The sequence below is a fragment of the Cyprinodon tularosa genome, unplaced genomic scaffold (genome assembly GCF_016077235.1).
Source record: "Cyprinodon tularosa strain WSP-4 unplaced genomic scaffold, ASM1607723v1 ctg268, whole genome shotgun sequence".
Lineage (NCBI taxonomy): Eukaryota > Metazoa > Chordata > Actinopteri > Cyprinodontiformes > Cyprinodontidae > Cyprinodon > Cyprinodon tularosa.
In genome coordinates, this window is record NW_024038972.1 from 132,043 (window position 1) to 258,288 (window position 126,246).

General features: G+C 38.3%; 1 protein-coding gene across 5 annotated transcripts; it reads left to right on the plus strand.

Moving 5' to 3' along the window:
• Window positions 1-9,747: 9,747 nt before the first annotated feature.
• wnk1b (WNK lysine deficient protein kinase 1b) lies at window positions 9,748-116,572 on the plus strand. Of its 5 annotated transcripts, none has more exons than XM_038289387.1 (39): window positions 9,748-10,324; window positions 13,685-15,243; window positions 58,797-58,969; window positions 65,990-66,210; window positions 66,720-66,877; window positions 73,522-73,610; window positions 73,817-73,956; window positions 74,101-74,180; window positions 74,291-74,461; window positions 74,924-74,978; window positions 75,203-75,396; window positions 77,125-77,424; window positions 79,232-80,626; window positions 84,434-84,523; window positions 84,789-84,860; window positions 90,538-90,783; window positions 95,921-95,991; window positions 96,076-96,226; window positions 96,504-96,620; window positions 96,908-97,018; window positions 97,279-97,330; window positions 97,453-97,593; window positions 97,697-98,555; window positions 98,669-98,991; window positions 99,075-99,136; window positions 99,753-99,809; window positions 102,872-102,937; window positions 103,034-103,070; window positions 103,161-103,228; window positions 103,458-103,739; window positions 103,819-104,078; window positions 104,185-104,260; window positions 104,350-104,479; window positions 107,043-107,240; window positions 107,483-107,554; window positions 111,382-111,423; window positions 114,289-114,461; window positions 115,155-115,220; window positions 115,739-116,572. In XM_038289387.1, exons 2-39 carry the CDS (start codon window positions 14,299-14,301, stop codon window positions 116,153-116,155), a joined length of 8,160 nt encoding a protein of 2,719 aa, XP_038145315.1. In that variant the 5' UTR covers window positions 9,748-10,324; window positions 13,685-14,298; the 3' UTR covers window positions 116,156-116,572. The 5 variants fall into 5 exon arrangements, with proteins under 5 accessions (XP_038145315.1, XP_038145314.1, XP_038145316.1 ...); XM_038289386.1 differs by having other exon boundaries at window positions 79,235-80,626; window positions 107,483-107,575; XM_038289388.1 differs by lacking the exon at window positions 77,125-77,424 and having other exon boundaries at window positions 9,750-10,324; window positions 107,483-107,575.
• The last annotated feature ends 9,674 nt before the right edge of the window (window positions 116,573-126,246 follow it).

Consider the following 126,246-nt stretch of genomic DNA (forward strand, 5'->3'; position numbering starts at 1 on the left):
ATAAAGGATATATATATATATATATATATATATATATATATATATATATATATATATATATATATATATATATATATATATATATATATATATATATATATATATATATATATATATATATATATATATATATATATGTATTAATCAGGTTTTCTAGCTCTGTGTGCTAAAGTTGTATTAAAAACTGCAACTGATCGGGTTGAACTTTTCTTTTTATCTTGTCTTTTTTTGTAAAGATGAGCCAGAATGAAAGCGAAGCAGTATATTTGGTGCTGGTTTCTAAGCATCTGTGGTAAAGCCATCATAGTCAAGGTTTAAATCTTAAATTACTCCTCCAGTTTTCAGAGAACGGAGGAAAGATTTTTTTTTTCTTCTCCTGAACCCGTAACTAACCTCAGATTAGTCACAGCTGCCATAACTCTGAATTGTAGCTTAATGGGACTCATCAGCCTGTACAGCAGCTGGCTGCTATGGAGCAAAGCACCAAGGAACTGCATCGTTTATTTGGGGCAAAAAAAGGATGAATATTAATAATCAAAATCCTGTTATTTAAAAAATTTATAACTTTAATAAAAATCATATTTATAATGCAAAGGATATGCAGTGTTTCTTTGGTGTTTTGTTTGTGTGTGGGGAGGGGAGGTGCTTTAAGAATTCCCTTATGAAGTTATAATTTAAATCTGAAATTTAAATAATTTTTCAATTACAACAACAACAAAAAATCCAGCAATTGGAATCAATGGCTCATATGAATTTCAAATATATACTTTTAGACACATCCAGCTGTGCTGCAAACTTTTTAAAATTCCTGGAGAACATTTTGTTCCTTTCTAAATCTTCTGCTGAGTTAAAGGGCACTGATCTGCCCCCCCTCCACCACCACTTCCTTCTCTAATGAATGCATATGTGGGGTAGTCTCATGTTTGTTTACATCCACAGTATGGAGTATAGGATGAAGGCAACAGCATAACTTAGGGGAATTACTTGTGTCAAAACTCATTCTATTGTTAATTTTTGCAACAACAAACTCAAACATAATTTCCAAAGTAGAAAACAGAAAAAATAGGAATTATATCCCAAAAAAGTGTAGGTAATATATTCTTTTTTTAATCTTACTTTGAAAAACTCAGATGCTCTTTGTTTTGGCACTCAATGCTGAATGTAAAAGCTTCCTTCTGCCAAACAGCAGAACACATCCGAATGAATCACTCTGCAGATCTGAGCTATGGCTTTGCTGGCTCAGTGGTAAGCAACCCCATTTCTTCCGTTTCGTTTTACGCAACCAGGAAACTTCTCCAAGTGCTGAGGAGTAAGATTAATAATGCAATACTTGAGTTACAAATAGTGTCATTAAAGATTTGTATGTGTCTTTGATGGCTGCACATGTAGTTACAAGATGCATCTGTTCAAACAGGCCTTGTTAAGCTGACAGCACTCAGTGTGTTATGGGAGATTTTGATCTTTCTAACTCAAAGATAATCTTTTACTCTCCAACTCAGAATGCTTGTGAAGTTCTGTGATAAACCGACTCTCCCTCCTTTTAACATACCGCTGTCAAAGCTTGTACCAGCTCTGCTTCAAACAGGTTGGTCTCATATTTGGGAGAATTTTTGCTGGCAAACATTAACTTCCTTATCCAGTATCTCAGAACAGAATGTTTTGGAAAAGTATTCCTACCACCTTGACGCCAAAAATAACAGACTTTAATGCATTTTACTTGGGTTTTATGTTTTAGATAAACAGCAGACCGCATGATTGAGGACAAAATTGTCTTTCCAATAAAAATCTGTTAAGCATGGCATGCAATTGTATTCACTGTCTACGAATTATTATGCTTGCATTTAAGCTTCAGAGATTATGCTTCTATAAAATCTACTCTGCCCTAATCTGTCCTAATGTTCCCAAAAAAAAAATACCTCTGAGGCCGTAACAGAACAGCTGGAATCATACTAAGATTAAATTAAACACACATGGGCAGTCCTTTCTAATTAGCTGATTTCTGAGGCAACTGATCGCTCCACATTTATTTTAGTAACTGGGTCGGACTACGAAAGCTCGGTAGATCAACATTTGCAAACATTTATATAGACCATATTTCATTTCCTCTTTCTTTCTCTTATTTTGTATGACTTCAAGCTGGTTTATCAACTCACTCTGAATAAAACACATTAAATGTTGTGGCTCTAGCATGATGAAAGTCTTAAGATACATGCAAACTTTTGCAAGACACCTAAAAAAACATATTTTCAAATATCTTGCAAAGGCTGTCCTTACATTTCCATAACAGCAATATCTTTATTAATTAAACAATGATCTTAATAAATAGATTTTAATTATATATTAAAAAAAAATGACTGTTCAATTACAATTTTCTTTAGATGATAAAAAAGAATTAAGATTGCACTGTATGAGGCAGTTGTTTAGTACATTTCTATTTTTATCTGAAATGTATTTATATTTGCTTTGCATTGGTGAGGGTGCTGTGCAACACAGTGCACCACAACTTGCACACCTTCACCCTGAGATTAAGGTTTTCAGTGCTATAATGTGCCTACGTTACTATTCAGGAAATGTACCCACACATTTCATGTGGTTTTGCAACTCACAAACAGTGCAAAGGCGACAAAAAGAAACAAATGTGCAAAAGAGGAAGCTTAACATTGAGGCCCGGCTCCGAATATATCAAGGCGAAATATGCAAAAAAAGGCAGCTGATATAGCAGTACGTGTATGTGCATGTTTGTAGTTTTTGTGAGCATGCAATCAGGTCTTTTTTTTCCTCCTCCCCTCGGCTGCTGTCAATCTGCTTCAGATGGATGGATATGAATGTGAAAATCGACAAGTTTATAGATAATTGTGAAATTCTCTTTTAGAAGGTTTGCCATTTTGCCAAAGGTCATGATATCATCCTCCAACATTTTATGTTAAACCTTGTTATTGGGCCCCATAATTCCTACAAGTGAACAAGTAGATATTTGTGTTACCTCATTTATGAACGGCTGTGAGAATTAATCTCACCTGACGAGTTACAGCAGGTTGGGGAACTTGTCAAAACTCAGCTTGTCAAGTTTTCAGCTTCTGCGCGTGCATGTATGCAAGAGTGCTTGTTTGCTGAAGTACACAGAGAGGAACCTCTATCTGTGCTGCACTGTCTTCTCTTTCTATTTTGACTTCTTCCTCACTTTTACTTTCAGACTCACAGCAAGTGCCATTACAGTACATGGACTGAATTGTTTACACACTCCTCATTGGGTTTGAATAAATGTTAATGACGGTGCAGATATTATCAAAGACAATCAAAGCCCACAGTTTTAGGCATTGAATGCATCTTTTGAATCTCATGTTTATCTTTGTTACCCTCATTTTGCTTCGTTTGCATGAATTGTTGTTCAGGTAAGAAGTTTGCTTGCATTTAGGGGAGTGGTGGCCTAGTGGTTAGAGCATAGAGCTTGCAATCCTGAGGTTGTGAGCTTGAAACCCACTCCCACAGACTGCCACTCTGGCTCGCTGACCCTTAACAAAAAGACCCAGGGAGCTGCACAACGGCACCCCACTGCTACTTAAGGGGATGGGTTAAATGCAGAGAGTGAATTTCGTTGTGCTGGACTTGTGACAATAAAAAGCTGGAAAAAATAAATAAATTAGTGCATTTTTATCATGTTTTTATTAAGTTTTACATAATACACATACTACACCATACAAATTAATCTTTGCAAGCAACCACAGGGTCCAAACACATATATATGGTTCATATTTACTTTATAACCATAGGACTATAGTGTGAGGAATTTTAACTCTCTTATGTATTTGTGATAACAATTTAAAGTTATAAAATCCATAACAGTACAATGCCGGGATGTGGTGAGGTAAACCTCTGAACAGGATTGCACTGTGCATATTCTCTTTGATATTCCTCTGTCTGACTTTATGTGGTTTAAGGGATATTCCTTAATCTCTACCTCTTTTAATGTAGCTGATTGGTGTAGATTCTGCAGAAAAACCCATTGTCTTGCAGACGGCATGGAAGGATGCTAGTTGCCAGTTGGTCAAGCTGGTCATTGAAACATGATGAGGAGCAGAATGCAGAGCCAGTTGCATCATAGCTTTGAGCAATGCCAGTATGTCTGCCTTTGCAATACATTCTGTGCATCCTCACCTAATTTGCTTCTTTTGATTTGCTTCCTCCTGAGCATACCTATACAGTAGTCATAAGCTCCTCCTCTTAAACAAGATGTCCCTTGTCTTCCACAAATCCAGACTTACATTGGACTTCTCCAATACAGAAATTATTGAGGTCTGAATTTTAAAGGTATAGTGGAGGATTTTCGCCACTTTTTAAAAAGACCCACCTTGTCCACTCTAAAAAGAAATGCACATTTGAATACTTTTAAGCTGAGAATTAGATGTTTTGAGTTAGACTCCCTCACATGTCAATGTTTTAATTGAAATTTTATTGTAAGTGCATATTTGGCTTTTATGTGTGTGTGTTGTACGTATGTAAAGATGTGATGTAATTTTGATGCCTATCTTGGCCAGGTCTCCCTTGCAAAAGAGATTTTTAATCTCAATGGGTATTACCTGGTTAAATAAAGGATAAATAAATAAAAATAAAATAAACATGCACAACCCTGTACCCGCTCCCAAGATTAATGCCAATCTAACGCGTGCGAGAGCATGCACAAGCCCATTTCTCCTTGTGAATGCTCTGTTTAAAAGTTGCTGCTTGCATCGCTCATACAAGCTTACTTTCCAAAAGAAGATTTGCAATTTTTCCACAACGTCAGACTCACCACCGCTTACCGTAGTTAAAATGAGGACGAGCACATAGGATGCGCCTTAGGTAAACATATCACCAGAATGATTGACAAGTAGGAAGACAACTTATTTTAATGATCCACCCGGAAAAGGAACATCCTCCACTATACCTTTAAACATGTAGTTTAATTTGAATGAAGAAATGGAAAAGCATAAAAAACATTTTTAGAACTGTATGTTGAGTGCTCCTTTTAATACAAGTTTTTAAGTGTCATAAAAGTTTAAACCTTTTTATTCCGCTTCAGATTTAAAAAGTAGTGCTGGATTTTATTCTTCCATAGTCCTTAGAGTAAATATGTTCCATAAAAAAGTGTTCAACATATTTTATGCTTCATATCTGCTGTGCATATCAAACTTTAAGCAGTGTGCTGACACCAGAAAAGTGCATTAGTGACCAGAGTTTCTATGCACAAGATAAATGACATTTGTGGATGTAACCTCATTGAACGAGCACTGCAAGGGTACGTGTGTGCGTACTGTAGAGGTTATGATCTGCCCTCTGGCCGTCTAGTATCAGCACTATATAAAAAAACGCAGAGGTATTCTGTGCTGTCAAGGGAAAAACTAAGCTGGCCAGTCAGCGCTAATAGATAAGGACAAAGGTCGAAGCTTAAAAGGTTTTTAGTTTTAAGGAAATTTTTATTTAATTTCCAATAAACTGCAGGTTTTTATCTCTACTTTAACTGGCCTTTTTATATGTAAAAATCTAGTAATTTATATTCTAATTCAGTTTATTTGCATAGCTCCAATCCAAAACACCAGTTATCTTAAGGCACTTACAGTCAAATTGATTCAAAGTTTTCTATCTAAGGAAAACCAGTTGATTGCATCGACTCGTTGACTCGAAGGCAATCCGTCACACTAAGCATGCTTGTAGTGACAGTGGAGAGGAAAACCTTCCTTTTAACTGGAAGAAACCTCCAGCAGAACCAGGCTCACACTGAGTCACATGTGAGCAAAGTAAGGTTTTGTAGGTACAATTTTCATTCTTGGATTATTGAAGGTGATAAAAAGGTAAGCAAAGAGTCATGCAGGTTTTTTTTGGATCCTTTAAACTTTTAGGACAATGTTATATAGACCGACACATAACATTGTGTTATAGGAAGTTTTCCATCGTATTTTATCTCTGCATAATTCAACATTTCAAGAAAACATTGTAGCATCACCCCCTACTTCTTAGTGGCTAAAAAAAACAATCCAAAAGGAAGGTTATGAAATGTCTTAGTCAAGTTCCGACTTAAATTTGATTAAGATGTTGCAGCATTGCCTTTAACAGGCTGTCTGTTTAAAAACTTTCCATTGTGTCTGAGATGAAAAAAAAAAAAACCCCTGCAAAGTAGAGGTGACCAAAATTCCTCTAAAACGAGGTAGAAGATTCATAACAAATAATTACAGGCACTTGATGGTAAATGTTGCTGCCAATCACTCATTAATGAATAGTATTAGTATTTTTTATTTATTTAGGTTTGATTTAGTTTTTCCTGACATTTCAATCTTTAAAACATTCAAATTTGATCCAAAAAGCAGACTTTGCCGTGACCTTTTCATTTTTCAAATAGGATGAAGAGATCCCCTTACTTCCACTGTCACACTTCTTTATTCTTTATATCATGGTATTTCATTTGCACCTACTGTAGGTAAGAAATGAAAACAACAAAAACCATTAAATAATAATATTAAAAAAAATTTACTCTTAGATTTTGGAGCAGATTTTTTTAGTCATTAAGTTCTCTCAAGCTGACTGCTTTTGGTCAACATGACAAAAATGTTAGACTCGCCTAGATTAGATATCTGGTTAATTAAAAATCTCCTGAACCCATTTAATGCATTGCTCTATGGAAGTTATTTAAACCTTTCACCAGTGCTGACAGGTGGCTAACGATCTGACTGCAAGGCAATGAAAAAGTTTTTTTTTTTTTTATTAGAACTGTGCAGCCATGTTGCTAGATTGCATTTTATTGTATCACCTAAAATTGCATTTTACTGATGGATCTGGGTGCTTTAAAACAAGTTTGATTGTTGCAGTTTTCATTGGTCATCTAAGCAAAACAGGTAGAGATGTCTGCCAGGCTCTAAGGTCAGAAGATTTTAAACTCACTCATACAGATTTGCTTGCATTTTGTTAAGCAAACCACAAATAAGACTACAACAGAATCTTGTTCTGTAAGAAGGTAAAGCATTTTACGTTAAATTGAATATCGCAAGTAGATCTTGGATTTATATAAATCTCAATTTGTTTCAGTCTGAACATGCTTTGCTGCTGTTGCGCAATCCCATGCACTATAGCTTCAGCGCCCTAAGAAAGGTGCAGAATGTACAGCATGTGTGAGCCCAGAGGAGGGAAAGGAACACCAAGCTGCTATCGTATACAAATTGTGCACGTCACTCTCGTTTTTCAGGTCTGGAAGCAAGAACTAACTGAATGGTTAGCTGTGCACTCAAACTCTCTGACTCATTCCTGAATTGCTGGAATATTAGACCAGAGGTTATATGAAGACGCACAACAACAGTGTTAAAGCCCAGTTTAGGCCTCTGATTACTCAACCTGTGCTGGATCAAAATATGGAAATAATCTATTTCCTTTGGGAAATAAAATAACAGTTAGGTAATGTTTAGGAATGAGGTTAACAAAGGTGACATATTTTATCAGAAGGAGCATTTATTGGTTTTTGTGGTATTTGAGAAGCAAACAAAAAGGCGCTTCTTAAAATAAAACATTTTGTTAAAGAAATAGCAAAAAGTATCCGTCTATATACGACAACAAAACTGTTTTTTTTATGTGTTGATAGAAAGAAATCTAACCTTAGATAGAACTATTTTTGGGCAATCACTTAATAATTCCCACATTATATAAAACCGGTTTTATAATAGGATAATTTAATTAAAAGTGTCTGTGCAAATTCTTAGTTGTCTGTGTCTTGGCAACCGCAGAATGTTTGATTTGGTATTTGATTAGAAGTATTTAAATATTAGGACTCCTTTGAAATGCAAATACTGCTTTCTACTTTGGATATCTGTAAAAAAAAAAAAAGAAAAAGAAAAGGGGAAAAAGAAATTCAACAAATAATAGCAAGAGGAGGAATTATAATGACAGGATAAAATGAAAGCTGGAGTCTGATACAATTAAAGGGCATTTTTTTGGGTCTTAGTTGGATAATACAAAGTAATAAAGTTAGATATGATAACATCACTTCCGCTTTGGTCTTTCAAAATTTAATCCTACCAATTCTGTCTCCTGTACAAATGACACACCCAGGGGGAATTAATATTATTATTTTTTTTTTTGTAGTTTTTATAGCAGTGGTAAAAAAGCCGTACATTATATGTATGTTTTCTTTATCTCTGTTCAATTTATTTATGTAATGCCAATAAAATTTAAGTGTTTTTTTTCAGGTTACTTTACAAAAAATGGCATTTCAGTCCAAAAAAACACATTTCTAAATCCGATTACATAAAAATCCTGCTGAATCTGGTCATCAAATAATAACTTCAGTTTATTTAATCAAATATTTTCTTCTTTAGTGAAAACCAGCTGATTGCATGAAGTGACTAACTTTGCCATTGACTCCTAGCGGACAGAGACCTTTGATCTTGCAGGACCCCCCCTCATACTAAGCATCCCAATATAACTTTTTATGGCCATATTATCTGATTTTATTAATCTAAAATTCGTGTGATCTGGCTAATATGTGAAAGAGAAAAGACAGGTGTGTCATATAACATATAGCGAATATCTGAAAGTTTGTTATTGTGACTTTACAAACAGTAAAAACATATTTTAACAGAATTGAAATTAAATATCTAGACTAACTATACTTTCCTACAGCCTTTGCTAACAGATAGACGCATATATTTAAACATATGTGATTTCTAAATAAAAGGTATAGTGGATAAAATTCTTCCAGTATTGAGATCTGGGGCGTGAATCTTTTCCATCGTCATTACTTACCTACTAGTATCAATAAACATTCTGCATAAAACTGATATTTATCAGCACTAATTCATAAATTGATTATTTTATTTGTTGTTTTTTTTTAACTGTTATTTATCTATGATTTCACTGAACACTTCCAGTGACTTGCAGAGACACATTTTCTCTTTACCCCATATAACACAAAATCTAGTTCTGAAAAGGGCATGAATTCTTTATTTGTCATCTTTGATGTTAGTATACTGACATGTGTAATTAACCACAAAAATATAAATGTTTTGAATATTCCACTTGAGAGTATTACTGCTGCCACCATCTGTATTAGAGGGGAAAAATGAAACAGGTGGCCACAGGGGTGGCCTATAATTGGCTAAGGAGCCACCGCTGGCCCCCCATCTAGCTCCGCCCCTGTCACATAGGTCAATAATTGCGGTTATCTCTCCTTCCTCTGTGCGGCGGGTTGTTCTGAAGGCCGCTCAATGGCGTAAATATCGGTAAGCAGACGTAATGGCGCCATTAATTCCTTTTAAAACCCACCTGACCTTGAAAAAACTACTGACCGGACCGTATCTATACCACATGCCAGATTTCAACATGATGGTGAGCCGTTTAAACACAACACCAACAGCAAAGCAGACAGTGGTTCTTTTAATTACTATGTTAATGTGTTTAGTTCATTAGACGTTGGTAAAAGATACACTCATATAATATGTTGCAAAGCGCAATAAAGATGTTAAAAGGACTATGTATTTGAGTAGTTTTTTACACTACGACTTGGAATTATGGGTAATCCAGAGCGTGAACCGTTACGTAGAATATATTAGCGACGATGGGGTGTTGTACTTCATATGGGGCCCACCCAGATAATGTTGCTTAGGGGCCTGTTTGCTGATGAAGATTGTCAGTATAGGGGCCTGTTGTGTCGTTACGCCGTTGAGTCTGCTGTTTTATTTTGAAAGGCAGATGAGCTTCCGCTTTACTCCCGGCGCACGAGCGGAACTTGACTCGTCGCTGTTGCTGTGGGGAGTCCAGCCATTGCCTTGACGAGTCATCGCCAGAGAGGAGCTCAGAGCAGCCCGAGGAGTAGCTGCAGACGGCATATCTGTCACGGCGGGTTTACTGCATCACACGGCGGACCGGACTTCCACGCAGAGTGGGGTTTAAAGCCTCTTTAAGGGACGCTGTTTATATTTTGGACCGGAACGCAGACTACCCCCCCTCCCTTCCCAAAAACAGACAGACAGTGAAGTAGCACCAGAGCCGTCGCTACATCGCTGAGGGAACTTGGCATCTCTGCGCAGTGGGAGGTGTCTGTCTCGCGGCTTCTTTTTCTAAACGTCCCGCTGGCATGGACCTCTATTATAAGGGGAGGGGGGGGGGTAGTGTTTAGTGCATTTTCTCCACCTTTTTTTTTTTATTCTTTTTTTTTTTTCTGCAACCAACTGTGGCTTTAATGTGACGCGCCGTGCAGACAGTCTGAGAGGGATTCCCACTGCAGAGGAGTTCAGTAAAGGCTCCATTTCTCAACTTTTTACCTTCATATGAAGCAGCGGCAGCGAAACCAACACTGATGTAAAAGGTAACGATTCATTTCGCTCTGTTTGACTCACTGTTCACGTGTAGTTTTATTCTGTGGGTAAAGTTTGCAGCAGAGCGGAGAGCCGCTCTGCATCCCTTCCAGCACACTTATCAGCTGGATATATATAAGCCTCTTTAATACTAATGCATGCAAACACTGGGTGCAATTACTGTGCTTCACACTTTGCACGGCTCTATTATGAAGTGCATGTTTCATTTTCTTTCAGTGAGCCAGAAACGAGCTTTTATAGAACAGAAAAGAATAGAACAGAATAGAATAGAATAGAATGTTATAAAGCAGAATAGAATAGAAAATAATAGAATATAACAGAATAGAATAGAACAGAATAGAGTAAAATAGAATAGAACAGAATAGAGTAAAATAGAATAGAACAGAATAGAGTAAAATAGAATAGAACAGAATAGAGTAAAATAGAATAGAACAGAATAGAGTAAAATAGAATAGAATAGAAAAGAATAGAATAGAACATAACAGAATAGAACAGAATAGAATAGAAAAAAATAGAATATAATAGAACAGAATAGAACTGAAGTGAATAGAACAGAAATGAATAGAATAAAATAGAAAATTCTGATGTTTACAGCAGCAAAAAGATTATAGAAAAGAATGGTCACACAAATGTGGACCTTATAAAAAATAAGAAATATAAGAATAACATTATAGTGAAAAGCTAAAAAATAAACAATAAAAACTGTAAAACGTTTTAACAATATAAATACTGTGAGAATAAATAACCAATATACAGCTATGGATACTTTTACAGTAAAGGATATTTGAAAATAGCAACATCAGAGATGTGCAAAATGACAGCAGCATGTTATTTAACTGACTAAGATAGAAACTGTGCAAAATCAGCATGAATGTAACGACTTATTGAGGTTGCTGGGAACAGTGGTGGTTCGATAATCACTGATTCTGTGATGCAATTAGCAGCTTAGTTGATATAAAGGTATTTAAATCAGTGAGCGCGGATCTAGAAATCTGCCTTTTATTGAATTTTGTTTTCCTTTGAGTCCTTGTGGATGTGCTGCTATGTCTTTTATAGAGGCTATAGACTTGAATCCTACATTACCTAAAGACATTTTTACTGTATTTAATGGATCCGTTATAGATAAACTGAATTTAGCCTACCGTCCCATAACTGGAAGATCAAATAGTGGAAAATCTGAACTCACATTTTTTTTTTAGCTTTCAAACACTTAAAGCAGCAGCATGGACATTGATTTTTCAGATTTGATTAAAACCAGATAAGTTAGACCCATATGATTTGATGCATGCAGGGCTTAGATCTTATAGTTTGATTCAAAACTGCTGCTTCTATTATCTGAAATAAAATGTATTTTTCTTTGTAAGCATGGCAGATGTTTTAGAAACATCTGATTACTGCATCCATAGAAACGTATTTATGTTCAACTACTCTAAAATGTTCTAAAGAGTTTGGAATCCTCTTTAGCACGATGAATGGCAGGTATGACCTAAATGTTTGGTGCACTAAACAGCTGTGATGGGAGAGTATAACTCATGCTGACTGGTAGCAGGTTTTTTTCTGGCATCTACCTCAAAGAGCTTTAAACCGTATGAAAGACATTCTTGCTGGTTTTGAAACAGAAACCTTAAAAAAAAACAGAACAATATACTTTTGATACAGGTAAAAATCCCATGTCTCCTTGGTTCTTGTGAAATATCTGCAAATTAACCCCAGCCAGAGTCTGCTGCTACATGTCCCTGTGGTAACATGATGTCAGGTGTTTTTCAGGTGTGACGATTGAGTGATTCAGGTTTAAAGTTTCCTCCATATCAAGCTCTATCCAGAGCTGAACCGGCCTCCAGGAAAGAAGCCGTCTGCTCGGAGCTCTGCAATCGTTTTTTTTTGTGTGATTTAGACGGAAACTCCTCCAGTAAAGCACTTCAGTGAGAACAGCTCTCTCATTCTTGAGTTGTCCGTCTATTCAGAATGTGTCATCCCCTCCTGAGGGATTACCTCACCACCTCTTTGTTGGAGCCACTCACAGGAGCAGACAGTGCAGCACCTGGGACTTGAGACATCTAGCTGAATGAATTACCTCTCTTAACCTCAAGGGCGGCCTTTACAATCTGCTGTATTATAGCACGCTAATTTTAAGACCCGTTCATTACACGTGTAACTGAACAGCACACATGGCTGCACAAACAAGCACGGCGATTTACAGCGCGCAGCTTTTGGGACCTTTAAACCATGTTGAAGCATCTTCTGTTTGAGATTAAGCCTGGCAAAATTTGTCAGCTTGTAAAATGACTGGCTCCCGTTTTATTCAGTTGTTTTACAGGAGACTGGTTTGACTGGAAGAGAAAACTCAGAGAGCAGTGATTGAAAATGTCTCCATCATCGCAAACCAGAGCATGTGCTGCTCATCTGACGCGAGCAGAAGTCTGCAGGCTGTTTAGAAAAGCTGCTGGCAAATTCAGCAGGCATATAAACAGCCAGGCAATCAAGCTCCGAGCCAGCTCCCATACCAGAGAATGAAAAAGAGCACATACAGTTAGTCTGTCATGGAAACAGGAACACACTGAAAAACAGACCAAGATCCAACATCCACAAACAAAGGCTTTGATGGCAGGAGCACAGCTGACACACCTCTCCAGAATGGTGTCACAGCCAAACGGGAACAGAGCAGATGAAGCTACTATGCAAAGAAGCAAAGAGAGCATAACGTTAGAGATTGAACTAATGAATTCTGCAGAGTGGGAGAAAAGAGTTAGAATGAAGCAGAATGATAAAAAAGGGTCCCTATGTCCTCCAGCAGTTAAAGCCTATAGCAGCATAACTATAGAGATATTTCAGGATAACCTAACCTAACTATAAGCTTTATCAAAAAGGAAAGATTTAAGCCTACCCTTAAAAGTTCCTTCAAATTATTTAACAGACAAATTTTTATTCAAGTGGGTCTGTATTCATCTACAGTTAAGTAGCTTCTCGCTTTAACCTGCTTATGTCTTGAGATTATTATTTAAGATGTTTGAAAAGAATGAGAATGAAGCAAATTAATCATAACAAGGGCCTGTTTTATTAAACATTGCAGACTGTTTGTAAGGGAAGCAGAAAAGCTACAAATCCCGTCCTGGAATATATCTAAAAAAAGACCCCAGTTTCCATAACAATGATAGACAAAGTTTTAATGATTTAAGCTTTAACAGTTTTTTTTTTACTTTGGTTTAGATGAGACTAAGATTGAGTTTTTATGTATACCTACAAATCTTACCTTGAGTAGAGTAACTACTCAACAGATTAACCAAATAATGATTATTAATTATATGCAATTAATCATCTAATTTGTTTTTTTCTTTTTTTTTTACTTCTAGTGACAAAGACTTTAGAAGACCAAGCCAGGCCAGGCCAGGCTAGGCCAGGCCGGGCCAAACCAGATTGGTCAGCTCCATCTCCACAAGAGTCACCTTGGAGAGAGCATATCCTCGTCATTATCTACCATTCAAGCTTTAAAGATTCCTTTGTGGCTGCCAGCACCTGATCAGTCCCCAGTCCTATGTTGTGGTCTGTTTTGTCTGGATGTCGGAAGCAGGATGGATTCTGGACTTGATTTGACCATTTATACCTCATCGCAGCATCGGCCAGCCTCCCTATTGGACTGCTTATCCTCCCAAGTCTTTAAGCCCCCGCTTCTTACCTGGGGCCTTCCTCAGCCCTCTAAGGAAGGGCCTTATAGGAACTGTAGCTTGTCTTGTTAGAACTGCTGACATTTGCAGAGAGGAAACAGAGCTGATAAGTCCTGACAAACTTTTACAGAGAACAAGAGTTGCTCTGTCAGTTTTCTGATACAACCAATTGCCTTTAATTTTTTATTTTTGTTTTGAGTTCTGAAGTTTACACAAATAAGTTTGTCCAAATTCTCAGTTTTTACACAAATCCTTATTTATATTTTCCTTCTTTTTCGTTGTGGTCTGAGCCCAGCAGAAGAATGTCCGAAAGCAGCAGCAAAGCAGTAAAATTCCTCGCCCCGCTCCCCCCTGCGCCCTCCGACTCCCCCTGCCCGTCACCTCAAACCCCCCACAAGAATGTGAATGGCTCTGCAAGCTCAGACTCGCATGTCGTGGAGAAAATCGGCGAGCAGCCCGAGGTGCGGCGGCGGCGCCACACCATGGAGAGGGACTCCAAAACAGCCGAGCACCGTTTCTTCCGCCGCAGTGTTATCTGCGACTCGAACGCAACAGCTTTGGACCTGCCCAGCAAAGCGACGGTACTTATCACCTCACCCCCAGACTGTGAAGGGTCCTCCCTCCTCTTGTCCTTGCAGAACTTTAGGCCTGAGGAGCAAGAGGCTGAAGGTGAGAAAAATGGAAGAGGGTCCTACTTGCAAAGTGCTGGACTCCCGCCTTACTCTGACCTGGGGGGGACGGCTAGCCAGGGGCACATCCAGCATTCCTTGGGAGATTTAGATCTAAATGTTCTCTCTGTGGCTGTACCCACAACTAGTAGTGCTATTTATGGTGCAGAAGAGTCAACAAAAGAGCCGACCTCGTCAGCTTTGGATGTTACGGACAGAGAGGTGTGCAAACAGCCCAAAGTCAAGTTGTGTGCCAGAGGGATTCAGGAAGAGCAACCGGCGTCAAAAGACGAAAAGGCGGACGAACCCGGTAGCGACGGAAACGTTAGCAGCCAGACCGATGAGAAGGACCGAGAGAAAGAGGAGGAGAAGGGGCAAGCGAAAGCGCGGGCAGAGCAGAGGGAGGCCGAGAAACGAGTCCAAGATGATATAGAGGAGGCCGAGACCAAAGCTGTAGGCACCTCGCCGGACGGGCGCTTCCTGAAATTCGACATTGAGATCGGTAGAGGGTCTTTCAAGACCGTCTACAAAGGACTCGATACGGAAACTACCGTGGAAGTGGCATGGTGTGAGCTACAGGTAAGGCTTGACTCTTAAAAATAAAATCTGTTTCTCTTCTACATCTCCACCTTCTTGTTTGCTCTGTTTTAATCTTGATACACTGATCAGGTTGGAGAACACTGCTCAGATGATGCTGTTTACGATAAGAGATCAGATACACTGTGCAGATTACGCCTTGGTTAAAGCAGTTTGCTTATCTTTTGCAATTTTAGATCAACTTCTAAGGAACCAGAGTTAGCATCACTTGAAAAGTATTTGTATTTCTTAAGCTTTTCACATTTTGTGACATAACCACACAACATTCAGTTTGTTTCATCAGTATTTTCAGAGCAACTGAAGTTGAAGAGAAGTAATGACTGTTTTTTTTAAAAAGAAAATCAGTAAATTACCTTCAAACATTATCTTCAGGATCAACAGAACAGAACAATGTAAAGTAGAACTGCGGTCGAAAACCAACACGTTAGATAAACAGTTTTTCCACAGTGATGGCGGCGTCATGCTTTGGGGAGGCTTTTCTTAAGCTGGGGGATTAGAAGGGAAGACGTATGATGTCCTGGAGAAAATAAAACTGTTAGAAAGGCTTTAAAATGGTATTAAAAGAACCCTGAACATCCAGACAGGGCTCCAGAACTCTGGCAACAATTGAACGGTGTTTTCTGTAGAGTGTTTGCAAAGAACGATAGGCCAAGATCATTAGCGTCTATTAGTGCCAAGCTGATAAAGACCAGCATTCATTTTGGAGGTGTTTTTTTTTATGTTCCTTCTATGACCTGTACTTCCTCGACAAAAAACAAAACAGAAAAACAATATAATAAAAAATCTTAACTGACATTTTTTTTCAGTTAGTAGCAAAATGACTGCATCTCCTCCTCAGTTTTGCAGCTGAAAAGTTTCTTTTCGCCTTACTCATGCTGTGGAGGAGGTGCTCCCAGTCTCTTCTCTGTGAGCAGTTGATTCTCTTTTTTTTTCTCTTTTTTTTCTCTCTTTTAATGACTGAACGGATGTTGAGGTGCAACACACGACCGCGATCACAAGTTGCATGGTTGAATTTAGAAACGCTGCCAAACAGCTGAGGAGTAATTGTAGTTTGGTTTGAGTTCCTGACTACTGTCGGAAATTATTCAGCAGAGTAAAAGCTCAGGTAAAGACAGGTAGCTGGGAGGCGTGTGGCCTAATGTCACTTTTGTTGGATGCAGTTAAACAAGAACAGTATGTATTAAACAAAAAGCAGCTTTCCGATTATTGATGGCGTTCGTCTAGGTGTCCCAAACCAAATTCTTCTGTATCATTGGTGGGGAAATGATCATGACACTCCATGCTGGATTTAGAGGTTTTTTAGGCTGCAAAATGGAAAAGAGTTTGATTTTTTGATCTGATTTTTCTTTGTAGCTGTTTTTTAGATGCCAGTGCAGGACCAGCGGTGCGTCCAGGAGTCCGATAGGTAGAATAACATCATATGACGTTCGGACTGATCTGAGGTTTTAGCAGGAGGAAGAAAACACACTGACATGGACTCACGTGGAACTGCTTGTTGCTATGCCAAGGAAACAAAACACGCAGGATTTTAAACAAAGCCTTTGGGATATGCAGCAGAGTTAGCTGACGTTTCGTAATAAACAGTTTCAGTCCGATTCATTACAGATTGGTAATTAAAAGCAGAAACAGTCGGATTGCTCTTTTTTCTGAGTTTTTTATTTCACTTTTTTATTTTTTTATGTGGGGGGAACATGTGCTTGTTTTGCTGTCATCTTCATCACAAGATCATCCTCGAGTCTTCCAGAATCCCAGGGGCTCAGATGAGCTTTGCCTGACGGCCCGCGTCAAGGAGATGCTGGTTTGTTTGTCAGAAAACAAATGTCCAGAAGCCCTGGCTGAGCTTCCCTGTCACACATCTCTCATTTTCCCTGCGCGTCTGTCGTCTGCTCGTGAAAGTATGGAGACCTGGTGATCCTCAGCAGCGCTGTGCATATTAAATCTCTGTATTTGGGCTGCCCTCCAATTTTCAAACTAGCTTGACTTTTCTTTGCCACATTGTCTTTTTCAAACCTCTAAAAGTTTCTTTGTATTCTAACAACTCTTTAGAAAATTGAAGTCATTTAAGACTGAAACCTGACTCATTCTGCTTAATCAAAGAAACTATTATAGGGAAATCTTACTGGTTGGATACAAAAATGGGTAGAAAGGAAAACAAAAACTTGTAAACCACAAATTTAGGATCATAAGAGGTACTGTATTTTCTTGACTTTTGATTCTGATAAGCTGAGGCTTCGAGTCGTGTGTCAAGTACTGGAGGGGGGGCGTTTCTGCGAGGTGCGTATCGAGGCTTCCTTCATTTGGGGTAGGAGCCAAAATGGATGACATCTGAAGCCTCGCTACCCGCCATACCACGTGACCGCTTCGGGAAGTGGTTCAGCTCGCCCAGAACTTCGGCAGGCATTCGCACAGCCTCAGTATTCAGTCAAGATGGGTTTTTTTCAGCAGAGTTGGATAGAGTTTAGATAACCTAAGAATAGATTGGTGTTTTTTCCAACCAATCTAGTGGGTTAAAACTAGTGATCAAACTATGATCAAAATCTGAGCAAGTCACTGATAAAAATGTAAACGTATTGTGTAAATATGTAGATGCTTTAATATGTCACTTATTTAGACGTGTTAGCTGTAAGAGGTGGACTTCCCTTCCGTGGGTTGTTGGTTCAAGGCCCTCCTCAGACTTTTATAAGTTTTGATAAAACACATCCAGTATTTTGGCTAATGTGACTAATTTGCATTTGTTGCCCTTGTATAAATATAGATTGGTTATGTTTCAATAAAAATGACCCACACCTTACATTTTCTCATCATTGCCCAATTTGCACAAACACTTTCACTGTCTGCTTGAGCCTATTTCACTAAAATGGCAGAAAAACTGTGTACCTACAATTATTTTTCCTCTTCTAAGACATTTTACATACAAAAAAACATAAAGATTTTATTATACAGACCAAATATTAACAATTTCAAATAGACTTATATGGGGAAAAAAACAAACAAGAAAAACAATATTGAAAAAAAAAAAAAACACAATTATATTACAAACTGTAGTTCTGCACTCCACCAGTAGGTGGTGACATGTTCACATGAGGCCTTATGAGCTGTGGGGATCGTTGAAGCAATTTGGCAAAACGGTTCAATTTCTCATGAGGCTTCATCTCACCGTCACTACTAGAAACCTACACGTATTAGCTGGACTGGGCTATAAGTTGCTGATACCTACTGAAATGTCTCCCACCAAACCTGTAGGGGGAGCTCTACATATAGCCTGCGGAGTAGAGATGAAGAAGAATGCTAGCTCCCGATAGCTTGTTGGCTCGCAGCTCTAAGAGCTTCTTAAGAAAGATGGGGCTTCGTCAGCTCTTTATTTCAGCTCTGCAGGGGTTGAACTCAGTCTCTTCATTGGTTTGGTAGCTTTAACGCAGCAAATAATTGTCAAAATGTGAGTATTCAGGACATTGTTTTACGTCCTGCCTGCTGCGAGCATATTTTTGTACTAAATGAGAAATTAGCCCATTATTCATTCATTTCCAGCTCTGACAATCCAAAAATCCACAGAAAAGCCACACCTTCTTATAAGCTGCATGGTTTAAAGTAAACATTGAGTATTTTAGAACGAAGAAAGCACATTGGGCAACATGAACCAGAAACATTTGGTGCAGAATTTGTTCCTAGAGTAGAAGCAAGGTTGAGCCATCTCCCTTTAAATAGCATGGGTCTGGTTCCAAATTGAGCATCACTAATCAATGCCCTGCTGAAAGATCGTTGGCCCACATGGAGAACACCTCAGCTGTGCTGCTGCCATCAACACCCTTGTTTATAGATGTTGGAGATCGGCCTGTTTTTCAGTGTTGTCCTGTTTCTCGGACTGTGACTGGCTGGATGTCCTCTCTTCATCCTCTGACATGGCTCAGAGCTCGTCTGCCTGGCTGTGTGTTTCCTGGATCGGGCTGCCTTTTACAGCTGCTTTTTGTATCTCTGCTTCTGTCTCCCTGAACCCCAGTCGGCTTCGGCAGATGGCCGCTCACACTGAGCCTGGTTCTGCTGGAGGTTTCTTCCTGTTAAAAGGGAGCTTTTCCTCTCCACTGTCGCTACAAGCATGCTTAGTGTGAGGGATTGCATTCGAGTCAATGAGTCGATGCAATCAACTGGTGGAAGTAGTCCAGCTGAGCCACATCTAAGGATTGGTTGACTCTCAGCTCTTAAAATGTACTGTTTCTATGTGTTTCAGTTATCTTTATGTACGGAAAAGAGTTTCAGTTGTCGAGATATAAACTTCCCTTTGTTGTCATTTCATGTTCGGCGCAAAAGGTTAACAGTTCATCACAAATAGTTCAGTTTCATGCTCCGAGGAAAAAACGTGAAGAGTTAAGGGGTTTTCCAAAAGTTTCCCACAGCAATTTAAAAAGTGTTATTTGAGTTAATTATACTTTAGTGTAACCTAAGTATTGAACATTTGTGGTGAGCTGTCTAAATGTCGCAGTAACAAACGGTTTACCGCTCTGCCCTCCTATAATCCCCTTTAGTGTGTTTCTGTCAAAGATGACAGAGCAACTGTGGACATGTGGCAGAAAGCTGAGAGTAAAGTTACATACGTGCACATACGCCCACCCAACGACCAATCGCCTTCCCCCACCGGGTGGGCATGGCAACTGGAGATCTTTGAGAGTCATGATCGGGCAGTTGTTCTAAGTCCAGCATATGTTTCTGATTGATGTTTGGATGGAGGTAGTTGGGTCTTTAACATCTTCAGATGGATGGAAGGTTTGCTCAAGCTTTAAGCAAACTAGTAATGAATAGATGGTGGGAGTGGTGAGGGGGAGGAAGGTCACTCAGTAGCTTATCTTAACGGGCGTCGTTAGTTTGGATTGGAGAGAGAAGGCAGAGGCAGGTCACCTGGGATGAAAAGAATCCCTAAACGGTTTTATCTCAGGAGTTTTTGGAGGATGTCTCTTATTTAGGTTTCCCAAACTACTGGCAACGTCTTGGAGTCAGATAAATGAGAAAAACCTGTGGGAGGGAATTTTTTTTTTACTCTATGGCATAAAAAATGTTTTTGACTCATGAACTGAGGTAGATTTCTCAGATTTCACCTATTGGTGCTGCAGAGGTGCGGGGGTTGAGTCCAGCCGACTGAAGGAAGTAAAGCAAACAAGAACTGAAAGAGTTCTGTGTATTTTTGTAAGACAGTTGCTTTGAAAATGGGAAAGTTTCTGAGCGATGGCTACGAAAAGAGTAAAGTAAACTCCACATTAGGGAAAATGAGGCATTTCTCGGGAAAAGGAGAGAGGGAGAACATTGAGAACAGATGAAAGAACTGCAGTGGGAGGATGATGGGGAGGAAAGAATGATGAAGATGAAAAGGTCCCTTCTGAAAGCGAGACCCATCAGCTGTGGAAGAGGCTGAGATTACTTTAAAAACCACAGAAGAACACCACAGATTAGCCCTTACCCTCCACAAGCACGTTTACTTTTCTTTGGCCTAACATGGCTTCAGTTAGATGTTTACCTACACTCGGCATGATGATGCCAGTAATTATGGACTTGGTTATTGTTTCACTGATGATCCTTGGATTTGTAGATACACAGAAATTGAATCAGAGGACCTCTTTTTTTGTAAATCTTTAGTCGTGTTTTAGATAAAAGTGGTGGAGAAGAAACTGAAGATACCAAGGAGTATATTTCTTTCTTTGATATATATAATTTGTATGATAAAGTGTAGAATTAACATTTTTAAAAGATCAGACCATCATCTGCCGTCTCTGAGGTCATACTTCTCTGTTTGAGTGAGTGCAGTATTAGGAGCGAAGATTTTCATCCAGAAATTATTTATGAGTACGCATGTATTAAAGAATGCTGGGAAGGATAAATGTGCTCAGACTGCTGCAGGTCTGCAGAGGTGTTACTGATTTTAGAGGTTCAGATTTCCTTGACAAAGCTTGAGCAAAGTGGAACCTTTGGCAAAGGTTTCCTGTGAGGTTGCTGTGATGGCATCCTTTTTTGCATGAAAAAAGAATGAAAACTGGGTATATGTTTTAAACGTATTCGTTAAAATGTTTGAAATGCCAACAACAAATAAGTTCCTTTTCCTCGTTACTTTCTAGAGCAAAGTTTGGCAACTCGCGGCTCTTTAATGCCACTGTTGCGGCTCCCTGGAGCTTTTTCAAAAATGTATGAAAATGGAAAATATGGTTTTTATTTGTTAGTTTCAATATGGTATACAGTAGGTCAAACATTGATTATGTTTTCCAATACTGGAAAAATTTGTATGATGAATAAAATAAAACAATAAATGTAAAAAGATATGCGTCATAGCCTGCAACACACGATTTAGCGCCGCACTGTGCAGGCAGGTGGCTGTTGTAAATAAAGCGGTCTTGGGCCACGGATCCCAAAGGGTAAAAAGGGAAGATACCCGATGAGAACAGAGGATTCCAAAAATGAATGAATGAATTTGCCTTCATTACCAATGCGGAAGGATTGTCTGCATGTTTCCTTTGTAATGAGAAGTTATTTGGAAAGGTATTTCCAGGGGAGCATGCTAAATATGCAGCAGACCACCAAGTTGGGAGTAAGAGGAAAAAGTGAGATTGTAGAACTTCTGGATAAATTAGAGGAGTGCAAAGATAGATTTAAGAAGTGGATTGCATCTAAAACTACTGCTGCTAGTTTTGTTGAAAGCATGGAAAACCGTCCACAGATTGAATAGGTAGCGCTCTTCCTGATATGTCAACTTCTTCCCTTTTTTCCCCCCAAATCCTCAAAATAAGAATAACACCAAAAATCTGATTTCTTTATTGTGTTTCAATAATTTCATTAATGCAACAAAACCTAATACATCCAAACCACGCATTGAAGGGTCAAGAAGCGGCGAGCGGTTAACTCCGTGCAGTGAGAGCGTCAATGCTCCTTCCTTATCTTGTGATATTATAGAATTTAAACTCAAAGCACCGAATATCATACAGCAGAGTCACATGATGTGACATTTGCTCCAAGATAAACATTTAATCATAAATGCTTATTATATATTTATGCTCACATAGTCCATTTTTTTTTTTTTTACAGTGGGCTAATACTCTTAGTGTTGCCATACGAGGCTTATATAATTATTTTACAGATTTGTTTTTAGTTGGTCCAATATGGCTCTTTGAACAAATTAGATAACCAAACCCTAATCTAGATAAATGCCTTATGTGTTTGCCTAGTAAGGATTTGGCTCTGGTTGATGGTTTACGTGCTGCTGCTGATTTAGGGATTGTTGGTTTTATTATATTTTTGGAGTATAAATCAATCTTATTGGTAGATGCAGTAATTTATGAACCTAGGAAAAAGAATCAAAGTTACGATGAGTGTTTTCCCAAGGTGGGAACCCCCAACAGTTGCCGTGCAATCGGTAAATTACTCATTTTAAAAAGATGGCGTCTAATGTTCTTTACAGGTCAACTACATTTGTCTTTACACAAGATCAGATTACAACCCAAGTCATCTGAGGGCAGACAATGGTCATGACCCGGCATGAATAACACCTTTCAGATCGCTGTTATTCCTCTCTAATAAATCCGCTGAATGTTGTGTGTCTCGCTGCCTCTTAAATGAAGGAATGAAGGACATAAGGGAGGTTTTTCAGGACTAGATGTCATAACAAGAATGCAGCTTAAGGTTTCACACAAAAACACATTCCAACGTCTGTCATAAAAAGGAGAAAATATGCACACATTGAGGATGTTTATGCTCGCATGACGCCATTGACATGGGATGAAAAGTACAACGCCGCAGGGTGAGGTTACCTCAGATGCCACTTTAGAAGAATTTAGAAAATAAATTGGGGTATTCGAAAGAAAAGATAAACAAAAGTACAAAAACCTACGTGAGAAAATAGTTTTTTTTATAAATGTTAGAATTTTAGAGCAGTAGTTTAGTCCAGAGTTGGAAGCATGTATGTGTTTTAAGTTGAGATGAAGAGTTAAGAGTTAGTTCTTCTTCATCCCATCCACTTTGTGCAGTGAATCAGCAAAACAACCCCACAGCATGACGCTCCCACCAATGTGTTTGGAAAGCTTTCTGAGATTTAAAATCCTCACATTTAATCTCATTGGGATGCAGCTCTGATTTGATTTCATTTTTTTTTAGCCATTGAGTTTCCATTTAGAAAAAGAGGGTAGAGAAAAAAAATATTTTTATTTGGCTGCTTTCTTTTACTACTTTTTGGTCTTTCTGCTTTTCCTATTAGCTTTTTTCTGGGAGTTGGAGGCACTTCCTAAAATGTAAACCATACTAGTCGTCATCCACTCACATTTCCCTCTGGTTGATTATGTGTGTTTAAACACCAGGGTTTCCCCCTGACGTTGAGCAGAAAGGTCAGGTCGCTCTGCCTTTTGGAATTTCATTGGTATCAATTTCAGGGTCAAATGACCTAACCTTCAGGTTGTGTTGCATTACTGGTGCAGAGTAAAGCTGTAATCATCAATCAACCCACATCCAGTGTAGATATTATTGTTATCATGCTCAAATAAATCAATCCTGATAGCTTTAAAGGCCTAAAGCGTTGACCTTTTTTCCTCCCATTCAGTGTTTATTCAGAAATAACAAGAAATCCTGCAGTCCAGACGTTTGGCTACAGCTTTTAAAAGGTGCACACGTTTCTACATGTCAGTTTGATGAAGACGCCAAAGAGTTTTTTGGCACCTTTTTCTAAATAAAGTCACGCCGCAAAGGAGAGGAGCTGAGAGATGCAGCTAAAGGGGGTCTATGCGTCTCAGAATGTGTGTGTTCAGTGATTTTTGTTTGTGATTAGAGCTTAGAGTGTGTGTGGTTGACTCATGGGAAGGCGGGCTATGCTAACACTAACTGTAGCTGTGTGTGTGTGTGTGTGTGTGTGTGTTACGGGGTTATGTGAGGACAATGAATGCATCAGGCAGATGTTAGATGACTTCCTTTGTGAGATTCTCTTTTTTTTCCCTGTTAGTGATTCTACCAGTTCTTGATGTATATTTCCTTCTTTGTCTCTGTCTTGATAAATTCCTGGTTTTCTCATTACTTTCCTCCTTTCTTACACTTGATATTTTCCAGATGGCATATTTATGAAGTGTAAGGAATGAATCTTTGGAAAAATACCAATCTGAAAATGTTTATTTAGTTCACCTAGGTTACAGCTAGTCAGAGGAGAGTGTCTGTAAAAAGCAGCTTATAGTTTTTTTTACCGGTATGGACTTTGACTAGACCGTTCTGACAAAGACGTTTTGATCTAAACCTATTTTTTCTTTCTTATTCTGATATAAATCTATTTCTATAGAGCTACTGTAGAGAAAAATTCCAGAGCAATGTTGTAAACCACTTTCTTCCATATAAAACAGCCATTTTATGTTGCTGGGTAATAATCAGGACATTTGTTAATAAAGTCTGGATGTTTTGGGGGGATTTGTGCTTGGGCTGTTTCCAGATGCATGAAAATCCCCCCTTTTTTTGCATAATAGGTCCCTTTTAAATAATTTTCATCCCTGATCCATGTGGTGTGTTTTCTAGTCTTCATCACCACTTTTTGTCACTAATGTTCTTCAATAAATCTTTGAGGCCTTCACGGAGAAGCTGGATTTATACTGAGATAAAATCTCAAACACAGCTGGGCTGTATTTATATAATAAATAATCTCTCAGGGTCATTAGATTCTATTTAGAGGTATGAGAGGAAGATTACAATAAATCAGAAGGCCACACTTTCATAAATATGTGTAAAACCTTTAAATATTTATTTGACAATATTAATTCATATTATAAAAGCATCTTTCCATATAATGCAGCCTGGATCTAAATATTCTCAGTGTGACCCCTAAACATGTTAGCCTCATTAGGGAGAGGGGAAGGGCTCTCATGATGTCTGGGTTTTGCTGGGACGTTTTAAACAATACTGACATTGTGAGAGAAAGTGCTTCTTGGAAATCCAGAGCTACGATTGGCTTACAGCTTCAGATCAAAAACTGGTAACTTAGTCATCTGTTTTTTTTTAGCCTGAAGTGACTATTGGCATATCAGAATTAGGATCTCCTAAAACTGCGTAGATTACAGAAACTTTAGAGGTCATTTCCTGTACTTCAGCTGTCTTGTAGCTCTTTTAGAGTGAGATTGAAACTAAGATGATTAAAAGGGACATTTTTGTGGTTTTATTTTCTTTTTTTGTGTGAATGCCCCCCTGATTTACCTTCTTTAACACTTCATTGTAACGTTTAACCAGCACAAAGTTTTCCTTCTGGTAGTTTAAAAAGCAATTATCCTCCCAAAAATCTTCAGTCCAGTGAAAAGCAGTTAATTTGGTGCAGGGCTCTATAATCTTAAAATATTGTTTGAATGAAGTGAGGAAGCAGCTGCTCATATGTTTATCTAAACAGAAAATCAATTTTTTTTTTGTTTTCATGACAAATTTCTTTAGTCTCTGCTGATTTTCAAAAAATCCTATCAAGTAGATGAAATAGACTGTTTTATTCTGGGCTAATAGCACATCATAAAGGTGTGTGCTTTTTTTTAAGTCATGACCAATTCTTCCATGTTTAGCTGCGTCTCTTTACTGCTTGAGTGTTTTTATTGAATCCTTTCAATAGAAAGTCCTCCTGACTTTCTGCCAATATGTTTATCTGTGTCTTTTTTATTTAAGGACTCATCAGTAGAGCTAGTGCTGCTGTAGTATTTGAGTGTTTTTATTGAATCCTTTCAATAGAAAGTGTTCCTATTCTAGTGCCATTATGTTTATCTGTGTCTTTCTTATAAAATGACTCATTGGTAGAGCTAGTGCTGCTGTACTGTTTGAGTGTTTTATTGAATCCTTTCAATAGAAAGTCCCCTTGGCCTAGAGCCACTAGGTTTAGCTGTGTCTCTGTCCTGAATACCACCATCAGTTGAGCCCCCTTGGCTTCCTTTGCTTAGTTCTGGTCTTTAACTGGACCTGTTTCATTGAGGTGATTAGCAAACTGTGACCATTACACATTTTTGCATTTCTTGTTGAAAGTATTGTCGATCTAGTTAATTGGTGTTTGGCTGTGTCCTTTTCCCAGAGGTAGTTGTTGACAGAGCTTTCGCTGTTCTTCCCTTACCATTAGAAAGTACTCCTGCTCAGCATATCTCTCTTTGCTCTTTGTCAAATCTACAATAACAAAACAAAAAACAAAAAAAAACACCATGTGAAGTTTCTTCACAATTTTAGCCCAGGGACTATGCAATGCAAATTGATATTGCATCAAAAAACAAAAGTTAGCTAGCCGATGTAGTTTTTTGATACTTCTTTATATATATTTTTTAGTTTCTTTACTTTATCCCTTAAGGTCAAAACCAAAGAATCAACAGAAATCAGGGAAATATTGATGTTTTTACTGCAAATGTCAAACCTGTTCAGTCCGAAAGGGCTGTTGACCTTTTCAGATAGTATTAAATAAAGACAAAACAGAAAACGATAACGGACTTTGCTGCTTCACATTGTGTCGGACTGGTCAGTTTGTGATGGCTTGGTAGAGAGCTTGTCTCCCTTGAAATGTGGATGAGGGGTGTGTGACCTCGGTCTAAAATAGACAACTGCCAGTTGTCTGAATCAGCGTAAAATGACCCTGGGGTGCATACACAGCCTGCTCCATCTACTACTGTGTGTGTGTGTTTTTTTGGGGGGGGAGTGGGTGTGAGAATCTGTTGTGTGCTGTTTTATTTGTGTTTAGTCTGCTTCTGCTTTTGTCTGCCTACAGGGGCTGTTCTGCTGTGTGTGCGTCAGTCTATAGGATGTGTGAATAAACTCCTGTTTGGGTCTTTGTGTCGAACCTCTTTATTATGTGTGTTTGAGGAGGGGGCAGCTCCCTGGTTTCATTGTATCCCTCCCAGATTCCCCACATTCCTCTGATAAGATGTCATCTCTCAGTAAAATGGTCTGGGATGTACCAATAAAAATATGACACCAACTCCCCCATCTCACTTTTTGTTTTTATCTCCTTCCATTCATTATTATGGTAAATCGTTAAGAGGATGCATAACAGAATGGGCTTATTGTTTCCTCATTTGTCTGTTTAAAAATACTTTCAGACTATTCAGCTGCACTTTATGCTTAAAATGTTCTCGTCTAAAATGGTTTTCGGTTTATCAAGTTCATTTATTTCTGGAAGCAGATCTGAAGGGCAGAGAGACAGAGACTGTCATGCTGGTGAATGCTGACAGTGAGAGTGATTTCCTGTAATGTTCTACTTTTAATTTAGATTTTTGTCACCCCCCCCCCCCCCCCCCCCCCCAGTCTGTGTGTATGTATGGCATGGTATCCTTCGTGAACTTAAGCTTTTGAGGAAGAGACAGAAAGAGGGAGCACAGTGAGAGGGGAGTTGGGGATTTTTCCCCCCTGTCTTTCTTTTAGCTCTATAAATAGCAGAGTGTCATCTGCGGAGCCATAACTGGAGCAGAATGAGAAGGGACAGGGTTTGGCTGCAATCTAGGCTATATGTGTCTTAGAGCTTGTTGTTTCCAAGTGTGTGAAGATGTACTTTCTAAAACTTATTTTTTGCATAGAAAAGTGGGTTAAACTTGTACAGAAAGAGACAACAATGGCTGGATTGATGGTTAAAGCTGAAACTTTCTCGTCCTCACTTGATGCACACTAGTTCAGGGGCAGGAAATAGACGTGGGTTGGGAACTGGTCTATATCAGCATCTGCGGCGCTAAAATATTCAACTTTTTTACCAGATGAGCAAAAAGTGTGACCTAACTAGAGGGTTTCAGCTTCTGTCTTTACTCCAACACATATGTGCTCTGAACCATTTCAGTGAACAAGTTTAAATCTATTAACTGAACTTTATTGATCTCACACTGGAGAAATGTATCTCTGCATTTAACCCATCCCCTGGTGGAGCATAGGGCTACCATTGTGCATTGCCCAGGCAGCAGTGTGGGATTAAAGGTCTTGCTCAGGGACCTAAGATGGAGGCTGTGGGGATCGAACCAGGTAATTGCAAACTTCTCAGTGCACAAGCACAATGCTGTAAACCACTAGGCCAACGCTCCCCACCTGTAATATGGATCCTATATTGTATGGATACCTGTATTTTGCATCTTCTCATATTCAAGCAAAACTATGCACACAAAAAAAATTAGATATAGTAAAGTTGCACCTGAAAAACCTTAGTTCTTATTTACTTTGATGTTTCTAAAGCTGATCTCAATCAGGTTAATCTGTCCTAACACTGGTTTTGTTGAGTCTCCGGTCTTACTGTCTCATCGAATGTGTCGACAAACCACATCTAAAATTGAAACTATTTAAGGTATAAAAAACCTATTTTGTCGTCATCCTTCTACTTTATTCCGTCCAGTTTGTGCAATACATACAGTCGGAATTACTAATTGCAAAAAGGGCCTCATGACATAATTATGCTACCACCATGCCTGACAGTTGAAACTTAGTTTTTTTTTTTTGTCTCCTCTTTGAGGCAGTGAGTTACAAAATACGTTGAAGTAAGATCAAAATAATCTTAGTCTACATCTCAGACAGGGCTGCAACAACTAATCGGATTAATCGTTTATTGAAATAATCGCCAACTAATTTAGTAATCGATTAACTGGAGTTTAGGGACTCTAAAACATGCCTTTAGCTAATAGAGCAACCCATTCAGAGCAGCAATTATACCAAAAAAATAAATAAATAAATATATAAACATTTTCATGCAAGATAAAAAAATAAAAATAATCCGTTTGTCAATGTGCTCTATGCAAAACCCCTAAAGTGGAAACGTTTTTGTTTCACCTGTTTTAATTCTATAAAAAGTCTTCTTTAAGGTACCTTTTGCAATACGATTATTAATAAAAAATAAATAAATAAACGTCACATTAATTGATTTGCAAAATAATCGTTAATTGCATCCCTACTCTCAGATCATGATCATTTAAAAATGACACTGTTCTAATAAGCTCTGTTTTTGCAACTTTTCCCAGTCCTTGTTAGTTCTGAGCCCTCATGGTTTCTGGATCATTCTTGGATGTCTTTACTATTACCTGAGGGGAACAGTTTTGTAAAGACAGTCAAAATTTGGACAAAGTTGGGTACTTTGCAGTAAGTAATCAGATTTAGTTTTCTAATGCCTAAAGCAGGCTTGCATTTAGCTGTTAAATAATTATGGACAGGTGTCTAGAAAATAGAAACCAAAAAACCTGAATGAGTTAATCTGCCAAAAGAGTGATCATATATCCAACAAGAGCTAAGCCAGAAGTTGCACAGCTACCGAAAGAGTGTGTCTGAAGGGGGAGGGGACTTGCATTTAGCCATGTATCTGTGAAATATATCTATTTGAGCCTGTTGGTACTGTTTTGACCTTGGATGGACAGGACAAAATCCCTGGTGAATATAAACACATCTGTCAAATTCCAGATATTAACAATCCATAGGACTGTTTATATTGCTCTACTCTGCAGTAGAATGGATTAGATGGATCATTAAAAGTGTTGCATGCATCATTTTTAGGTTCTCACAGGTCTGTGAAGCGGCATGCTGAGTCAACAGGAGGTGCCTTTTAAAAACACACAAGATTTCACAGATTCTGTGGTCAGTCAAGCAGGAAGTTATCCACACCAGATTAGGAATCAATCCCCCATAAGCCACAGTTGCATGATGTAATCACCACACAGCAAGATCAACTCGATGGTATGCTGAGCTCAATGGCATTGGGGTTCGCTGGGGGAAAATCCCTTCTGTCTTTTAATGTCTGGGTTGGGGGCAAGGTTGAACAGCTGCATGACTTCCAATAGTTTGCTGCCCCCAGTTATTTGTACCACAGGGCTGACAGCCATTATAATTTGGACGAAAAACCTCTCATGATCATGTTAGTATTAGGTCCTAGAATTGTTGAAAATTCATGTGAATTAGTGGAACTCTGTACTTGTACATGTAAGCAATACATAATGTTTGTGTATTGGTCACTCTTTAGGTTCGTGGACAGTTTGGCAGATCAAAGTTTAAAGCTAAAGTTTACTTAAATGACGACACTCCGGACACAGAAACTGTTTACAAGATCAAGCTGACGGGGAGATTTGCTGGCCCGAACCCTACAGTGGAGCTGTCCTAGGAAGTTTGGACAAGTAATGTAATCAGATGTGAAGTGGGGATGTTGCGGCGTGGTGTTATCTCAGGATCAGACCAGCAAATGCTGCTCCCTTGAAGCAGATTGTGTCCTGTCTCTTTATTTTCCAGTATGGAGTTATTCCATGTGGCTGTTTTGGTTTACGGGTATTGGTTTCACGGATGCTGACTCACTCTGGTTAGAATACAGTAGGACTTATCATTATCTGTTATCAGTTCTTAACCTCAATGAAAAACTGACTTTCACTCCATAGAGTACTTCATATTTTTTCATCTCATTATTTGTAAGCTTTAGTGTGGATGATAATAGATCAACACCAGTAAGCCCCTCCCTCTTTACCGAGTATACATCAGAGTAGACTTGTCCATCCTTGAGATTGACAGCTGTCCCAGCATGCACTGCGGTAGCAGCAGCTTCCAGTGGAGCGCTCACAGAGCTCTGAGTATTAGTAGTTCTATTTTCTGTTGCCGTTGTTCTATAAAAGTACGTTTTAAGATCTTTTGTGGCAAGAACATTATACTTCCATGCATCACTATTTACAGATTTAGTGCATAATTTCCCGATGTTGCAAGGACCGTGGCAATCAGTGGACCTCCGAGGGTAACGGCAGCCAGGTCTAATCCTAGCCCATCTGCAGCAGCCCTCTCTCGGCCTAGCCGTATGTGAAGGACCGCAGGCTCTAATGGCGAGTTTTTTGTTTTATTTGAGAAAATGTTCATTTGATTTGTGTTCATCTGTGTTAGTCATTAATCCCCCAGTAAATGAAAATAAATAAGAATTTATTATCATCTAGAGACTGTTCATAACAGGAGGTGAAATACATCTCCAAACGAGTAGAGCATGTGCGCTTCTGTTCCAATTGACCAATATTTATCCTTCATGCTGCCGTTCTTCCCAAGTTCATACTTTCTTGTGTTCTTCTCAAGAACATATTTGATGAGAGCATGAGTCCGTACTCTTATTCTAGTGAATTGAGAAACGGCCACAGGCTTCAAAGTACTTTAGACCAGAGCAGGTAAAACAGCCTAGCATGCTATGAACAAATTGGAGATCAAAGCTGAGTCATGTGTTAGATTGGTCCAGTCAAAGTCCAAAAGTCTTGTGTTTAAATGCATTTTTTTAAACCAATGATTATCTTTTTTTTTTTTTTTTTTTTTTCCGCTAAAGTGACCAAACCCAGAATACCAAAGAATGTTTTCATCAGTCACCTTGTAGCTGCACCACGTACCTCTCTGAAGTGTTGGGAAAAGAGACTTGATTTGAGCTACAAAGGCTACAGTTCCTACAGTTCAGACATACACAAAAACAGGGAATTTCCTGCAGAAGGTAGAAAAACTAAAAGGAAAAGTCCTGGAAAAGTAAACTTTTCTAAAGATTTGATGTGTTTTTCTGCAAGAAATTCTCTTACTGGCTGTTGTTGTTTAGAAATAAGTTTATATTTCCTGAAAGTCCAATGCAGCGCATTATTTAGATCACTTTAGCCCTTATTTATTGACCTTTACCGGAAAAAAACCCCAACAGAAGTTTGAACAAGGTGGGGTTAACAAAGAGGTTAGATCTGTTTGTTTGTCTATTGTCCTTTCATTGTGTTTGTGAACGTGTGGGCCGTGTTGCCCCGTCTGTTCATTGTGTTATAAGTGATAAACAGCTCACCTCTGTCACACCGTTGTTGACTCCAGCTTAGTTAGGCTGCACAGAGGGTGGTGCTGAGCCACGCTCACAAATAAAGTAAATATAGAGAAGAATGCTAAATTAGGATGATTCAGAGAAAAGGAAGGGGAGGTTTGGAGGCGAATATAGAAAGGTAGAGGTCAGGAGTCCATCTCTTCTTTTGTCTGATGTTTTTTTTTTAAGGTTTGCTTTGAGATTTCTTTGTGTGGTTTCTGTCCCTGAGCTCATCTAAAAGTCTATTCAGACTACATCAATATTTGATTCATATGACTCCATATCTACACTGCTGAGTGTAGCCATGGCTGCATGCTAATGTGTATGTTATAAAGCCATCCAGCTCAGAAAACACTAAATATTCAAGAAGTTTACAGTAAAAGCTGCCTGTAGCTTCCTATATTTGCAATGTGCAGAGTTAGTGTGAATAGTTTTCTAAAAGCCTTATTCTCAGTTTGTGTATTTTGGATAATGTAAATCTTTACCTGGACTCTGATGTTTGCAAGATGCAGGTATCATTTCCAAATCATGCCAGATCCTTTACAAGAAAGTAATTTCAAATTTCAAATTGGCTAACGGAGTTTCTTTCCTTGGTAACACCATAAGGGTTTTGTACGAAGGAGTATTAGGGCCAGGCTAGACATTTTTTTTTTTTTTTTATACGAGAATAGTCATAACATTATGGAAATAATGTTGTAACATTATAAAGTCATAATATTATGACAATAAAGTCATAAAATTACCAGAATAAAGTTGAAACATTACGAAAAGGAAGTCATATCGCAACCCCTTTCTGAAAGAAAGCTTCAAGCTCCGACCAGCATGTAGCGGCCGACCAACGCCACCAAACAGCAACCTAATATTTCCCTATTTGTGAAACTGATGCCAAAGTATAGCGTCACATGATGCTCTACATTCCGGATTTTAGGGAAGACGGTGCTTCTTGTAAGAGTTTTCATAAAATACAACTTTATTCTGGTAATTTTATTACTTTATTCTCCTAACTTTCGACTTTACTCTCATAATATTATGGCTTTATTCTTCTAAGTTTGCGACTTTATTCTCGTAATATAATGATTTTATTCTCCTAATGTTGCGACTTTATTCTCATTATATTACGACATTATAATGGTACAACATTGTTCTCATAATGTCAGGACTTTAATCTCATATTAAAGAATAAAAATGTCTAACCTGGCCTTAATACTCAGTCTTAGTTTTGAGACTGGAGTAAGGTGGTCATTTTTAGGGGAAAATTTGTCTTCACCATCCAGTGTTGTGATGTGTTTTTGCTATTGTATTGTTAAAAACTGATTCTTTAAAGGACAGGATGAGAACCAGATGGAAATAGGAAAGTCATTTAACAATTACAGTCAAACAAGATTGTAATACTTCCAGAGATAAGTAGAGATGGATGAAGCACGGAGATGAAGGCTTGGAGACAGAGAGAGAGAGAAGCGGTTGCAGACAGCGTAAGCGAGGGTGAGACGGGAAGTTAATGGCCAGCTTTAGAACGTAATGGACTGTGGATCCCCTGTGGCCTGACGGCAGGCTTATCCAACCTGTGTACTTTAGGCATTGTCTGCTGCAGTGTCGATCCAATATCCAGATGCTCCCTCGCCCCAGGGCTTTTGCACAAGACTACAGAGCTGCTCTCAGCTCTTTCAGTGGTCATGCTGTAGTTGAGTTTCATCAGGAAAATGAATTATTTTACACCCATTGTTGCTTTTCTCTGTCGTTTCATGCAGCATGTAAGCAGATCGTGCGTATTGTGCCCTTAGTTAAGATCGATGCTGCTCCTCTTACATTTCCTTGTTGTGTGGAAGACCATGCATGCATGCATGCAAACATGACCCACGTGCCTTTGCAGAAAAGCAGGTTGGGTATGTTGACATATTGTACATGCTTACCAAAAACCAGCTTCTGCTTTTTAATATCATTTCCTGAATATGTTTGGTTCTTTTATGTGTTGCAATTCTTCTGAAGTGGTGGAGGGGGGGGGCAGCTCAGATCGTTTTCTGCTTATGACGAAGCAAGAGGAAGGAACACACACCAGACATCTATCAGCACACCACTGGGAAACAGAATGACATTATTGGCATCCAAGTGTTGCAGAGTTAAGCTGCAAATGCAACTGAAGCCCTCACCGCAGTCTCCTGCATATCCGCAGTCTGTGGTCGCCGTTATGCTCAAATAAACTTTGCACAGAGCTATTACTGTTTGTAAAGAAATATGTTTCACTCTATGGTTAGCCATGCACTATTTACTTACAGTATGTACCTTTCTACACAGTACTTTGCGCAACAGTCTTGGCACACTGATGCCCTTCACAATGGTGTGTGTGTGTGTGTATATTTCAGAGATATAGCTCCCTTTATTTAGTATAATCCAGCATTTAGTGCTGGGAGAGACTTTGTTCTGCTAGCAGTGCATTAAAACAGGTGGCTCTGGTGACTCTCTGAAGAATGTGGTTCTATAAAGTCTATTAACATACAAAAGCCTCCCTAATCTACTGTGCTTATTGCCAGCATTTCTTTTTCTATCACGTAACTAAAGTTTAGCGTAATGCCCTCCATTTAAACACAGCAGAGAAGTTAGGCTGCTCTGCCATGCAGCACGGCTAAATGGGTGCTATGCAAGTGTTAAAGATAGAGCGTCATGGTGCATACACAGAGCCTATCTCTCTGGTGATTATATAAATATATTTATATTTACAAACAGAACAGCATAAAGTGCACCCTACATTATCACTGTTAAACAGTTTTTTTTTTAGATTGAACTTTGACCTAATTAGTAGGGGTGTGGAAAAGAAATCGTTTTGGCAATATATTTGGCTGCCTGATATAATATCGGTCTTTTATTTCCTATTATCGTAAAACTGTTTTGCCTAAAACTGAGTGAGAATGGGCTATTATGTACCGCCACTCTGGCAGATAATGCTGTGGAGCCATTTTGCCGTGTGGCGCAGCACTATATCTGTAGCTGAGGCAGTCACAGTGGAAGACGTGGACTCACTCAAACCCCAAGCAACATGGATAGCAAAATAACTGAATGTTCAATATCATCTGATGAACATATACAGCTTTTTTATCTATACATTTAGTTTTGATAGCGGGAAAAATATTGCAATATAGTGATGATATCATATCGTGATGCAAGTATCGCGACACATATTGTATTACAACACCCATGCCAATACTCACCCCTACTAATTGGTGCCAGTATTAAAGTAACCTCACCATTAGGGCTGCAACTAATGATTATTTTGCAAATCGATTAATCTGACAATTTTTTTCCCGATTAATAATCGGACGACAAATAAAGACTTACGAAATTAAACCAGGTGAAACACATTTTTTCCACCTTGTATAATTGCTCCTCTAAGTGGGTCGCTCTGACAGCTAAAGATATGTTTTAAAGTCTGTATACTACAATTAATAATTAATAGATTACTGACTTTGTTGACGATTATTTCAATAATTGATTAATCATGATTAATCAATCATGATTCATTGCTTCAGGTCTACTCACCATTATGATTAGGTTAATCTCCCCATTTTGATGTAAGGAAATCAGGCAGTGGTAGCTGCAAAAAAAAGATTATTGCAATCAATTATCGACTGCTTAATCGCTCCTGATTCTGAGTGGTTTGGGGTTTTGGCTGTGGTTTTTTTCTTTTCTAAATACATGTCTCGGTTTATATTAGGGCTGCAACTAACAATTATTTTGAAAATCGATTAATCTATCAAGTCTCTTTTTTGATTAATAGACATAGATGATAATCTGATATCCAAAGGTTCCTTATAGAAGATTTTTTATTACCAAATTAAACCAGGTGGAGTTAAAACTTTTCTACTTGAGAAGTTCTGGAAGGAACCTATTGACAAACAAAAAGGTTTTCTTTATCTCAAATGCAAAAATGATTTTTGTTTTTGTTTTTTGTTTTACAATTTTGATATAATTACTTATCTACGTGGGTCACTCTGTCAGTTAAAGGAATGTTTTAGAATCTCTATACTCCAGTTAAAAATTAATCGATTACTTAATTAGTTCATGATTATTTCAATAATCGATTAATCAGATAAATAGTTTCAACCCTAGATTATATTTCTGAATCTAAGTTATTCATCATTTAAATTGAAACTAAACATTAATTTAGACCTTTAATCTTTTGAATAGTTATTATTCTAAAACACAAAAATAGGATGTAAAAATTGATTGCAAAATGTTGACTGACTTAGACTTTAATTTGGAGAAATAGCTTTTAAAAGTGCATTCTTTGACAAGGGCGTATTTTCCAAGTACTTGAGTGTTTAATGTGTCTAAAAGGTCAGATTCGAGGAGTTCTGGTCTTCATCAAGTGTGACATTTCTGCCCCATGTGTGAAGATGTGACCTCTTGCACGTCATCCAGTGGATTTCAAAATAAATTAGTAAGAAATACATGAGGGGGCTGGTCAAATATTGAGTAATAAGGCAAACTGTTTGTAAGCAAGCAGGACTGAACACATAACACTTTTCCACGGGAGGGGCCCATCAGCCAAGGTAAACATGTGTCAGCTGGTCTGTGAGTATCTCTTTTCAACCAGATCCAGTTGAGGTTTAAGATTTTCTCAAAGTGTTTTGAAACCTACTTGTGTTGGTTTAGTTTTCAAAGACATCTTTCCAGAAGCTTTACAGTTATCACAGTTCTTCCTATTTTAATCCTAATAAGAAAGCTGTATTGTTCTGTAGTGTTCGTCTTTACGTTATCAACCAAAACAGGTCCTGCAAGTCAGTATTTCTCACATCATAACAAAACTAAATGAGCAGTCGTTACTCGCTCTTTATTCCCAGCTTTTATTTGATATGGGTGCACACCCACAAGCTTTTATTTCTGGGGTTTGGCAAGCAGACGCTGGGCTTGTTTACCATCCTGGAGCCATAAGCTGTATAGTGCTTCAAAAGACAGGTGCAGCATTTATGTGTTTGATCGGCAATGGTGTAAATTTATTTTCTGAATTTAGATGATCATAAATTAGAGGTACAAGCACAGGTTTTACACTTATATGATTGATTGGTCAAAGTCTGCTCTGCTCAACATCTGTATAAATGTATAATGGACATTTTAAAAGGAATATTTACACATTTATATGTGTAAATTGAAGTATATTTTTACTCTACTACTTCCATGACAAAAACTGTTAAGCCTGACTGAGTAAATAACATCTCTCTGTGATGATTTGTAAGTGATGCTGTTAATGAGGGGAAACTCATTGTGAAAGACCAGAGGGAAAAAATACCTTAAAGGAATAAAAAATGTGAAGGATCAGTTTTATTTTTATTTTTTTGCTTAGTTAAGATGTATTCTTATGCATTTCCATTTTATTTTCGACCACATTAAGCTGGAAAACAGATACATTTTAATGTGTTTAATGAAATATAAGAAATATTAATATATTTCTTATATTCATATTTAATGGCATATAAATAGCAATATTGCATGCATTAGTTTTTTTCTCCAGCTGTTTTTATTCACATCACCTCATCCTCCGGATGACTTCTACTTGACCCTGGTGTGTCCATCAGTTTTTTTTGTTCCTTCCTATTTGTGTTCAGTGTTTCTCTTTCTCCTGCTCTCCTTTTTTGTCTGTGTTTATTCCTCTTGCTCTCCCTCCAGATGTCTGCGCTCAGTGCTGCAACGTTTGTCTCCATACTTGTCTTCCTCGACGGTATCGTTTTGTCCTTCATCTCTTTCTTTTTTTCCGTCTCTGTGTCTAAAAATAGCCTCCTTGTGGTTTGGGGGTGTTGGTTTGTACAGCGATGGCGCCTGATTCATTTATTTCTCTACCCTAACCTTTTTATTAACCTTCACTGCTGTCAGTCTTATTTTCTTTATATTCATTTTTAATCTTTCAAAAAGGCTTGGTGCAGTTAGATTGTTTTTTTTTTTTCATTGTTTTTTGTTCTTAAACTCCCACATAAACTCGAGATCCATTGACTTAATGTTCCAACATAAAGATATCTGCCTGTGACCAATCTGCAGATACTGGATTAGATAGATATGTTAGTTCTTTCTTCATTTTTCTTTATTGATTCCAAGTTGTGCAACATGCTTAAATACAATTTATTTTGCTATTTTAGTAATAATTTAGTCAATAAAAGTTTGATGAAGAAATAATAACCTCTATTTGTCAAGTCTAAGCCTATTACTGTCAGTTGTAATAGGATTGGCTGTTGGAAGATGCTTAACCTGGAAAAAAGTAATTTCCTCCTTAGATTTTTCCTTATTTTTCCCTCCGAGGCTAATGGCAGCCAGGGCTAACCTCAGGCCGTCTGCAGCGGCCCTCCATCGGCATAGCCGTGTGTGAAGTACCGCTGACTCTGATTTGTGTTCATCTGACTGTGTTCATTATTATTCCCCCACTAAATGAAAAATGTAAGCAGTTATTATCATCTAGAGACTATTAATAACAGGAGGTGAAATGCAGCTCTAGACGAGCCGGGCATGTGGTGACGTCACGAGTATGCTTCTGTTCCAATTGACCCATATTTATGCCAGACTTTCCTGGGTTCTTCTCAAGAACATACTTGGCGATGACGCGAGTCCGTACTCGCTTTCTAGTGAATTGAGAAACGGCCATTATGAAGACCACTGAGAGAGCACCGCAACCGACGGCCAGGCTTGCCCCCCTCTGGTTGATGTTAGGAGCACGCTGGGCAGACAGGGCACCTGGACGGGGAAAAAAAGCATTTAAGGTGAAAGAAAAAAATGTGTCTGTCAACCTGCTGTATCCAAAACTGGTTTGATTTAGTAAAAAGTCTCCGTTAAAGAATATTTTGCAATCCGATTATTAATCGATTAATCGAAACAACAGCAACTTTTCCTTCAACAGACTGTAGCGCACGATTTTAAAAAACAAGAACTAGATAAATTGATTTTACGTTTTTATTAACCAACGCTAGACATTTCTCTGTCGGAGGATTTATTCTTAGATTTTTTTTGTAGCCATTACTCAAGTTTCAGCATAATTCTAACTGCAAATTAGACCACTGATCCTGGCAGTGATCTTGGTTTCCCGGCTTTTATGCACACTTCTTAAATTGAGGTGAGAATTTCCCAGTTTTGAACCATTTAGAGTCATTGTGTAGCTGGAATACCACACTGTATTAAGTTTGTGTCCTTTTTCTAATCATTGCATTGTTAATTTGTACTATAGCAAAGTTGGTCCACAGCTTGATGCTTCCACCACCGTGCTTGAAAACTTGTACATTGTCGCCAGATTTTAGAAGCGACACATTGATTCCTCTAATCAAAATGTACCACTGATGCCAGTCAGTTTTTGTCACCCAACCATTAAACTTTAAGGAATTTAGCTGAGCTATGTAGCCAGCTATGCATTTTCAAGGTGCTCAGAATGTGTGGATCAGCCTTTCAGTCTACGTTGATGTGAAACTGTGCTTTACTGTAGTCAGAGGCACTGGAAAGGTTAAACCTTGGATATTTCTGGATGGTTCCTGGAAATCTAAACCGTTTCCCCTTATCTTGGAGGGGACATTCTGGGTCACATGTTTAAAACTTGGCCATAACTAGGTGTTCCAACAGGGCAATGATCCTAATGGAAAATCTGGATAAATGCAGCGTTCATAGTGACTGCAGATTCAACGGATAAACACACATGCTCCTACCAACCTTTGTGTAAACACTGACGTGTAAATATGTTTACATATCAGCTTAAATACACATACAAATAGAACATGAGAACTCACATTCATCCAACGGTCAACATGTGCGTTCACATGCTTACCTGTTTGGAAACGCACACATGCTCCTAATAAGGGAGGGACATTGAGGGTCCGACTGAGAAGGAGAGCTTGAGGTTCAGAGTTCAACGTTATTTAGAGATTCCTTCAGAGGCGTCAGAATGATAAATGATTAGTAGAGACAAGCAGGAGGTTAAAAACTGGAAAGGAATTACACCTGACACCCTGTCTTTGGTCCAAGGATGTGTGTGCTTAGGATTTGATACATTGATTATAAGTTTTTATTAAATAAAACCTTCAAAAATCCAGTTATTTATTTATTCATTTGCTTGTTCAAAACTGAAAGGAAGATAAAACATTTTTTTCCTTACAGATTTTACAGATTAAGATTTTTTAAAGACACAAATGTTAGCTTACACCATTTACCGGTATACGCAACATTTCTTCAGCAGACAATCTTTTTACCCTTTTACAAAGACAGAATGACACAAAAAATCTCCAGGTAGGGAGCTCTTCTGGGGTTTTTTTTTTTTTTTTTTTTCTCTTCTGGTTTAAACTTAGTAAAACACAGTGGCCCTTACTCCAGCAGATCTTGCATCTTTTTCTCACTTTTTTCTTCCTCTCAACTTTCCATTATTATACTTGGATTACCCTCCAGGCACATTGCACAAAGCTGTTTTTTGGGTAGCAGTAAACTCAGCAGAAAGCAGGGTTTAATCTAGGGCTGAAACTAATAATCGGATTAATCAATTATTAAAATAATCATCAACTTACTCAGTAATCCATTAATCATTAACTGGAGTATAGAGACTGTAAAATATGCCTTGTGTTGTAAAAAATTTCCATTTCAGACAAAAAAATATTTTCATCTTTCAATATGCTCTATCCAAAACCCCTCAATTGGAAACTTTTTAGTTTCACCTGTTTAATTGCATAAAAAAATCTTCAAGGAACCTTTGACAATTGGATTTTTAATCGATTAATCAAAACAATTATCAACAGATTAATCAATTTGCAAAGTAATATAATTAACTAAAATCCATTACAAAATTTACAGAATTTTATACTAAATTTTATGTATGTACATATGATGAATTTGTTTCCTGGACTGGGTCACTTTTTACAGCTGCTTTTTTGTATCTGCTTCTGTCTCCTTGAACCCTAGTCGGCCTCTGAAGATGGCCGTTCACACTTAGCCTGGTTCTGCTGGAGGTTTCTTCCTGTTAAAAGGGAGTTTTTCCTCTCCACTGTCGCTACAAGCATGCTTAACGTGAGGGATTGCATTCAAATCAATGAGTCAATGCAATCAACTGGTTTTCCTTAGATAGAAAACTTTTAATCAATTTGCCTGGTGGATCTTGTGAACTGTAAAGTGCCTTGAGATATGTGTTGTGAATTAGTACTATAGAAATAAACTGAATTGAATTGTATTTAAGTTTCATTTCTTGACAGAAACAATAATATTTCAATGGTAGTAAGATGCATTTGGATGCACCTGTAGGAAGTGTTGTCGCTCTCTGTAGTCTACCCAAATACCCTGTTGTTCAACAGGTGAACACAGGTGATCATTACGCTATGATCAGTCACCTGGACCCTCTGTTTCTGCACACTACAGTACGTTGAGCTGACGCCCGGTTTGAAATGCAAATGTTGATAATCATGTACTGCACAATGTTGCAATTCAACCTGTCAGTAAAACTGTCATCCCAACAATACTTGTTGGTTGACGGGTGCGTGACGAACGATTCATGACTTTTAGCAAACCTACTGTATCCATCCATCATCTTCTCAGTCAACAAGTTGTAGCGTTTCCAAGCAGGAGCACGTCACAGACATTGTTTGAAAACCTGATAAGTTGGGGGTTTGGTTTACTGGATACTGACAAAAATAGATTCTCGCTGACGAAAAATATCGTAAAGAAAATCTGAAAACTTTCTAAATATGAACAGGTTTTCTGTTCCCATTTAGTAGCTGGCAGCATGAAGCATGGTACAGGGTGAGGCTCCGCATTCCTATCTCAGGAGATGAACCATAGCAGTGATGTTTTCAGAGGGTGGGGGCTCAGATATAAGCTTATTTCTCTCCTCCGATGATACAGTAAGTGCCTTTTGAAGAGACGCCCACTTCTGATCTGCTGGGAATGTTAAACAGCTCTATTCTGATATGGTATTTCATAAATGGCGATCTAACCATCAGAGCACGTGCGTGTATTATTTTTTTTTCTATCAGAGATATGAATGATTATCCAGGCTGGGGTTGCTGTGTGTTTTGGCATTGCATTCTGTGTCAGCAGGTGTGGGAAGCTTTTGAAGCTCTGATGGATGATGTAGTGCTTGTGATTCTCTCATCCCTTCTGGGGATTTGGAACTGACTGGGAAAGAACCGTCACAATAATTCACATAATCTGTAGCCTGCTTCAGAGAGAACAGGTTACAATGTCCTCTCTTATCAAAGACAAATGGGTAGCTTATGGGAAACGTCCCTGCTTCCTCCAGCCATGCCCTCTTTGTGCCTGAGCATGGACAGTGTGTCTTCAGTGGCTTGTTTACATCCAACTCTGGATGTTTCTTAACTTTTTTCCCCCTCCTCTTTCTGTCGGCTTTACTCCTGTTTTTTTGACCTCGATTAAACCAGGAGCTGATGTAACGTTGGGCTCGCTTGTTTTCATCCTCGCCCGAGAGCGTAGTAGAAACATTTTTGTTGACTTTGCCCCCTCTTTTTGTGATCGTTCCCTCCTGGAAAGGTTTTCCAGATATTTCTGTTTTCCTTTCTCCTTTTACACTCTGAGTTTGTGTAGATCGCTGTAACTGCTGAACTGTTGTTTGCTTGTAGATGTAGTTTGTTTTTTATTATGCCCCACTTATTTTTTAACCTAAAATGCTTCTATTTCAATAACACAGATACTGTCTTCCTGCTACTAGTTGTTAATTGATCCCATTATTAGTAGCCTAAGCAGCAGTTTTGCATGCTCTGCAATCCAATTGTCTTTCATAGAAGGTTCCGCAAATTCATTCTGCGCAATATTCAGCTCTTAAATAGATTATATAGGTTACAGCTCCCAGGCTTGTAGTGGTGATAAGTGCTTTGCTATTGTAGAAGCTTATTGTAGCCAGATCTACTTTGTGATGGACTACAATGGTTTCATTCGGCAGTGACACATTCGTACAGTATTGTAATTATCCACCCTCTCTTCATGTTAAAGTTTGCCAGCTATTAAAGCAATGAAGAGACAGCTGAAATAATAAGCCCACCTTTTTTCCCTTTTGGCGTCATGCTCAAAATGACTCACAAGTTGGGCCCAACTGGGACCTGAAATAACAATTAAAGGTTTTTGTTTGAATAGATTTAAGGCACTTGCCTTAATTAATTGTTTTGGTCTGGAGAGGTTCATGAAAATGTTAACTGGCAAACAGTATTTCTCAGTACTTAGGTAAAGCCTTTTAATCTTAGTCCAAAGATGAGGTACACCAACCATGAAATAGTTTGTCTAATAGAATGATGGTTTATATTACATCAGGGTAATTTTCCTAATTCTCTTTTTCTTTAAATCCATCTTCACTACATATCCACAAAAAAAATCGGTATATCAGTATATATGGGCCAGAGTGTTCTGTCATGATTTTCTTAATAGATCTGACCCACATGCAGTAAACCACTTAGAGAACCAGGATAAACGTTTGAACAGGTTTATTGATAAGGACAGCGGGGGTAGGATTCAGGAAACTCAGTGTGCTGGTGAACCGGAACTGGAAGAGGGAAGGGAAGTATCGGCGGTTAATTCAGGATCCGTGGGAACTTTGAGCGATGACTGGAGAGACAGAGAAAATGGGACTCACGTTGGTTGAGAAGACCTCTTCTCCCAGAATCCAGTTAGTGTGGGTTTATCAAGAGGTAGAGAGAGGGCGGACAGGTTTAGACTTGGTTGGATCCTGGGGAGCTATTGAGCGGACTGTCGCTTGGGAACCCAGAAGGACTTGAATGGAACTTGTGGAGGTTAATCCCCTGCTCAGTGTGAGACTCAAACAATCCTTCCAGGGGAAGAAGGCCAAACATCCAGCTTGAAGGATGACTTCCCAAAACTGGCAAACACTCTGGCGTCGAGGTAGTGACAGTCCACAGCTCAAATAGTCCTCAGTAATGAGCCAACCAGCCGCAGGTGTGTGGGAGGACCTAGGAGAACAGGGCGCCACCTGGTGGTAGAAGAACACAAAAACACAACCCACACAAACTGGATTCCTAACAATATTTTTCTGACTTATAAGCAGTCTTCGAAATTAAGTTTTTGACTCACCGGCAGAGGGGACCGAAAGAAAAAAATGTTTACTGGCCAAATATATTTTTACCGGCCAGAAAAAACTAATAATAATTTGCCCCCATATATTTTTAAGGCTCATATTATTTCACTGAATGCAAAGAAAGATAAAGTAAAAGGTAATGCATTCTTATTAAAATGAAGTTTAAAATTTCATCACATTTCATTCACATTTCATTCAAAAAAGTGCAAATGCAAAATACTTTTATTTGATAAAGTGGCCATAAATAAAGCCATTCATATAACATCAAAATATTTTCATTTGTTATATTTTCCATAAATAAAATGGCAGCCTTTATTCCAATGGCACGTGCAGTGCAAAACATCTTTGTGTTTTTCAGTTGATATAGCCATCAGTGCACTCACAGTTACTGTGGAATGGGTTGTTTACATTGAGCCTGAGACATGGACATCCAGCACATGTGGCATTCACTGCGTTTGTGTTCATGGATGCTCTTCATTTCATAGACTGACAACCAGCAACAAATCAATCATGTCGGTTCCCTTTTGTGTATTTGCAAAACACAGAGCAGTTCATTAGCTTAGCATCATCATCATAAATAAGCCATAATAGCCATAAATATGTCTTTTGTGAAACGCAGACTTTCTGAAAGCACCATTTTTCAATAATCTTCTTTTTTTTCTCGATCAACTGGTTGTAAGTCAAATGTTGATTCTTGGTTTTCTGCATTTCCGCTTGTTATGTTGATTACTTCCCCTTTTTTGATACTTACCATCACTGCAATACATCTGCTTGTCAATATAAACATGTAAGGCACTTCTATCGGCTTGTTCACGACGTGCACACACTGCCGCTGTACGTACCAGATCTACTCGGGGCCGTGGCCGTTCTTATGACATCAATATATGGCAACTCCACTCGGACAAACTGTATTAACCCGTTTCTTAAAGATCTAATCTCTTTTGGAGTTATTACCTATATTTGCTATTATTTTACATGTCATTGGCGATCTAAAGTAGCCGAAAGTAGAAAACAATCATTGTCAGTCTTGAAGGAAAGGACTGCGTTCTAAGAACAAGGTGACAAAAAAGTCTCAGTTTATTTTTATTCTTTATTTTAAGATCTGAAGGCAGGGAAGGACAAATGGAACATACTAAAAAATGACTTTTGTAAAGATTTTAGACAAAGAAAACAAGTTATTTTACTTGTAGAAAATGAACAGTTGTTGCTGATACAAATTCAAAAATAGTGTAGCTTAATATGGCTAACTGACTGAGCTAAAAGAGGCTAACCTGTTAGCTACTGAGCTAGCTACAGCGATACCCAGCTCTCCGCCTTTATACCATGGTCTTGCAGTTACTTTGTTCACCATTAAAAGTTTTTCTTTTCCAGTTTTGTTATCCATCAGGTAAAACTTCATCGATCATTAGACATGCTAACGGACGCTGAGTGATGTTATTATCGTTGTCTGGGCAACCACTATGTTTTACATCATGTGGCAGCCAATCATGTAGCGTAACGTCACTGGCATGCGAAGGACCCAAGCAGATCTGGTACCGACACTGCGACAACCCAACGTGCGAGTATATCTCGGTCTTGACTGAAACCCTGAACAACCAAATGAAAGAATGAAATAAATGACTTCGAACCTGAGGCTGAATCAGCTTCTTTCATCTATTTGGCTAATTAAATGTGTTTAAAAGTAGTTACATCCACTAGTTTGTGGACTGATGTGGTGCTTTCTTCTTTCACAAAACAGTCAGACTTACAGTTAGCAAAGAGTTACACTTTATGACTAAATGCTATACTTCTACAGAAGTGTCTTTGTTGGAAGTTTTAAACAGATATAATGGCTGGCTTCAGACAGCTTTATACTAATGTGTGTGAATTAGTTTAGTCTCACTATTGAAGGCCTGTTGCCATCATCATACTTATCTTTCCAGATAATGACTCTCATTATGGAGATATAATTGTTTAGCTTTGTCTCAGTTGACAGCTCATTATCTATGGCATCTTCCCCCCCCTCCTCGTCCATTTTCCCTATTTTTCCCACCCCTCCTCTAACATTTCCTCACCTACCTCAGCAATCAGCATCCTCCTTCCCTCTCATCTTCCTTTCCTATATCCTTACCCTATTCTGACACCACTTACCTCCCATACAGTCACCCCGTTTGTGATTCAGTTGCTGCTTTACTATTTCTTATTTTCCCCTGTATATCTCAGGCAGGTTAGCTGGTTGTTCACCCTCCGCGGCGTCCGTCCTGGTTTTCCATGACATAGGCAGCTTATGTCACTCGATGGTGTAACTGTTAGGCCGACTCAGTCTTTGTCACATTGACATCTCTGCTCTCAGAGAGGCTCACTAGTGACAGACGGGCACCTCTGCAGAAACATGACACCCTGCGTATGCGTCAGCGTGGGTCGGTGCATGATGTTCTTGCACTTATTGCATCACTATTTTTATTTTTTTTCTGTTCTGCAGAAGTTTGAATATTTATGCACGTTGTAGTAATGAGAAGACAGAAAGTTCATACAGTGGGCAAGAATGGAATTTAAGTTCTATCCTGTGATCTATTTGTTTATCGGGGCATTATTACAGGATACTCTGCTATCCTTTTGTTTGAAAGCTTTATGCAGCTTTCCACCCATCCGTCCATCTCCCCATTATTTGTTCCATCTTCCTTCCTTCCAGTTCTGATTGGAGATTTAAAGCCTAACCCAGTCTGCTTTTGAGTTGTTGTGATGTTTTGTGATAATACTTGAAAATTATAACCTAAAGTAGAAAGATCTTTGGAAATTTGAGTGTAAAAAGGATGAAATTCTTACCTTAAACTCTGTTAGGGTTAAGGTTTTATACCCATCTATTCAATATAAGTCTGTTGTCTTAGTTGTGATGGACTTGGTGAGCTTTCAGCTTGTGAAATATTTTGGTGTTGTAACAGGAAAAACTTCCGAGGACCAATATGCTCATTTCCTCTTCCTGTGACCTCAGTTGTGTCCTCAGGTCTGCGCTCAGGCATCCCCCTGGTCCTCACTGTCTGTTCGCTCTCTCATCCGTTCAGTTTAACATCTGTGCAAACAGCTGAAGGGTTTTACACTTACTGTGTTTGTTTTACAGAACAATATAAGGTGGATTTCCTTATAAAGCAGGGTTAGGTCTCCACTTCTAGAAATGTGGATTCAGATTTGTTTTAAGTGTTCTCCTTTTTAAACAGCTCATATATCATAGAAAGGAACCTGACAAGAAATACAAAAAAAGAAAAAAAAGAATTTGCATCGTCTCTTAACAGCGTGCGCTCTGGCACTCCAGATCATAACATCTGGAATAAATTAACCTAGAATCCAGCGTGTAACATAACCACGCTCAGTCATCACATACATTCACCATGACATGCTTGCACACAGAGGTTTGGCGGCTCGTCGCCCTGGAACTGGCCAGGTTTCTCACAAATTATTTCAGTTTGTCTTGCAGCACTCCATGGGTATCTGTATCTGTTTAACCGCTCGGGTTACTCCGCCAAGGCTGCAGCCTGAATTGGTTTCCTCCCTTTCGTTTCTTTTGAGCAGATGCAGAGGAAATATAGGCCACTGTGAGCGCTGGAAAAGGTCAGATAAAAAAAAAACTCAGAGATTTGGAAGGAGGAAAAATGATTCACCATATTCACTGTTGGTATTTTTCCTCCATCATTTCCTCCGATCTCAGCGCCACTCTCCGTGTTTTGATTTGGTGACTCTATCGATGGAAAATGACTGAATTAAGACTGGTGTTTAAGAATTTTCCAGCACATTGTTTTAAAAGCCATTGTTAGTTTGTTCAAAACCAGCACTGCGTTCATTTAGCTACACAATTGGTTCCACTCGACCTCAAGTGGATGTTTCAGAGACAGGGCATAAATATTGAGGACTGTAAATACAGGGGATACAAGTTTAATTGCTCACTGATGGTCTCCTCCCTCTAAGTGACCGTAAATATTGTTTCTTTCTTCACAACTTTCAGCTGGTGGCTCTTAAAAACAAAATACAGGAAGGTCCTAGGGGTCTACTTATGCTGAAAAAAGTTCTTGTTGTCGCAGTTTTTTCCCCCAGTTTGATCCAAACGAGGGACATTTATGGCACATCTTCATTGCTACAATCGCAAATCAAATCGGATATTTTCATACACTGTATAAAAAAAGCCACATTTCTTTCTTTCTGTCAGGTTTTAACTTCCTTATGTCAGGCTAAGTTTTCCATTTTACACAGTATTGCCTGCCAGATATCTAGAATTTAAAACTAAATTATTATTTATCTATAGCTATCTTCATTTTTCAGCCATCACTATTGTTCCCTACTGCATATTAACCACATAAGTATAGGAGATCTGATGCAGATGGCTGCTAATGCTCTTTAAAATGAAACCTGAGAAGTGCTAAGGATTCCGTTTAGGTGTTAATAATTGGAGCCCTAGCTTTAATGGACTGTTAAAAGATAAACCACCCGGATTCTGTAATAGATTTATCTACGGGGAACTGCTGCCCCTTTTTTCTTCTTTCCAATACATCTATTATGTTTCCAATTGGGTAGATCCCTAGTTACTATAACAGTATGAAGGTGTACATTGGTATTTATGTCCTAGAGAAATCATACATACACATAAACACATAGAAAGAAAAAAAAAAACAGACGTGGGTGTAATGTTTCTTGGTAATGAACTCCTGCTGGTAGCATCTGTTGGTATTTTCACAGGCTTTAGTCAGGATTGTCTCCATGATCCTCCCAGAGTCTCTGGGATGTTTCTTCTAATCTAGAAACCCTGCAGACTCGCTAAGCTCTGCTGCGTTTAGTTCTTTTCCTCCCTTTTCCAGCACTGGAAAGTGGAAATCATCCTGATTTGAAGCTCTGAGCCATGTCCAGACTGGCTGCTATCCATCAGCATATCCTCCCGGATCTGTTTGTTTATGATGTGGTAACAGAGAGGCTGGTGGATGCACGCTCTTTAAGGAGAATAACCTTTCGCACTCAAAAGTTCTTGCACTTGCATATGTGACTCATGAATTACAAATATTTCTTTTCTGAAATAGTCAGCAGCTTAACTCTTTTTATGTTTTTAATTTGCAGTCGAATCCCAAGCAGTAGAAGCAGTACATTCCAAACTGCGAGAAAACGGGTCAGATCTTTGTGTAGTTCAAAGACATTTTTATGTTTGAGGCAGTCAGGAGTGGTGATATATGACAACCATTTCATTAAAGAGTCCGGGGTTTCAAATTGATCTTTGTAGCAGTTCAAAGAAGGTTTCACAGCTAAATCGATTAAACAGAACCTGCCAGAAGTGAACTTGTAGAGAGTTTATGAAGAGATGGTCATTTTTTTCTCCCTATTTCAGGTTGATTTGGACTCAGTTTGCACATTACAGTTAACAGAATAATTTGGCCTTTATCAGAAAAGAATACATCTTTTCATAGACGTCACCCTAAGCTGCACTGCAGTTGCTTCTTCCTTTCGAACTCAGATGAGTTTAAAATGTGGAGAGTTGGACAGCTTGGATATTTGGGCAGGACTTTCCTTTCATTTGAAATAACTCATTCCTAGTGCTGCTGAACTCTGTACTTGAACTAGTTAAGAGTTCATAAGTTAATGCTTCAGTTTTAGACTATTTGTCATAATTTGACGGTCTTTTGAAAGTATTTGTTCCCCACAACCTTTCCACATTTTTAGCCAGTCTCTGATCATTTATCTTCGTGGATTTCTATGCATTTAGCTCTATACACCTCCTAAGACAAAGGTTTACCACAGCATGATGCAGCCACCACCGAGCATTACAGAAGGCTTGTATGTTCAGGGTGTGCTTTATTGTTCTTGTCCCTCTACCTTAAAGGTCAGACTCTCCTGCTGAGCTATGCATCTCTGCAGCTCCTCCAAAGTGTTTCTCTGGTTAAAGCTCACGCTGTTAAGGCAGACAGACATGCCTTGATAGGTATTTGCCTTTTCTTCCATTTTTAGATGATAGATTGAGGAGAAATCTGTGAGATGTTCTTTGGTTAACACTTCTATTCCTTGAATGGGGAACTAATTCCTTTGCTGTTTCTTCACCGTTTTCTCCATCTCCAACTTGATTCATAAAGCACTTTTCTTAATCAACAGGCCTCTGGTATTGCATTGATAATAACACAACTCCCAATAAAACACATGTAAAGAAAATGTTTTAGTGTGGAAAAAAATACATACAGGAAAGTTCAAGAAGCATGTTTTGTTGCAAGGTTCTGTTGTTCTAAAAGTAAAAAGACATCTAAAGTCTCTATTAATAAGCTTCTTTTTCAACTGCTGGTCCCCGTTGTAGTCATGCGACTGTCAGCGCTGGGTTTTCTTTTCATTGACAAAGGACACCATTCATGCTTCCTAATCATTTCACTGAAAACTGTAATCAGTGAGTAAGAGCTTTTAGTCCTGGTTGAACAGATAAGCTCATCTGATTTAGGATTAGTGAGTTAGTTTGGCTTTAGATCGCCACAAAGGGAGCGTGATTGCATGATTAGAGTGTCACAGGGCCATAGATGTCTTAAAACAACGATTATAGCTTGATCTTTTACTGCAACCTGAATGTAGAAAATCGCTTACTAGAACTTGGGAAACCTGGCATTTCAGCATTTTGATCATTAGTTCCTGGAATCAGGATTATTTCAGGTATAATCAGACTCTTTGTGTGAAGCATGCTGTTAAGGATTACCAATTTACACTCAGATTTCCTCTTATAACGCCCTGGATCAGGATGACCGGATGGAGCGAGGTCTTAAATTGGTTTTATTCTTAGAAATTGGAAGCCGGAAGACGACAGAAGTGAGAAGGAGAAGAGAGATGAAGCGTAACTACCAGAGCAAAGGGCAACGACCCTACTGGTAGACAGTTGGTGTGCATTGTGCAGCCAGGCAGAGACTTGAAACAACAGTGCACAATGAGTGACAGGCTGGGATGGCAGCCATTGTTTGAAGACGAGTATGCATGTCCACATGGCTTTGTAGTTGCATCATTATGAAAGAATAGCATTGATTGTATTGCCTGCTGCTGCTCAGGAGGACAAAAACGCGAAACAAAACACGATAATCTTTATATCCTAATAGCAAACATTACACTCCTGCCACACTGAAGATTGTGAGTATATCAAACAGTTCACCTGTTTTCCAAAAAGCTGTTTGAAAATTAGGATTTTGTTAATTAAAATAAAAATAAAAAAAACAGTCGTTCAAACTAATACTTAAATTTAAAACTAAAAACAGGGGTTATAGACACTCTTTGAAATCATGAATGGGTCTGATTTCTGCCAGGTCGGTAAGATCAACAAATCACTTCAACAGAACCTTGAAAAGCTTAAAGTAAGTAAAGTAAATTTCCAATCATGCCCCAAAACGAAAGAAATTCAAGAAAAGATTATAAACATTTCCAATGACATTCATTCATTTGCAAAGGGTTACAAAGTTATTTATAGAGCTAAACCATCGCTGTTGAAAAAGAGCTTAAAAAATAATCGGGAAAAGATTAACATGTTTTCTTATCACTTTTTTTTTTTTTTTTTTTTTACTAAAGTACAACAAAAAAAGGAAATTCTTTATCACATTATAGCAGGTTTATACAATCATCACTGGAAAACTGATATTTTTACCAACATAGGTCCTCTTTGTTTGGTGTTAAATTTTGTTTAATGATTTCAAAATGTGTATGAAAAAAAGTAAAAACGGAGGAAATCTGCAAGGAGGCCGATGTTTTTTAGGCGGCCCCGCATGTCTCGCCCCGTTTCCTACAGAAACCAGCGCTTTCAGTCCCATCCAGCTCAGATACACATGGTCACTGAGACATGGGCCCCTGTTACTGCAATATGTGGAGTGGTGATTGATTGGAAACTAAAAACCAGCGAGATGTGGGAGGGGGGCATGCATGATGGAGGCAGGGATGGAGTGTTGTGACATGGAAACAAAGAGCGAATTAGGGGCTCAGAAATACAGGAAAGAAGGAAGGGAAGTTGGATCAAGGTGACATTAGGTGGGTAACAAGAATCTAGATCTTAGTTTCTTCCTCTTGTTTGAATAATTTGCAAAACTATCTTCTATTGAGACCAATCTCAATCACTTTCTCCTGACTTTTACTTGAACCTTATTCTCACCAGCCTCTCTCTCTCTCTCTCTCTCTCTGTCAGCCTGGCTAACCATAACAAGCTGTGGTGAAGGTCTTGGTTTGTGTGTTCAAGTAAAGCAGTGTGTGTGGCTCTTTCTGTTAACATGTGGAGGTGTGTGTGCCACAGGAGGGTTGTGCTTTGTTAAAGGGAAAGCGTTTCCAATCAGTGCAGAGCGGGGATGAGGGGGTCATATTTTATTTGTTTTTACACCCCACCATGAGCATGGAAGAAACCAGCTCCTTCATGCAGCCAAGATGTGATTAAGATTTACAGGTCCTGATTTTGGAGTAAAACACGGATTATCTGAAAAATCTAGGTCAGAGGTTAAAACGATGGAAGGCAAATTTTGGTCAATAACTCAGAGAGCTTGGACCCAAGATTTACAGCTCGGTTTGGCTTTTAAAGCTGTGTTATGATGCTGCATCCACATATGCAATTAAATTATAAACTTTTCCTCTAGTTTATCCTTCCCATTTTAACTGCAGAGTTGTTGTTTTTTGTTTTCCTTTTTACTAAGCTTGATTTCTAGTTTAGAAAAACCTCAAAGCTTATTTTTTAGGTTATCTTTTACCATGATTTCTATTATTTTAGCTTATCAGTATATATATATATATATTGCACTTTTGTATTCAGTTCTTTTGAAATATTTATAATCTAGTTTTGTTTTTTTCCCTTTAAGATATAGAATAGAAAATCAATTAGAAAAGTGTCCCATCATGTTTATACCCCAGACAAAGAAAGTCAATATGATATATAAGATAATTAAAAAAGCTTCATTTAGATTTTTCCAATGAATAATCAGTGATAGCAGTAAGTAAACATTGGATGTGCTCGATCTTGTTATTTTATGTCAAATTGAGTTTTTACAACCCATTAGCAGTTTAATCACATCCTTCCTTCATGGACCTTTTCTGTCCCTCTGCTAAATAGGAGATAATTTCTATTATATCATGGATACCATGAGAAACACCGAGTCTTTGGGCACAGATAAACAGATGCAATTATTTTGTTCTAAATTTAATCTCCCCGGGTGAGATCACAGTTATTACCCTTGAACTCCCAGTTATATGGTTATTTGCTCAAGCACCAGTTCGCCGTGAGAGACTTGTTGTTTTCTGGCACATGTCATAAAGCGGTCAGCTGTAGCCTCAGTCCATCTGCCGCTGGGATCGCCGGTCGGTGTGCAACAGACCAGAGAGGGGCAGAGCAGATGATCACAGAGCGTTAAAACTCAGCGGGACGTCCAGACCTACACGGGCTGATCAGTGGGTATCAGTTTTCCGCCTCTCTGCAGGAAACGGAATAATACTGTAACAGTGCAGATTGTGTTTCTAGCAGCCTCCCTGCCTGGTTGCTTGTTGTCTGTCTGCCTCTGTGTGTGTGTGTGTGTGTGCTGTCCTTGGTTGGCTTCTGCAGAGCATAAATAGGCCGTATAAAATTAGAGCTGTCACATACTCAGAGATGTATAGGAGGCTTCTTTGAAGCCCTCAGATTGGCTGAGGGAAGGCAGCGACAATGCCGAGGCCCGGATTAGAGAGTGTGAAGTCCTTATGTCGAAAAGAAGTGTCTGTATGTGGGTGGCAGATAAGAGGCTGCAGATTTAAGTGTTCAGGCATGTGTGTGTGTGTGTGTGTGAGGTGGAAGGGGTTTATGAGAACCTGTAAGGGAGGATCGCAACTGGAAAATAAGGGAATATTTTTGAGTCCGACAAACTCGAACCTCATGATGTTTTGAAGCCAGAGATTCAAGGAAAGGGAGAGGGAGCAAAAACAACCCAACTGAACAAGAGAACCTATGTATTATGGATCAGATTAACTCCCATCATGACATCACATACACTGCCTTGCAAAAATCCTTATAAAACCAGATCATTTGGACATCTTTTGACCTTACAGCTACAAACCTTTATGTATTTTGAGATTTAATACGATAGACGAATATGTAGTATCTTAGTATTTTAAGAACATTTCTGTCGTCTGATGTCCTTAAAGCCATATAAGCAACACAGCAAACATAAGTAGTGTAAAAGTTGTATAGAAGTTTGGGAAAATGCATATAAAACACATATTCAACCAATTTTTATTCAATATTAAAGAGCCATAAAAAGAATAACTGGAAAACTTTATAGAGAGGCAACAAAACCACCATTTCTTCAGTTAAGATAATTGATTTTTAATTAATTAGTAGACTATGGTATTTTATGAAGTTCAAAGAGCATAAAAGAACTTTACCAATAAACATAAAAAAAAGATTTAGAAGAAGAAAAAGCAGTTCTACATATTCACCCCAAACACATCGCCTCTACCTTGAAACACAGTGGTGGCAGTGTCATACTGTGGGGGGCTTACCTTCAGCAGGAACAGTGAAGCTGGTCAAATTTGAGTTGAAGATCTAGATTAAGTGAAATACAATTTTTATTGTAACCATCTGCTAAAAAACAGGATATTCGATCCTGATTATTTAAAATGAGGTTTTATATGGTCCGTTTCCGACAGCACAGCTCTGCCACAATGTGTGATGTGCAAAGAGATGTTAGCAAATGACAGTATGCGGCCATCCAAACTGCGCCATCATATGGAAATAGAGCACATGAATTTAGCCAACAAGCCAATAGATTTTTTTTCACAGTAATGTGTTCGTTTGACACTAACGTCATGGCAACTGAGGCATGTTAAGCCAGGCTTACACTGTACGATTTTTTGCCCTTTTCAGGGTGATTTTCTAGTCGGACGAGAATTTTCCAATCAGGCCGCCTTTCAGCCTGATCATGCGTTGTAGATCGTGTAGTGTACAGGGAGTAACGAGTGGCGTTTAGCCTCCCACGACCACCTGCCGACCAGGAATCGTGAGGTTGGGAGAAAATCAAAGTGAGTTAAGTGAGCCTCATATTCCTCTTCTTCTCGTTTGGCTTCCGGATAGACGAGTCAGAGTAGCTCCATCTCACTGCGGAGCTGAGTCCGTCGTGGTTTTTAGACATACAAGGTAGATCCTGCATGGACTGAACATGCATCTGCATCTGTACGACGAGGGCTTCGTCGTAGGGTAGGAAACCCTGGAGTTTCGTCGTACAGTGTGAGCTGTAGCTGCGTGCAACGATTGAAAAAAATGGCACAGTGTACGCCCGGCTTTATATAGCTGCTCTTCACTTAGCAAAGGCAGGCAAGCCCCATACTGATGGAGAAAAAAAATCTGCTCCCGGCAGCTAAACATATGTGCTTAAACTTGACACAACCCCAACGTCTGACAAAACCATCCAGCGATGAATATCCCAAAATCTTATGATGTCAAAGAGCAGGTGGTGAACAGAGTTCGCAAAAGCCCCATCCAAGCCATTCCACTGGATGAGTCCACTGACGTTGCACCCTGCATTCAATTGATGGTGTACCTCAGAGTAATCAGGGTTTGGTGGGGGGGGGTTGGTCATCTTTACCTATTCCAAACGGAAGCTCACATTCAATGAATTTGAACCCCCCTGTCCTAGATGGAGGATGACCTTCCAACAGGAAAACAAAGACTTCACCAATGAAATGTGTTTAGGTTTGTTGGTGTAACATTAGCTTTGCAAAGGGCTGTACTCTGTACCTCCTATAAAAACTCCTGCTGTTTCTGTGTCCATTTATAGACTTAAAAAAAAGCAAATATTAATATTGGATTAGTTCTCTCAGACTTCCAGTCTGCTGTCTGTAGTAATGTCTGTGGACGCGCAGACAGGCACACATGTGGTCATATTCCTGTCGCTTCAGTGGAGATAAATTGCCACTGTAATCATAGGTAGTGCTTGTTTGATTTCATATTTTTAAAAGGACTTATTTTGTCAGATTTAGGGCTAGTCGTTATTTTCTCTCACTGCAATCTGATGTATTTATGAGTCGCGCAAACATGAGGCATGAAGATTTAAATCATTAGGTTGAAGAAAAGAGAAGGATCATCTAATGCCCAGAGAGAGGGTTCTAAGTGTTATGGGTCATCAGGGTCTTTTCTAAGTGCTGCTCGGAAATGTGATGTTGTCTTCCAGGCAGTCATGTGACTAGTGGCTACGGTCATGTGACCTCAAAAGGAGATCATGTGATGGCACGGAGCCGAAACAGCCGAAGAAGAAGAGGAGAATTGGAGTAGAGCTTAGTGAGGCTGCTGGTGGATGGTTTGTGCTAATGGGCTATCATCAGCAGCAGAGGGATGATGAAGGGATAAGCTTTTTCAGGCTGTCTCCTCCACCAACATGCATTATTTCTAAAAGCTCCAGTGTGATTGAAAAGCCCCTTAATGTGCTGGAGAGTGAATAAGTCACATGATGGAGCTCTGGGTTGTACAGTATGACCTCATCGCCCCAGATATTCCTCTAATCTTGGAAGCTGCTCTCAAAACGTTTCTGAAGATGCTGTTTCTCTGTGTTGGTTGAGGGGCTTTGTGTTGATTGTCAAAGCTTGGATTATGCTCTGTTCTGCAGAAGTATTCAAAAACTTTCAAATTTATTTTTGCATTCCAAAGAAAGACTTAAGTGGATTTTATTGAAATTTTGAACAAGACCTATGTAAATTAGAGCATGTTTTTGAAGTTAAAGCAATTCTAAGTTTTTTCCAATTCAAATTGTGTAGATTTCCTCTAAAATCTGGGGAAAATGAATTCAGTTGGGCATTTTACCTTCAACTTTGATAGTCCATAAAATAGATTGTTTTTGCTCATCTAGCAAAATGAATGATTTTGACAAAACTCAATTTTGCGATTATTTTCAACCAATATTATGATTGCGATTTTATTGCGATTTTCCTTTGCACTAAGCGCAAGCATTTTGCTGTTTTACTAACCATTTTTCATGAACTTTACTGTAACATTTGCATGAAAAAGTTCATACTTCTATTATAACGCATAGATCTGGGTGCTTGCTTTAACTCTGTTCCTTTCTATGTGAAAGCATACTCACTTTAATCACATTACCGCCACCTAAAGGGCTGGAGGGAAAACATTTAGTGTCTTACTCTTTTTAAATATATCGTGACTAAAATTAAATGCCTCTACGATTTGTAAATTGCATTTTTCGAAATTACTTTCCCAGTCAGACAGTCTTGTGGCTCTTCCTGTCTTAATCTGTTGGCTCACTACATTTAATTTCATCTTCTGAAAGGGTCACAGACATTCATTGGCATAAAACACTCTGGATGTTTGTTCCACGTCAGTTTAATCATTGGTTTTCTTTATTTTCAAACCACTAAATCTGGTGCATCCTTCGTTCGACAGCTGTAGGAAGTGCGTGTTAAGGATTCAGCTTAACAAACACAAATCCCCTCAGAATTAAGTATCTGTCGCCATTTCTCCTGTTATGCAGCCAAGATTATGTTTAATTCTGGTTCAGTGTGATGAATGCGTCATTTAACAGTTTGGGACTAAGACTCAATTTAAATTTAAAAAAAGGGAAAAAACACGAGTTATTCTCACAGCATATTTTATGAATTATTTAGTTTATTTCCTTCTGAGTGACTGTTTTTATGTGTAAATGTCACTCTAAGCTTCCTACAAGCAATGACCTGCCCACACATCCCTGTCCATCTACTTAGCTTTAATTGGTAGAGAGGGAATGCACATAAATGTGTGTGTTTCAGATGGAGGAATGTAGACCGTAACTTTCTTTACTTGGCTTGTTTTTGGTCAAGATCCCGCTGCTTTGCGATGACATGTAGAGACCAAACACAGAGCTGTGGTTCAGATGTCATAGATTCTACTTTCCTCTTCCCCCAGGATCTATAATAGTAATTTATCTGCATTTCTGCTGGAAACTAGAATGTGTAGTGCTAAAAAAGGCCAATCTGTATATCAAGGGAATATTTCTACTGATCCATGTGTAACTTTTGAATGAAGAAAGCTTATAAACAAGTTTAATCCTGCCTCCTACGTGCATTCCAGGCAGGCTTTTACCCACATCGCAGCACTAAAACAACACTAGTTTAGGTGTCATACCCGTTAACAGCGATGCAATTAAAAGTTGTCATTGGGGATTATTGGATTAATCTTAATTTACAAATTGACAGATTGAAATAGCAGCTTATAAATACTGAGAACCCATCCTTTAAGTAGGACAATAGAGAATTACTACCATTACTATATCTCTGTATTGTATGTGATGTAACAACTATACAGCTGATTTTTGTTAGTATTGCATGTTGCTATTGTTTAGTGTATGTAAAGTTTCTTTATTTTTAGTATAGATGGTTGATATTATTCTTCAGTATAAAAGTTCATTTCCTCATTATCATTTTGATGAAATTATATCTGAAAAATTGCACACGGATCTACTTTAACTTGAGAACGCAGTTTGTTATAAACAGTCCAGTCAACATGTTGCAGCCTGAAGGACGCAGTGTGGGCGGAGCCTTCAGACGAAGCTAAAATGGTACAATATGAACTGAAAACCATTATTTTTTTATGTGTTTATGTATTTTTGAAAAAAAAATCCTATTATTCCTTCAGCTTAACCTTCATCTCTTCCACTTCTCTCTAAAATCTTTTCTTCCACTGAAAATAACTCCCTGTTTTAATAGTTGATATAAAAAGCTGGTTCTACCAATCGGATTTCCACATTGCTGTATTTATCTTTGTTTTGCCTCCTCCTCACCAATTGTCCTTCTGTGTCCTGTGTGCAGGACCGTAAGCTGTCCAAGTCGGAGCGCCAGCGTTTCAAAGAGGAAGCCGGGATGTTGAAGGGTCTCCAGCATCCTAACATTGTCCGCTTCTATGACTCCTGGGAGGGTTTGTGCAAAGGAAAGAAATGTATTGTTCTCGTCACCGAGCTCATGACATCTGGCACGCTAAAAACGTGAGTACAGGAGGCAAAAAACAAGGCAAAAAAAAATAAAAAAAGAGCACAAGGGAAAACATAAAGGAAATACAGTAATATTGCATAAAAACATCAGTTTTAAAATAATCTCAAACTCTGCTAGGTTTAAAATCACCTCCAGAATTTAGTTTGGATCCAGCTGTTCTGTCTCAGCTGTAATTATTTGAATGTGCATTCTGCCCAACGTCAGACTCAAAACCTCTTAGAAACACCTTTAGCTGCAGTTTCTAAGTATAAGTAATAAGTAGGGGTGGAAGGTTTCTACCAGCATTACACAACTAGAGGCTGGCAGCTTTACCCAGAGCTCAGGGGATTCCTTGCTGGATTTAGGTCTGGACTTTGTCCAGTTCAGGGGTCTGCAACCTTTCATATCCAAACAGCCGCTCCAAAATATTACATGACCTTTTAATATAAAAAAAAGTATTATTTCTGTTAAATATCTGCTATAGGAAATGTGTTGCCATCTCAAAAAACGAACAGCTGATTTGCTTTTTTAGCTTAAAATAATTAAAAAGTAAACGATTCATAAAAATGAAGCTTTGATTTTCTTCTATAGGGTATAATAATAAAAAACATAATTTCCAAGCTAATTAAAAGAAGAATAGCACTACAAAACATTTTTCTGATGCTTTTATGCTTTCGTTCTATTTAAATATTCTTAATCAAAACTAATAAAGGTTCTAAGACTGGTATTTATTATGATAGTATATTATTTAGGTCTTTATATCTTTTTTTGACCACTTTACATGTGGCTCTGGAGCCGCAGGTTGCAGACCTGTAGACTTAAAGCACATGAGTATGCTTAAATCGAAACCTATTAGTGACCCTCAACCCAGACTTAAGTCTAATATTGTTTATGATGATGCAAGTTGTGATTTTTTTATATACATGTTTTATAAAGACCAGATTTAGACTGATAATTGGTCCAATTATTCAGGGTTTTTTTCTGCTCATGGAAAGAGCAGAGCTTAGGAGAAAATGTCATTGGTTGCAATTACCTTAAAGGCACTTGAGTTTATGCTGAGGGATTAAATCCCAGGTTGTATCTGAATGTTATTTTTAAAAGGCTCAAATCTAAAATAGAAAAAAGCTGAAAAGGGGAATAATGAAGATACTTTACGGTGTGCATGTTGGGATGTTTGCACCTCTGTCAGACCCCCTCCTCCAACCCCAAAGTAAGGAAGAGACATGTAATTCCTGAATGCCACTCTCTGCCGATGAGTAGAGCTGCGCATCTGTGAACGTCACTGTTACAGAAAAGGCAATAAGCCTGCGCCACATGGTGCATCATGGGACACCACCAGCCCACCTGCCAGCTGCTGCTTCATCTGCAGATTCCTCTCATTCCTGGCATTGTTCCTCTGCACCGGGGGTAGAAGAGGACCGATATGAGATCGGACTGTAACACTTAGAGGGAGAGAGAAGGATCTTAGAGGGATATTGCTTCTAGCGTAACAAAGCACTGACTCACCTGTAACACAAGAGGGAGAAATATTAGCCTCAATTCCTTCAGGAGAGTGGCGCCCTCCTCTGGAAAGCGTCACAATTCCTTTCCATGTTAGTTGGAATAGTTTAAATACTGATTGAAAAACTGATTTTGCTAAATTGAACAACATGGCAGCTGATATTGCATTTCCTGCTGAGTGAAAGCAAGCAGTGCAGTGTCGTCTAATGAGACCAGAATGTGTTGCAAAAAAAAAAAAAACTGTTGCAGCTTTTCTTAAAATCTTACTGATAAACTTATTACCAGGAATAGAACAGATTTTCTGATGGAAATGTAGATGTTTTGATGTAGTTTTTGTGTGAGCCTGGGTGCTGCTGCGTTTATGGACAGGATAAAGGCCGCGCAGGGTTTCGGCTTCAGTCCAGATGAGTCCTTGGAAAGGAGAGGTGCTGTGCTGAGGCAGTGGAAAAAGAAAGAGAGATGACAGGGGGGGGGGGGGGGGGGGGGTAAGGGGGAGGGAGAAAGATAGTAAAGATGGAAATGCTGACCAGCGCTGCTGCAGTGCATTAAAGGAACATTAGAGAAGCATGAAGATGCTTTTGGGCTGCTTTAGTTCTGGTGTTAAATAAATATTATTTCTGTATCTTATAGGTGACATTCATATCTGTGTACTTGGGTTTGTGTGCTAAAATAAGAGCGAGGTTGTGCAACTTTGTGTGGGAGAAACGCTGTGCAGTGTCACTTTGGAGCTGCTGCATGCCACAGGGTTTAGCTCGTCTGTCAGCGCCGCTTTGACTCCAGAACAGGGGGGAAATAAAGACCAGGAGATGGGCTGAGGAGGAGGAGGTGAAAGGATGGGAGACAGAGGGTGAAACAAGTGAGAGAGAGGTGTGTGAGAAGTGGAAATAAAAGATGAAATGAAGAAAATAGTAAAGATTCCACTTTTTGTGGTATGTTTACTAAAAGTTAGTAAGTTTCTTCAAATATTTGATGATTTTTAAACGTAAACTATGTGGGAAAAAAGGCTTGCTAACCTCAGTTTTACATTTTGCCACTTATTGTGTTATTTACAATATGCTAATATAAAGAAATACTGTGTGCTCTAATCGTACATGTTGCACATAGAGTGAACCTTGTTCTCCCAATCCAAAGATTGTACGTCGGATAATCCCGGACTGATTGGCCGCTCAGAAAGTTCCCCCCCTTCAATGTGAACTATATGACTGCATATTTTCAGTGCTGTAAGATGTTTAAAATCAGATCAAAGAAGCATAAAAGATTTAAGAAGATTAAGATAATTTTTTTTTAAATCATAAACTGATGTGTAGTCACTGTCGATAAAAGCTGTTTAACGACTTGCCTTTTTCTAATCATTTTTCGACAAATTTACTGCTGGACCTGTTGGCAGCTCTGCCCTAGAGGACGCAGAGAGAAACAGAACAGATTATGTCTGAGCTGGGAATTAACCTAATAGAGCAGGTTTAGTTTTAGATGTAGAAATTAAAGGTATAGTGGAGGATGTTCTTTTTTCCTTTTTATGAGTAGGAAAAATGCATTTGTCACAATTTGGCCACTTTTGGAACTGTGCCAAAATCACATTTCCGCCTAGCACACTGCCCACTAAAACCTTTGTGGAACAAACATGCTTTAATTTACTCAGTCCCAATTTGTTTGGAGTTGTTTGGTTCATCCAGAGTTTGAAATGGGTTTTTGTGGTGTTTTGAAGTGTTAATTTTGGAAAAAAATGTTGCTGAGACTAAAAATCTTTCATTTTTTTCTTTGTTTAATCACCTACAAATCAGACATGGTGACATCTAAAATAGTGGCTCCACCTGAAAAATATCAATGCATTTCTGTCTTACAAATACAAAAAAATGTATTTCTAGTTTAAAGGTTGGAAGCTGTACTTTATTTTATTCACAAATGCAATTTCAGGCGGAATTTCCTCCTAAGACCCTCTGGACTTAAGGGGTTAAATATTATTTTGTGGAATGCTGTTTATCAATTTTATTTCACAAAGTATTAAAGTATTATCTTCTTTATCGTTGCACTAATCAGAAGTTACTTCGCTGTATCTTTTAAAACCCTGCCTTTGTTAAACCGTAATAATTAAAGGTATTCAAATATTTAAAAGCTGAGGATCAAAAATGGAGGAGAACTATTTGTTATGACGCTTTAACAGTAGCGCCGTTGTGTAAATAACCCTGCTGATTTTCAGAAAAATAAATATTTAGGCATCTTTCGTGTATCCAGCGGTTTTTCCTCCATCGTTCCAGAGCCATGTGAACCAGGTGCCTCGTCTTAAACGCCCACAGGTGTGGATCTGTTTTGGCTCTGAGGATCAGTTGGCAGCCTCTCAGCGGGTGTTTCCCTGCCTGCCACAAGGCGTGTGCTGGGAAAGGCTCCAAATGTTCACTTATCAAACAGAAATAATGAAAGACTCTTTCAAATGACTTTAATAATGGAATAATTACACAATAATTTATGACTTGTTGTTCACGGTTATCAAACTTTAATAGGTTCAGATTACATAATTGTTTGTCTGTTTGATAAAATCTTCCAAAACTATGTGATTTATTTCGCCGGCACTGCCTAAAATAATAACATAATTAGTAAAAAAAATACAGCCTCACTGATGATAATCATTGGAATGGTTTCAGTTTTGTCTATAAAACGATAAACATTTTAGATTTGACATTGATTTTGTTTGAATCTTTGTATCTTTAAAGGCTTTTTTTTGTTCTTTCTATTTTTATCTTTATTGATTCTCAGGAAAGTATCATTTACATAGACATAGGCCTCTACTTCACAGGATTAACTCCAACATTTGAAATATCAGAATAAGTAAGGCATTGCGTTATAGTAGTCCAAACAAAATCATTTTACTTCCCTGAGAAGAACAAAAAACTATAAAGAGGAAACACAACAATAAAAAAACTTAATTCAGTTTAATATCTAAGGAGGGTGGATTGTTGAGGAGATTTAATCACGTTTGGTCTCTAAAATTGAAATCCGATCTTTTAAATTTTATATATTCTACCTTAATCTGCCTCCACTGACAGATTTGTTCAGTCTTGTGATCTAGAGAGGCTGTTATTATTTTTCCATATGTTAAATGTTATGTCGATCCAGTCGTCTAAAGTTGTTTTGTCCTGTAATAAACATTTTCTTTTAATGTTTTTCTTACTTGCTCTTAATAAAATCCTCATTAAATATTTATTTCTTTTTGAGGCTTCTTGAGGAATTATGCCAAAATATATAAGCTTGATCTCCAAAGGAATGTTGTGTCTGAAAATGTCTTTTAAAGCATTATTTATTTATTTCCAGTAATCTTTAATAATTGAGCAGTCCCAGAAGACATGATAATGTTTGCGTTTTGATTTCTACATTTCCTCCAAAATGTGGGGGAAATTCTGTCGTAGTGGCATTTTTGAGCAGGTGTGATAAAAAATCTTTTTAGATTTTTCCATCCAAATTCTTGCCATTGTAGAGATTTATTATATGTCCAATGGTATCTCCATATTATTCCCCATTCCTCCTCTCTTATTGTCAAATTGCCCTCTATTTCCCATCTTGCTTTGATTTGTAGGGGCTCTTTTTTTAGATCCATTAGGTTTTTATAGATAAGTGAAACAAATTTTCCCTTTAATTTTTAATTTGTAGGCATTAAAAAAATTCTACGAGATATATATTTTTGTCAGTAATTGACCTCATTTTTAAATTAACAAAATTTCTTATTTGAAATATCGGTAAAAAACCTGTTTGTTCTAAGAGTATTTTCTCTTGTGTTTCAAAATCACTTAAGATTTTGTTGTTCATCATTTTGTACCTTTAAAGGTTTCAAACAAAAAACTCTCAATGTTTGGTGACTTAAAAAAAATCATTCTTATGGTGATATTAAGAATAGATATTTTTGCATTTAGAATTTTAATCCTAGATCCAGAGTAGGGCTGGGCAAAAAGCAATTTTCAAATCACAGAGGCTTTCAATTTTAGTTGCATTACATTTAACAACATTAAGATGGATTTTGGTAAGTACATTTCTTCTAGCCTTTTAGATGGTGGTAATATGCTTAAAATAGTTTTTCTACTACACAGAAGGGAAGAGACAGTTGCAGGAAGTAGGAACTTTTTCACATAAAGTTTACAGTTAAGTCCTGCATCAAGGTCAACCCTTTAGTGAAATATCTACATATTTGTGCTTAGTGTAAAGGGGAATTGCAAAAAAATATTGCAATCACAATATTGGTTGAAATGAAACGCAGATTTTCATTTTTGGCAAAATCGTTCAGCCCTAATCCAGAGTCCCTGTTCAGTCAGGAGAGGACTGGAAAAATGTATTTCCTTAGTATGAGGGGTGGACGATTTATCGGCCTTCCAATCTGGCCTAGGTGATCAGCCAATACATTGATTTGATCTTTTCCATTAATCTGATCTACTCTGTAAAGGTCTGAAAACCTCCCACTGCCATTGCCTTAAACTTTAATTTCTATTTGAGAGCAGTTATTCTTGAACTTTTTATTGTTTCACATGCAATGTTTTTTTTTTTGCAAATATCTTGTGATCTTATAGAAACGGACAGTGTAATTTGTAAAAGGGAATCTGTATCGATTAAAACAAGAATCGGCATGTCAGGCTTTTTAAATATCAGGAATCTTTGATCGGCCAGAAATATGTAATCGGTGCAACACTAATTATATATTCAGTTGTCTAAAAAACTAATCTGTGTATCACTTCAGCAACATGCAAACCAAGGTTTTCTGTATAAATAGTATCAATCCATCATTCGTAAAAACCTCAATCTCACTAAAATTACATTTAAATAGTTTTAAACCATCCGACTATTTATTAAATCCATTATCTGTACATAATTGCATCCACCTATCATCTATCTCCTATTAGATCTCTGCATCTGTTTATCCTGTCCCCTCTCTAACAAAATGCAAACACCTCTCTCCTTCTTTATTTAAAGTCTGTTTATAGAAAGGGTTCATACGGACCTTTTGTATCTGTGCTTTTAAATCAAGTGGTAACTTTAAACAATGTCTAAGGAATAGTTTCAATAATATCCATTCTAATTTTAACGTTTTGCACAATGATGGGGCAATTTATACTGATTTGTTTAGACATAGACCTTCGGACTTAGTAAACAGTGGTTACATAAGCTTCATGTTTTAATGATGGTGTTGGGCCTGTTTCTCTGCTTTTATTGCCTTGCCAAACTTTGATTTGGACTCATTAATTTTCCCATCATTGTCAACCTTAAAATTCTTGCTCATAACAGAAAGGCAGCTTTGTGTTTGATGTGGGTTTGTTCAGATGGTGGCAACAGTAGGACATATTTTCCAGCTACTGAGGGGAAATAAAGGCTGCTTGAAATGTAAATAAAAACAAGCAAACGCTAATTGAACAGTCTGGTTGATGATGATTTTGGATTTTAAAACCACAAGCTGTTTTTTTAGAGCTGAATAATAGTATTGTAAGCAATGCAGTTGGCCTTGTTGTTTCTTTTCAATGTGAAACAAAGTGTGACTGAATTTTTTATTTCCCTTTCAGGTATCTGAAACGCTTTAAGGTCATGAAAATTAAGGTCCTGCGCTCATGGTGCCGACAGATCCTCAAAGGTCTTCACTTCCTGCACACCAGGGCCCCGCCCATCATCCACAGAGACCTGAAGTGCGATAACATCTTCATCACAGGGCCAACGGGGTCTGTAAAGATCGGAGACCTGGGACTGGCCACCCTGAAGAGGGCATCCTTCGCCAAAAGCGTTATAGGTAAGAAAACGCCCTGCTGATGGACGGAATTTTAAAGGTTGCATACCTTCACTTTTGCAGGAGTAATTGCCGTTTAAATGCAAACATCCACAACATTCACGATCATTTTACTGCTGGTCGTTAAAGTAAACCACAGTTATTTTGGAAGGTACCTTTAGTATGTCTGCTGTTAAGCTAGATTTAGGCTGTCTGAGGATGTAATGGCTGCACACAAAAAAAATGTCTAAAGAAAACTTGGCTTGTTTTTTGGTTGAGTAGCCATCAGGCTGACCACAGGTATTTTTTCTGAATTCCATCTTCCTCCTCCTCTACCTTTAAGTAAGGTTCGCTGTTTGTAGTAATTACAGAGACCTCAACTATTTGGACACATTGCAGTCTGTGGTTTGTAGTACGTTTCTTTTTATTACAGTTTATGACCTGAATTTTACTGTCAGAGGTGTAAACTGTTTCCTGGCACATTTTAAGAAATCTAATGGCATCTAAAACTTGTATATTTCTATTTTTAAAAGGTACTCCAGAGTTTATGGCTCCTGAGATGTATGAGGAGAAGTACGATGAATCTGTGGACGTCTATGCCTTTGGCATGTGCATGCTGGAAATGGCAACCTCTGAGTATCCCTACTCGGAATGCCAAAATGCAGCGCAGATCTACAGACGGGTAACAAGTGTAAGTCTCTGTTTTCTGTATCCTCTCAGTTTATCTATCATGAGTTTTGTTGTATTAGTCAGTCGAATCCGAGTTTTATTTGTCATTTTGTTTCTGACCTACATCGCCTGTCCGCTTTTTCCCCTCTACACTTGTTTACTGACTGTATTAATAAGTTTGGCATGAGCTGCAGGAGTTTCAGTCATATGATGTTGTTTTTTGCTCTGATTAGGCCTTTCTCTATTGCCTCCCGCTTCTTCCTGTTTTTGCAAAACAGATTTTTTTAATAAAAGAAAGTAGCAGCAAACCAGAGGTCGATCATGTTTGACCATAGCAGTGTCTTCTGAAAGGATTTAGCAAAACCGTTAGTCGCTTTTTGTTTTACTTTTCTTATATTTGTAGCTTTAAGATTCTCACCTAAACACAAAAACTAATGAAAGGTTTCAACGTGGGTTAGAAAAGACTGGATATCGTTTTATTTATTTATTTATTTCAGTTCTTTCTAAGCAGAAAAAGTCAACTGATCCAGTGATCAGTTTCCCTCCATCTATCTTTCCATCGAACCAACATAGTTTTGTCCAATGTAGAGCTGCATCTAACAATTATTTAGCAAATCGTTTAGTCTGTTGTGTATTTTTTCAATTAATCGATTAATAGTCGGATAACCAAAGATTTCTTAAAGATGATTTTTTTTAAACCAGGTGAAACTAAAACTTTTCCACTTGAGGAGTTCTAGATAGAAAATATTGATGGATGTAATTTATTTTTTCTTAATTGCTAAATTTTTACATATTATTTTTACAATTCCTGCTCTAATTTGGTGGCTCTGTCAGCTAAAGGCATGTTTTACTGTCTCTATACTCCAGTTTACTATTAATCAATTACTAAATCAGTTGATGATTATTTATATAATTGATTAATCAAGATTAACGGTTTCAGAACTTGTCCAAAGAATGTATTAATACTGATGATAAGCAAGATATTAATGCAACTAAATCAATTATGCCCATAGTTTAGCAACAACTGAGCACATAACAAAAGAAGGTTCAGCAACTGGGGGTGGAATGTAAACTATTTCTAATTAAAACTTATAAACTTAAGTTGTTTTACTTCTGAAATGATTGATGAAAACAGCTACAGCTTAAGTGTAAATATCTGTGTTGCAGAGATTTAGCTTCAGATTATTATGTTCTGGATTACACATCTGTTTTCTTCTATTTTGAAAAGAATGGCACTAATGTGTTTAGCTGTTATATCTGACAAATGTCACTACTTTATGATTAAAGAGATTCAAGTAGGGCTGAAACAATTAATCGGATTAATTGTGATTAATGGATTATTGAAATAATCGTCAGCTAATTTAGTAATTGATTAATCGTTAAATGGAGATATATAAAATAGAGGTTCTAAAATATACCTTTAGCTGACAGAGCAACCCACTTCAAGCAGTAATTATACCAAAATATCAAAAGAATGTGAAAACATTTTGCATTTACAGGGTTTCCGCAGGTCATTAAAAATCATTAAAAGTCATTAAATAATTATTTTTTAAATTAAGGCCTTAATTGGCATTAAAATTTATTAAATTTGATAATCGTGGCATTAAAATGCTTTGGAAAAAAAGCTTGAGGCAGAGAAAAGGCCAGAGAATGGGGAAAAGGCAAATTTGAACCAAAGTGGCAGGAAAACGAGAAACTCCGGACGTGGCTGCAGCCTGTCCACGGTGAAGATGACAAAGGATTTTGCCTTGTATATATACATAGTCATGGGTACTTGTTGATGGCATTAAGATTATTTCTAAGAGCATTAAAAAGCATTAAATAAGAGTTACTCATTCATGCATAAACCCTGATTTAAGATAAAGATATTTTTTGTCTGTCAATATGCTCTATCCAGAACTCCTCAAGTGGAAAAGTTTAAGTTTATTAATCGAAAAAATAATCAACAGATGATTTGATTTAAAATATAATCATTGGTTTCTGCCCTACTTTCAATTATATTTTTGGTCTGTAAATGGATCACTTGGATTTCCGTTTTGACTCAAACTATGTGGATTGGGTTGTTTTTGGTCCATAATGTATTTAACTCCATCTTTATTTTCTACTTTTAAAGACAAAAAACATAGAACTTTTTATTCATTTTTCACATAAACGCTTTATAAAAGTTTCCGTAAAAAAAGCCAAATTGTAACCTTTAGCTGCCCATTTTTAATGTATTCAGATTCATTTAAAGTCCAATTTCAGAGTTTTTGATTTAATCCAAATAGTTTCCACCTCTTATGTTTGGCTTGCACATTTAAATTGAAAAGATTTAGATCAAGATTACCTGAAGTGCTTTGACAATTGGAGCTGGAGCAGTGACAGTTTGATTTAGGACCCTACAGGAGCTGAGTAAATTCAGACACTGTGGTTTATTTAGATCAAACGTCTGGCTTAAAACCAAGCTCCCTATTTCCAATTCCTTTTATCTCTTGCAATGTTTTTATGAAAGCTAAAGCCCTGTTGGATTATTATGGTGATCTGAGCCCTAAGGATCATTAAACTGAGTGATCTCATATACTTTAAACAACATAGCATTTAGCAAAACATGGCAAAATTTCCTGAATTTGTCACAGTGTGTTGGATAAGACCCTATGATAACCACAGGAAGCTTTATCACCAACTTCCTTTCTCTTCTTTGACTTTTCTACAGATTATATAAACAAATAACTTAATGTTTAGTGGATTTTTCTCAGGACTTAAGTGATTGGATATCTGTAATTGTTTGTTTTGGTTTTTTTAGCTGATTATCAGTCTGATTTGATCATAAGTGCACAAAAAAGTTTGGATTTGGAAGTTTTCATTTTAATAACAAATCTTTAAAACAGTCTTCCTTGGTTGAATCTTAACCACTTGGACTATGAGACAATTTCCTATGAGGATCTTCTCTCTAGACACACTTCCTCTCACAGTCCAAAAATATATTACTCAATAAATATTAATTATATTTAGATTAAAATAGTCTAATAATTTTTTTAAATTTCTTTCTTTTTCAACCAGGAAGCTTCCCCATTGGTCTCAGACAGATTTATTATCGTAGTGACTTAAATTGAAGTCAGATACAGGAATTAAAGACTGATTGGACTGTTTTTTTTTTTTAAACATTCAAAAACTGTCTCAGCTTACTGGGTTAAATATAAATTTCTGTACTACTGTGTCAGAAGGCAAGGCGAGGTTACTTTATTTATACAGCACATTTCATGCACAAGGCAACGCAATGTGCCTGAGAGCAACACAAACAATAAAAACAGAATAAAACACAATAAAACACAATAAAAAAAATAAACACAATACTAAATCAATCAATACAAATATATAAAAAATGCATATTGTATATTACAAGTAGTTAAAATACAATCAATCACCATAGCTAACATTAAATAGGCATGTTTTTAACCTGGAATTAAAGGTAATGTGGAGGATTTTTGCAAATAAAAAAACAAAAAAAAACAAAAGCCCATTTCTCCTCGTGCGCGCTCTGTTTAAAAGTTGCTGTATTCATAGCTCATAGAAGCTTACTGTGCCGGAACATCCGCGCTAACCCCTAAATCCCTCAATCACTTTAAAGAGAGGGAACTATATAGTGGACTTTATAGTGAACTGACCGTTCGGACAGATGATCAGTACTTTTTGCTTCCCGTTGCTCAGGTAACACCTCCTCCACCGCGCGGTGTCTGCTCCATCTTTGTTATTAGTCTGACAGCAAATCCCATAATGCTTTGCAAGTAGAGCTCTCTGCCTAAAGCATTCTGGGATATATCTACCTGTTGTGAGGCCTTTCTTTTCTTCTCATACATTTCGTTTACACTTTTACGGCATTACGTAAACACATCACCAGAATGATGGACAGTTAGGAGGACCACTTATTTAGATGATCCACCCAGTAAAAAAAGATCGTCCTCTATACCTTTCAACATTGTCAGGTAGAGGCTTCTTTGACCTCCTCACTGAGGCTTTACCAAACCTGCATGAAAATGAAATGCAGCCTCACCATGTTTACTGTTTCCAGGGACAAAAAGCCTTTCTGCTTTTTTACCAACATTATTTCAGGAAGAGATTTGATGCTCTGAAAGGCTTAGTCTGCATTGCAGCTCCCCCAAAGTTACATTTATACCCTGCTGGCTCTCTGATTGATGCCCTTATCTCCCTCTTAGTTTTAGTTATCAACCACTTTGGGGCTTATTTAGAGAGCTCCTGAGTTTCATAGTGTGTTGCCTCTTGCTTTGTGGTTTTGCAGCCTCAGTGACCTTTCAGAGAAAGTGTTTTTACACTGACGGATCATGTGACTCAGGTGGACATCATTCCAATAATTGAAGTGAATTATCTGCATCAGAACCAGTGAGGCGCCTCATAAAAAAGCAGCTGAATAAATACACAATCGGCAATTTTCAGCTTGTTTGTTTGTCTTAGAAATTCTGTTTTCATGTACTTTTTGTTATTAAAACTCACCGACTTCCAACTATTTCGCTAAGCTCGTCACATTAAATTAGATTAGCAAAAGAGGTCAAGAACCGGGCGGGGGGGCTGGGGGGGTTAAAGCCTTTGCATGGCGCTGTCTGACAGAAACTTTTTTTTTTTCCAGGACATTCTTTCCTTATGAAATGTGGAGGATTTTTGTGTCCAACACATTAAATTGACTTTTAAGATGATCAAATTAAATTATTATTATTATTTTTTTTTTTTTTGTGTTTTGTTTTTTATTCTCCTTAATGGGAATGTTTGGTCCAAGAGAGCAAACACTGTGTTGTGTACTCTTCATGGTTTGTTATCATTGTTTTAAACCTTGCTAAGCCGGGATGGTGTAATTTAGTCTTCCTCCATTCTGAACATTCCTTCCTCCCAATTAGCTTTATTTAACTAAAAGCTAGCTTTCTCTGCATCCCTTGCTTCTTATACCAGACTTAATGCCATTACATTGACCATCCGTCCCAACTTTGTTTGCTTCTGAATCCCAGCGGTGTGCATGTGTGTTCGTTAGAGCGTGTAACAGAGCGATGAGGCTTCTTATATGACGGTGGGTTGCAGGAAAGAAACATGCTAAGGAAAACGGGAAGAGTAGGAGGAAAATAATTTTCTGGTTTGACTCCATCAACTTGATTTTATTGATTTTTTTTTTTTTTTTTTTCTTTTCACCACCTGGTTGGTAAGTTATTCATTTCACCAACCTTAAAGCTTCCCCTCTCTGCTATATGTTGAAATTCTTCTTTGTGTTTAACTATTATCTGCCTGCCCTGTTTGTGTTGCATTGCATCATTATTCTAACTCTTAATTGACTCGTACGTCTTAGATCCAGTTACGTTGAATTTATCTGCAAGACAGAGTTTAAACGGTGGAGCTTGTGTGTGGAAAATTTTATCAGCAATCCACATTTTATTTTCCGTAACTTGGTTAGCTTGTAATCAGATTTGACAAAGAGCAGCGATAGATATGCAGAATAAATGGAAAATTATATTTGTAATTATATACATTTGATCATATAACAAAAAAAGCAATAAGCCAAAGGTATTTATTGTGCAATTTAGTAAATCGTTGAAACATAATCTCAGTAAAATGAGTATTTTTACCCTTTAAAATAAGATAAGTGGATTTTATGTACTTGAAATAAGAGACTGCAGTTGTTTTTCTTACTTTAAATGTAATTCTTTATTGGCAAAATGTCATTATTCCAGAAAAAGTGCACTTATTTTAAGAAAAATAGGCTTACTTGGTGCTTTTTATTTTTGTTTTTGTTTTTTTTAATTTCTGCTTTTTCGCTAATATATGGAGTTAAATGTGACATTAAAGTCATTTAAGAAGCTTTGTAATCTAAAATTATTCCTACAGATGCATTAATGTCCCGTATGCATTAACTAATTTAGAAAATTTTATTTGTAAAGCAATAAAGGGAATAAAGTGAAATATAAAAAAAAATATTATTAATTATAATACCAATAATTTAATGTCTGTTTTCTGTTACATAAAAAAAATATTTGTATCTTTTTAGTGGCATGTAAAACCAGCAACTTTATTCTCTTTTATGCATTTTTTTATTATTTAGAAAAAAATAAGCATTTCCAATGTTTCATTGATGTATTCTTCTTTTATTATGATTTATTTTTCTCTGAACTTTATATCTTTTTTTTTCTCTTGTCCAATAAGGCATGTATTGCCTTTTACTATTCAGCCATAGCCGTCATTCCTGGTGCCAAACCTCTGAGCTGGAGTCCAGCTGATTATGTCCGTTAGTATTACATCTCAGAAACGGGTACTTGAGCTCTTAATTGCTTCTGTGACCCTGTGGTTCATTATTTTCCCCTTCAGCTGTTTTTTTGTAGGGTCAAACCTTTACTGACGGGTTTCTGACACGGCAGGTCCTCTGATCAACAAATATTTAACCCTAACATCCGATTTCATTTATCTTACTGAGTTAAACATCTGATGCTCATCTAAAAAAAACATACTTGCACATATGGTTAAGTCATGCATGAAAAGAAAGATTATGTACAAAGGTGAAAATTAGAAACTTTGAATTAGATATTAAAAGCTATATATGGGTAGCAATAAGTTAGAAGAAACCTGAATTTTGCTTCCTTCTCTCCATGTGTTAAAAGCTTTCTCTGCACTTTGTTCTTTTTTTTTCTTTTGCAGGGAGTGAAGCCTGCGAGTTTTGACAAGGTGGCCATTCCTGAGGTGAAGGAAATTATAGAGGGCTGTATAAGAACAGACAAAGATGAGCGGTGAGTCACAAGGATAAAAACTGCCCCCAAATATGGATTTCTTCTCTGACTTGTTGTGCTTCCTGTTATTTTATTTCTTTGAGTCTTTCTTCTTCCTGTTTTTATGCTAAATAATTTTAGTCATAATTAGGTACTGTCATACAAAGCTGCTCTAGCTTTGTGTAGTTTCCTGCTTTTATTTTTCTGCATGTCTCTGTCACCTCCAGATATGCCATCAAGACCCTGCTGAACCACGCATTCTTCCAGGAGGAGACGGGGGTCAGGGTTGAACTTGCAGAGGAGGATGATGGAGAGATGATTGCTATCAAACTTTGGCTCAGAATAGAGGACGTCAAGAAGCTCAAAGGCAAGAATTTGGGAAACTTAGTATTCATTTGTGTGTAGGAGCTTTTATTAGAGGCTCAGAGAGGAGTGTTGACAGAAAACCCCCTAAGCTTATATTTGTACAGCCAAGGTTAATAATGGACAGCGTTATTTCACATGCCTACAGGTAAATATAAAGAAAACGAAGCCATCGAATTTTCCTTTGACCTGAACAGAGATGTACCGGAAGATGTTGCCCAGGAAATGGTAGGTTCAGCTCCTTATGGGGGGTGCTCAAGATCTGGAAGTTTTTATTTAAACATTTGATGCAACATACGCAGATGGGAAATGTAAAATCTTCGCGCTAAATCCTACAGGTGGAATCGGGTTATGTTGCTGAGGCCGACCACAAGACCATGGCCAAAGCGATCAAGGATCGCGTGTCTCTAATCAGGAAGAAAAGAGAACAGAGGCAGCTGGTGCGAGAGGAGCAGGAGAAGAGAAAGCTGGAGGCAGAGCAGCAAAAAGAGGCGTTCAAAGCTCCCCAGGTTTGTGGAAACAAGGATTTTTTTTTATGGAGGTTAACAGCAGCTGGGAGGAAGGATCTGAGAAAATCCTCCCTTGTGCACCAAGGTTCAAATAATCTCTAACTAATAAACCTCTCTCATTCTGCTTCATGTTATTACATGAAATGCGAGACTATGTCCAACATTTATGGGGGTTTTATCATCAGTTTATCTCCAAACCTGAAGTGTTTTTTGCTGCTCTGAAAACAGGCATAAAAAAAAAAAAACTTGGTAAAGTCAGAGAAGGCTAGAAGAAAATATGCATTTATGATACATTATCTCAAAGCAAATATATGTAAGGAATTTTATACAGTTTTGATCTCAGTACATTAACATAAAGAGCTTTTCTGATTTAGTTTGAGATCATGTGACTAGAATCAAACCTGAATTGATTTGATTGTGTTTTTCTCATGTGTAACGTTCCAAGCTTGTGTTTTTTTCCAGTCAAAGATGGAGGATGCAGAGTCAGAACAACTTCACCACCAGCATTCTCACACATGTAAGGCTGGGAGCTGTTTATGTACCATGTAGTTTACCTTCATCTATATTTAATTGCTAAAGCTGATAAACATGTAGTAATATAGCAGGATATTATAAGTTTGATTCGGCCATATTTAATCAGAAATCAACCCAGAACTGATTCCTCGTTCTTCTCTGACTTTCTTTCACTTTGTTCTGCTGCAGTAGATTAACAGCAGATTACCTCCATGTTTTTCACTTTAGCTGAAGGCGGATTGGACAGCGGACAAGGTTCCTCGGTTTTCTCCTCCGACTCCCCCCACCTGGGTCAGCTGACTATGTCCTACAGCTGCCCCCCGTCCTCCCAGCCCCCCTCCCAACCCCAGACCCCATACCCCCAAACTCCCTCGGCTGCGTCGCAGCAGCATCCAGGCTACTCGCAGCCACCGCAGCCAATGGTGAGTAACAGCTTTATGTAAAGGCCTCATGGCGGTCAGCTCCTGCCTGTCACTGAAATGACTCATCAGTTATTTTGGAGTGAGCTTTAGTGACAGTTTGCAGTGTTTGGAAGTGGGAATGAAGATGTTTCGGTTGTTGCATCAATAACTTTAGACCAGAAATTGTTGGACTGCTCACTTATGCAACAATGGCATGGAATTTACACCCTTAAATCTAATTTTGACAGGAAAACAAAACTTTATAACATCACCACCATTTAACTCATCGGTCAGGTAACACAGATAGATGTTCTCCCTAACATTCAGACATTAGGTCAGTTATTTGCTTCATTTTCAGAGGACAAGTGGAAAAATTCCTACTCCAGGGACCATTCACTTTATGTTGAGTCATATTCTTCACCCTCAAAGATTTCACTTTACACCTTTTTTTTTTTTTTACGATCACTTCTTTCCACCTCTTTCATCAACATTTGATGCCATTTTCCTTTCTTTAGAAAGGATCGCTCTTTTGTTGCGGCGCTTTGCAACATTTTCCCCAATTTTTTACAACCATGCACTACCGTGTTATAATAGATCAACACAAAGTACTATATTACAACACTTTTGCATCTAAAAATCTATAAAGTTTTGTGTGCATTGTTATTTAGCTACCTTTACCTTTACAGTCACAATAAAGACCTGATTGATGCTTAGAAAATATATATATTTCCAGTCAGACTGCAAACATTTCAACTTCTTGTTGGGAAAAAGTAATAAAAGCAAACCTTTAAGGACTTGGAGCTACAGAAAATGTGGTTTAACAAATATTTGACTGAGGATTTTAAAACAGATTCATCCCACAGGTTTTAGATTTTTGCTCATTTTGTTGGTTTATTGGGTAAAATCCCTGTGAAATACACAAATGATTACAGCAACAATATAAAAAAAAACAAAAAAACAAGAGAACTTGTGGGGAAAAAAATGTTCCTTACTTGTTTAACTAAAGGTTTAGGGTCCAAATGTAACATAATTCATACAGTTAGATCATTTTTTTTAAATAATCTAATTTTCTTGCAATTATGCTGCAGATTAGTTTGATTCCTTTCCTAATGTCCCTTTCAAAGTGGCTGTTAATAAAGTTATGAGTTGCATTAAACATCATTATTATCTCATCCGACTTTATTCTGGACTGATTTACAAAAAAAGAAAAAAAGAAAAGACTCTTTCTGACGCATTTGTTGAGTTTATAGATTCATTGAGTTAATAAGCCCCATTTTGTCATCAAAGGTTGCTTCTTGGCGCTGGTAGAGTTTGCTAACTACTTGATGTATTGGGTTAGACCACTTCTTAAAAGAGGGTTTCTGAATCAAAAACTGTCATTCTTGCTTGAAGTCAAATTTTCCACAATCTTTCAGATGTTTGTTTTTTCTCATGTTAAGTATTTGTCTTTTATTTACTCCTTTGATTACATGATCATTTATGTCCTCTCTGATTTAATCTAGTTATTGTAGAATCTTTAAAGTATTGTGTTAGAAACATGTTATGTTGTTCCTGGTGAGGTGATCTGCCTCTAATATTAGATAAAAAAAATGTCTGTTTGAAAATGTTAACCTGCATTTTATTTCAGTTCAGTTTTCTTGGTTCATCCTGTTATTCTTTTGTTTCTCTTGAAGTGCAGTTTTTTTTTTTTTTTTTTTATATTTTCCATGTTAATCTCACCTTCTTCCATCCCCTCTCCCTGGCCTGCAGCCTGCGTCACACGGCCGTCGAAGCCGTAGCATGTCTATTTGCGTCCCCCCTTCCTCGTACTCCTTTTCCCACGCTCCTTCGTCTGTGGTCGTTCCTCCAAAACAGCCCGCCACGCCTCCTCCAGACCTGTCCTTCCACACCTCCACCGCCTCCCCCTGCGTGCCTCTCGCAGCTGAGAGGGACACATTCGCTGGCCGCCTCTCTAAGGCCCTGGAGACGGTGCTGCCCCTTCACTCGGGCTCCTCTCAGCCCAGGGCCAAGCAGCGGAGGGCCAGCCTGCCTGCCCTGTTCTTCACCCCTGTAGGTTCACATGTATAATCCCCCCGTTGGGAGGGGAGTCAAATAGGGAAGAGAGAGAAAAAGATGAGAAACTTTTTTTTTTTTTTCAATTTTAGTGGAAGTTACAAACATGAATTTAATGTTTTCAGTTCATTAGTAATACGATATACAGGTATATATCTGTTATTGTTACCAGCAAACCAATAACAAGAATTCAACTTTTTTTTTTTTTTAAAGCTGCATTAAAAACTACACCAAAAAAAATTAGTTTTAATTTCTCACAAGCTGTACTTTTTAGAATTGAGCTCTTATATCAGCTTGGATGCTAACAGTTTACAGGTAAATTAGCAAAAGAAAAATAATTGCTCATAAGATTGCATCTTAAAAATATTGAGCATCCGTTTTTTTCTTTTAGTGCTGATCCTGGGACTTTACTCCTCTGCATGTTTTAAGGCAGCACTAAATGCTGCTGTTTTTTTTTTTATATGTTCTTTGGCTCCTCCTGCAGTCTCGGCGGCTTCTCACACATGCAAATTCATTTACTGTTAGGGAAGTCCTCATGAGAAACCACCAACAATGTAAAGTAAAAAAAGTAAAAGAGTTAGAAAACAGATGTTCCACCATCTGATAAAATACCTGAAGGAAAAGTTTATCCTTTTAGATTTTTCTTGGATGATATAATAGAAGAAACTCTTTAAAGTCTGCCTGTAAAATCTAGTTTAATCTTTACATTTTTCTGACTGTTGGCTTCTTTAAGCTGTCTTTAAGGAAAGCTCTGTGTTTAAACCTTGAAGCTTTTTCTCTGTTTTTTATCCTAAGAAGACATCCATAAGGAGAAACTCTTTAAATAACACTTCATAAAGTATATATATTAAATACCATGAGATATGATGACAGATTTTTAAGGAAATGGTAATCTTAAACAGACCAGAGAAGATGCTTACAGTTACAGAAGGCAGCTCTTACCACATGTCGTTGAAGTGGAATCGCAGCTAAAGAAGCATTTTATACAACTCCAGTGTGCCACATCATCACACGTTTGGGAATTAGTTCAGGCAGGTATTATTTGGGTTTAACAGACTCACACATCATCAATAATCCCAACACTTCAAATGTTTAGAACAAAGTCGCCGTTCAGTTATCCTTCAGGGAATTCCAATGTGTGTCTGAGCTGAGAAATGCCTAAAACATCCAGAGTGGGAAACCCCAGGATCATGGTGGGTCAGCACCGACTTGTTTATCTCTCTTTGACTCTCTCTCTCCCTGGAGTTGACCCTCATGTGTTCATATTGAACAAAGAGTCTGAGTGTCACGAGCCATGATCATGCTCCATGGTACAAACGTCTTGTATGAGATGCATCTACAGTCAGATTAGACATCTTATTCTAGACCAAACTGAGTGCTAAAAACAGGAAAATGTGTGATTTATTCCTCACAAGATGCTAGCTGCCTCATTTTGTTTAATCCTGTAAATAATTAGTTTTATCTGACTGAAGATGCATTTGACTTCGAGCCTTTTTGGCGTTTCCTCTTGCCTTCTCCACTTTCTCTCCAGCTCCTCTTGCTTGGGTTCTGTCTTTCTTGGTCTGCCTGTCTGTGTGCTGCAGCTCTACCTCTGTGATCCACATGCTGTAACCAGCTTTACATCTACGCCTCACCTGATTTTGTTATTTTTTATCATTTTTAAGTAAACTTCCTGATTCAGCCTACTTGTGTTGTGACAGATTCCTTTTGTTTTGTGTAGAACTCTCGCTCCATTTCATTTGGGCCTTTTCAATGCGATTCACTTGATCTTCATGCTTAAATCGATTGTATCTCACTGTCGCAGCAGCATTCAATGCCACATCCCTACAGCGGAGGAGCGGGCGGGGGAGTCCCAAGTCTCCCAGAGCCTCCGAACATTTTCTTCCCCTCCATCGCTGAGCGTCCCATTTCCTTCTCTCCTCCACCAACCGGGCCTCCAAAGGGCTACAACACCCAGAGACGCAAGAGCACCTCCATCTTGGAGGCTCATACACGTCACTTTCAGCCAGCCTACCCCCGGTACGGAAGCACCCTGCACCCGTTTTCTGGCATGGAAACTGCAGAGGCTCCATCTCTCTTTATGGTGAACCCTGGCTTTGCAGCAGCCGCTCAGAGGCTCGGCGCTGGTGACTCTCTGCATCTCCCAGGGCAGTCCGAGCCCACTTTGTTTGGATATAAAGACATGCGAGCAGAACACGAGGAAGCAGTGAGGCGTTTGAGTCTTAATCAGGCTGCTTTGTTGGACCATTATGAAGCAATGGCGTATGCAGGGTACCCAATGACGGCCCACCAGCTGGGTCACCTGAGTTATCATCATCAGAGACAGGCAGCAGCTGCGGCGGCAGGCGTTGGCTTCGATCCTGGTCCTCCACCTCAACCGGGATTCATACACCCACACATATTGCAGAGAATCAGTGCACACAGCCCAATACCCCCACCGCTGCCCCCCATGACTCCATCCACTGGAGGGTCCATCTCATCTTCATCATCCGACAGCTGCTTCCTTCCTCAGCACGCCTCCTCATCCTCCTTCCCCATTTCTGCCCCTCCAGTAATGGCAGACGCTCCTCCTGCTGGAAGTGTTTTCGAGTTCCATATAGCTGCAGCCGCCGCCGCTGCAGCTGCAGACCCAAACCTGCTGGCGTCCAGAATTTACAGAGCTCGGCGGAGCTCTATGGACCTCCCCCTGGAGGACAGCTCTGGAACGGGATCCGGTGGTTCGGGATCCTACAGTCGCCTCCAGCCGGTCACAGAGGAGCTTTACTCCTACGTCAGCCCAGAGCTTCCAATGCCTCCTGGGAACCTCCTCCTTCACCACATTGGTTTAAGCACAAAGGACCGAAGCCCTGAACCCTCCAGCGACTCTCTGGCCTCCTCCGATGCTGGAGAGTTTCAGTCGCCACCTCCCCCGAATCTCCCTGCTCAGTTTGACTCCTCAGCCGCTCAGTCCATCCCTCGCTCCTCCTCTTCTGCACACCAAGATTCCTCAGGAGGAGTCCTTCATCAGGACCCCCAGGGACATGCACCATCCATCCAGCACTTTTTCCCTCCAGCTCTGTCCTCCGAATTCCCACCTGGTGGAGCATCATCAACTCACCTGGAGTCTCTGCAGAGTCCCTGGTTCCAGCAAGGAGGGGTGGCACCAGCCCAACCTGATATGACCTACCCTGAGTCATTGCAGGCTGCTATTCCCCCTCTGGTACAGAGTTTAAACTTAGGAAACACTGGTAACCCTCTGGGTCAGTTACTAAGGGAAATCATTCACTTATTGTTTACAAAACCTTTTATTTATTTATTTATTTATTTTTTTTTTAAGGGTTCCAACAGTCTTAAAAACTATAAGGTATGAAAAAAGACAATTTATATTATATTATGAATAAATCCTTATACAATTTCAGGTTTAAAATTGCAAATAGAAGAAATATGCTCACTGATTTAAAAGTTACAAGTTTGGAGACCTAAATAATCTTACTTTTTTTGTTTTGGGGTTTTTTGGGTTTGTATTTGTCTTTTTCTTAATTTTCAGATAAGTATGTCCATAGAAAAAGCTTTAAAAGGCGACGTACAACCTTCAATTTGAACCAAAATTGTCTAAAAATCTTATATTGAGAAGATAAATATAGAATAAAATCATGCTTAAATGCACACATGAATGTACCGTTAGTTAATAGTGTATAGCAGCTTAAAGGAAAACCAGCATTCAGTCTTTTTGTGAAGCCTGTAAGGACTCCACAGCTTCAATTTGTTGAAAACGTCTCTCTATGTAGCATTCGATGGGGAGGTCGCATATCCCCAGCCTTCTTTTAAGGACTCAAAGGATTTTTAATAGATTCAGTGCTGTAATCTGAAAAGGCTGTTACTAAACTCTTATTTTCTCCTCACTCTAATGCATAATACTGATACCCTCCATCATCATCTTTTACATAAAATGCCTGTTTTAAATCATAAATACCGATTGGATCTATTAATAATGATACCACCATCTCCTGGTGTCAATTTTGACCCAAATTTCAAGATGAATCTTATCAGAGAGTGATTTACCTTCCTTTTTATGGAAGTTCTTTCTTTGTGAGGAAGAACTTTTGTCTTTAACCCAACCAATAATGCTGCATCTTCAGTGACGTTGTCGTACCTCCACCAAACACTGGCTTCAGCTAAAGGATTTAAATGTGAGGAAAGTCTTTCTTTGACACCAGACTTTCATACTGGGTTCATCAAACTCAGTTTATTGACATTTAGAAGTAATCATCTAAGGCAGCATTTAATTTTATACATTTTTGTCCTTTTCTGTTTTTATAGTTAATTTATAGGACAGGAAAATGTGTATAGATGGTGAAAAATTTTTATTAAATAATGATCTCTGAAGCTTATAACTTTAAGATCCAATAGAAGTTGGCAGCGATAAAGCAAAATGGGTAACTTATTTCTACTTTTTTGTACTTAAATAGGAAAAAGTTTATATAAATTAATTATGATGATGATGAACAATCTGAAAAGGAAAGAAAGGAAGATTTGTTGGAACCCAGCTTTAGCTACAAACCTATTATTTTTTAAACCACTTTATAAAAAATAAAAAAAAGCTTTTTTTTTCTTTTACCGCCCAAGGTTATAATCTGCATATAAAACAGAGGATATAAGCTTTTAATGCATTTTAATTGAATGATATTAGTAATCTGACCCAGAGGCAGTCATAAAGACCCCTGTTGTTTCCATACCCTGCTGACCCAGACCCTCCCCAGCTGATGCTTGTTATTCATCCTGTAGTCTCCTTGTGATTTTAACCCCCTACAGTCATATATCAGCACCGCAGAGAGAGTCTCACAACACCCCCACCCTCACTGCTCCTTTACACTGTAATTGTGTCTAAACATTGCTTATAAAAAGCTTGATTTAAATCAAATTCAGCTTAATTAGAGTTTAATAGAGAAAGGCTTGACTGTTTGACCTCAAATAGAATCCGTATTATTGTTTCTATATCTTTAACAGGTTGTTTTGGAGACTCTCTCTGGTGAACAAGCTTTAGAAACAGTCTAAGCCCCCTCTTTTATGTGTTTATTTTTTATTTTGGTTTACTTTGTCTTATTAGTAAGTAATATTTTGTCTGTATGTTCATATATGAATGTATATGGAAAAATGTGTGTTTGTGTAGGTATACTGATTCTGTGTCATACTTACATGTTGATCGTACAAATCCAAAGTCTGCTTGATCTTTTAAAAGTTTCCCAAACTTACAATTAAATATAGAATAAATATAACTATTGTTTTGTACTATAAGCTTTTAATTAGTTGCATTATTGATAGTAATAATAACGAAATGCAAGACTTTGAGGATTTGTATGAACAAACACACAGAAACATACAACAAAACTGAGGGGGCTTGGTCACTATGCAGTGTAACCATGCAGAAATCCATTTCTATGTTTGATTTTTAGGTTTTCTTTTGTAAATACAAAAGAGTTTGGAGATTAAAATATGTTAAACCCTTAGAATGCTGCCAAAAACACCTTTTTTCTTTTTGCATTTGCTTCCAGAAACTCGTTAGCACAGGACTATCCTTTCATTTCTATCATTCACTCATTATTGGGTTTTATTTCGCCATTCATTCTTCTTTAAAATAAAATATTCCTGTACATTTCTCAGTTATATTTGGGTCCATTGAACCTGATCGATGATTTTCTGACCGTGTTGTTAGAAGAAGGTAGGTAGCAGCAAATGGATGTGAGCGACACAAAGCCAAATACAGGAGGGGCTCATTCATGCTTTGCAGATTTAAAGTACAGTTTCGGGGAGAATTTCACAAAAGTCATCATGGACTTCAAGGTTGCATTAATTTTAGACTTTAAGGATTTAATCTTTTTTTTTTCCAAGGTTGAAATTAATGTACCACATAAATAGTTAATTCAATTAAAGGTAAAAACCAGCATGGTTCAGCTCTGGAAATGCCGTTCCATAAACTTTTTTAGCCTAATTTATCCATTCCCTTCCTTATCCCCCCACTGTAGCAGTGCTAACAAAGTGGCTCGCAGCATGCTGCAGCCACCACCATGCATGACTATTTCTGCAGTTTCCCCAGATTTAAAAGCACCTCTTCAATCCTTCCCGATATGCTACTATTGCATCCAGTAGTTGATTATTTATTTATTCTTTTATGTGACCTTAAAGTTTTTCTCTGGAACTTAATTGACTTTTCTTTGGAGATGTAGAAAAGGGCTTCCAAATTGGACAGCGATGCTGGTATTGGAGAAAATTCCCTTTCTTAGCAGGTCTAAGCCTAAGTGGCTCCTGTGTTTTTTCTAAACTTCCTGGAGGATGTTCTTCCATTTAAAGGGAAAGGTGGATGATCAGACAGTCGGAACATGAAAAAATGAATTCATTTCACCTTGAAAAGACAATGATTAAAAAGCATCATTCAAAGCGTAAAACTTGAACAGATTTGTTGACCATGTCTGGATGCTCTCCAGACTGTAACTATACCATTTCGACACAGATGTGTGGATAACTACAAACAAGGCACAATGAAAGAAGCAATCTAATCTGTAGTTAGTGTAGCATTCTGTTTTTATTAATCTCCACCCACTATACTGAGCTCTAATCACTATGTTATGTAACAGTTATTAGTGCTGCCAATCCTCTAGGGTCTTACCTGCATGTGAAGTGTCCTACTTACACCCTGCCTAACCCCAGTAATGTGCTCGTACCGTTGCTGTATTTTCATCCAGTAGATGATGCTTTAGTGTACATGTGCTGTCTTTGTGCATGTGTGCATACACAAAAAGAAAGTGATCATAAGAGAAAGGGGCAGTCTTGTGTTTGCACTCATGCTTGCTTTGGGTTTAAATCTACAAACATGCACTGATTACTTTTCTCTTTTTTTTTTTTTTTCTTGTTCTCATTTTTCTGATTTCCTATCTGCACCCTTCATCTTTTTTCCATCCTGCAACATTGGATCTCCTCTTCTCGCTGTCTGTCCTTCGGTCTGTCTTTCTATGAATCTTTTTCCAAGCAGCAGGCTCAGACTCCAACTCCTAAACCAAGTTCAGGATCCTCTCTAGTCCCTGCTGCTACACAATCTGATCCTGCAGGGACGTCCCAACAGGTAAGAAAAACGAAGAGATCATAAATTTCAGCTTTTATTGTGTAAACTACATACAGTCAAAAAAAAAAAAGTTCTAAAATTAATCCTTGTACAGTAATATGCCATTTTTAACCTTCTTTTAAATATGTGCATAAAATTGCAATCCAGTACAATATTTATTTTAGCAACTTGATTAGATTTTTTAAGCAGTGCATTGGTATTTTATTTTGTCCCACTAATGTTTCTTTATATCTGTATTTGTTTTTTCCATCTCATTTTATTCCGGGCTCTGTTGTGTGGTCAGAGTTCTTCCCTTCAGAGTCCATCACACACAGGCCTGCAGCAGACATCTGCACAGGTACTTATTGATTACATTTAACTGGCCCCTATGTGCCTAAACATGTACTGGCACTTAGCAGAGAGGTGTGCTGCACTTAGTGTATTTAGCATGCTCTCTATGATCACTTCTTTGCAGGAAAAGTGCAAACTAATGCAATACACTATATGGTTCTTAAGCTCCTGTCCTCAAAGGCTGGTGTATTGTTTTGGATGCAGCTGTACTTCAATACATGTATATGAACTGATTAGTTTAATAACAAGGCTACGTAGAAGATCACTGCATGCTGAAAGGTTTGTTCAGCCTTTACATCCAGAGGTTTTTAGATCAAGGACGCATCTAAAAGTAGCAAGACACCAGCAATGTAGGACAGGAGTTTGAGATCCTTTGAGTCTTACTTAGATTTTTTTTAATCGTTTTGCAATTTTTGCTTACAAGCATCTTGATTATCATTTTGTGACTTAGAGAATAGTTTATTTATTAAATAAGATTATAGAAAATGAGCCCTTAAATATCATTACACCTGGTAAAGATGTGGAAAAAGTTGCAAATCTTCAGACAAAGATTTCTTTAAAAAAAAGGTCTACAGTTCATGAAACAGGTAGACTACCAATTTTATTCAGGTTAAGTTCCTGAAAGTGAGCATTTTCATTGTATTTTGAAATGGGATTTAGTTATTCTCCCATTAAACTACAGTGGGAAACTAGTATAAATGCCAACCACACTCTGCCTGCAAGAACCATTAAGTAGAGTTCATGTTTTTAAATACAGGATCTTTGATTATCCTTCATGGCAGAAAGCAATACAGTAAATTTTCATTCATCAAGTTTAGATTTCTGGTTTACAATTTTGATATGCTGGTGAATTTATCCAAACTAAAAACACCTTTGATTAAAGACCATTCAAAAAGTCTTTTTTTCCCGTGAGCACATTATTATTATTCATACAGTATCAGTAGAAAATGATTAGAGATGACATTTTAAAGTAACTTCATCATCGTATGTTAATGATTGCTTTAGTGAAACAGCAGTCTGTGTGTTTCCTGTTGAGAAAGAGCAGCCTTTCCTAAACTAGGAGAGGATGACATTTCCATCCCTTACAGTTTAAAAGAACAACATCACTATTAACTAATGAAGGTTCCTCTCTCTCCCTCCTTTATTTGCATATTTACATCAACAAAAAGAACAGTTTTTTCTTATTATAAAACATGCATGTTTTGATAGCTTCCTAAATATAAAATTCTCTCGCTTCTTTTTGAAAGACCTGACTGATACTGAAAACATCTAAATTTGAGTCTTGGTAAAAGATTGGGCTGAGCTAAAAATCTTTCCATCGCATTCACCTGCTGATATCTCTGTTCATGTCTTCTAAGAACACCTAAATGTATCTACAGTGAAAGCAGAGCGAAGAGAAAGCTTTTTTAAAATCTTTTTACTCATCTTTACTGGGGGGTTTTAATTATAGCGGAGGTTTTAACATTTGGAGAAGTTTTAACATGTGCACATTAATGAGCAAATTACCTTAATAAGTAAGCAGCTTTAGTAGAATAGCAGTGAGCAGTGTGTGTGGATATAGCATGTTCTGCTTGTTCTTCAGCTAACTTTTTTAATTTTTGTCTTTTGATCCTCTTGCATGCTGCTTGTGTTTCACCACTGGGTTTGTGTCGTCTTTCTGTGGTGTGGGTGTGTGTGTGTGTGTGTGTGTGTGTGTGTAGTTCTGTGATCTAAGCCCATCACCTAGTATAGAGCATCTTTATCTGTTATACCAGGCTGCCCAGCAAGCTCTGGTTAAGGTAATGTTGAAATATGTGGGTTCATGTAAACCAGTGACTTTCCTTGTATGTTTGTGTGTCTGTGAACCTTTGAAACTAATTGCACATTTGGATCTGTTTGATGTCCTTTAAATTACCAGCAGATTCAGCTTCCATAATTGAATGAACTAACTCTTTTCATATTTGGTAGCATTTTTCTTTTATGTACCTAGGACACTCCCCCTAACTGCTGTGATTAAAAGCATGAATAATAAATGAAGGAGTTATTTTATGGAAATGAAGTCGGGCACTATTTTCAGTATCACAACTGATAACCGTGAAAAGGTCAATGTTGAATCACCAGGCAATGAGAAACATGAAATGTGAGCACTTTTAAAATGCAAGTTTATATTCCTGGCTAAACTTTACGCAAATTCATGTTTTATGTGTAATTTCTATGGTCTTCATTCACTTACAATACAAGTTTCATCACAGTCACTTAAAATTGCATGCTTTTTGACCCACTGTGTCTTTGAATGTGGCAAGACATGCTCAGGGGCCACAGTTACTGAAAGCCAAAGGCTCAGGGGCGGGACATCCATTCATCATTGCGTGAAAAAAAAAAAAAAAAAAAAAAGTTTGTTTAGAATGACTCTTTGACTTTCAAAGCTGTTTATTTTACTGCTTTAAATCAGAAATTCAATAAATATTTCCATTTGTGTAAAGAAATCACACTTGAGAATTTTCAGATCAACAATGTGAAAAGCAAAAATGCGCATTATGCATTTTTAGACTTTAGACAGATTTTATTTGTCATTTTGTTTACACAAGTGCAAAACAAAAACAAATTTCGTTTGGAAACAGTTCACTGGACAATTTCATCTTTTAAAAATGCAGCCTTGAAAAATAGTAAAAATGACTGTAAATTTACAGTTCTAACTAATCTTTTTTTAATATACATATAAATAATGATAAAATATAATAAATATAATAACATACAATACAATAACCCATTCTACAAAACATTCAGCAGTCTAATGGCAGTGGGGAAGAAACTGTTGTGGAATCTGCTGGACCTGCATCCAATGCTTCGAAGTCTCTTTGTTTTGTTTTTTTTGTTTAACAAACATCAACCTGATATTTCTGACTTCTCAAATCTTTACAATAATCCGTCTGGTCTTCGTACTAGCTGAGAGGAATGCATTAGTAGTCCGACTAATTTTAATAAGTTATAAGCTTGAACTCAGTAACGGTATAAGCTTGAAGTATATGAACTTGGCAAGACCAATCACTCTGGTTTCCCCCAGACTGAAAATCCAATATGGCTCCCTGTCTCATAATAGGGGTGATAGATGCCGAACGCCAACCAAAATACTCAACAGCTTCTTTTCTTAGGAGGAACTGCCACTAGCTGCGTTTCCCATTACATATGTGTGGAAAACTATGTTGATATTCTAAAAAAATAAAAAGTTTCGTAACTGCTGTATTTCAATTTAATAGCAAATGCAATAATAATTGCACCTGAATACATTTGGTAATGTAATAGCTATGAAAACAAAATGGCAGAAGCAGATGTAAATACGTGAGATATATCTATATTTCAGCCATGGCTCTAGAGTGCGCATTGTTCTCCAAGTATGTCCGGTCTTCTTCCGCATGTTTTTAAAAGGCAGAAAGGTCCAGTTGCCAGTTACATGACTCGAATAAAGTGTTTTGTCTGCAGTTTTGCCAAGTATAAGATTTTCGATACAAGTGAAAAACCACCTCATCAACTGCAATTTCAAAATTTTGGTGTTTCCATTTACCAAATGTATTTTCACAATTACACACCAGTAAACACACCTGTTGACTTGTATTACTAATACATGGAGTTTATGACTGATGTCATATTTATCTGGGTTTCTTTAAACCTGCAGCTTTGTGAGGTAATACTGTCCTTGCTCCTCGGACAGACTGAGCTATATACAGGTGCTGGTCATAAAATTAGAATATCATGAAAAAGTAGATTGATTTCAGTAATTCCATTTAAAAAGTGAAACTTGTATATTATATTCATACATTACATACAAACTCATATATTTCAGATGTTTATTTTGTTTAATTTTGATGATTACAAATGACAACAAATGAAAATCTCAAATTCATCATATCAGAAAATTAGAATATTGTGAAAAGGTTCAAAATTGATGGCCCCTGGTGCCACACTCTAATCAGCTAATTAACTCAAACCACCTCCAAAAGCCTTTAAATGGTCTTTCAGTCTAGTTCTATAGGCTACACAATCATGGGGAAGACTGCTGACTTGACAGTTGTCCAAAAGACGACCATCGACACCTTGCACAAGGAGGGCAAGACACAAAAGGTCATCGCTAAAGAGGCTGGCTGTTCACAGAGCTCAGTGTCCAAGCACATTAATAGAGAGGTGAAGGGAAGGAAAAGATGTGGTCGAAAAAAGTGTACAAGCAAGAGAGATAACCGCACCCTGGAGAGGATTGTGAAACAAAACCCCTTCAAAAATGTGGGGGAGATTCACAAAGAGTGGACTGCAGCTGGAGTGAGTGCTTCAAGAACCACCACACACAGACGTATGAAAGACATGGGTTTCTGCTGTCCCATTCCTTGTGTCAAGCCACTCTTGAACCACAGACAGCGTCAGAAGCGTCTAAAGAGAAACAGGACTGGACTGCTGGTGAGTGGTCCAAAGTCATGTTCTCTGATGAAAGTAAATTTTGCATTTCCTTTGGAAATCAAGGTCCCAGAGTCTGGAGGAAAAGAAGAGAGGCACTTCATCCACGTTGCTTGAAGTCCAGTGTAAAGTTTCCACAGTCAGTGATGGTTTGGGGTGCCATGTCATCTGCTGGTGTTGGTCCATTGTGTTTTCTGAGGTCCAGGGTCAACGCAGCCACATACCAGGAAGTTTTAGAGCACTTCATGCTTCCTGCAGCTGACCAACTTTTTGGAGATGCAGATTTCATTTTCCAACAGGACTTGGCACCTGCACACAGTGCCAAAGCTACCAGTACCTGGTTGAAGGACCATGGTATCCCTGTTCTTAATTGGCCAGCAAACTCTCCTGACCTTAACCCCATAGAAAATCTATGGGGTATTGTGAAGAAGAAGATGCAATACACCAGACCCAACAATTCAGAAGAGCTAAAAGCCACTATTAGAGCAACCTGGGCTATCATAACACCTGAGCAGTGCCACAGACTGATCGACTCCATGCCACGCCGCATTGCTGCAGTAATACAGGCCAAAGGAGGCCCAACTAAATACTGAGTGCTGTACATGCTCATACTTTTCATGTTCATACTTTTCAGTTGGCCAACATTTCTATAAATCCTTTGTTTTTATTGGTCTTCAGTAATATTCTAATTTTCTGATATGATGAATTTGAGATTTTCATTTGTTGTCATTTGTAATCATCAAAATTAAACAAAATAAACATCTGAAATATATGAGTTTGTATGTAATGTATGAATATAATATACAAGTTTCACTTTTTAAATGGAATTACTGAAATCAATCAACTTTTTCATGATATTCTAATTTTATGACCAGCACCTGTATGCCTTAGTGTTTGGCCATCAGTAACTTGTTGTTTTTGGTATTGATGAAGAGCCACATATACATGCATGCTGTATGTGTGTGCCTTTCACAGTATTTCCTGTTTGGTCTCAACTCTTTAAAGTCACTAAATAAAACCCAATGCGTTCCAGGGTTTTTTTGTTTTTTTTGCATCAAGTCTGCTCTTAATTTCCACGTTTTATATGGAGGTGGTGTAGTACAAATACCACGTATCCGCTCTCGCCTCATTTTAACTTCTAATCCCCTCTTGGGTTTTTTCTACCTCCTTCTGGTTCCTTTGACGTTTCCTCTGTCGTTTTCTTGATTTTCCTTCCTTCTTCTTGTTTCTGTTTTCCCCTTATCTCGGTACCACCCTCTCAGCCCACTTTACCTCCACCAACCTCTGCCGTTCCCATGGCGACCCTCCCTTCTCCGTCGGCTCTTTCGACATCAGTTGGGCCCTCCCTCCCCTCCCCTGTGCCGATCCCTGTTGGGGTGGTGCCTACCCTCGTTCCCTCTCCTCTACCTCCTGTGCCCTCACCTGTTCCTCAGCCTTTGGCCACCGTGGTGCCAGTCATCAGTGTAATCACCACTCCTCCTGACACTCCCATGGAAGTCCTTCCAAAGGTACTGGTTCTACTCAAACCCATCAATTGGAGGTTGCGGTGATGTTCAGGTTCCAGTAAAAATAACCTCAGTATCAAATCCACTCATAGTCAGTTTCTCTGTACCCCAGTTACTTTATATAACATACTCCTTTATCTTTACTTTCTTCAATCTAAAACTCCAACTTGTTTATTTATTTTACATTTTCTTCTTCAAGGGTATCAATGTTATGCTGGTGAAGGTTCTCAGTCATCCAGGTCATAGTCATTCCAAAAAAATAAAAATAAAAAACACACTTAGATGGGTATGGGGTATTGCTGTCTAATAAAAGAAGCCAAACGACCCCAATTCGAATTGGGCGGACTGCTTCGCCTGTTCCAATTTGCATGTTTTCAACACAAAAACATGGCTTTGTTGGGCTATGGTATAAAACCTCTAACTCAACGCTATCCCTGACATTTTGAATTGGAAAAAGCTTCCTGGATGGGAAGCAAAATGTCTTCAAACTTGGAAAGTGAATCCAGTGAATTTTTTTTAAGTTATTTTTTTTTTGTGGGTATCAAGCTTAATTTCATTTAGCTCTTTTAGATCTTTTTTTATTGTTTTTATGACGGTACTATTAGCTGCAGTCACTAGGATAATTAAAATGGGTTGTTGGAGATTTTCTCTAGCCTTCAGATAAAATATTTGGATAAATATGTATATCTTTAATATTTGGTTAAATATCCTTTGACAAACTGAACCTGAACCATTAGTTTGTAGATCTGAACTATCCTCCGGTATAATCCAGGGTGTGTTTTAAACAACTTTGTTTAAGATTTTGTAGATTTCCTTTAAATGTTGGTTTCCTGGCATAAACCCAGCACTTTTTAGCAAAGCTGGGTTTGGATTTTTAGTTTAGTTGTATCATTCAGAACCTCATCCAACAGCTGAACAAAACCCCTCAGTATGATGGTACTGCCACCATGCTTAATTGTTTGATCCGTGTTCTCACATTTTGAAGACATCCCATTATCTTCTCTAACCATACTTCTTATAGTTTAGGACAATATCGACTGATTATGAAGTTCTTTGGAAGTTATTGCTGTTGTCCGTGTGGAAAGCTGCTTAAATTAGCTTAAATGTTTACATTGGACCAGGGTCTTCTTGGTTGTGATCACCTAGAACGTAGGGCTGGGCAATAAAACAAAATAACTTTTTCTAGATTGAAGTATGAGACTACCGCATTAGAACAGGTCCACCCCTTTATATGTGGAGTCGTTGAGGTTGTAGTTGGCCTGCAAAGCCCGATACTGGCCCATGCCTCTTTAAAGGGGAGTCGTTAGGGTTTTTGTTGGCCTGGCTGACCAGGCGAGATGTTTTATCCCCTCCATGGCGATGAGGATTGAGATGATAGCGGGAAGGAATCAACTCTACTCTTGAGAGCTGAAACCTGAGTCCACCCCCTCTGTTTAAGGTTTGTTTTTAACTCTTAACATAAATGGCTTCCCTCGCATCCCTTTCAAATCACCTGTCTTCTTTGTCCAAAATGTGAACATTCTGGTACTCAAATGAGAATCCTGAGAGTCTGAGAATTTCCTTTTTGTTCATAGTTTATTTACCAAGTTCACTGACTTTGCTTTTTATATGCATGTTCCTTCATTACATCTCTAATATTTAACAGAAAAATATAAATATTTAAATAAAACAATTTGATTTGATTTCACATATTACACTATATTGCCAAAAGTATTTGCTCACCCATCCAAATTATTGGAATCAGGTGTTCCAATCACTTCCATGGCCACAGGTGTATAAATTCAAGCACCTAGGCATGCAGACTGTTTTTACAAACATTTGTGAAAGAATGGGTCGCTCTCAGGAGCTCAGTGAATTCCAGCGTGGAACTGTGATAGGATGCCACCTGTGCAACAAATCCAGTCGTGAAATTTCCTCGCTCCTAAATATTCCACAGTCAACTGTCAGCTGTATTATAAGAAAATGGAAGTGTTTGGGAACGACAGCAACTCAGCCACGAAGTGGTAGGCCACGTAAACTGACGGAGCGGGGTCAGCGGATGCTGACGCGCATAGTGCGAAGAGGTCGCCAACTTTCTGCAGAGTCAATCACTACAGACCTCCAAACTTCATGTGGCCTTCAGATTAGCTCAAGAACAGTGCGCAGAGAGCTTCATGGAATGGGTTTCCATGGTCGAGCAGCTGCATCCAAGCCATACATCACCAAGTGCAATGCAAAGCGTCGGATGCGGTGGTGTAAAGCACGCCGCCACTGGACTCTAGAGCAGTGGAGACGCGTTCTCTGGAGTGACGAATCGCGCTTCTCCATCTGGCAATCTGATGGACGGGTCTGGGTTTGGCGGTTGCCAGGAGAACGGTACTTGTCTGACTGCATTGTGCCAAGTGTAAAGTTTGGTGGAGGGGGGATTATGGTGTGAGGTTGTTTTTCAGGAGCTGGGCTTGGCCCCTTAGTTCCAGTGAAAGGAACTCTGAATGCTTCAGCATACCAAGACATTTTGGACAATTCCATGCTCCCAACTTTGTGGGAACAGTTTGGAGCTGGCCCCTTCCTCTTCCAACATGACTGTGCACCAGTGCACAAAGCAAGGTCCATAAAGACATGGATGACAGAGGCTGGTGTGGATGAACTTGACTGGCCTGCACAGAGTCCTGACCTCAACCCGATAGAACACCTTTGGGATGAATTAGAGCGGAGACTGAGAGCCAGGCCTTCTCGTCCAACATCAGTGTGCGACCTCACAAATGCGCTTCTGGAAGAATGGTCAAAAATTCCCATAAACACACTCCTAAACCTTGTGGACAGCCTTCCCAGAAGAGTTGAAGCTGTTCTAGCTGCAAAGGGTGGACCGACGTCATATTGAACCCTATGGATTAGGAACGGGATGTCACTTAAGCTCATATGTGAGTCAAGGCAGGTGAGCAAATACTTTTGGCAATATAGTGTATTTAATGAGCTACCGAACATTTAAACTTGACAAGTATGTTGACTGGTTTTATATCAATATATATCGATATCGCCTTTAATGAAAAACAATATCGTGATATGTAAAGTTTCCTATATCTTCCTACTAGAACGTCACCATCACTGGTTTTCCAGCATTTCCATTTCATTGAAGGTTTAGACCTTGAACAGTCCTAACTGGGACCATTTGTGATCTGTGATCTTAAACACACAAGTCTGGTAACATAACATAATAATTCCAGTTCTAAATGAACTTGACTCAAACATACTTTATTCATCCAAGGGAAATTAAAAGTTGTTGGAACTCGTACAGAGTTTTAAAAAGAGCTGTTGGCTTTAATTAAGAAGGATCTCCTGTAGCAGCCTGTATTAAAGTGTATCTGAAAAAGCTTCTGACTGGAGACACCCTGTTGTTATATGTCTGTCTGACAAAGAAGATGCTAAGTGTTGTCGCAATGTCTTTATTTTATGAACAGTCTACAGAAGTTGATAAACTTGATGAAAATGAAATACTTTTGGTTTAGATGCTACATTTGACTTTGTTGCTATAAATTTCACTATATCTATAAAGCAAATTTAAGGCTACAAGTTTGAAAAAAACTATGATAAATTTAGCAAAGTTTGAGTCAAAGCAGATGTTGAAGCTGAACAAATAAAACTAAGTAAAAGAAAACAAATGACTGTGACTGACTGGATGTGCTCTCTTCATCCTCTGACATGGGAGCTGGCTCAGAGCTCATCTGCCTAGCTGTGTGTTTCCTGGATGGGGCTGCCTTTTAGAGCTGCTTTTTGTATCTCTGCTTCTGTCTCCTTAAACCCCAGTCGGCCTCAGCAGATGGCAGCTCACACTGAGCCTGGTTCTGCTGGAGGTTTCTTCCTGTTTAAAGGGAGTTTTTCCTCTCCACTGTCGCTCCAAGCATGCTTAGTGTGAAGGATTGTATTTGAGTCAATGAGTCCATGCAATCAACTGGTTTTCCTGAGATAGAAAACTTTGAATCAATTTGACTGGATGATCTGGTGAACTGTAAAGTGCCTTGAGATGACATGTGTTGTGAATTGGCGCTATAGAAATAAACTGAATTTAATTGAATTGAATGAAAAGTTTGATCAAACAAAATGCCTCACTCTTGTTTTAAAGTGAGAGAGAGCTTCTTAACAAGATTTACAGAGGGCTAGAATGAGCATACCTGATCTGTAGAGGAATTGTTACTGCTGCAAAAACTCTCTTGCTGTGCCTCAGAGATTTTCAGAAGCATCTGATCTGCCAACCTTGGTAAGGGTTAGATATGAGTAACTATTAAAGGTGACAGTGGTTCAGGGAGACAGATTGGAGTGTTTAAGCTGCTAAAAAGGGGGAGGTAAAGGGAACTTGAAGCCAGCAAAGCAAGACTAACATGTGTAATTCAGGGCTAAGTTTCACAGGATTTTTTTGGGTGTTTTTTTTTTTTTTTAACACAAAATTAATCTTTTTATATCCCATATTATATAATCTGTTATCGATTTAGGATTAGTGTTTTTACAATTCTGAACTGCACAAATCTGAAGTGAGGAATTCATAATAGTTATGTTGCAAATATTTGTTAATCGTAAAGTTTATCCAAAAGAGTGAAAAATATTTAGCTCTTATATCATAAGAGGCATTTACAGTAGATTATGGAATCACTTTGCTGATGTTGCTGGTTCACATACGAGGTGTTGATGTGTGTAGCAGAAATAAAACCAAAATCTGCTACTGCCCCAGTCAGTCATTGCTATTCTGCAAACTGTTGCTATCTTATATTAATCTCTGCTAGATTTGTCTAGAGAGAGAGGTTTTATACTAGGTCATCAGTTTTGGACCTCTTAAAGGAGGCTGCTGTTTGAATGGTTCTTGGTACGTATCCTGCTGAAGCAGCTCACACTTTGCTTTTAAGCAAAGTTTTATGGCCTTTGTTTTTTTTTTTTTGTTTTTTTTTTTTTTTCAGATTTAAACCATTTTTCCATGCATACTCTTTGATTAGCCATATATTTTACAGATTAAAATTCTGCTTTAAAAAAAAAATGAAGTGATATAAATATGGCTATTTTGTTGTTGTTTTCTTGCTAGAAAAGGTTTTTCCTTTCGGCCCCCCCTAGTTATCCTGGTGTGAGTGAGATGATACTTAATGCTTTATCACATGTTTGGTTGTGTGTGTTGCAGTCGGCTTCGCAGGCGTCAGAGCTGTCACAAGGACAACTACAACCACCTCAAGCTCTATCATCTATAGAGAGGTAATATGTGCATACCAATAGCTCAACAGTCACACTCAAAAAAAGCAACCTTTCTGACAGTTTTCGTCTTCTCCTCTCCCTCAGCGGCCACTCTGAGACTTCGGGCCTGAGTGATGGAAACGAAGGAGGCTGTGGTCGCCATGAGGGACGCTCCACCAAACGACAACAGAAGCGTTCAGTCCGAAGCCGGTCGCGCCATGAAAAGATGTCCAAGGGGAAACTTCATGTTCTTAGTGTAACTAATCTTCTCCAGATCTCTTTTCTTTGTAATTCTTGGAATTACATTTGATTTAAATTTAAGTTTGATGGTGGTCAGAGGTCATTCAGCTTCCAAGTATTTATTTATTTTTGTTTGCTCTTAAGCTTAAAGTTTGTTTTTTAAGTTTATTTGATATGGACAGACAAACTCAACAAAACATGAGTCATCCCATGTTTGCATCATGGTGCAACCGCACAGCTAATTCCTAGCACTTGTCCCTTTCCTGCATATGAATGGGTGTGAATGAATACAGATCTCCAACCGAGGGGACAGGGTGGCAGAGTGCCAGCTGGAGACTCACAACAGGAAGATGGTGACGTTTCGGTTTGATCTAGATGGAGACAACCCCGAGGAGATCGCCCAGATCATGGTACAGATAACGTCACACCACTGCAGCTTCTCTGTTTCATCATCTTTAGATGATTTTTAAAAGAAATCTGGTTTTATTTTTCATTCTTGGTTTTGTAAAATGCAGAATTCATTAAGTGCTGACATTTAACAAACCGTTATTGTTTTCTGATTAAAAGTGCCTGCAGCTCCTGAACCTTAATCCTTGTAACATTGTTGTTTAGCAGGCAGAGGGAACAGGCCTTTAACTTGAAAAGATCAAAATGTTTATCGCTGTTTTTTTAATTTTGTTTTTGTTTGTTTTTTCAGATTCAGAGTGAGTTTATCCTGGAGAGTGAGCGAGAATCATTCATTGAGCAGGTCAGAGAGGTAATCAAGAACGCTGATCAGAAGGGTTTGGAAAGAGACACAAGCAGCCAGGTAGGGAAATGAATCATGATCTTTAATCATCTTAATTCACCCCTTTGAGATCATGTTTTTGCTCCACGATCTGCTCATGGTCTGTACATGTCCACACAAGAACACCTGACCCACCAATACTTTCTCTTTCTGCCTGTGAATGAAACAAATGGGGCTTTTGATTCTTTTGTATGTTTTGAATTTTTTAAGGACAGATTTTGTAAACATGCAGGTAAAAACCAACTCGTTTTTTGAGATGATGTTTACTTGTCCATTTGTAGTTGATGTGCGGCAAAGAAGAGAAGACTCCTGCGATAAGTAGCCCCATGCCAGGTAGGAACAACTTTGTACATAAAACTCATTTTTTACCAGAATATGAACGAGAATAGAATATTTCAGGTTTTGCTTTTTTTGTCCTGTCATATAAAGAGAAACTTTGATTGTATTTGTTTTAGACATCGCTCCCAGTGCAGCTGCACAGGTGGTCCATTCAGCAGGACGGAGATTCATCGTTTGTCCTGTACCAGAAGGCAGACTGAAGGAGCAAACACTGCCCCCCTCACCTTCTCCTGCTCCTCCAACTCCTGCTGACACTGGTAAATAGACCTAATGGAAGTTCATCCAGGATGAGTTTCTCTATAAACCTTGTTTTTTGTTGTTGTTTTTTTTGCACTAAATGTCTTTTTTTCTGTCCTTTAGCTCCATCTCATACTCCAGGCCAAATGTTGGGATTCTCCCATTCTGCAGGAGCAGTTACGTTACAGCAAGCCTTCTCTGAGCTGAGGCAGAACAAAAACCAGTTTGATCCAGGTCCAAGCACGGCTCCGGCCTCCATGCAATCCAGCCATCCTCCCCTGCAGCCGGCAGCAGTGTCGGCCTCTGCACACAGCAGCGTCGTCACTCCCACTGTGGATCCGGGTCAACATCAAGTTGAGCAGCCCATGGAAGCCTCTCCTCCTCCTAATCCCTCCCTTTCCTCATCCTCCACCCCATCCTCTGCGCCCCCCACCTCCTTCAGTCCTCCCTTTTCTTCATCTCCTCCCCCCGCCATGCTAAGTCAGACCCCTCTTCAGCCTCAGCCCGTGATGCAGGCCGTATCTCTACCACAGACCCAAACTCAGGCTTATATTCAGCCCCAAACTCTTCCCCTTGCTTCCCTGCCTTCCTCTCTACCAGCAGCCATCATCTCCAGCATCCCCCACACAGCGCTCAACTCCTCTGCTCCAGGCCAGGCTGTCCCATTTGTATCCTCGCCTCCCTCCTCTCTCCGCACATCCATCGAGATCTCATCTGCCCATCCATCAGTCTCTCCCACATCCTCCCTCACATCATCCACCTCCATATCCTCCATTATCCCCACCACTGCCATTCTGGGTCCACAGCTTTGTCCATCTTCCACCACCCCAGCAGTTCCAACAGCTGGCTTTGCCCCCTCTGTGGGACTCCAGCCGGTGACCACAAACGTCCCCCCAGTCCAGCCCACTTTGGTCCACTCACAGCCACAGACCGCAGCCTTGCCGGGGCAGACCCACACACACTGTGGAGAGTGTGACACCAGGTGAGAGATTACGGTTCTGTTAGACCAGATTAGAGTCAATCATTGAATATAGATGGGAGGAATTAGCATCCATCCATCTGACATCAGTTACTATACAAAATGTTCTCTCTCAGGACTGAAGCCTCTTCGGAGTCCGTCAGCAAACCAGACGACATTCAAGCTCTGGACAAAAAGCTGCGCTCCCTCTTCATGGACCTCGGCGCAGGGGTTCCATCCACACAGGGCGATTTAGCCGTTGACCCCGCCTCTGGAGCTGCCGTGACAGGTACCTCGTCCCCCGGTGGCACCGGCTCTACCTCCACCACGTCTGTAACAGCTGGCTCCAACCAGCCAGTCAGTCCACCTCTGCCCCCCTCCAGCTTGGCACTGGGCTCTCTGGGATCACCTGCACCCATGCAAGGCTCAGGGACACCCACAGCCACGCCTGCACCATCCAGTATGTAACTAAACATGTTTCTGAAGTTATATTCTAAGTGGTTCAGTGTATTTTTATCAAGTCTCTGATTTAAATCTTCATAGTCATCCCTGCCTCTTCTATGGGCCAGACTACTCCATCCAAAACCCCTCTCTCCAGGATGCCTGTAAGTTCCACTGAACTTCCATCTATTTGGTTGATTGTTGGTGGCTTAATAATGTCAACTCATGGGAATGGAGCATGAGCATGGTTATTTACTGGTAAAAGTGAAACACTTTCTGGACTCATTGTCTCTGACTGTTCTTACAATTCATCTGGCATGTAAGCTCATTTTAACAGGGTTCCTACACAATGAAACATTACAGACATTTATTTAATTATTAGAGTCTCCCATTTTGCAGAATATAAGAATGTAGGTCTCTGAAAAGAACCTAACAGGCTCTGGGAGCATATAGGACTCTTGATTGGATGAAAGATGCAAACAGAAAGAGAGAATATTCATGCAGCAGGCATCAAATTTTTACGTAGAAATACATATTTTGTTTGTATTGAAATTCATACATTTATAAGCCAAAAAAGGACCAACTGCCATTATATATTTAAACCAAATTGGTTGAAAAATAATTGAAACGTTTTGGAAATTGAAAGCTCTTAAATTTGGAATTCAGCGCGTAGGAACCATCCTCAGACATGAGCACCACGTCTGTAATCTTTTCTCCAAATATCTGTTGGTTTAACTTTCTACAACTTTCTCCTCATTGCATCTCTTTCTCTGGGATTAGGCCACTTCTCCTTCATCAGAACTCCTGACATCCTTCCCTGGACCTTGTCTAATACAGGTGTTTGTTTGTTTTTTTTGTTTTTTTTTCTCACTTCAAAACTTTTATATATACTGGATGCAACTCTGTTTTTATTGTTTTTTTAATGGTATTTACTGACTCATTTGAATGCCCAGTGTGTGAGTTGTGCATCTTTTTTATTAACATTTAACGACAGCCTACTGTTCGCTTTTTTCAAAGGTTAAACGAATAAAGAATTAGCTCTAATAAATCTATCATGCCATTTAACCAGGATATAATAGCAATCCGACTGTCACTATATATGGAATGTGTTCTTAAATGATAAGCCATCTTAGGTTATTATAAAAAACGTTCCTAAAGTTGAAGATAATTGCGGAGCCACCGGTGGAAGATGGTGAGGACGAGTCACTTAAGGCTAGTCTGTCATTCTTTCCAGTCTTTGTTATTGTGACTGCAGACTTCTAAGAATAGACATTCTTTCAACCAGAAAAGTGTATTAAATAGCCAGACATGATTTGCAGCTCCTTTAGGAAAAATCTGACCTGCCTGGTTATAAAACTCACTCAGTGTCTCTTATGCAACTCCCTCTGGGCAAGACCTGTCCCGTTTAATTAAAATAACTTTGCTGTAGTCTGAATTCACCCAGGATCTGATTTTAATTATACCCCTTTTCAATTCTGACTAAATTGTTTATGTAAATTGGAGGATTTTTTATTTTCTTTGCATACTTTCAGGTGTTGTTGTTGTTGTTTTTTTGCTAGAAATGAAACTTGTTTCTTTATGTACATTTGTTTCTTCAAGCTTTTTTTTTCATCTTTACCTTCTAGTTTAGGCTAATGAAAACATAATTTTTAGTTATAATGTTGCTTGAAATCATGCTTATGATGATTTTAATAATTTTAACAACAATCAACATATTTGACTTTTAAATACTAAAAATTCTGTAAAATATAAATAGGAAAGGAAAATAAATATATTTTTAATCAGAACGGAAATAACTCATTAAATTACTCTTGTTTTCTTTTGCTTTTGTCTTATTTTTTATGTAATTAAGCTTTAAATGAAGAAATTTAAGAAAACAAAGGTGGTTTTAATAATTTCAACCATGACCGTACTTAATTATATCTCTTTTTAAACATGCTTTTAAAAGTAGTTGTAACCATTGGAGAGGAGTTTCCTTTGACTAAAAAACTTGTCTTTTAAAGAAGAGCAGTGGTTTTATACTCATGTTACCCAACGACAGCAGGGGTTATAAATATACACTGCTCAAAAAATGAAGGGAACATTTAAAAAAACACATAACGTCAAATCAAACTTCTGTGAAAACAACCTTTATACTTTGGAAGTAACACTGATTGATCAACTTCACATGCTGTTGTGCAAATAGAATAGACAACAGGAGGAAGTTATTGGCAATTAGCAAGACACACTCATTAAAGCAGTCGTTCTTCAATTGGAGACCATAGACCACATTTCAATATCTATGCTTCCTTATGGTTGATGTTTTGGTCACTTTTGAATATTGGTGATGCTTTCACACTCATCATAGCATGAGGCAGACCCTACAACCCACACAAGTAGCTCAGGTAGTGCAGCTCATCCAGGATGGCACATCAGGGCGAGCTGTGGCAAGAAGATTTGCTGTCTGCCAGCGTAGTGTACAGCGGCTAAAAGGTGTTACGAGGAGACAGGTCAGTGCACCACGTGACATGAGGAGGCCATAGGAAAGCAACAACTCAGCAGCAGGACCGCTACCTCCGCCTTTGTGCAAGGAGGAACAGGAGGAGCACTGCCAGAGCCCTGCAAAATGACCTCCATCAGGCCACAAATAGGCATGTTTCTGCACAAACAATTAAAAACAAACTCCATGAGGATGGTATGAGGGCCAGACGTCCACAGATGAGGTTGTACTCACAGTTCAACATGGCATTTGCCAGAGAACAACAGGATTGGCAGATTCGCCACTGGGATCCTCTTCACAGCTGAAAGTAGGTTCACAGTGAGCACATGTGTCTGGAGACACCATGTAGAGAGATCTGCTACCTCCAACATCCTTCAACATGACCGGCCTGATAGGGGATCAGTAATGGTGTGGGTTGGCATAGCTTTGGAGGGCCCACAGCCCTCCATTCGCCGCCAGAGGTAGCATGACTGCCATTAGGTACCGAGATGAGATCCTCAGACTAAATGCTGATGTGGTTGGCCCTGGGTTCCTCCTAATGCAGGATATTGCTAGACCTCATGTGGTTGGAGTGTGTCAGCAGTTCCTGCAGGATGGAAGCAATGAAGCTATGGACTGGCCCGTCTGTTCCCCAGACCCGAGTCTGATTTAGCTCATCTTGGACATTATTTCTCGCTCCATCCACCAGTGTCACGTTTCACCACAGACTGTCCAGGAGTTGGCTGATGCTTTAGTCCAGGTCTGGGAGAGGATCCCTCTGGAGACCGTCCACTAACTCATCTGGAGTATGCCCAGGTGTTGAATGGAGGTCAAACACACACATGGAGGCCCGTAACAACACTAAGTCTCATTTTGAGCAGTTTTAAAGACATCACATCAAAGTTAGGTCAGCCTGGAGTGAGTTTTTCCACTTTAATTTTGTGTGTGACTCCACATCCAGGCCTCCATTGGTTAATACATTTTATTTCAATTGATTATTTTAGTATAATTCTGTTGTCAACCCATTCAACTATGTACAAAACAAGTATTCAATGACACATTTCCTTCATTCAGATCTAGGCTGTGTTATTTGAGTGTTCCCTTTTATTTTTTGAGCAGCGAACTAATCTTGGTATTTTTCTAAAAATATTTTTATAGTACACTTTTATACAAAGGATTTAATTTGTTTTAGCAATGCATTTAAACAGTCATGCTGATGGTTAAACAATAGCTTTTTAAAAGAATCCTTATCATTTTCTCTTATCTTTTTGTTCTTAAACTGCAGGCAGCATGTTGGGACCTAAAATTGCCATTTTAACTATATCCATGTTTATGTTGACTCGGCCTTCATATAAAAACTTAAACTGAAGCCATTGATCCTGCATTGTTGCTGCTCTTTTAGTGCATGAATGTCTAATAAAATGTTTACCGACTCCTTAAGTCCCAGCAGCCTCTAGAGGACCTGGACGCCCAGCTAAGGAGAGCATTAAGTCCAGAAACTGTCCCTGTGAGTTCACACACACGTAAACAGATCTTCATTCTAGTAGCTTAGACTGATGCTGGTCCAGCTACTCAACCTGATCTCTCTCATCCAATACTGTAGGTCTCTCACAGCAGTACTCCTCCAATTGGACAACCAAGTATGTAAAACATATTAACAGAACATATATATATATAATAATTTCTTGCTATAATGTGTTGTTAATCTTAAATATTCACATTTTTTGCAGTTCCCTTCTCCCTGAAAGAAGAAAAAGCCCCTCCTCCTGCAGGGGGGATTAAATTAGGAAGGTTTCAGGTAATGTTTTTACCTTAAATGATGAGTTCACATTTAGTGATTGCCTCAGGTTAATATGTGGAAACGTGGCTGTGTGTTACGGTTTTGTTAAAGATATTTATTAGAGATAGAAATATTTTTTGTTTGGCATTCTGAAATCATTGGGAATAAAATGCCTTCATAAATTAGACAAAGTTCGATAAAGTAAAGGAAAGTATTTGAGCTTTCATCGTCTGTCTTGTCTGTTCAGGTGTCACGGGCTGCAGAAGAGCCCGCTGTTCAGCGCCCGTCCTGCACCGAGTCTTCCTCCACCTCCTCCTCCACCTCATCCTCCTCGTCATCCTCCAGCCTCTCCAGCCCGGAGAACACTTTGCACAAAGACTTCTCGCCCCGTCTAAGAGGGAAAGGAGTTAAAGGTGGGGATGTTGTGGACGGACTCCCTCAGAAGACTCCGACAGGATCCCACCCCGTCTCCCCTTCCCCCACCCCAGGCCACTCACCCAAACCCACCACCACCATTGGGCGTTTCCAGGTCTGTTCTCTCTCTTCTTATTGCACAATAATACCCCGTTCATTCATGTATTTTCATCACATACCTTCTTTGAATTCAGGTTACCACCAACCATGAAAGCCGTGTTGGACGGTTCTCTGTCAGCCGCGCTCAGGAGCCCAAGCAGAGCCCTCCACCTGCTGCTCCGGCTGCTAATGGACCCAGTGATCCTGGACAGGTTCCCTCTCCAGACTCGCCTCATAAAGCCTCCCTGCCGAGCCTAAACAACAACTCCTTTAACAATTCCTACATGAGCAGTGACAACGACTCAGAATTTGAGGATGAAGATTTCAAGCGGGAAGTCAGTCGCCTCAGAGAAAAGTAAATTAAACCTCCGGTTGTCCTGGTCCAGCTGGCATTTTTCTGAACCTGTGTTTCATATTCCTTTTTACATTACGGTATAAATATTTCCTTTTTTCCCCGACAGGCACATACATGAAATTCAGGCCCTCCACTCTCGCCAGAAAGAGGAAATTGAGCGTTTGTTTACAAGGCTGGGAAAGGTGATCTATTCTAGTCCTTTAAACACAAACCAGCTTTAAATCAGCCAGAATAGTGGTAGATAACCTCTCATCCTCTGGATCTGGTTAAGGTCCCTCCAGCTGCTGTGATCCCACCCCTCATTGCTTTGACTGGCAGGAGGCGGCGTCCCACCAAAAGTAAATCCTCCAAATCGTCAAGAAGCAGCTCCACCCATGGCAGCAAGAGCCCTTTACAGCCAGGTAGGGCTGGGCATCACAGTTTGACATTCTGCTAATCATGCAGATATTTATGTTTATTAGCTTCTTTCACCTTTTTCAGAAAGCGAGGTTAAACTGTTCTGAGTAGGCAGCAATTATCCTGAGTCAACTTATTCAAATCTGTGATATTCAAGAAATTCAGGTAATATCAGTCAGGTAACTTGAGTCTGAGTTAAGTCGGCCCATAAGTCAGCATAAGCACCAGCATAAATAGAAACCTTAATGAGAAGCGAAAAAAAAAAAAAAAAAAACAATCTACCATGACAACGGGGAAATAAGAAGCTTCAACATTTCCATTTATTGCCTCTAAAGATGCCATACAGACATAACAAACGCATGTAAGAGAAAAAGGCAATGCTGTTTCTGCTGCAAAATACAGAGATTTACCATGGCAGGGACCCGTTAATCCATAATTTGGATTTGTTAGAGAACTAAAGGTTTTATCCTCAATTTGTGTCTGTGTGAAAGAGGCATTTAGGTGCAAACCAGCAGACATGAAAAGGACGTAGCAGTAAATCGACATATAATATAGAAATACAGTTAAATCATGTATGTTCTAGTCATTATGTTTAGTTAACTAAATACTAAATTAGACGTCCTTTGTTAGTTTTATTCCATGATTATGATTAATATGTATAACGTTAAACTGTAGTGTAAGAGAAGATACAAAATTGATTTGATATTTTTTATGTCCCTCCCTGTGAAATAGGGGTGCGAGGTGTATTTACAAGAAAAGGTGGAAACATGTTTAATCAAAAATTAGAACCTGTAAACCATTGAAGCATTATATCCTTTAATTAGTGAAGGAGTCGTGAACGTGACTAAAATATGATTTTAATTTTGTATGAAAACCCAAAAGTATATAAAATAGATATTACTTTAAATCCCAGAATGTGATACAGGCTAAAGCATTGCTGCTGCCTGCTGTTCTGTGGATTATTTCCTATATTCATATATATATTTTTTCTGCAAAGCTTAGTTCTAAAAAATAATTAAACAAAACTTAAGCAATTTCATGCCTGAAGTGAAAAAAGATTTCTCAAGCACTAAGACCTCAGTGTAGATTTGAAACCGTCTCCCAAACAGCAGGTAGGGAAACTTCCCCCTGCTGAGAATTAGAGCTGCATGGTGACAGTTTAACCTTAAACCCCTTCAATTTCAAAAGTGCAGCACTAAGATCTTTGTTTTGTTTTAAAGTAGCCATCTGACATTATATCGAGATAGATTGACTCCGGCAGAAACAATGATATTCTGAAATCTTTAAATCTGTGTTAAAAATGCACCTGATATGATGGAGCATAATGAGCATTTGTTCTCTAACATCTACAGAGCTGATTTATGGAGTAACTTGGATATAAACCTGACTCAGGATAACGACTTTCCGACTCTGCAACCTTAAATTCTGGGTGTGCAGGGATTTACCCAGAATTCTCTTTTATCCTTCTTTCTGAAATGAGCCCCATGTCTTCCTAAACTGTTTATACACTTTGAGCTTTATAACATTTCATCGTAATATAAACTGATTTCAGTGTATTTATATTGGGATTATATCTAACCAAAGTTGAGCTTAATTATAAAGTTAAACTAAACTTATGCAAATAAAAATCTGAATATTTAGTCCTTTAAGGTCAAAACGTCGTAGACTGAAATCTTCTTTGTACAAACAGATAGAATGAAAAACATCAATAAACAGCAATTTGGCAAACATTTGAACTCCTATAGGATTGCACTTTGATCTAAACCAGGAGTCACCAACCTTTTTAAGGCCAAGGGCCACTTCATGGGTACTGAGTCCGAGGAAGGGCTACCAATACTGACCTATGAACTGGAGGGATCAGCGTTCACCTTTACTTCATACCTAAAAAACATATTTTTATTGGGAGGGATGGAAGGAGGGATAGGATGGATGGAGGGAGGAAGGAAGACACCTGATCCAAACCCCTCCATTGTAGCTTTCACTCTATATGTAGCTCTGCTCTGCTAGAAGGTAAAACTCCAGACTTAAGTAAATATTTCAATAATGCTGCTTACTTTTCAGTTCTGTTAATAAATCCCAACAGAATGCACTGAAATCTGAGTTTGTAATATGACTAAATGCTGAAAAACTTTACGGTTTGGGTCACCTGACTAAATTATTGTATTAAAACAGAAGTAAATTTGGGTTTAATGCTTTTGAAAGTTGTGCGTTTCTGCACCAATCATCCCACACAAGTTCCATACGATTAAACTTGAACCATAACTTCACTTTAAACACATTCATAAACCTTAACCCTGTTGTCACACCTTTTCTATGTTCATGCATCCATGTGCACATATTTGTTGTGTGTTCATTTGTTTTGTCACTCGTGCATGCGGGCGTTCACCGAATCAAGGCTCCAAGCTGGAACATCTCTGACTGCTCCTCTCGCCTGTTTCTCTCTGTGTTCTTGTCTCCGTCTGTGGGCGTGTCTCTCCTCGGCTGATTTGTCTCTCTGTCTGTTCTTTGTTGTTTATTCACGTCTGCTTTCTTCGTGTGCGTCGCGCCGATGCTTTCTGCGATCTCCAGGCAGCACTTTATCAGCCCAGAGCGTCCCAGCCGGGTACCCAGGCCAGCTGCCCCTGTTAGCCCCCGGAGGTTTGGCCGAGTCGGGCAGCAGCACTGCCCTCCAGCCACTCAAACAGTGTCCCTCCAGTGACAACCTGTGTTCAGCCTACACCAGCGAGGCGGGGCTGTCTATCCCCAGCTTGTGTGCTCCGACCCCGGGTAAGCATGTCACTGAGACCTGCAGGCAGCTACAGACCTCTATAGGGTCATTTATACCAGCGGCTCTCTGATCAGACAAAAAGTTCTGACTGGGTTAGCCTCTCTCTGTGTAAACACTGTGATGGTGATTCGCTCTAACACCCTTTCTATAGATTCGTCAACTCCCTCATCTATCTTCTCTTGTTTTTCCTTCATCTCTGTCTCTATCTTCTTTCTGCATCTACCACCCTCCCTCTCTCCAGGCTGTGTAAAGTTCAGCTGGGGTTCGGAGCGTGTGGCCTTTAAGCCGGGCGGCAGGAGGACGCGCTTTCTGAGTACGCCCTGCTTGGCTCTTTGTGTGTAACGCTTTATTTCTTTGCTCTTCTCTTTTACCTTTACTTACCTTTCATTTGATTTATATATATATATATGTTTTTTTTCTGTATCAGTCAAGTCACAGTCATTTTTTCTTCCTGTTGGTTTTAGAACATCTGCAGCTAAGCTTGCAAACAGCAGACATACATCTAGCCAAAACGTTCCAGATTAGTGAAAACCTTTCTTTATAGGTGGGATATAAAGCTTTTTCTCCAGTGTTGTCTTTAGGTTTGCTGTTTGTTGAAAGGAAAAACAACAAACAGTTTGTTTGTATAGAGAGAAGAGAGAATTTTAAATTTGACCATCGTCAGAACATGGAATATTAGGGGTAGATGTTTAAAGCTGCAGGATGTTGGATCGGAATCTGATTATGACTCTTGTTGAATATCGTCATAAATCATGTTTCTTCCCACTCTCCCCATAAACTTTGGCTTCTTGGACATCTGCTGCAATGAGATTTGGGATAGAAAGTGTGAATCGATGACTCTAAGATATTATCGCCAGCAAATATTCCTGTGCTGTCTGCTAAAGTAAACCAGGGGATTTAAGGATTTTTTTAGACCTGAATAAGTGACACAGATTTTATACCCCTGTATCATTTTATGTCCGTCCATTAATTGGTCTTTCAAGCAATTCATCCATCCATTCATCAATCATAGAATACAATAGAAAATCCCTTTTATTGTCCCACAATGGGGACATTTTGATGTCTTCCGCCAGTAGTTGGACTTTAGAATCAACCAAGATCAGTTCAGTGATTGTAAATTTCCACAGTTAAGCAGTTTTCGAACATTTTAAAATCTCCAGACTCTGTTGATCTTCATTTGATTTCTCTGAGTCAATAAAAAAGTTTAGCAACTAAAGGTTCTGCAAAAAAACAAACATCTTCTATTTTAGTCTCCTCCTGATTTTTGCAGAAGTTTGTGCCTCCTTCTAATATCCAAACAGTAGGAGCTGATCAGGCTTCCTTGTTAGTAAATGCTAACCACAGCTTTTCAGCACCCAAACGTTCTATTCACCAGAATAAAGCTGTGAGACGAAGCCTGAGCACAACATGGAACCTTGTTAGATGTCGACTCAAGAACAAAATCGCAGTTCTTCCGATCACAGTTCAGGTCCTGTTGTAGAGTTTGTCAAACTTGTTTTGTTTTAAGGAGAAAGTTAAGTTTGGACTCAACTGTGGAGCCAGAGACCAGCTGTATTACAGCCCTGATACATTTCTACCCACAGAGCCCTCATCAAGCTTTTAAAGTCTGATTTAGCCCTTTGATTGTGCACTTTGGCTGCTTTTGTAAATGCCGTAATTATTAAGAAAATAAAACCATCATGGTTGTTACGGAACACTGCTGACTGTGCTGGTTTTCTAGTTTCACTGTGTGGTAGTGAAGGTAATAGAGATGTAATAATAAAAGAGAACCCCTGGGAATTAAGTAGAAAAACATAGAAAAGTGTTATTCTGGTTGATTTGGTTACCAAACTGTTTACAGGTGGCATGAGGTCGGTTTTAGTTCTGAAGCCAACAGTAAAGCAGCTGCTTTGTTGGAAAATAAACAGAAGAGCAGCTGTTGCATCTGTTGACTGTGGGACTAAACAAAGTCATGCTCCGGTTATAAAGTCATCAGGCTGTGGAGCAGCTATGATCTGATTTCTGAAGCTTTAGTTTTCCATACCATAGCAGGACAAAGTGAAGCACTGAGACCTTCATCCAACTCCTCACCGCTGCTTTATAAATATAGTTGGAGAGGCTGGATGATCATTTTCATTAGGACATCTTGGTAGTAGTTTGAATCCGTGTTTTTAATCCACCCTGAATGTGATGCATATTTTATATTCAGTCTCCAGGATAAAGATGCTCTCAGCAGTCTATTTCAACCGAATGGGCCTCCATTATATATTCCTTTATATCTCTAAAAAAAACAAACAGGAAGTTGTGACTTGGTGACTTGATTTTTGTCACATTATTTTGTTATTCTTAGGTAATCTACCTGGTTTTTGAATAATTTGACATTTTAGGCAGAGTTTTCTATCAGAAGTTTACATTTATTCTTCATTTTTTTTACTTTATGAAAGGATTTTTCTGGGTGCTTCTGAACCTTCTGCAGCTCAACACCCTTCCCCTTCCTCACTCATCACTCCCAACCTCTAACCCCACCCCCTACCCCATCAATGCATCACCGAGGAGTGGGGGGGAGACAGACCTGGGTCTTAAAACCTGGATTTGACTTTAAAAAATGAATTCCCGACTAAATTCATCCTTTTTTTTTGTCTAAATAGTGAAAATTCTGTGGAACTGAAAGCTTTTCAGAGCTTTTTTCTAAAAAGAAAAATTGAAAAATATGCAAAAACATAAATTTCCCTGGTTTGAACTTTTTTCTCCTAATATTAAACCAAGGACTTTGATGTATTTCAGCAAGATTTTACACAAAAGGTAACACATTATAGTGCACAGAGGTGAATTAGTAGGAAATGCATGGCCTTTCCCTTTTTGAAGACCTTGGCTTGTATTTTAGCTTCTTTTATTTTGTTAGCCTTATACAGAAGAGGATTAGGGCCACTGAAAAAAAAAAAAAAAAAGTTAATTGATTTTTTTTATTTTATTTCAGTTTAACATGGAAAAAAGTCAGAATTCTGACTTTAATCTCAGAATTCTGACTTTAATCTCAGAACTCTGACTTTAATCTCAGAATTCTGACTTTAATCTAAGAACTCTGACTTTAATCTCAGAACTCTGACTTTAATCTCAGAACTCTGACTTTAATCTCAGAACTCTGACTTTAATCTCAGAACTCTGACTTTAATCTCAGAATTCTGACTTTAATCTTAGAACTCTGACTTTAATCTCAGAATTCTGACTTTAATCTCAGAATTCTGACTTTAATCTCAGAACTCTGACTTTAATCTCAGAATTCTGACTTTAATCTCAGAACTCTGACTTTAATCTCAGAATTCTGACTTTAAGAACAAAAGTGAAAACTTTAAAACTTCTTACAAATCATCCTGAACATACCATCTCTTAGGGTAATACATGGTGTTGGCTTCATCATGATGTGGGCGTTAGGAACTGATAACACTTGAAACAGAAAAATGTATGGTACGAAATGATGGACAGTTTTAGAAAACTGTTAGATGCTGCAGGATTTCAAAGTCTGTATTGAGAGTTTTTTTAGTAGAGAAAATCATCTGATAATAATTCACACTATATTATTTAGCTGTATCAATAAATGCATTTAGCCTTCAATTGGTCCCCCTCAGGGTAAAATCTGTGGAAATACATTAAAGATTGCGGTTAATATATGAAAAATGTCAGGGGTGTTGATGCTTCTGCAAAGCCCTGTGTGCAGGCATGGACCCAGTTCTGCTGAGCTGTAGAGAGGACTCAGAATTGATGTCTTGTCACCCAAAAACATCTTAAAGCTACAGATTACACTTGAGCTGAAACTATTTAGATGCCTTCTCTCCCTACTGTGTTAAACACGCGTCCTAATAATATTATTCTTAAATCATATTGGATTAGATAAAGTTCCATTTAATTTTTTGGTCGCTTTCTATTTGTCCAAATTGGAGCTGACATCTTTGTTTCTTTTCGGGGGTCGTTGCTCCCCTTCCTCCTGGGTTTTAAGATGTTATTGGTGACCCTAACCGACCCCAGTCTTCTGTGTATGGTGTATACCAGGTTCTGACAATCACACTCAGATGCACTGTGTTTGATTGTGGGGTGATGTGGACCGGGTTTTAACTCTGTCTCTCTCCCAATCCTCCAACTTTTGTCTTCTGGCCCCCCCTACAGGGAAGATGGTGAAAAAAGTCTGCCCCTGCAACCAGCTCTGTAGTAACTATCTCTCTTTTTGGTCTTTCCTCCCTCCATCCATTCCCCGTTTTGCTTGTTCTTGCCCTTTATTGAATCCAATTTGACTGCTGTCCAGATTTAGGATCAGATCAGTTCTGTTTATTTGTTCCCATAATGTCAGAGGATCTGTTTTGACCTTGAGTCTAAATAACTGAAATGATCCTTCATCACAGATTAAAACTGACACTGCATGCACCTGCAGGCTTCCCTGATATCCTCTGCCTCCATTCCCTTACCATGGCTTATAACCTGGACTGCACTGCCCAGAATCCCCTTCTGCAGCCATACATGACTCAGCATCGCCTCGTTTTTGTTTTCCTCCATTTTGTTTAACAGTTTTATTTATTAGACCAGCAGTTTGATTCTCTTGCCCTGGCTCCCTGCATATGTTCTTATTTTAAACAAACAGACCATATAATGTTTCTCCCTTTTGCTCATTCTGTCAGCATGGCTCAGAGTTCAAAATGTCTCCAAAGCTTTTTTTTTAATGTTTAGATTTATTGATCCTTTCAGCGAGTAGCTGATTTGTATTACTATATTGTATTACTATACATTACTATTAGTAAGGTTGAGGGAGGTAACAGTGGATGCATTTTAGTTATTAAATTTGACACTACAGGTCTGGAAAAAGGTATATTTTCTGTTCCAATGGAGCTTGGAGGCCATCTACAGGTTGAATGAATAGCAGACAGTTACTTTTAGAAAATAGATTTAATGTTCAGACCTACAGTAAAAAAAAAACAGTGTTCTGAACTCAAATTGGATGCACAAGCTTAAACTGAATGTGAATTTTCATCACAAGATCTCAATTATACACACATCCCAATGGTATTAAATATTGTTTAGCAAGTTGGAGAGAAACGTTGCTTTGTTTTTTGTAACCTTTAACTTGCTGGTGGCGTCGTCGTGGCTGGACATCTGACCACTCCTCCTAACTACAATGAGAGTGTTTTTATGATTAGTTATTTTCTGACATAGTTTGAATCTCTTATCCGTCCTTCTGTTTCATTTCCCTGATCTATCGTGAAACCAGCTTTGATATGAGTCTTTGTTTTATGTTATTGGACACCTAAAAATGATTACAGCGTCTGAAACATCTTGACCAGAGGTGTTCAAACACTGAAATCTACTTTTACGTAAATCCCTTCACAGCTTTTCATAGACTTTAGTAAATCTGGGTATCTGTGAATGAAGCATTGGTTGTAATTTAAACCTTTGTGATATAATTATTTCTCCCAAACCTGAGATATGATGACTTTATAGCCTACTTCCACTGTACAAATGTTTTACTAAAAACTATCTGGTTTAATTTTCTTGTGTCTCATACCCTAACCCTTAAAAGTTGATGTTCTCACACCAAAGAACTTTAAATTATCTGTCAAGCATGGCAGTGTTGGAATCATTATGATGGTGTCTTTATTATTACCAGAGAGAAATGATATGGGATGAGGACTAACTACTTTAGCTTTTCCTTATATCAGTCTTAATTGGTTTAAAATTTGAACCAAAAGGTTCCAGCAGAAAAAATAATACCAGACACACAATATTTGTGGTCTGAATTCAGCTCCATACAGGAAAACTTTTCTAAAGAAAAACAAATAATTTAAGGGAATGTTATGTTAGAATTACTGTCATCTACTGGTGAAATGGGGGTATTTTGCTCAAAGAACATTAAACCCTAGTGCATCACTGCTTTAAACACATATTAAGGCAACAGTAGCTGCAATGTCTCAAAAAGCCTCAACAAATCAGATGGAACCATGTCATCCAAAGTGAACTGAAACATCAACAAGCTGGCGTTTTTCTGCGACAAAGAGCTTCCGGAGCTTCTAACCAAACGTAAACATATAATTCTCTATCGGCAAGAAACGAGGAAACGAGGAGAAATGTGTTTTAAAAATCTTTCTCCTTCATTAGCTCCTTCCACTTACAGGAGGCTTGCCTCTTTATCCAGTTTATTATTTTTACTCTCTGGTTTGTTGCCTTTAAGGTCTTCTTTTTCACTTTTATTGGAGATGGTGAAACCGTTTCTTTTACTGCAGGTCCATGCATGTGATGCAGACTTTCATTCGCTGGGTTAGCGTCTCCAAATCATCTTCACCACAGTCTCTAAACGCATTAGTACTATTTTATCCCAATAAGCAGCTGTTCTTTCAAGACGGCAGACTGTGATGGCTCTTTGCCAACAGGGGACCAGCCTGATGTATAAACTAATATAAAATTCTTCGTTATTAAAAATGTATCTGATTAGTGCAGGCAATAATACACCATTAATAACACAGAGGTAAATGCAGAGATCGATTTCAGGCAGTAAAAAAGAGATTTTTTTGCAAAATGTCCCTTTAACAACAACATGGGTCAAATCCAGCTAGATTGGTGTCATTTGGTATGTTTCTCTTCAGCTTGCAAAACATTATTTATTTAAACTTAAGCAGGTGTGTAAGTTTATTATTTCAGTCTGTATCCATTATTTTGCCCTAAATTGAAGCTTTCTTTTGATTTAATTAGTGATTAATACAAAAAAAATTTTTAATTCTGTCTTTAAACATTTAAATTGCCGTGATAATCTCCATAATTAGTAGATAATGGCCTTCTAAGAGGTAAACAGTAGTTGTAATATTAGCTACCAGCCAGATTCAGGTTATTAAGTCTTTTTCTTGGTCGATTTGGTTTGGTAGATTTGTACACAACTGCATTGAGCATTTTATGATAATAAGTATTTTGAAATTAAATTGATCTAAAACAATGACTTTCCTTTGTTCATGAGCTTCACCCAGATGACTTCATTCCTGTCTTCTCCGTCCGGTGTCTCGGTCTCACCCTCTCCTGCTTTCTGTCTCCCTGCAGGGACTAACAGCAGCAATGCAGTGAGCGGTTCAGAGGGGTTGGGTCAAAGCCAGGGGGGCTCTCAGTATCTGGCCCCCAACATGCCGGCCCCCCACCAGAGGAAAGGAACCTTCACCGATGACCTCCATAAACTGGTGGACAACTGGGCCAGAGATGCCATGAACCTCTCACAGGTTGGCAGCAGCAATTTTTCTTCCACATGGCTCTCCACTCAGGGTGAAGTGATCTGTGGGTGGCTGTAGCGCTAAAAGCTAAAAGATCTGTTTTCTTAAGCTTATTTGCATCCAGTAATTGTGGAGCAGTGCTCATTATGTTTTGCAACTGTTTTTGATTATGGGGAAATTTACCTGGATATCGATCCTTTTAAGGAATTTATTCATTTTTAAGCTTAACATTGATATAAACTTAATCTGTATTTCTTAGATCTTAGTGTTAAAGATGTTTATTAAAATATTTCCTTTTTTATAAAAAAAAAAAATGTGTTTAAAAATTTGTTTAAGGCGTGAATACTTTATCTGAAGGGATGAAAGAAAACATCTAAAGTTTCAAAGTAAAAGGGATCGATTGCTTATGCAAAGTGCAGACAGAAAGGGGTGTGAACGAAGTCTAAATATTGTGTCTTAAGCTTTTTGTTGTATAATTTAAAAGAAGTTTATCGGAGCCAGCAGAATATCAAAATATTTGTGTCTTCTCTATCACTATAGTGCTCATGATATTATATATGAAATATATATAAAATGAAGACACAGCAACAGAAACAACACTGACGATTAACAGTTGCCTTTATATAATATATGAAAATGAATGTGCATCAATAGTATCAGTGCTGCTGTTGATACATTGAAGGCTGTATTTATCCTTCTCAGGGTAAAAGAAGTGCCAAACAGCAACAGCAGCAGCAGCAGACCCCGGCACAGGGACACAGCTATGAGGTTTGTGTACAAACACACCCCACATATCCAACAGTATATTGATTCACTTATTGTAGGGTAAAGTCTAAAAAAAAAATAAACATGTCTCTGATTGTTTACGGCCTCCAACCATATTTTTACTCATGTAAGTCCTATAATTAATAAAAGCGTAATTAGAGATGCTTTAATGAATTGACTATGAATTAATATTTTGGGATCCTGAAACTTAATTGATTTTATTGTAGAACCCTAATTACGCTTTCCTTATCTGATGCATGATTGCTTTCCTGGGGTATAAAAAGCTGGACAAACTTATTAAATTAGCATTCTTAGATGCTAATATGCATTATCTAGGGTTTCAGGTTAAAAAGTATTCACACTGGTTTCACTGAGTTTCAAAATTATTCAGATTTTCAACATAATAACCACTTCATTTAAGGTATCTTGCTGTAATATTATTGTTATTTATTTATTTATTTATTTATTTATTTTAAGTCTGAATGATAGTTGTTGATTCATATTATTGCGGCCTCTTGCAGGTTACCCAGTCCGCCAGCCTGGGCAGGAAGTATTCGGCTCCCGGCCAGCTTTGCCCCAGCAGCATCGGAGGCTCCGCCCAACTCCCTGCAAACCCCACCAGCGCTACCTCTCTGGCTGCCAGGAAAAGCTCCCTCTGCCACCCTCCAGCCTCCTCCCCTCTCCCCCAACTCCAGCCGCCCCAGTTTATCCACTATCTCCCCAGCGCCACCTACACCGCTCAGTGGTGCGGTCCAGCTCACAGCATGTCCAACCCACAGCAAGCACCAACGCAGCCTCTGTTGGTCAGCGCCTCTCAGCCGCTGGGGCCCTATCCCCCTCCACAGGGCCAGCTACCAGGACAGGGGCCCTTTCTGCTCTCCACCACCCTGCAGAAGTCCGTAAGCAGCCCAGGAGGGCCAAACTTGAGGACCACATAGGGGATGGCGCCAGGGCGGGTTTCACTGACCGACAGCCCAGTTGGACAAGTGCAAGGTGGCTTGTTTTGCAGCTAAAGGAAAAGGAGATGCACTGGAGTGGAGAAAAACAGATCATAAATATATATATAAGGTGTGGTTGAGACACCATCCTTGCTTTGGGGTCATGACAGCCAAAAGATCAAACACAAAGAAAAGATATGTGTGTTATGTTATATGGTTAATATAGGCTTCCATACCAGTTGCAGTGTTTGCTGGGTGCATCACAGTAAAGAAATATTTAAAAATGTCATTTATTTCAGTGCTTTCGTTTCAAAAAGTGAAACCCTTTATATAGATTCATTAAAAACTGGGTGAGATTCAAGCATTAATTTCTGCGTGGCTTAAATCAGCTCATTTTTCATATGACCTCAGAGCGATCAAAAACAATGAATTGAAATTCAAAGAAGTAGTGCCTTGGCTTTGTTATGTCTTAAACAAAACTAATTTTTTTTTTTCCTTCCCATAAAACTTCCACTATTCATATGCTTGGATCAGCACTCGGTCACCAAACAGCATCTTCAGCATTGAGCTGCTGGGAAGCGTAGTTTTTTCAGCTTTAATCCAAATTTATCAATATTAGCAGAAATAACGAAGTAAAATATTTCATGAATCTATATAAGAGTGTCACATTTTTAATCAACTGAAGTGAATAGATTATTTTTCAGCATTCAATGATTTAATTAGATCTTTTTCAAAATAAAGTCCCTTAAAGAAGAAAATCTAACAAATGCAGGTGTTTGCATACGAAGGTTTAATGTGTTTATCCCAAAAAGCACAAAAAAGGTCTCAAAATAAATGCATATCAAGAAGTTGTAGCTCAGCACTTGATGGGATTGTTGATTTATTTTCCTCTGATTAGTTATTTTAAAAAATAGGGAGAAAAAGATAAATATAAAGGCCGCTGAAGGGGATTTTTAGTGTGTTAGCATCGGGTTCTGCTCGCCGCTTGGGCCAAACAGCCGCCGCTGCACTGCAGATGCCTCCTCACCGTCACGTGGTCCTCGTCTCATCCCTCTCACCTTTCTTTGTCGCCGTGTGAAGCAATAACAGCAGTAACCTTTTAGAGGGAGGGGGGAATATCGAGCTCAAAATGAGAAAATAAGTGGCCTTGTTATCAGAATAATGTCAGTCCTTGTACAGTTTGTGTCCATAATCAGTTCTCTGAATGTCTGCTTATGATGATTCCATTTTGGTGTTTATTATTATTTTTTTGTTTTTGTTGGTTTTGTTTTACTCGCTGCCCTTCAGACACACACACACACTCACACAGAAAATGCACAAGACATTCACACACATGCACACGTGGCAGCAGTTTAACGGACGTAGCCTCACAGATGTATGCCTCATTTCTGACTGGGCTGGTTTCAACGTTTGGGTTGAAAATGATATTAATATTAATGTTATTCTATTTAAGAAGAAACAAATAAAATAAAAAAAAGATGTGTTCTGTCAACGGACCTGTTATATGTGCACATCGCTGTACGATGTGAAGACACTGTGATTATAGATTATTCTTAGCAGAAATGTTGTTGGACACCATTAGTTTTAAGGGTGATGTGTCACAAAAAGCATCAGAAGGCAGCTCAGGGCTCCTTTCCTCTTCAGTTCTATAAGTTTTCATCACAATAAAAAGAAAAAACTAGGCATGGATCAATTAAATTTAATAACTTCTCCAGTTTATTGTTCTGAGAAAGTAACGATTGACCAGAGTTTTACAGCGGCACAGCTCTGCCTCTCTCTAACTGGTTGCTGCACACTTCATGTCAGCTGGCTGAATAAATGCTAAAATACTTGTCTAACACTTTGAAAAAGTCAATATTTGGCTTTATTTTATCAGTCCCATAATTAATGTTACTTCCGTTTAGCCAAACTAGAAATAATTGCTATAACATCAAAATGTGTGAGGGGCAACATGTGGGGCAGAATTTCCTTTAATCGATGCTTAAACCACTCAAATACTTTATCTGGTGTATTTTTAGAGGGAATCTTAATGATGGTAATGGCATGGTGGCGGGGTTTGTGTTTTCGTTGGTTGATTCCTAACACCATAAAAGATCGTCTGTGCGTCTTTATAACTGGAAATGCATCTTAAGTTATATTTCTAGTCTGCAAGAAAAGATTTTTCTTTAGTTTTCAGTCAGGCAACAGGCAGTCGCTGCAGGGGGTTACAGGGGAAACCCGTCTGTTTTAATCTAATTTGTCTACAGCCAGATGAATCTGATTACTCTAGTTTAAAATCACATAAAATTAACTTTTTTGTTGTGGAGATGCAGCGCTTTGCTACTAAATGCTCACAAACTGCTCAAGAATACTTTAGTCATTCTGGTACTTTCTCTGGCGCCATATTAAAAAGACTTTAAAACATAGAAACTAAGAAGGAAGATTTCATTGCAGTTTTGAAACGACACATTTAACTGACCCCTGCCTAGTTAAAATATGTCCTTCTTTAGCAAAAAAACACTTCCTGTATCTGTATTCAAGTTAATATAACTATTCAAATCAAATGCCTTATTTCCAGCTGATCAGCTTCTCTGTTCAGCATCATTACTTATTGAACTGAGTGGAAATTGACCTTGATCCTGCATTCAAACAGCAGCATAGTTGACATTTAGATAAAAAGAAAGCTAGCTATTTTTTTTTTTTTTTTTTTTGATACAGTACTTCTATATCAGACACTTTAAACTCACCCTCCCTTTTCCCCCTTTTTTGTGGATGAATGTGAATGTATAAACCAATGGTGTCCATTTTAATGTACTTGAAAAGAAAAAAAAAATCTATTTTTTTTTTTTTTCTTTGCCCCTGATCTTAGAGCCTCTGGTTAAAAACCAGAGGAACTTCTAGTGCCTTGCATCCTTATTGTTGCCTGTTGGTTCTGGGTGGATGGTTTGGGTTGAAGGTGGCAGAAAGTGAGGATTTCCCTGAAACTGATGGTTCTGTTTTAAAGATGTTCTGATGGTTAATAAGGATCGTGTTCTCTGCTAAAGCGGAACTTATAAACGCTTCTGTTGAAGTTGGGTGAAAAGATTGTGCAGTAAATCCGTCGTCATTCTGCCGCTGTTAAAGGTTAGAAAAGGCAACTGTTAATCGTCAGTGTTGTTTCTGTTGCTGTGTCTTCATTTTTAAGCAGGGGAGATGTTAAAGATTGTATCTGAAGCTTGGACCACTCTACTCTGTGAGTGCTGCATACCTCTCTTAAATTAAACCAGTATTTTGACTTAATTTTGAATAACATCAAAAAAGTAACATATAATACAATAATTTAAATCTTAATAGCCTACATTATTGAGCTGAGCTGTGGTTCTAAAAAAAAAAAAGGATGGAAGGAGCTGAAACTCTCACTTTCTTGCACATAACCGGACAGTGTTTGAGGTTTAGCAGCCAAACATCAATATAGCTGTGCAAACACTGCTTGTAAGTAAATTTGCAACAAATCTTCAATCCAAAATTAACCAAGGAATTATTTTAAGAAACACGGTTACACCTGAATATTTTAGATTCACCTACCAAAGGTTCAGTGGTTATGCAAAACATAGATGCAGATATAGCGAATGGAAGCTGCTTAAAGTCTCACTTTGTTATACACAAGCTTCTGCGATGATATCTTAGCTGCAGTACATTAGGTTGCTGACAGAATTCATTTTGCACATTGATAAACAAATCAGGCCAATGAAAGGTTTATTAAAATGGCAAATTTCAACATATTTTTCAAAAACTGTTGAAGCTTTGCTGTTTGAATTCTTTCAATCCTGTTAATTAGTTCTGTTAGTTTGGCTTAATTCACTGTTTTTGTTATTTCACTATTAAAAGAAAACAATTTTCCTGGAATAACTTTCTTTAAAATCATCATTAATTGGTTTTACTTACAGTTCAAACAAAAGAATGAATTTAAGAGTTTTTACCCTGCTAAGATTTTACACCCAAATAAATCAGCATGACTCAGATGGTGGTGTGTGCAAACGATGCTGTCTTTGATAGTTTTGTTGCTAATGAATGCATTAAGATCCAAACTCTTATTAGAAATTTCAAATATATCTTGTACAAACTTAAAGGTTTGTATTCTCTTTACCATCCTAATAAAATGTTTCTTTCCTGTGAAGTTTTAAGTTAAAGCTGTGAATGCTCACTGAGCCGATTTCCTGAAGATCTGTGGATCAACTCGTCCAGATCTGTAATGATAAAAGAATAATACTAATACCATGGCACAATCACATTTGTGCTCTTTTAAAGTAACCTTAAAGGTAAAAAAAAATTAATATTAAATAGATTTACCAGCTTTAAACAGAGGAGCATGTTTTGTTTTTTTCATGCGTTGCAGGAATGTTAATTGCGTCATTTGTTTAAACACACTTATTTTCAGGTCTCTGTTTTATTTTAGTCTAAAAGTGCTCTTATGGAAATATGTTTAGGTTCGCAAATAAAAGCACATCTTTCCAAACTAGTGCATTTCATTTTACCGCTTAAAAATAAGGTTTTGCTGGTTATAGCCCTACTTGAAAAATACACAAACTCTTTCCATCGTGTTTAGTTTTTCACCCTGATGCTCTCCTTTTATCGTCCCTTTTAAGTCTCACTTGTTTTATGTGCTGTTTTAAAGCATGTCTTCTGCACCGTGTTCATCGCTGTGCAAAAGTGGTTGAGTGAATAAAAAGAAACAGAATTACACAAGGAGTCTCAGAAGACTTACATCAGCAGCCTGGAGTGGTATGTTTTGCACCTAGTATAGTGTTCAAGCTTCAAATAACAAAAGAAGATTTGCGCTTTGTGCTAAAACACAATGGAATTTGTTACTTTATTTGTAAAAACTTAATAAAGTTGTTTAAATGAAATGAAGAGAAGAGATTTATTTAATGTGTGGGGGTTTTATTATTAGTTTTTTTTTTCATCATAGCTCTAATTACATGTCTATTATACCAGAGCATCCCTATGTATAATGAATATTTATTGTTTTCTTTACTAAAAACATTTTATTAACAAGGTTGTGTGATTGTAAAGGTATCATATTAACTGTGACTTTACAGTTATATTCAGGCTTATAGGTGAGTTGATGGTAAGTACGTCTAAGATTAACAAATGTATTAAAATTAAAAAGTCACAATATGCCAAATGGTTAAAACAATTTCTTTGTCAAACTAAACTCTGACATCTATTTTTGAATTGGACCATGGTATATTGTTTCTGTTATAGATTTATAATAAAACTTCAAAGTTATAGTGTGAGATTAACTCTTTATTTTGACTCTGAGTCATAAATGAATTATTAACAGTGAGAATCTTAATTTTCAGAAATTTAAGAAAAAAGTTAGGTTTGAAATCAGGATTCTGATCTTTTTAAATACATTCCCACAGTCCTAAACATATAAAAAAGAGGAAATTTAAGTGTTTTAAAGCATTTATGATTTTGTCATATTGAAAGCTATAATTTTAACCCTCTATAATTTCAGTTCTGACGTGCAAATGAACAATTTCAGTTTAAAACTCATTTATATTCCGCTTTAGAAGTATTTTTTTCTTATTTTAATGGTAGAATGAGATCTATAAACATAGCTGTATTCTTTGACGCCCTGAATATCAAATCCTCTGTCATAAATAAGTTTCAAATGTATTTTCTGACCAACTAATCAACCATACATATATTTTCTTGATCCTGCAGTTCTTCTAACTCCCACATGGCTTCGCTGCCTCACCTCACCTTTTAACCTGCTGCACTTTCATTCACAAGCTGCATCCTTTTATGCCCAGATTATAAAATAGCTTCTTGCCTGAAACGTAATCAGGAATCTGCTTGTTGTGAGGTGTGAATCTGTGCCTATTATTTGCCACCATGGATACAGTGGGAATAGCTTGGCCTGCCCAGTGAAACAAGAGGCCTGGGGAAGGAAAGGAGGAAGGAAAACGAGACTTGCTGCAACACAAAAACAATAAAAATCTATTGAGCAGTTTTCCTGCTAGATGAAAAACTGAACTGCAAAAAAATAACAAGAAAAATCTTCACTTTGACCATACTACTTTGGTCCTGTCAGCATTACACAATGCTGTGATGGTTAATAGCAGCTTAATTAAAGCAAAAACTGTCTTCTGTTGATTCCTTTAACACACCTTATTTACCCTGCAAAAGCCTAAAGTATTAAAACTTTTGATCCAAGCAAGTCTGCTGATAAAGCAGATATTGAGCTACTACCACTACTTCTGATCATTTTGGAACTATTTGGATTGAGAAGATGTTATCAGCCCTCAGCCTGTTAAAAAACGATGCATAAACTTTTAGAAAGGCGAAAAGTAAGCAGGTGTTTTCCTGCTTTGACCTTATTTAGTTGGTTTTTAAATGTTCCTTTGCGTCGATTATTACCCAATTTTAGCTTTAGTGTAAAAGTAATGCTGAGTAAACTAAACAGCAATGGAACCCCTCTTGGTAGCCACTGAAAGTGGTGAACTTATTTAAACTTCAGAGCCGTTTTATTTCAATTCAGGTTATTTATATAGTGCCAGTCCACAACACATGTATTCTCAAGTCAGTTTAGAGAGACAATACAACCAGATCATACAGTCAAATTGATTTAAAGATTTCTATTTTAGGAATAATAATTGATTGCATCGACTCATTGACTGGAGAAAGCAATCCCTCACACCAAGCATGCTTGTAGCGACAGTGGAGAGGAAAAGCTCCCTTTTAACAATAAGAAACTTCCAGCAGAACCAGGCTTGGTTCAAGGAGACAGAAGCAGACATACAAAAGGCCACTGTCAACCAACTCCACAGGCGTGTCCAGGAAACACATAGCCAGGCAGACGAGCTCTGAGCCAGCTGCCATGTCACAGGATGAAGAAGGCACATACAGTTAGTCACAGTTAGAGAAACTACACTGAAAAACAGGCAGAGCTCCAACATCTATAAACAAAGATTCTGATAGCAGCAGCGCAGCTGATCTTTCTCTCCAGGATGATGTCACAGCCAAACAGGAACGGACCAGATGAAGCTACTATGATGAGAAAAAGCAGAGAGAGCATAGCATTTACCGTAATCGAAATAACAGATACTGCAGAAAGGTAGAATAGAGATAGAATGATAAAAAGGGGTCCCTATATTATCCAGCAGTCTAAGCCTATAGCAGCATTACTATAGAGATAGGTCAGGATAACCTGAGCCACTCTAACTATAAGCTTTTACTGTACTTATATTGTCTAAATGAAGGAAAATCAGGGTTTTAACTTTAGCAAAAAGCTGGACTTATTCACAGAGCTTCATTTGACTGGAGGGCAATGGGAAAAAATATTTTTTTCTTAAAATAAGTGCATTTTTTTCTTGAATTTATGAGGTAAGACACTTTGCCAATGGAATAAGACAATTTATATTTATAATAAGAAAAAACAAATTCCTTGTCTTATTTCAAGTGCATATTATCTAATTATCTTATTCTAAGAGTAAAATCCTTATCCCATTGGCAATTAATCTTATTTACCTACTCAAATTAAGGGTAAATACATTTAATTTAAGACATTTTGACTTATTTCTAGATGGTTTTTGCAGTCTATGATGCCTAAACTAAAATCGTGATGGTTTAAGCATTGTTTGTTTTTTTATGTATTTCCTAAACTCTCTCCCAACAGTGAATCTCTCTGACAAGTTCCTAATCTGCTGTAAAGAGATGTTCACCATAGTCAAGAGTCTGTGCTTTTACACCCTGGCAAAAATGCCACCACCATACATCCCTGCAACCGGTACATGTGGCGCGTTTGGTGTCATCTGCAGCAGATTTTTTTTCTCAAACATAAACATTTTGCATTTGTTAGCTAATATTCTCCAAAAGACCTCATTGGTCTTCACAGAAATGTTGTATTTATCTGAAATGACTTGCTGGATGTTAATGTGGGCTGGATTTTACTGAGCACTATAGCAGTAGAGCCTAAATTCAAATATTTTACACCTTTTGGGACATATGTGATGCATTAAAACTTGCAGCCTTGTGCTACAATAAGGCTACTTTCTGCCATTACAGCGGTTTTAAATGGCAGATTAAAAACCTCCCAAATGTTAAAGAACAGCAGCTGATTGAATCTATGCTCTATCAGGCATTTCAAAATTTTTGGTGATTTTGATGTGGCCAGTTAAAACAGATGCAGTGGCGATTTTATTTATGCACTTCCCCAACTATAAAAAAAAAAAAAAACATGTCTTACTTGCTATTCTGATGTTTTAGGTTTCCCTCAGCTGCCCCTCAGTGACACATTTAACATAACCACAACTCAAATATGATAAATGTGACCTGAAGCTGATGCAGAACCCTCGCCCTGACCCATAATGAGGGTAAAAACAGGTTAGTGTTGATATTTAGCCGGAGGTGGTAGATGCAGCTTGAAGCCTTTATTTATAGTGAGGAGACAGAGCTGAGAGTGACAACTTTGGGAAAGTTGTTCAGCTGAATTTACAGAAAATTATTTTAATGAGCTGCAAATGCTATATGATCCGTTGTCATTTCCGTTCTCACGTCGACTGATGTGATTTTGTCTGTTTGTTTTGTAGGCAACTCTTCATGTTTTCCCTTGAATATCTATGCCTTTGAAAGCTTTTAATGTAATCTGTAGCTGTGTGAACAAAATCAGGGCCATATGGAAGTCCCTACAAGCTCATCTAGCTGTTTTCTTTGGCCAGAGAGAAGCTTTTTGATTTTTCTGAATAAACAGCACAGCCACAACTCATCTGCCCACCATATGTGTGCAGGGATCAGGTAATTCTAGCAAAAGTTGGGTCTCTATCCATATATATATATATATATATATATATATATATATATATATATATAGTTAGTTAGTTAGTTAGTTTTTAAAGATAACACATTGCAAAAAAAAGGACACGTGGAAACCTTTCATGATCTCATGAATACTCACACAAAACTTGTGATTTTTGTGGTTTTAAACCACAGTGACATTTGATTATCCAGCTTTCCATAATTTCCTGCAATACTCCAAAAACAATGCAACAAAATGTGGCTGGAAATGATTCAAATATGCAGATAAAGCAAGACCCTAAAAATATGCTATAACTACGCTTTGACATTAAACTAGATCAATTAAAGGGAATAAAGGGTTCTTTTTTTTGAGAGAAGTCCATGCGACGTGCATTAAAAACACGCTTTATATACTGAAAAAATTGCATTTTAAGCATTCATGACGAGCCTGATGAGGGTGTGGTCTTGCAAGCATCTGAATTGTTAATTCAGACTATCTGAGTGAAATGGAGGCAAACCTCTGGGTCCATATCAAGACAACACCTCAAACAAACCGCTCTTCTGTAAAATCAGAAGAAATCACAAGTTTCTGGAAGGTTGTGTGTTTATTGAAAAACATGCAAATCAAACCCAGAGCAAAAACTTGTGGAAAAAGCTGACTGAAACAAGATTCATAGAGAGATTTATATTGTTGGCTGAACAACCACTCTGTGAGGAAGAAGCCAATGCACACATGGACAAAACCAGAACCAAATGTAGCAGGACCTATTGGTACAAACTGTATAAATATGAACAAAAAGTTTAAAAACGTAAAATATCCCACACTGTGTGTACATTTATATGGTTTTTTTAAGCATTTTTAGAAACTCATGTGAGTAAAAATAAGTATAGTCTTGTTTCAAAATGTTTAGATTTCTGGCACTTTTGGAGCCCCATAAAAATCTGTAGGAAAATTGAGTGCACTTTTGGAAGCTGATGAAACACAGTATCAATGTCAAGATCCTAAAAATAGAAAAGTAGATGAGGATTTATTCTGGAACTGAAGCTTTTCTGATTGGATGATATTCCTCCAGTTGGTGTGAAACGATACAAGGCAGTGGTTTTTATGTGAGTAGGTTAGAGACTGAGAGCAAAGGTTAACCTACGTTTGCAAATTACAGATATCTGTATATATCACTCTATCTATTCTTGGTCTGTTAAGAAGTCTGTGAAACAATCCTCTCTGATTTTTTTCCTTTTACCTTCATAGACACTTTTTTAACTGGTTTTAGTTCACATTCACACAGAAACACTTTTAAAGGCTTTACAAGGAGCCCTAGTTAGACTCGACT

Coding starts and splice junctions, on each gene's coding strand:
- wnk1b (XM_038289386.1), top strand. CDS start 14,299: ATGTCCGAAAGCAGCAGCAAAGCAGTAAAATTCCTCGCCCCGCTCCCC. Junction 74,181..74,290: donor AAGATGTTGCCCAGGAAATG/GTAGGTTCAGCT, acceptor TAAATCCTACAG/GTGGAATCGGGTTATGTTGC. Junction 103,229..103,457: donor TTAAATTAGGAAGGTTTCAG/GTAATGTTTTTA, acceptor TTGTCTGTTCAG/GTGTCACGGGCTGCAGAAGA.